General features: G+C 32.2%; 5 protein-coding genes and 2 long non-coding RNA genes across 9 annotated transcripts; 5 read left to right on the forward strand and 2 right to left on the reverse strand.

Annotated features, from left to right (window-relative positions):
* Window positions 1-2,737: 2,737 nt before the first annotated feature.
* Window positions 2,738-6,237, forward strand: LOC139528299 (uncharacterized). Its single transcript, XR_011665565.1, has 3 exons — window positions 2,738-2,847; window positions 5,454-5,485; window positions 6,154-6,237. It is a non-coding gene; the product is annotated as an uncharacterized lncRNA (long non-coding RNA).
* A 1,050-nt stretch (window positions 6,238-7,287) lies between these two features.
* LOC139528296 (collagen alpha-1(I) chain-like) lies at window positions 7,288-12,090 on the forward strand. Its single transcript, XM_071324210.1, has 5 exons — window positions 7,288-7,316; window positions 7,992-8,033; window positions 8,351-8,863; window positions 10,895-10,936; window positions 11,997-12,090. The coding sequence occupies exons 3-4, from the start codon at window positions 8,353-8,355 to the stop codon at window positions 10,909-10,911; spliced, it is 528 nt and encodes a 175-aa protein (XP_071180311.1). The 5' UTR covers window positions 7,288-7,316; window positions 7,992-8,033; window positions 8,351-8,352; the 3' UTR covers window positions 10,912-10,936; window positions 11,997-12,090.
* Window positions 12,091-23,022: 10,932 nt separating this feature from the next.
* Window positions 23,023-40,343, forward strand: LOC139528281 (collagen alpha-1(X) chain-like). The gene is made up of 6 exons (XM_071324191.1): window positions 23,023-23,173; window positions 27,982-28,071; window positions 28,776-28,796; window positions 29,659-29,700; window positions 37,388-37,900; window positions 39,864-40,343. Exons 1-6 carry the CDS (start codon window positions 23,089-23,091, stop codon window positions 40,307-40,309), a joined length of 1,197 nt encoding a protein of 398 aa, XP_071180292.1. The 5' UTR covers window positions 23,023-23,088; the 3' UTR covers window positions 40,310-40,343.
* Window positions 30,932-34,702, forward strand: LOC139528297 (uncharacterized). Its single transcript, XR_011665563.1, has 5 exons — window positions 30,932-31,540; window positions 32,376-32,581; window positions 33,062-33,128; window positions 33,445-33,516; window positions 34,490-34,702. It is a non-coding gene; the product is annotated as an uncharacterized lncRNA (long non-coding RNA).
* Window positions 40,344-49,388: 9,045 nt separating the features above from the next.
* Window positions 49,389-67,081, forward strand: LOC139528282 (uncharacterized). 3 transcript variants are annotated; one of them, XM_071324192.1, is made up of 5 exons: window positions 49,389-50,019; window positions 58,908-59,124; window positions 60,238-60,353; window positions 63,291-63,573; window positions 66,760-67,081. In XM_071324192.1, exons 1-5 carry the CDS (start codon window positions 49,620-49,622, stop codon window positions 66,935-66,937), a joined length of 1,194 nt encoding a protein of 397 aa, XP_071180293.1. In that variant the 5' UTR covers window positions 49,389-49,619; the 3' UTR covers window positions 66,938-67,081. The 3 variants fall into 3 exon arrangements, with proteins under 3 accessions (XP_071180293.1, XP_071180294.1, XP_071180295.1); XM_071324193.1 differs by lacking the exon at window positions 49,389-50,019 and adding an exon at window positions 53,249-53,735; XM_071324194.1 differs by lacking the exon at window positions 49,389-50,019 and adding an exon at window positions 56,327-56,897.
* A 7,566-nt stretch (window positions 67,082-74,647) lies between these two features.
* On the reverse strand, window positions 74,648-87,772 carry LOC139528267 (serine/threonine-protein kinase MARK2-like). Its single transcript, XM_071324167.1, has 12 exons — window positions 87,423-87,772; window positions 86,637-86,744; window positions 85,402-85,601; window positions 83,567-83,622; window positions 82,965-83,097; window positions 81,837-81,955; window positions 80,811-80,944; window positions 80,177-80,396; window positions 78,401-78,648; window positions 77,396-77,860; window positions 76,990-77,162; window positions 74,648-75,093 (listed from the first exon to the last, which is right to left on the reverse strand). Exons 1-12 carry the CDS (start codon window positions 87,696-87,698, stop codon window positions 74,877-74,879), a joined length of 2,349 nt encoding a protein of 782 aa, XP_071180268.1. The 5' UTR covers window positions 87,699-87,772; the 3' UTR covers window positions 74,648-74,876.
* Window positions 87,773-93,565: 5,793 nt separating this feature from the next.
* On the reverse strand, window positions 93,566-112,072 carry LOC139528265 (uncharacterized). Its single transcript, XM_071324159.1, has 4 exons — window positions 111,955-112,072; window positions 105,697-105,831; window positions 105,260-105,480; window positions 93,566-100,868 (listed from the first exon to the last, which is right to left on the reverse strand). The coding sequence occupies exons 2-4, from the start codon at window positions 105,816-105,818 to the stop codon at window positions 97,039-97,041; spliced, it is 4,173 nt and encodes a 1,390-aa protein (XP_071180260.1). The 5' UTR covers window positions 105,819-105,831; window positions 111,955-112,072; the 3' UTR covers window positions 93,566-97,038.
* Between the last annotated feature and the right edge of the window lie 1,105 nt (window positions 112,073-113,177).

The raw sequence follows: 113,177 nt of genomic DNA on the forward strand, positions 1-113,177 counted from the left end.
CATCTTTTCAAACTAGATACCGCAATAACGATTGTAGCCGAGCATGGTCAATAGTTATAATTTAATACGTCAGACTTGCGTTTCTTCTTCACAAGACTCACCAATGACGTTCATATCAAAATAAGTATAAAACCAAACAAGTACTAAGTTGAATAGCATTGAGGACCATAAATTTTCGAAAGTACTGCCAAATTGTGTCTGTATGTTCGGAGTATAAGATGTTGTAAAAGTTAACTACAATGCCGACGAAAGACGACACTTGATGAGACGGGATCACTTGGCCTTTAGGACCAGGTGTGGGAAATAAAAAAATCAATTTTGTTAACAGCAATAAGTTGGTTATTCATACATCAAATGAATAGGGTGGACTGGACACTTTTTAACTTATGATTTTGAAAGAAACATTTTAAAAAACACAGATTTAATATTCTAAATACTTCTAAGAAAATTCAGAATTGTAGCGTCCGAAAAATAATAACATCTATGGTCAAGAAGAATACCATTGAAATTATTTAGGGGTCGATCCCCTTTGGGATGAAAGTATATATCAACAGGTTCCTTATCGTGCATACAACTGGTTACATATCCCCAAAACTACACACAAAAAACAATATGATATCAGATTGAATGCTCTTTAATCATACCATGCAAACTATATATCAAATACATAAAGAAAGAAATGCAAACGATCTCAAAATATAGAATAACTTGTAAATTCAACAATCTCTCATGCAGAGTTATCGATCCTTGCACTATTAAAAGAGTGAGCAAGGACCGAAAAATCTGCATTGAAGTTTAATAGTAAAAAATAATCAACGATCCAGAAATTTATATGAAATAAAGACTTTTATTTCAAACAAAAGACATTTTGTTTTTTAAATTCTTCTTACGCATGTAACATTCTTCATTATGTTTATAATGTTTATTACATGTATTATATAATATTGAAATCGATGAAATGTGGGGGTGTTCGTAAACAACATTCTCGCTTTTCCGATTTTATGTTTTACTTTAATGTTAATAAAACTAATGAAGTAAGAACCAAATATTTATTGTTTCAATTTTCATATTCAAAATATTTTAACATAGAAAAAAAAGACAAAGAATAAAATATATCTATCCATGACACAAAATCAACACATACGCACTAAAAACTTATGAACATCCTCAAACAATTTTTTTATTGGTGTTTTTCTAATTCACACTGAAACCTTCAACACGGAGCAAAATATTACATTATGTCGAATACATATTGGTTATTTATACATCAAATGAATAGGGTGGACTGGCCACTATTTAACTTATGATTTTGAATAATAAAAACATGCACGAAAAAATCTTAAAAGGAGAACAAAAAACACTGTTTCTCGATATAAAGTACTTAATTTTGTATTTATATCCAGAGTTCTGGTAACCAGTACGTTCTGGTGAGAAAAAAAGGTATATTGACTTTGTTGTATCAATTTGTACAAAAGAAAAGATTAAGAGATTTTATATCTGGTAAAAGTAATAATGGCGATGTGTAGTTTGGGTTCGTTTTCTCTTCCACCATTTAAGTAAATCCTAAAATATGTAATTTTTATCCATTCCTGGAGGCGTAGGTGGGGAAGGGGTTCTCTTCATTTCTGTATTCTTTAATTTTAAAGGTGATTTTTGCCCAACTGTATGTTAAAAAACTGCGACTTAGTGAGAACCTTAATTGGTAAGGTAGTATGAGGTGATTAATCTGACCTTGACCTCATTTGACATTGATAATGTTGAGTTTATTTGATACATTGTTCTAAAATCTTATTCTGAGGACTATCAACATAATTAATTCATGAATAGTTAACGTGGTCGAGCAGTCGATACATTTCTTGTTGCATCTAATATGTTGCATTTGAAAACTACGAATATATATTAAATTTGATCTATGGCTTTTATGCTTCTATGTTAAATATTTGTTTGTTATCATTGGTATTAAGATACGTGTGATACTTCTACATCCTGTCATTATTGTCAATGATATTCTCGTATTCTTGTTGTCCTTGTTTGTTGCTTGTCTTTCATTTTTGATATGTTCTTTGATTATTTGCCTTTTTATGTTTCTTTGTTACATATATGACGTGGATCTGTACTTATTTTTTCCGTCATTGTATTATTTTACAATGCTAAATTTGTGTATTCTTATATTCATTTTTGCTAATATGCTTGGTCTTTATACCATTTTGTGCTTGTTTGTTACATATTTGCATGTTTTGTTAGTGATTAAGATTATGTTGACTGCTGTATTTTTGACATTTTTAATAATGATGTTTGTTTGTTTGGGTCACACATCATTGTCAATATAATGTAATTTGATACGACTTTCATACAAGTGAGAAGTTTAGGTAGCTATAAAACCAGGTCCAATCCACTATTTTTTACATAAACAAAGTATCTGTATCAAGTCAGGAATATGAGAGTTGTTATTCAATTGTTTGATGTGTTTGAGCTTTTGATTTTGCCATTTTGAATTTTACTGGGAGTTCAGTATGTTTGTGATCTTACTTTTCATATGTTTAAATTCCTTTCATTTAAATAATTCAGCATATGAACTTGAAAGATAAGTCGACAAATGTTCTCTAAATGAATAAACAAAGAGACACATGTTGCTTAACAATTTCAAAAAGATTATTTGTCAAAAGGAAAATGTTTTTAACAAAATAATTTTATTGCTTAGACGAAGTATATAAATGGATCACTTTAGAAGTATTCTGCAAAGGATGCAAACACACAAAAAGATGTCAATATATATAGTTCTATGGTATTGCATAGCAGCGCTTGTTGCTCTTCAGATTGGTGCCAAATCTACGCAAAAGATACTCGGTAAGTTCTAACTTTTAAAAATAATTTGTAACTTTTATATCATATTATCATATGTCAACGTTTAGTTAATGATTCGTTAAGTTTTGTTTTTTGTGCAGTGTTTTTTTACTGTTTGTCCTTCTTGATCATTGTTACGTTCTATAGATTTTCTTTTTACTTAACCATGTCAGAATACTAGTTGATGAAACATTGAACTCCTTAACTATCCAACATATTCAAAAACAACACCTTTTGTTGATTCAGTAACGAACGCGTTTTCTACTCCTTTTTTGTTTATAAAGGACAATATATTTCTTATTTGAGTAGTTCAAATGAAATCCATATACATTCATTAACTTTTTTGTTGCAAATAAAGCTTGAGTTAACAAAGTTTAAAATGATTAAAAAAGCGGCAATATATTAAGTTTTATACATGTTATAGGTAAAACAATAAAAATGAATGCTGATTTTCATTCTCCACTTTATAAATATTTGACTTTACATCTGATTATCATTTACTGGTGGTTCTGGTGAGTATTGTCGTTACTGTAAATAAGGTAAATGCAAATAAAAAGATGAAATACGACGCAAAATAAACTACAACCGTTAAACAATGATATAACTGGATCCGTTCGCTGCCAATATAAGCAGAACACTATAAACATATTTTGTATCTACTTAGTATATAGTAAAATAGTTGACTACAGGACACAGTTCCTTCTTTCAGCACTCGGGAAAAAAAAAACATTCGCTTCAGCTAAAGAATCACAGTTAGGTTTGAAATAATGTCGTTTACATTTTGTTCAAAAAAAGATGCTGATTAATTATTCTTAATTTATCTTGCGGCATGAACATTTTTGGTATGTATAAACGACTGTTGACGTTATAATCCAACTGCGTTTCTTACGTCTATACTTTCGCGGACCATCGCACTTTAGCGTATGCAGGCATCGCACTTTAGCGCAGACCATCGCACTTTAGCGTGTCCATCGTACTTTAGCGTCCCCATTGCACTTTAGAGTCCTACATATATAGATATATATGCAAATTCATGTCGTCTGCAAATATCATACTGTATACTTTAATTATAAGATTTTGGCTTTTGAGTGCTAGACTCAACATTGAAATTCATGGCTTTCAAAAAACGCTATCAAAATAAAATTGGCGTACTTAATTATAATCCTGGTAATTTTGATAACTATTTACACCACTGGGTCGATGCATCTGCTGGTGGGCGTTTCGTCCCCGAGGGTATCACCAGCCCAGTAGTCAGCACTTCGGTGTTGACATGAATATCAATTATGTGGTCATTTTTATATATTTCATGTTTCAAACATTTTTAATATATTTGAAAAACTAAGGATTGTCTTATCCCAGGCATAGATTACCTTAGCCGTATTTGGCACAACTTTTTGGAATTTTGGATCCGCAATGCTATTCAACATTCTATTTGTTTGTCGTTATAACTAATTTGATATGAGCGTCACTGATGAGTCTTATGTAGACGAAACGCGCGTCTGGCGTACTAAATTATAATCCTGGTAACTTTGATAACTATTTACACCACTGAGTCGATGCTTCTACCTGTGGACGTTTCGTCCCCGAGAGTATCACCAGCCAAGTAGTCAGCACTTCGGTGTTGACATGAATATCAATTATGTGGTCATTTTTATAAATTTCATGTTTACAAAACTTTGAAATGTTCGAAAAACTAAGGATTTTCTTATCCCAGGCATAGATTACCTTAGCCGTATTTGGCACAACTTTTTGGAATTTTGGATCCTCAATGCTCTTCAACTTTGTATTTGTTTGGCTTTATAACTAATTTGATATAAGCGTCACTGATGAGTCTTATGAAGACGAAACGCGCGTCTGGCGAACTTAATTATAATCCTGGTAACTTTGATAACTATTCCCGTCACCAAATTCGTTATTGTTAAAGCATTGCATCTCAAATTTATCACAATTATGTGCCAACATTTGGATATGCTAAATTTAATTTACTTAATGTTTAAAACTCCACAATACGATGTGTGTTTTTTTTAAAAGAATTAATGTTTATGATAGAAAATGTTTTATTACTGTAGTTTTTATATTTCAACATCCGTTTAACTAAAGCAAATTCCCTAATTGAATGTGTTGTTCATGTATATCATTCGACGTTTGTAAATTTCTTAAATATACTAGACAATAAACATAGCAAATCTTGTGTTTTAGCCTTACAGAATTTGCAAAAACAAGGAGGTTATATCATTATAGTCACATGATTCTCAAAATACTTGAATTACATACATAAACTTGTACCACTAGTTCAGCTGTTGGATAACTTATTAAAAAGATATGTATTGTAAATAAAGTCCGGTTTCTTTTTTCTTTTATTGTGCTGCAACTAAAGTCTTCAATCACGAAGGTAAAATTTACCTTATAATGCCTCAACATTTCAATTTTGGCCATTTCGATAATGTTAATAAGCGTGTTAAGGTTTTAGCTACATGATATATTTTGTCACTACTTACCTGAGGAAGATTGTACCACAATTACTCGTAGTGCGCCGGCTTAACACATGCTTTTCATATTCATTTTGTTTAGCTTTTGTAGATAATTATATCCTTTAACTTTTTTTACAGGGAAACTGACAGAACAACAACATAGAGATGACGTATGATATATTCTTAATTAACCACGTGTGTTCTTTCTCAGCAAATTAAATGTCTTTTTTCTATTGTCAAACGATTCCTTAACTCTTATATACGATTTCACCCGAGAGACGTAATAAAAACAAATCACTTGATGGATACAGATATTCATTCTGCATTTAATATTGTTAATATTAAACAAAACTCTAGGAAAGATACCAAGCTAAAATATTTGCACGTTTCGTCTTCCAAAGAACTATTAGGTACTCTTGATAAAAAAGAAAAACGGAATAAAGTTCAACATTATAGAGCATTGCAAAACCTTTAATTCCTAAAGGTTTTGCCAAATACAAATTAGGTATTTTTGTTCTCAGAAAGAAAATAAAAACACAAAGTGAAAACAACACGGTATAAATATCATGTGCTTAGATGTAGTTTCTGTATAACTGAACACAAATATACACATCACGATTATTCACTGTATCCTGCTGCAATGATGAGAGTAAAAACAACGTCATAAACAATTATAAAGCAGCCATTGACGTGATGTAGTTTTCATGTTTAGTACGAACCGGGAAATGACTTACAATCCGCTATATTCTGAGGCGGCGAATTCATGATTAGCCTCTGATAGAATCGTTGGAAATATCACTTTTGTATACACATAAAGATCTATAATATTCAAACACAGGTTGTAGATCGTGTAAAAAGATACAATAACGACAACGCAGACTATGTTTATGTCGATTTTGGACAGGAACAGGACAATGGTAAATACATTTGTTTTTTTTTATTGTTCATGTTATTAAGAAAATGCAATTACATTGATCGTGTAGGAATTATTTTAACAGATAAATATCCACCCGTCTATTTTTATCATTCATGTTATTCAACCCAAACAATAAATACAAAATATACGTATGGTAACTTTTGGTTGTCCTCGAATGGCAGTTTAAACTTGGCTAAAGCTGGGCGTATGTTTGATTGTATAGTATGCAAAAATATTTAGCAAGGGTCCCATTATGCTTGCACATTTAGAACCGTTGCAGCAACTGTTTGATCGATCTGTAGTTGACTAGTTTCAATTTTAAATGATTTCAATTTATTCTTTTTTTCAAAAGACTGTTAAAATTTACGCCTATTATCTCGATGGACTGTAAATTATTTGACATACCTATCAGAGGTAAATCAAACAATAAACAATCAGGATTTTAAAAGACATACCATTAGAAAATTCGCCTTTGCAGAATCTAATGCATTCTGGGTAATATTTTCAAAAACGTACTCCGAAACGTTGTGATTGGTTTTAAAAGTTCTTAACAATGGAAATTAAACCAATGACGTACGTTATTTTTATTTTTGTGTACGAACAATGCGATTACCCATAGTCCTTTAGATTCTGAAAAGGCAAATTCATTTACCAGTAAAGATAATATCACCCATCAATGTTCTCTCAATTCAAGGCACATGTGATAGAATATATAAAAAATGGGCGAAAGTTATCAAAGGGAATTCAAACTCAAAATTATAAAAAAAAAACCTGACAATGTTACAGAGAAAAACAAAAAAGTATTCAAAACACAACATAGAAAAAAAAGACTATACAGCACGAAACCCCAACGAAACTGACTTGATCTAAGCTAATCTGGAAGAATAAGCAGATCAAATGTGACCTCTGACACATTTACTTGTACAAGTTGTAGGTACAAACCTGGTGATAGTTCTAATTCGATATGTGACTTTTAATTGAGATTGTATATGTGGTTCATACGTGTTTCTCGTTTCTCGTTTTATAAACATAAAAGAGACTTGCTATATTGTTTGTTCTTACAGATAAACCTTATGAAGTAGTTGGTGAGTTTTAACACCTCAGTAGTTTTTATAGTTCATACATTAATAAAACATCAATTTATTCGCCGTTTAAAAACCTAATAAACTCCTCTAACTATTTTCAAAAACGTTCAATAAGAAGTTTTTGTTTGCTTTTAAATAAACAACGGAAATCCTTCTAATGGTGTGGTGTAATTTGCATTGTTAGAATATAGGAAAAATATAGGAAAAAGGTGAAATCACTAAAATACTAAACAAACAGACATTATATGTACAAAGTTAACCATTATAAATTAAATGCTGAAACATTGAACTCATGAAGACCGTCTACACGATGATTATTCTGTACCTAAAGGACCACAAAAAAAACAGATTGTTAAGCAATCCCAGATTGAAATAGAATCATACTTATGCATTTTTAAACTTTAACTTTATTTGTAAACTAAATTGGTTAAGGATTTTCCTCCTGGAATATTGACTTCTATATCAACACTGATAATATGAAAAAAAGTAAAATTCCCCAAAATACCCAATCCCTAATCAAATGACAAAATAAAAATCTCTAACAAATCAAACGATTGGAATGAGGCGACATATACAAAAGGTTCAGAAATTTACAAATTTCAAAACATTTAACATGATCATGTCAGTTAACAATGATACATTGAAGATAATCCAATTTGAATTTCTCATTTTCAGAAATAGGAGTACCTGGGCCACCTGGGATACAAGGTGCACAAGGTAATGTGTACTGTAGATTCATTATTAATCATCATCACGATTTCCAGTGTCCAACGGATGCACAAGTTTTCTATAGTAGTTTATGCAAAACAAATAATCAAACATTCATGAAAGGCAAATTTAAGTTATTTATGTGGAAAAATAGAATGAAATTTCAAATTACTTATTCCTTCAATGGTGAATGACACCTAACTTGTTATCTATTTAATTTTGAATGTTGCATAAAACTATTCAAATATTTTTCAAAAATCCAAGCAGCCGATATTTTTGTTCTCATAGCTACTGTATTGATTCCATTTATGCTTGACATTTTGTAGGAATGAGAGGATATCCTGGTCAAGCTGGAACTCCTGGGTCGAAAGGATATAAGGGAGACACTGGAAAAACAGGACGTGTTGGACCTCGAGGGTTTACTGGATCTTCAGGACCAAAAGGCCAAATGGGAGATCCTGGAAAAAGCGGTAAAACCGGCGAAATTGGACCTGCTGGACCTCCCGGACAAACTGGACTTATCGGACAAAGTGGTGTTCCCGGAATTGACGGAGCCGATGGACCACCTGGTGCTAATGGTTCAAAAGGAAAACAAGGAGAAAAAGGACCTCCGGGACCCCCTGGAATCTCTGGACTTACTGGGCCACTTGGACCAGACGGTCCGAGAGGACCATCTGGGTCAACAGGAGAAATGGGAGCGCCTGGACCAAAGGGAGAAAAGGGATATTCTGGTGACACAGGAGATCAAGGAAACACAGGACCTGTCGGGGAATCTGGACAAACAGGCCCCCCTGGACCCACTGGTCCTAAAGGAGATACTGGTCCTCCAGGACCTTCTGGTATTTAGAATTTAAAATATTTGTAGTGCTGTATGCATATGTATTTAACTGTGTGATTATAAAATTTCGTTCATGCACAATTTAATAATTATATGAAAAACCGAAATTCTTATAGAAAAAGAAGATGTGGTATGATTGCCCATTAGAACTCTCCACAAGAGACCAAAATGACACAGAAATTAACAACTATAGGTCACCGTACGGCCTTCAACAATGAGAAAAGCCAATACCGCATAGTCAGCTATAAAAGGCCCCGTATTGAAAATGTAAAACAGTTCAAACGAGAAAACTGATGACCTTATTTATGTTAAAAAAAAAATGAAAAACAAATATGTTACACATAAAGATACGACAACCACTGAATTACAAAACTCCTGACTTGGGACAGGCACATGCATACATAATGTGGCGGGGTCAAACATGTTAGCGGGATTTCAACCCTTCCCCTAACCTGAAAAAGTGGTATAACAGTTCAACATAAGAACGAACTATAAATCAGTTGAAAAAGGCTTAACTCATCAGATGGACAAAAATACAAGTGGACGTGGCAGGGTACTGTTTTGAAAACTAAATTTGTTTTGATATTTTACTTCCTAGTGGAATTTAAGATCAGAGGTTTAAGAGGTAAACCGTTGTTCAAGAAGATAACTCTTTAAATCAGTTATGTGTTTGTAAAAGTTAATTACATCAATATATTTCAAGCATTTACATGAAAAAGATTGGAATTAATCTATTTATCCTAAAAGCTTAGACCATATTTATGAAAAGGCCTGACACAAACGTTCTGATGATGTTAAGAGTTATTTCCCTGAACCTATGTCTACCTCCTAAATACTAGTCGATAACTGAATTTCTATCATCATGTGTTTAAATGATGTCATTCCCAAAACAATATAATTCATCAATATTATAAAAAGAAATAGAAGCCAAATACTAGTAACTAAACAATTTTACTTTAAACCTCAACTTCTTATTATCGTAGATGACATTTAGTTTCATGATTCTAGTAACTTTCTTGTTCATCATAATATGTTTTCAAAAATTAGATTCTGTAATGCATTATCATTTCTCCTTTAAGCTATTTATAGAGTTATATTTCTGTTTGACACCTACTTCTAAAGTACCTATTTTCTGACTTGATTGTTCACCGACAACTTCGTACGTACCTGTTTGTTTACTTAACTGTTCACCAACAACATATTTAAAGTACCCGTTTGTTTACGTTTCTGTTCACCACCAACATTTTAGGACCAGTTTGTTTACTTTACTGTTCACCACTAACATCTTAAGTACCCGTTTATTTACTTTACTGTTCAACTTCAACTTCTTTAGTACCCGATTGTTTACTTTACTGTTCACCACCAACATATTTAGTACCCGTTTATTTACTTTACTGTTCGACATCAACCACTGTAGTACCCGTTTGTTTACTTGACTTTTCACCACCAACTTCTTTAGTACCCGTTTGTTTACTTGACTTTTCACCACCAACTTTTTTGGTACCCGTTTGTTTACTTGACTTTTCACCACCAACTTTTTTAGTACCCGTTTGTTTACTATACTGTTCACCACCAACTTCTTTAGTACCCGTTTTTTCTGTTACTGTACACCACCAACTTCTTAAGTACCCGTTTGTTTTCTTTACTGTTCACCACCAACATCTTAAGGACCCGTTTATTTACTTTACCGTTCAACTTCAACTTCTTAAGTACCCGTTTGTTTACTTAACTGTTCACCATAAACTTATTAAGTACCCATTTGTTTACTTTACTGTTCACCTCCAATTTCTTAAGTACCCGTTTGTTTACTTTACTGTTCACCATAAACTTATTAAGTACCCATTTGTTTACCTTACTGTATACCACCAACTTCCTTAGTACCCGTTTGTTTTCTTTACTATTTACTACCTACTTCTTAAGTAACCGTTTTGTGACTTTACTATTCAACAGCAAATTTCAAAACATTTAACATGATCATGTCAATTAACAATGATACATTGAAGAAAATCTAATTTGAATTGCTCATTTTCAGAAATAGCAGTACCTTGACCTCCTTTGATACCCGATGCTCTAGGTAATGCGTATAGTGAGATTCATTAATAATCATCACCACGATTTCCAGTGTCTTACGAATGTACAAATTTTCTATAGAAATTTATGCAAAACCACAAATCAAACATCCCTGAAAATTCATGTTTGAGTTATTTATGTGACAAAATAGAATAACATTTCAATTATATCATTTCTTCAATGGTGTAAATCACATAATTTGTTATCTTCCTTATTTTGAATGCTACATAGAATTATTCAAATATTTTTCAAAAACGTAAACCAAGCAACAGTGCGAACAACTGGTCTGGTTATACCCACGGGAAATAAAATCTCCACCAGTAGTGACATTGACTGTATTTGCACCAGACGCGCGCTTCGTCCACTAATGACACAACATCGACGCTCGATTTGAAAAGTTTTAAAGGCCAAATAAAGTACGAATTTGAAGAGCGCGTGTCGTCTAGTGTTCGACTGATATCTTTTTTATGTTCATATCGATGAATCGGAAATATTCATGGTAGATTGACAAGCGCTCTTATTTATAAGGGATAATATGAATTATTCGGCAATAGTCATACACTTTTGTGATGTGGTACTACAGATAAAAGAGCCCTAATAAATTTTAAACATCAAAATAAAACACTGACCAAATAATAATGCCAGATTCTTTAATTTTTAACTTTATCGTAATAAATGCTTACATAAGTTATATCTGATTTTTAGCACAAATCAGTTTAAATGATGACAACTTATTCTTGAATCCCCAAAAAGATGTTTTTTACGTGAAGAAACAATATTTCAATAGATAGCATGCATTATGTCTTACCATTAGTTTTTACTACCTAGTATCTTCATATTTTGACAAAATGGCCAAAATGGGCTACGTTGGAGAACATTATGTACTATTATGAAAAGAACTGATTTATTTAGTTTTAGACTTTTGATAAAAATCCATTTATGAACCAAATTGTGACCTTTTTGGTGTTTTATGATAAAGTTGATATTTTAGACCATTTTGTGCCTTAAAGAACCTTGTCCTTTGCTTTTATTAAGTCTTAAAGTTATCATGTTCTCTATTTCAGACGATAACCTGTCCAGTATAAACTTGGCAATAGTCATATTCCAATAGACGAATATGTCTGATGCATAATGAAATAAAATAATTAATTGAAATTATCTTTTTTTATTGTTTAATTTGTTAAGCCATTGTAACGATCTATTCCTGTTATTCCTTGAATCTGCACGTTTGTGTTTGATGATGAACAAATACACTCATCAGTGATACCAGGACTGAAATTTAGCATTTGCGTCAGACGTGCGTTGCATCATCAGTAACGAAAGAATCTAATAACAAGTTAAAAAGATCAAATAAAATACGAAGTTGACGAGCATTGATGACCGAAAATTGTAAAAAAAACATCATCATAGATAACAGGATTGCAATTTAGCATCTGCGACTGACGTGCTTTTCGTCTACAAAAGACTCATCCGTGACTCTCGAATCTAGAAAAAATAAAAAAACGAGTTGAAGAGCATAGAGGAATGAAATTCTTAAAAGTTTTACCAAATACCACTAGGACAGAGTAATCTATTCCTGAGAAGGAAAAAATCTAAGTTTTTTTCTACAGTTAATTTATAGTTATGACCATATCAATGATAACTCATGTGAAACACAGACGTCCTGACTACTAGGCTAGTGATATCCTTGAGGAATAAAATATCCACCAGCACTTGCATCGACTCAGTTGTTATAGATATCCTCATCATAGATACCAGGACTGAACTTTAGTATTTGCGCCAGACTTCATCTACAAAAGTCTCATCAGTGACGCTCGAATCTAAAAAAAAGTCAAAAGGCCTAATAAAATACAAAGAAGAAGAGCATTGAGGACCACAAACTTTCCTAACAATTTTGCCAAATACAGCTAACGTAATATATTCCCGAGGTAGAAAAGCCACATCACATAGAGAATATATGTTGAATCATGTGGAGGAGAATACGCAAAAGTAAAAACTAATCTTACAAATCTTACAAAATAGTTGAAAAAAACATATTACAAACAATCGGTACATATTGTGTTTCCGAATAGTCTCTAATGCTCTTATCTACAAATTAAGCAAATTATAAAAAGAAGTTCATGTATTTTCTTTAAAAATAGGGACAAAAGATACCAAATGGAAATTCAAACTCATAAATTGAAAAAAAAAATGACACGCCATGGATAAAAAAGGAAAACAAAACAAACAGACAGACAGACAGACAATTAGACACAAAACACACAGCAAATAATGGCTAGGCAACACGAAGCCCCACACAAACTAGAAGAGATCTCATGTGCCCCGTAACATGCGTAAGGGTAGGAGATTCTGTTCCACATGTTGCACCCGTTGTGTTGTTCATGTTTGTACAAACCCGGTAGTAAGTCTGTTTCGGTAGGTCACATTCGTGAACTTGGAACGGGATTGTAGTTACGATATATGGAACATTCGCTAGCATTTGTGAAACGTTAAGATCAAGCGATCTTAAAGGGTTTATATTCACCAATAGATATTATTATTCTTTTGAACAGGATTCGGAAATATTCAAAAATATCAAACAAACACAAATCGACGAAACTAACATACACTAACACATTTTAGGGATTTCTTTTTTTATCAAATGATGATTCATCATAGGATTACTCACCTTGTTCTAGAGGATTATCTGTGTGTAAACTGGGATAATTAACTCACGAACTGAGTATAAGTAGTTTCCTGTAAAGTTTGTGAGTAAGCAATTATTGACAGGTACAACTTATTATATTACCTCCTATACATTTCTAGGAATATGATTGGTTAAAGCGTCCTCATAGAGAGACCGTGTATATTTGATATTAGGTTAGTAGGGAGGCGCGAGGCTTATTTCATACACGGCAAGTAGTGGTGTTACGTCCCTTTATATTCCATATTAGGGAAAAGGGAGGCGGGGCTTATTTCATACACGGTAAGTAGTGGTGTTACTTCCCTTTATAAAAACAAAACGGTAATAAGAAAAAAAGTCTTAAAGGTTTCAACAGACGAAGAAATTGATGATCAAGATGGGAATATATTCATAAAACGTATTTTAACTTTTTGTTATTGCTGGCATCTGTTTTTTTTTTTAGAATCAATGAAAGTAGCTAGTTTCTTAATGTAAACAGTAAAAGACTTACTCATTTTGATAGGTCACTAGTCTAAATTACACATGTTAAGATAGTCGGCAAGATAAATTCGTAAACATATTACACATAATAAACTGAGCCTGTTGGACTGTTCCACGGATATTATGATTTTCCGGAGCAACTTGATGTTGTTGAAACTCAACAAGCATTCCATTAAAAGATTAATCAATAATCGGTCAGAGAATAAAAATATTGAATGATTTTAATAAACTCATCAGAGATATCAGGACTAAATTTTGTATATACACCAGACGCACGTTTCGTCTACAAAAGACTCATCAGTGACGCTCGAATCCAAAAAAGTTTAAAAGGCCAAATAATATACGAAGTTCAGGAGCATTGAGGACCAAAATTCCTAAAAGTTTTGCCAAATACAGCTAAGGTAATCTATGTCTGAGGTAGAAAAGCCTTAGTTTTTCATAATTTCTAAATTTTGTACACAGATAATCTATAAATATAACCATATCAATGATAATTCATGTCAGCACAAACAGTTTATTTACAACGACTGCACTCTAGTCCTTCTTTAACAATTAATGTACGCATCATTGGGAACCTCACAACCATATACTCATAGCCCCATACTAAGTTAACCTTTCCAATTTAATATAGAAACATTGGATAAAGATCAGCGGAAGTTTTATATTTAACAAATTGAGAGGGTTGAGATCTTGATCATGAGAGATATAGATTTAACAACCTGTGAAAATAAGATATCGCTTGAAATCAACTCTCGTTATTTAATTTAAATAGAAATTGTAAACTCGACGAAAGCTCATTTATTATTATTATATTGAAATTAAATAACCCGAATTGATATCAAACGATATCCAGTTCTCAAGCGTTATGAAACCTTTGAGTATATTATCAACATCCCATGCAGAGTTATAAGTCATTGTTCTATAGAAAAAGTATCGACGACTCTGAATGGGAGATTTATCTATAAAGATTATTAAACGACCCAGAAACTTATATGAAATAATGTAATTTCTCTCAAATAAAGCGCATTTATGTATTTAAATGTTCTTACATATGTAACATTCTTTATAACTAAATTTTGAAATCGAAAAATGTGGTATTTTTTTGTACATAACATACTCCCTTTGCTGCTTTCATATTTTACTTTATTTTCTTATTAAAACTAAGGAAGCATGACCAGATTTGTATTGTTTAAATTTTTATATTTAACGGATTTCAAAATAGAAAAAAAAGAGAATAAAATATATCTATCAATGACAAAACATCAAAACATACGCACCAAAAACACTAAAAGCATCCACGAAACAGATTGTTAATTGGTGTTTTATCTCAATTAGGCCTTCAACACGGAGCAAAATAACAAACTATGTGAAATATACCAGTTATGTATACATCAAATGAAAGGTGACGGAACTCGCTCTCTTTATAACACCTTCTTACTGATAAATTTGAATATTAAAGACTTGCACGAATAAATCTGAAAAGTAGGACATAAAATAACAGTTTCGCTGATATAAAGTACCTAATTTTGTACATATATCCAGAGTTCTTGTAACCAGTACGGTTTGAAAAATTAACCACGTATTGGCTTTATTGTACCAATTTGTAAAATAGAAAGGATGCAAAGATTAAATATCTGATAAACGTAATTATTGAGATGTGTAGTTTGAATTTGTCCTCTCTTTCGTCTTTTAAGTTAATCATCAATGTCAATTTGATACATTCACGAGTCGTAGATTGGGAAGGAGGTTCCTTCATTTCTGTATATTTTAATATTTTTTAGATGAGATTCCACAATTATATGTCTTAACAATGCTGCCAAAGCTGAGGGTCAACCTTTAAACATTCCTTAGTGAGAACCTTAATTGGTAAGAATGTGGTGATTATTTTACCAAAAAAAGTTTTTTTTAAATTGTAGATTACAACAATTGTACGCAGTTTTCGAAGAGTCGGATGCGGTTAATGCATAACAAGATATTCAAATCGAATCAACATCTAACAAGGATATAACATACCATGCAGATGTACGAAGAAATCAAATGATACGGATAATGGCAAATATATGCAGGAGAGAACTTTTAAACAATACTACAATGTAACAGACATACAGTGGTGTATTCGACCAAAGATTTAAAAAAACCTGGAAATAACATTTAATAATTGTATATCGTCTATATGCACAATCTCTCAGAATATTATACAATTCAAATTAGCAAAAAGTGTATGGTTATAACAGATAAAGTTAAAAAAAAAAATAAAAATAAAAAATAGGTAAAAATGAAAAACAACAACAACACTGAACTAAATATTATTGTTATATATATTTACACATTACATTCACATTCACGGCTCTACAATTTGTTGATACCTGTTTCTTTGAATTAAACAAGAGCATGTGTCATGTTTGAATATTTATGACGTCTCTACACTGAATCCATCAAATGTTGGATATGTACTGATTGATTATTTAATCTTAGATATATAAATGTATTACTTGTAATTGGTTTTGATATATTTGTCAGTAACTTTCAGTAATCTCATATCTGGACTTAGTATCATTTTGTTGTTGGAATGTACCCGGCCACATCCACTCTCTGTTTTTGTTAGATGTATTTCCATTTATATCCATCTGGTGAGTTGAGTCTTTTTCAGTAGATTTTATAGTTTGTTCTTATGGTGTACTGTTTCACCACTGTCCAGGTCAGGGAGAAGGTTGGACAGCCGCTAACATTTTTAACCCCGCCGCATTTTCTATGTGTCTATTCTATGTTAAGTTCCTGGAATTCAGTGGTTGTCGTTTGGTGCCGTGTTACATATTTTTTATCGTTCACCATGTTGTATATTGATAAGGTCGTTTGTTTAAATTGTTTTACATTTGTCATTTCGGGGTCTATTAAAGCTGACTATGCGGTCAGGGCTTTGCTCATTGTTGAAGGTCAGACGGTGACCTCTAGTTGTTAATTCTGTATCATTTGGTCTTTTGTCTTGATTCCAGGTCAGGTTTTCTCTTCTCAAGGACGCTTATGTAACATCCCAGAATCCTTTTAATCAAAAACACACCATCTTGGTATGGCTCTATGATATATGATATATCTGTATCATCATCACAATTTAACAGCGACAAAGCTAATATGAAAGAGAAATTAAAATAATATTTATGGACCTATGACACAATGAACGGATAAATCAAGTAGATGGTAAACTGATAACAAATGTTACATTCAAATCAAATTTTGGAAAACAAAACTATCTTTGATTTTGGGAATTATGCACAGAGACGAAGCTTACCTACGTCTACTTAACCAAGATTAGATTTTCATCACACCACTTAAAAATTAAGTCCGTAAGGTATATCAGGGTACTTCCCTTAATGAATTTTCTATATCAATGTATTCAATTCAATTCATATATTTAAGAAAATAACTAAAAACTGAATGTGTTGTATCTATAGTAGAATCCGGTGAACTACATGACAGATTTCATTACAATTTATATATCTGGGTGACTTAAATAATAATACAACGTTGACTGCTGTACCCTTATTTTTGACACATTTAACAATTATGTCCGTTTGTTTTGATCGCACATCGTTGTCAATAGAATGGAATTTGACACGACTGTCATACAAGTGAGAGGTTTGGCTGACTATTGAACCACTTTGATTCACCATTTTCCACATAATAAAATGCATGTACATAGTCAGGAATATGACAGTTGTTTTCAATTCGTTTTATGTGTTTAAGCGTTTGATTTTGGCATTTGGTTAGACTTCTCGTTTTGAATTTTCTTCGGAGTTAAGTATTTTTGTGATTTTACTTTTTAAGAGTTCAAAAATATTACGACCCCGCATTGTTATTTATACTGCTACATTTTTTTTATATTGGATGCATATCTTATATGTAAAGTTATAATTGTTATTTATTAACCTACTAAGTACATTATTGCCAAAAATGACTGTTTATTAAAAACCCTATTTTGGGCTTTATATAAACTTGGCATTACAATAGGGCCATTACAGAAAAAATAGTGTTAATATCAAATATAATAAATTAAACATGGTCGCAGATTTTCAAAACTGATCGCCTCGAAAAAAAAAGTCATCATAATTTTATTTTGTAAAGGAAATACGGTAATGCAATGGTTTTCGTAAAATCAAGATTTCTGAAATAGACCATAAGTTGACCAAGTTGCATTGACCTTAATACTGTAAATGTTTTATTTAATTAAATTATGTTTTGAAAATAATATAATTACATTTTTTTTGTATTTCATTTAATTTAGTGACCAGCAACCAACATTAGAGGAACCATATATAGGGATCACTGTTCATCCTGTTTTTCAACACATAACTTCTGTCAACTTGATATCTTTGATATTTAGTATATTATAAAAAAGCTTTATTATGGTGAAGTACAAATATTTTTTTTTCAAACTAAACTGTCATTAAAAGAGTAGAGAGTAAATCAAGTTGACAGCAAATTCATAAATTGGTGTTTTTATAATGGCCCTATTATATGTCCTCGGCCTTGCCTCGGGCCATTACAGACTTCCTCGACCATTATTACAGACCTTGGACATATAACAAGGCCATTATAAAAACACCCATTCATTAATACTATAATAAAAACCAGGTAATGTGATATAATTGAAAACCCATTGGTTGCCTTCGGCTGTTGTCTGCTCTATTGTCGGGTTGTTGTCGCTTTTACACATTCCACATTTCCTTTCTCAATTTTATTATATATCTTGTTTACTTAACGATATTATGTATGCTGCTGTACAGAAGGATAGTATTTCTAGTTTATATTTTTGTAAGAGCCATTCAACGCCTATTTGTTTGTTTTGGCATGCCAAACATTTAAAGCTATTTTAGTTTTGTATTGATGCTCATATAAATTTGGCTGACTTCATGAAATTGCTCCTTTCCTGTTTTACACATATCAACAATAAAAAAAATCAAAGCGCATGGAAAGCTATAAAAAAACTAGTCCCTTGACAATGTTTGATCTATAGCAACACATTGTATATCACCTTTTATGACAAGATTACATACACCGATAACCAAAAAAGTCCTGGCTTGAAACTAGCACATACAAAATGTGACGATAAACATAATTCATCAAACGAATCTCTAATGCTTTTGAACGGGTTGAAACGAAAGAATTACAAAAATGGCGTTTTAAATCAAAATACGTGTATATATCAAAAACCTCCTAATGATGTTTGTAATAGCAAAATAGAGAACTTTTAATCTGATCTTGAATATGACTACAACTTAAAAAATGACTGAAATTTTCAGTACTAAAATGACTGAAATTTACAGTAGTAAAAATGATTGAAATTTGCAATGCATATCAATGACTGATATTTTTATTATTGCAAAAATAACTAAAATTTTCAGTACTGTAATTTTCTGATTATTACTGAATTCTACATATAATTGAATGTACTGAAAAGAAGTGGGTGAGAAATATACTGACTGATTGTATTTTTATCAGTACTATATATGTAGTCGCATTCAACGTACATGTAAACGTTAGGAAAGATCCTGGTTATCTACATATTGTCCGTCCTTTCAACTGATACAAAATATGTTTATGAATTTTTCTGTCTTCATGATATTGCTTAGTTTTTACACATATCAACAACGAAAAAAATCATAGCGCATGGAAAGCTATAAAAATCTGGTTAAAACAAGTGAAACTAAACGATAAAAAACACCGTCCTTTGACAATGCTTTATCTATGACAACATATTGCATTAAACCTTTTATTACAAGATTACACACTGACAATCTATAACTAAAAGTCCTGGCTTGAAACTGGCACATAAAAAATGTGACGATAAACATAGTTCATCAAAAGAATTTCCAATGGTTGAACGTGTTGAATTGAAAGAATTGTAGTAATGTTGTTTGAAATGAAAACGCTTGCATTTAAAAGCAATCTAATGCTATTTGTAATAGCATAACAGAGAACTTTTAAGTTTGATCTCCAATATGACTACAATAAATATTTTAAAAATGAATGCAATTTTCAGTACTAAAAATCAATGAAATATGTCATGTACATTGATACATGATGTCTCGCTTGTACACGGAAGCACAATGTCTCGCCTGTATACGGATACACAATGTCTCGCCTATATATCGATAAATAAATTAGACTGATAAAGAATGATATTCCTGTAGATTGATAAATCATGTCTGTTCTTTATAATCTGCCTGTATTCTTATAAATAATATTTGTTTTTGTCTGTTTGTCTGGTTGTTTGACTGTCCTCGTTGTTTAGTATTATTTTTTATGAACTAAAACTATCAACCTCTATTTTGCACGAAAAAAAACTATTCATAATTTTTAATGCCATTTTTTTTATGGATCTTTTTTTTTTTGAAGCATTTGAAAAAAATAGTCATACACTTGATTTTCTCTTCTTATACCATTTTTTACATGCTAGGGAATTCAAATGTAAATGATGTTTTAATCACAACAAAAAATATATCAAGACCGACTGAATCAGTCTTTGAAACAAGAATAATCCATTACCTTATACTGAGTTCATTATAATCTATTCAGAAAAATACACATATGGACATAATATATTGATATAATTCGTAAATATAACTCAATATGCAGACATCTTATACGTGCAGGTATTTCACATCCAATCTTTTATGGTAATAACTAAAATGTCAGTATTCACCTTAAAAGCTTACAAAACCTTTAGACTTTTTAAAAAGGGATATACATTGTAGATACGATACTGTTGTCAGATCATTAAAGATCGCACGTATTGGCTTTATTATTGATTCACTTATAGGGTCTTTGCATCGTAACTAAACACCTTTTTTTTAAACAGTTTTTGGCATGACACGGGTTATGTTCCTCTCGTATATTTTATGATAGTATGATACTAAACCCTTCACGGAAGGGATTGTGCCTGTATTCATATGATGAAGACATAATCTTTCAATCAGTTTTATTGAGGTCTTGGGCTGGCATGTCACTTAAAAGCTAGTAGTCTGTTGTTATTTATGTATAATTGTCATTTTATTTATTTTCTTTTTTACATCTTCTGTCATCGGACTCAGACTTCTCTTGAACTGAATTTTAATGTGCGTATTGTGATGCGTTTACTTTTGTACATTGGCTAGAGGTATAAGGGGAGGGTTGAGATCTCATATACATGTTTAACTCCGCCGCAATTTTTCATTTGTCCCAAGTCAGGAGCCTCTGGCCTTTGTTAGTCTTGTATGACTTTAGTTTCTTGTGTATAATTCGGAGTTTAGTATGACGTTCAATATCACTGTACTAGTATACATATTTTAAGGGGCCAGCTGAAGGATGCCTCCGGTTGCGGGAGTTTCTCGCTACATTGAAGACCCATGGCTGTCCTTCGGCTTTTGTCTGCTCTATGGTGGGGTTGTTGTCGCTTTGACACATTCCCAATTTCTTTTCTCAATTTTATAAAACTAAAATCAGCCAATAAACAAACAATCAAACAAACATCGAAACATATTAAACTATCGATTAAGCACAACTTATCTTACCTCAACACATGGCTGTTCTCGGATGCTCAGGAAGTAAATTATATCCTACTCCTCTTCAATCGTATAAGGCCAGTTTTCAAGTTCAGTCCTTAGCCATAATGTTGGACAATGTAATTCTGATATGTGCCGATATGTATCCTTTGGATAGACAAGTAAGACCATTCTGTAAAGTGCATTTTTGATATATCAAATAACACATTAATTAATAGATACATATATCTGTACAAATAGTGCGATTAATTGAAGATCTAACTGCATTCTAAATGGTTGTATAGGCGCGTGTTCATATTTTCTGAACAAAAACTAAAAAAAAAAACTTTAAAAAACTTAACCACATTAATAAAAACAGAATGTATACTTTGCTTGTTGATGCCTTTGATATTTTTCAACGTTGTCTTTTTGGATTCTTTTGTTTACTTGGTTTCATTTTCCAAGGCAATAACTTTAATTTTACCCAAATTGCATTTTTCTTACACCTGTTCACGTATGTTTATCTATGATCCAAATCTAAGTTTTCACTCTTTTGTATAAGTACAAAAACTTAATGACTATATAGTTACAACAATTTATTTTTGAAGCCTTATTGAATCATAGAACAATTGGGTTGAACCGACCTCCATACGACCCATGGTTCTTTAGTGAGGAGTACCCAAGTTGCATCCATACTTAAATTCACATCCTTGAAAATCGAATAATGGATGGGTTTTTTTTGTTATTTTTTTTTTTTATTTCACATTAGTCCATGCCTAGTATATATGTTACTCGTAACATAATTTATTTAAAAAAGACACCTTAGGACATCGCATGCCGACGTTTTTGTAGATCTGACTTTTTCCTAGTGAACACTCCATCTGTAGATGTTTGATATTAATGTTGTGTATGTGTTAAAATGTATTTACTGATTTGAAAGAAATGCATAATGTAAGATTATATAATTATAAAACGAATCGTTAAGTCCCTTAAAAACTTGTAAGATTTCCCCTCCTAATTTTGCTGAACAAGTGCAATTTGAGTATGCATTGGTAAAGTTTAGGTACGGTGACGTAATATTTTCTCAATCTCTTTATATGTATTGAATATTGTAAAATCAAAGATAAGTAAAAATAAAAATGTGTCTTTAATATATAATCAAGGAGAAGCATGTTGCTTAAACTATAAAAGCGATTGTTTTCCAAGAGGAAATTGGTCAACAAAAGAATTTTGAGTATTCGTCGTTACAATTTGGGTGCAATGACATTATATGTTTACATTCTCTTATTGAATATTTTAAATCAAAGATAAGTAGAAAAAAGTATTATTAATATATAATCAAAGAGAAGCATGTTGTTATAAACATTATTTTTCAAAAGGATAAATTTGTTAACAAAAGAATTATATTGCTTAGAAAAAGTATTTAAACGGATCACTTTGGAAGTATTCTGCAAAGGATGCAATTAAAACAAAAAGATGTCAATATATATCTGTCTATGGTATTGCTTAGCAGCTCTTGATGCTGTTCAGGTTGGTGCTCAATCTACGCAAAAGATACTTGGTAAGTTCTAACTTTAAAAAAATAATACTTCTTATTATCCTATGTCAACGTTGAGTTTGTGCTTTACAGTTTTTCTTATTATTTTTTTTTCAGGAAAGGTGAGAGAGGCAGTGTTTTTATTCATCGTCATATCTTTTCTTTATTTTCCTTGAAGTTGCTGTTCTTTTGTAGATTAAGAAATTCAATTCACCCTATATTATTTTTGACGTTTGTTATATATAAAACAAACGGCTTTCAAATTTGTTAAATATCTGTATCAAATAAACGGCATTGTTTCGTTCCATGGATTTTTTTAATACTTAATCATGTCAGATTTATAGTTGATAAACCATTGATCAATTTAACTATCCAAAATTTTCAACAACCATTTTTATTTATTCGGTAACGAACGTGTTCTTTTACTCTTTTTTGGTAGATAAAGTATTTCGTATTTTCAATTGTTCAAATGTAACCAATATGCGTTTTTTTTTATTTTTTTTTACAAATAAAGCTTTACACAGATTAAAATATAGGTACAGCAAAAGCAAAAATGCTGATTTCGATTCTAGATTCTATGAGTATTTTACTTTATATCTGATTATCATTTGACTGGTTGTTTTGACGAGTATTGTCTTTACTGTACAGGTGGTAAATGCAAATAAAAAGATATAATATGATATGACTATTGGATGTGACATATATACATGCAAATTCATGTCGTCTACAAATATCATACTGTATACTTTAATTACTAGATTTTGTGAGTCTTGTGTGGGCAAGGCGCGTTTTTGGCGTATTGAATTTTAAACCTGATGCTTTTTGTTATCTATTAATCATGTTTTTCTGTGTCTAATATGTTCTCCTATTTATTTGTATTGTAGTCCTGTAATATTATGTTGTCATTTCAATGTTATATTTAACTTTGCCATTAAAGTGCGAGGTTTGGCATGCCTTAAAACCAGGTTCAACCCACCACTTTTATTCCCCTTTAAAAGTGTCCTGTACCAAGTCAGGAAGATGGTCATTGTTATATATTGTTCGTTTCTCTTTGTGTTGCATTTTAACGTTGAGTCGTTTGTGTTTTCTCTTATTTTTGAGATATTGAGATAAGACGTGGCACGGTACTTGTCTATCCCAAATTCATGTATTTGGTTTTCATGTTACATTTGTTATTCTCGTGGTGTTTTGTCTGATGATTGGTCTGTTTCTGTGTGTGTTGCGTTTCGATGTTGTGTCGTTGTTCTCCTCTTATATTTAATGCGTTTCGCTCGGTTTTGGTTTGTTACCCCGATTTTGTTTTTTGTCCATGGATTTATGAGTTTTGAACAGCGGTATACTACTGTTGCCTTTATTTTTGGCCTTTTGATTGCTTGATTAAACAATGCAGTCTACGTCTTGCCGAAAATCTATTAAAAGTTTTCATTTCATTTACGTCGCCATTTTCGTAATTGTTACAGAATTTCATCGCAAATACATCTCAATTGAAAGTTCTAACATTTGGATAGGTTCATGTAATACACTTTTAAAATGTTTGAAACTCCGAAGTTGTTTGCGTCTGACATGAATTATAAGGTCCGATATTAAATAAATTAAAAGTGTTCAAATGTTATATTCTATGAAATGTAGTGTTTAAATTTTATATATTAAAATCTGTTTAACTAAAGCAAATTGACACATTGAATGCGCTGTCCATGTACATGAATACCATACGACGATTTGCGAATTTCTAAAATATACAAGACAATAGACACAGAAAATCATGTGTTTTAGCGTTACAGTCACGTTATAAAAATAACAGAATTTCAAAAAAAAGTTGCTTGTATTATTGTAGTCCTATGATAATCAAAATACATGAATTACTTATCGAATAATAAAAATATTAAACAAGTAACCAAACAACCAAACAACACAGACATTCACGAAAGCGCGTAGCTCATGAGATATTTATCAGTGAATGTCGGTTTCGAGTTAGATATTTTTCGATATTTGAATTCTTCGAATAGTTAATGTTTTTATTACATTTGCAAACGGTCTTTTTATGAAATTAAAGTAGAAATTGTAAGGAACTATATTATGTGAAATTATCGGGTTTTATTTCGCTGGAAAATCAATGTAGTTCATTGTAACCAATGCAATTAGACCTTTTCAACATCTCTCGACACCTACAGTTGAGAACGACTACGACAGGTAAAATTTGACGGGTCGTCTCAAAAATAAAAAAATACAAATGAAATCATTATTGATTTTATTGCTTTCTTTGACAATGATAGAACTTTCCCACAGAGTCCAATTAACATGGATTTTTTGTAATTGATTATAAAAAAAATGATAGACTTCAAGCCACATTTCATCTTTTTAGACATTGAACTTCTAGCTGTCCTGGTTGAATTTGGAAAATGAAAAGAACAAACTTAAGAATGTTTTATTGTAGTTGATATTTAATTAAACAATGCTTTATGTCTGTTGACCTGGGCGGCACATTTTTCCTCAATGTCTGTTAGTTTTGGCCTTGTGTGCCTCCATAATGTACTGAATACTTTGTATATTTTCAATTCACTAATTTGGTGTTCCACTTGAATTCTGTATTCACCAATCACGCGATTACATTTTCTGCTCTTTCTCTCAAATGTTATGGCTTACGAATAATTTGAGGTTGTAAATGGTGTAACTAAAGAATGACGATTTGGATAAACTTTGTCTCTAAGGAGAACACAGTCCTCCAGGAAATGCAGCGGATTATTTCTCCCTATTTTGATTGAAAAACTGCCTAATGTATGGTAATGGATGAGATACCAAAAAAATCCTCAGTACATAAACACTTGAAAAAGGTACAACACTTTGTTCTGGAAATTGGATATAGAGAAATAAATTCTGACCCGATGAAAACAAAACAAAATATAGCAATGACAGTGTATAAATAAAATCAAGAAATTTGATCAACTTCTAGTAAGAAACACAAAGGTCATTTTCAGGTGCGGAGGAAGGACACTATGACAAAGGGACAAGGTATGTTGTTTACGGGATATCAGCCGTCGGTCTCCAAACCCCTGTTTAGCACTGTCCATATTGATTTTGCAATGTCAACAAGCTCTATAGTATTAACTAACAACTTGAAATATAAATTTCATACGCAGGTATGTAAAAAAAATGAACTGCTTAAGATGTTGAGAAGTCAATTAATTTTTTTTCTTCAAAATTTATCATGAAAAACATCATCTCTAACAAAATATATTGAAGCGGAGAAGTCCGCCGTTGATAAAAAAATTTGATGTGATATTTTCTTTAGACCTTCAAAATCAATATGCAATTATCCCTCCAGAAATTGAATATGTACATCAACTAGGGTGAAGATCGGTTGAAAATACCAATTTGGTCGTGTTCACAAGTGTGATACGGACGTAAGGACAGTCCAGTAATTTTTTTTCATAGATTTTGGACCAACAAATTAATCGTTATTTACATGCGGCAAATATTCGGTAAAACATTTAAGACTCACATAATCATAAAATTGAAGAGAAAGCGGATTAGGATGCAGAATGGGTGCTTTATTTGTTTTAATCAATTGAACATGAAATGTCATGTAAATACATACAAAATAAGAATATTATATGACAGAGACATATATTTATTTATTTATTTGGTTGATATATATTCTGAAGCTCTATAGTCAAGACAGTATATAACCGCCAATCCAATATGTTACGTATTGATAATCATGACGTTTTTTGTCTTTGAGACAACCCATCCATTTTACCTGTAAACTGTAGGTGTCATTAGTCGGTGTCGAGAGATGTTGAAAAGGTCTATTAATACATATACGTGTACCAGTCCACTAGTTCTGTTGTTGGACTATCAATATATTAAAGTATATTTATTGTACGTATATATTGTATTTTGCTTCCTGTTTCTTACTTTCTTCAAACATCGTTAAATACTCGAGTAAACAATGTAAAGTTGACTTTAGTCTTTCAATTTTGGCTATTGCGATAAGGTTATTAAGCGAGTTAATGGTTTAGCTACACGTTCGTTATGTCAACTCGTGCATGAGAAGGTTGTTACAATCACATGTAGTGCGCGGGCTTACAAATGATTAGGGTTTATTTTTCATTTTTCATGCAAACTTACAGAACAACAAGATAAGGATGAGGTATGATCCATTCTTATTAAAGTATGTGTCTCAGCATATAAATTGTCTTTTTTCTGTTGCTCAGCGATTCCGTAACTCTTTAAAACGATTTTACTCCAGGGAAGCTTAATGTGAGGTAATTTAAGCAAAACTCTTGATGCATGAATATATTCATTCCGAATTAAACATTGTTAGTTTGACTAATTATTAAACAAAACACCAGGCAATATATAAGGCTTAAATTTCTGTATAGCAGTCGTACGTTTCGTCTAACAACAACTTATCAGAACAGTCGAATCAAAATAAAGAAGCTAAATAACATTCAAAAATGAATAGCATTAAAAACCTTTAATTCCTATTGGTTTTGAAAAATATGATTTAGATATGTGTGTCCTCGGAAAGAAAATAATAATCAAAATGAAAACAACATGCTCTATATTTCATGTGTCCGAAGCGCTTAGATGTACTTTCGGTATTACTGCAAACAAATATACAAACCAAGAACATTCACTGTATCCTGCTTACATGACAAGAGTACTAACAGCGTTATTAACAATTATAATTCAAACACTAACGTCATGTATTTTTTCATGTTCAGTACGAACAGACAATAGACTTACAATCCGCTATATTCTGGAGCGCTGAATTTATGATAAGCCTCTGATAGCTTCTTTCGAAATATCACTTTTTTATACTTATACAGATCACACACAGGTTGTAGATCGTGTAAAAAGATACAATAACGACAACGCAGACTATGTTTATGTAGATCTTGGACAGGAACAGAACAAAGGTAAATACATTTTTTTGTTCATGTTATTAACAAAATGCAACTACATTGTAAGCTTTGGATGTAATGAATAGATAAACAACCACGCGTCATTTTTTATCAGTCATGCTATTCAAACGGGTACCCAATCAAAATATATGACTGTATGGTAATTTTTTGGTTATCTCCCGAAAGATATCAAATACAATTCAAGCTCAAAACTATAAAATATAAACTGACAACGTAACATAGAAAACAAAATACAAACAAAAGTATTCAACACACCACATATAAAGCAACATATTGTGTAACACGAACCCCCACAAAACAAACACTGATTTGATCTAAGCTGATCTGGAAGGGTAATCAGATCAAATGTGACATCCGTCGTATTACTCTAGTAACTACAAACCCGTTGATAAGTCTAATGCGGTATGGCATTTCAATTCAGTAACATTGAAATCATACAGAAATCATCAAAAAGGTGACTGCGAATGCGATATATAAATAAATATTCCAAGTGATATTTTTTTCTAAATTGCAATATTTTATTATAACTTAAAATTAGGGTGAAGGTTGGGGACTGTTAAAACATTCAAACCCACTGCATTTGTTTGCATCTGTTGCTCAGTGGTTCTTGATTATTGATGTGTTTCACTAGTGGTTCTCGTTTCTCGTTTTAGAAACATAAAAGTGAATTTGCTTTATTGTTTTTTTCTTTCTTATAGATGAACCTCATGAAATAATAGGTGAGTTTTAACACCTCTGTAGTTGTCATAGTACACACAATAATAAAACATCAACTAATTAAGCGTTTTAAAATCAAATGATCTCATGGAACTATTATCAAAAGCGCTAAAAATATTGTTGTTGTCTAAATTAATAACGGGAAGCCTACTTATGGTGTGGTAAATTTTGTCATTGTAAGGATATAGGAAAAAAGTTAAATTACTAAAATACTAAACTCCGAACACAATTCAAATCAGAAAGTCCCTAGTCAAATGGCAAAATCAAAATCTCAAACACATTCAACAAATGGAAAACAGCTATCATATTCCTGAATTGGTACAGGCATTTTCTTATGCAGAACATGGTGGATTAACTCCTGGTTGTATAGCTAGCTAAACCTCTCACTTGCACGACAGTCGCAAACATTCCAGAAAACGATGTGTGAACAAAACAAACAGGCATAACATGTACAAAGTTAACCATAATACAAAAGATGCTGAAACATTGAATTCATGAAGACTGTCTACACAATGATAATTATGTAGCTAAAGCTAACACAATGACAATATGATGAAGCATTCTCAGATTTAAATAGAAGCATACTTTTGCATGTTTTACCTTTATTTTGTTCTTGTAAGATTGAATTTTATATCAATACGAATAATATGAGTAAAGTCAAATTACAAAAATACCGAAAATTAAAATAAACCAACCGGAGAGTCCCTTCTCAAAAGGCAAAATCAAAACCTCAGACACATCAAACGAATGGAATGAAGCGACATATGCAAAATGTCCAGGAAGTTACAAATTTTAAAACATTTAACATGATCATATCAGTTAACAATGATACATTAAATGCTAATTTTAATTGCTTATTTACAGAAATAGGAGTACCTGGGCCTCCTGGGAAACAAGGTGCACAAGGTAAGGCATTTTGTAGATTCATTAAAATTATTACTCGATTTCCTATGCAAAACCACGAATTAAACATCCATGAAAATGCAAATTTATTTCGCTATAACCGTGTCTGTTGTGACGTTTTTGATTTTAACGAACGCAATCAATGTATTACTGGTAAATTATTAAACAAGGGATATCGTAACCATAATTTACTCAAAACTTTCCTAAATTTTTCCATAGATATAAAAAGTTTGTTTTGAAGTTTGGTTGTACGTGTAGAAAATTTATTTCCAACGGGATAGCACATCCTCATTTTTACGGAAATGGTGTTAAAGGTGTCAGACCACCAATTACTCCCTCCAATTTAGAACGTATGTAAAAGTAGTCCTACTTTGACACAAAATAGTGCTTTTGATGTCATTGTTTACTTAAACTAACCAACAAATTTGCAGAAATGAAACTTTTGGTGAATCGAAATATATTTAGAACATTTTGAGCCAAAATTCACTTGTCTATGAGTTTGCATTAAAAATTCAGGATTAATGCGCTACATAGTACACTAATTTAAGATTTCCAGGAAACCGGGAGTTATTTTGGTAGTACCTGTCTTTTCAAAATCAGAAATTTGTTACAAGACTTTAAACATTGGTTGAAAATTGGCATGTAGGAAGGTGATACATGTACAATTCAGTATATACCTGGTTTCCTTGAAGTTAAACTTAAGGTACAATATTTAGAAAGCTTTGAAAATTGCAAAATTTGGTTGAACAGATAGGGATTTTTAATTGGTGGTCTGACACCTTTAAGGGAAATGCGATGAAACCCCAAATTCAGAAAACAATTGATTTTTTTTTTACTTAACTGATCATATGAAGTGATAGTAGTCACATTTCAATCTTTTTGGGGGCAAAAAGACACATATTGCAAATTTAGAGCCTTAGACCTGAATTTGTGCTATTTTTAGCTTTTCCCACCCTGACAATATGCTTTCACATAAAAAAAATGTCCCAAATTGTTATAAATGCACAGCAAGATGTTTCTGTGGTATTAACATTAAAACATGGTTATTTTACCACCAAAAAAAGTTCTTGTCATCAAGATTTAATGAAATTATTTGATTTTTATCCCTTATATCATTGCGTCATAGCATGTATTTAGCAGATAACATAGCCTGATGTAAACATTGCAAAAACTCACAAAAATCCCATTTATTATCTCAAATGAAAGTTTTATGCCTTAAGGTGACTTCCGATACTAAGGGAGATAACAACATTTTACTGATGTAAAACTGGTTACCGTTTAAAAATTTAGGATATATCGCCTGTATATCTAGGTCACGGTAACAGTTCCGATGTCGTCTGTTGTCAACGTGTGTAAACAACTTCCAAGTTACAGCTCATCGCTCAGAAGAAAGGAAGGTTTATCATAAAGGATAAATGCATGCGTTCTTTAAAAATAAAGAATATGAATAGTTTCAGCCTGAAAGTTCACACAGTCTTAAATGATTCTCAACTTATAATATCATATGATATAAGTTTTTGAGAGTTGGAGAAATTCGGCGTCCGATCACAGACAGTGATGTTTCGTTTGACGGAACCTGGAAAGAAGGTCGACGGCTAGCTCTGATGATCACCTAGCGCAGAATATGTTCGTTAAGATGCAAAACTGTCCCCTGCGGATACTGTCTGTGAACGGAAATACGACCTTCAAGGCTTGGACCAGGAGGTGGAGGCCGTGGAGCATTTTGTCCATACCATATCGTTGTAGCTGCAGTGCATGTAACCTGCATATCATGTGTGACAGTGTAGAAACGAGGGGGAAAATAGGACTGGTGGATTTGTTATCAATTCAAAAGCTGCACATGGTAAGAGAGTTCAATTTTCTCTTTATTATATATTCTCTTTAGACTTTACACATTTTACTGGTTGACAAAGGTGTATGGTTTCATGTCTTGAATAAATGAACCTGCCCCACACCTCTCTTTTTCTTTCTTTAATTCCCCTCTATTATGGTCTGGGGTTTATGTGGTTTGAGGGTAAAAAGCTTTATTTTGAGGGGAAGTGCTGCCCAAATTTTTTATGAAGCTGGACTTAGTAATTTTTCTGGAATTTTGCCCCTGGAAGTTATTTATCATTTTTGCAATGTACACAAAGACATCTATACATAAGGGGCTTTTTAGTTTTGCATCCAAAAGGAGAGGATTATTTTGTAAATACTTATTTGGTAGCAATTATATAACCATAAATAAAATTAGAATTGAAAAAGTAAACAATTGCAGTCACAATGATTCATTCACAAAAATAATGTTTTACAAACTCAAAATATTAGTTTTCTTTATTTTATAATCAGAATTTTCATATTAAGTCATCTTTTGCATGTGATCAGAGGCCAAGTGGTCGGAAACCTTACATATTTAGTCATTTAGAATGATGTGTAGAATGCAGGATAATGCATGAAGGCAAAAAAGAAAATTAAGAAGGGGGGCACCCACCCTCATTCCACATTATTAGAAATAAATGTGATTCTGTGATCTATAAGAATAAAGGTAAACATGAATTCACAATCATATTATATAAATGTAAATTGAAAAAATCAATTGTATATTCCAAATAAAATTATGAACTCAAGTCTAAATAGTTTATAGTTTATCTAATTAACCAATACATGTGCAGACTGACATTTCATATCATATTTTTCAGGAATGATACATGCAGGAATTTGTGCCACACATTTCAACAATTTCCTTAATGGATTGAATGTACTGTCTGTGAATTCATCAGCCATACTTAAAGAAAAAGGAGAATTAAACTGGAAAGAAAATATTTGCAGTTGCAAAAGAATCCTGTAAATAAATTCAAAAGAAGAAACAGTTTTAAACATGGTTAATTTAATGAATAATTGGAAGGTAATTAAACCTTTAGTCATATAATTCCTAAATTTTCCTAAGTAGATATAAAGTATAATGAGGACCATAATTATATTCATATTTGCACTTAAGCAGTCATAAAAATGAATTAACAGATCTTGGTAATAATTTCAAGTTTAGGGTCAATATTTCAAATCAATTTTGTGGTAAAGCATTGTTATATATACTTGAAGACTTTCATGTATAGAACATGACAGAATTTGTTTCAACAAAAATATTGAACTAGAATTAGTTACATATGTATAATTTATTAAATGAAATCTATATTAATGTATAATTTCAACAAATTTAATGAAACCTATTTGGTTTTGAAAGCCTTTATACATATTAGTATTACACATTTCATTGTTAACAGCCTGAGTTTCCAGTTAATTTTAAATGTAATATGTTTTAGCTATAGTATTTGAACACTGCATGCACTTTCATTTATAAATATTTGTTATCACTTTTTTTCATTAGGTTGAAGCTAGTTATGTTGCAGAATTGCAAATGTTTGGTACTGGTTGAAACTATGAAAGTAATACAGGTAAATTTAAAGAATTTAGACTTTAACTTTATTAATAGAAAAGATATTCCCAAATGTCAAGGTGAAAGTGGACATTGTAGATTCTAAACACCCATGGGAAAGCAACAGTCTTCTATGGTGAGAGGATGCCATACTTAGCAATGCTCTTGTTATTATATGGAATATGGCTTTTTTTATCATTATTTTCACTATTTTGATATTGAACAACCAACATTGATAAAAAGTAATATAAAACTCTCACTTTTTATGAATCCTATATTATCTGATTATATTAATTTACTTATTTAATTTTTGTTATATTTGTTATCAATTGTAGGTCTCATGGTCATCATTTAACAGCAGGTTATTAGCAGCAGTTTTGTAGAAAAATGAAGGATGACTGTCAATGGTAAATACATACATTTTAGGATAATTACATGTAGTTACCTTTGAAAAAAAACTTAGGTTCCATTTGAGACTTTTTAATCTGATAATGGTGTTTTGCAGGCATTTATAACATTTCTTTTTGGACAATATATTTAGTAGACTCAACTATAAAATGTAGGATCATGTAAACTTGTACACAGATGTCACTGACCTACATTTTCCACTTTGGTTACATTAAACATCCAATTTCATATACAACAAATGTATATCTCAGCAACTTAAAGGTGTCAGATCATGCAAACTTATATATACACTCTCAGAGTCTCAGTAAGTAACTCAGCTTCCAGGCAAAAGAAGGTCACAGTGATCCACATTTTACACTATTGATTTGTACTTTATTTTATAATTTAAATACAAAGTATATTATCAAGACTGCCACTGGTTCTTATGTGCCACAATTCTGACAATGAAGATAACTATGTGATGTAGATAACTTATGTTTATTTCAAACTTGGTCACATGCTGTATATATGTAAATTTTTACCAAAAAGAACAGTTCAACTGTTTTGATATAAGGTACACATATATGGTAAAGGTCACACCTATTAAATATACATGTATACCTTGAATTTATTTGCATTGGACCCTATAATGCTCCCTATATCATTTATATTGTCAATTATTGCGTTCCAAATTGCCATTGTTCACAAAACAAAAACCACTAAAAAGGATGGCCATCATATGCAAAAGCAATATAAAATGCATACCCATCAGCTGACCTAATTATTGCAATCACTTCAAAAACCTGGCCATATATCATATTATAAAACTCTTAATGAGTACCTTTGTTAGTCAGGTATACTATAATCTTTTTAAATTGATGTTGTAATGCATGATTGGATTAATTTTGCACTCACTGAAATATTATATAGATTTAGTAGTTTATTAGTATATATTACACCTTTTCATTACAAATAAATAAATTAAACTTTCAGGTAAATGCAGCAACAGAATGTTCCCCTGGAAAATTTACGTAGAAAATTTGGGAAAGTATGAATAAGAAATTAGAGAGGCAAACAGATAACCAGAAAACAAAGATTTTGAAAGAAAAGAATTGCCACTAATAGTAATATGCTATATCTGACTGGGAGCAACATGTACTATTCAATATGGAAGGATTGATAATTTTGACTGAGAACACAGTGAACTCTAATCATGCTATTACTATCAATAAGTACTTGACTGAATCAGACGAGTAAACTATTTACACATTTGTAAATATAACAGTTATATGGTTGCTTGATTATTGAGGCATTCAAAATAAATAAAGTTGAAAAACCTTTGAAAAAGTTATAATTTCATCATTTTTTGGTTATGTTACTATGACAACTGAAATATATAATGTATTATCATTATGCTTCATCAAACTTAAATCATTAATTGTGGAAAAGGTGACAAAGTCTTTTTTAATCCATTTACTTGCATGACTGTTACCTATGAATCGATAATTTAAAAAAAAAATATATTTGGTGATTTTCGCTAACTTCTGAGTAATTTATTTTGCTCATTTAAGACCACAGTAATGCTAATATAAGCTGCATTACAATGTATCATAATATTTGTTTACATTTACATAGAAGCCATGTGTTGTTGGTCTGAAATCATGGTATTTGATCTGCCATTGTCTGTTAGGTTGTTAATCTTGCACATCAGAACAATGCAAAAACTTGAATTTTCCAACTTCATGTCCTGTTGCCATGGTAACCGTTGTTCATAGAAACCAAAAAATTGTTCTCATTTGATTGCCTTGTGAAACTGTATTATTCTGTGTTAGTTTAACAAAGGATATGACAACATATGTCACACTTTGATCACCGATGATGAAAGATATACAAAAAACTGCTGTTGATCACTGTTTCGTTAGGGGTCACAAAAACATTTTTCGTGCAAAAAATAGTCTGGTGACACATATTTTTTTTAATTTCTTTTTAAAGCTCATTGTTATGACCATCTTATGTCAAATTTAAAAAAATATTCATTGGACCATTTTTTTGGAAATTTAAGAAAAATAGAAATTTTTAACAAAATCTGTGTTTTTTTTTGTGGAGCAGTGTTGATGAAATTAGAGACGAAATCAATGAAAATGAATAAAACTGCCATTATTTGTGTTTTATTTACATTTTAAATAATAATTTTGTAATAAATGAAGAACAAACCCTTCAAAATTCTTTCAAAGGCTTGAGAAAAATCCAGAGTTTCTACATCAGGTATGTATTTATGCATACACGTGATGTACCAACTTTGGTGACCGTTACCATGGAAACGAGTCTGGTGACATACTATTTTTAACTCAAATTTTCATAGAGGCCATTGTATAGTATATGTATGCAAATTTTAAGAAAAATTCAATGGTGAAAAAAAAATTGCTATATCTGTAGGGATCCACCTTAAGTTGTATTAACTGATAGAAAATAAAAACATTTAAATGACCATGACTGCACTTTTGATCATTTAATAGTCCCATTACTTACACCAGGTGTAAAAAAGGGGGGTCAATATTCCTTGACTCTTCAATACCTTGAATTTTTTACTTAACCCATTGTAAAAATTGTGGAAAGTCTTTTAAGAAGTAGAACAAACAAGAAAAAAATCAACAAAACTGATCTTGATATTGAAAGTTTATGTTCCTGTAGTCCAAAATGAAATTTTCAAGTATTTTATATCAAAGTCATACATTATAGTCAGTTTAAATTGAGCTGTGAAATTTGTAATATAAGTCACATTATGCTCAGATAGGATGTTTCTGACTTCAAATTGACTAAGGATTAAGAATAAAGCAAAGCAAAGATTTCTGAGCAACTTTTTTGGCTCTTTAGGTGCCCGGAAATTTAGAATAATCCTTTTAAACTTATCGTTCCTTTAAATAAACTTTTTCTAAAAGGTTACCAATTCAACACTGTGATAAGATCATTTAATATTGTTTTTATTGGTATGCATATTGATTTTGTTATCAGTAAATTAAAAGCAAACTACATATTACAAGTATGTTATATACATATACACATTCATGGATCTACATTCTGTCGATACCTGTAACTTGGCATTGCACAAGGTTATGTTTTTCTGTTTTATGGCGTCTTTACACTAAATCTATTGGATGTTGGATGTGTACGGATTGATTGTTTAGTTTTAGATGCATGATTTTTTTTTATTAGTTGTTAGTGGGTTTGAACTAGCTGTCAGATAACTGCGAGTACTCTCAAATCTGCTCCTAGTGTCTTTTTGTTGTCAGGAAGTACCCGGCCAAGTCTACTTGTATTTTTGTCCATCTGATGAGTTAAGCCTTTTTAAACTGATTTTTATAATTTGTTCTTATTCTGTACTGTTATACCAGGTTAGGGGGAGAGTTGGGATCCCGATAACATGTTTTACCCCGCCACATTACTTAGGTATGTGCCTGTCCCAAGTCAGGAGCCTGTAATTCAGTTGTTGTTGTTTGTTTATGAGTTACATATTTGTTTTTCGTTGTTTTTTTTTAAATAAATAAGGCCATTAGTTTTCTCGTTTGAATTGTTTTGCATTGTCATATCGGGGCCTTTTATAGCAGACTATGCGGTATGGGCTTTGCACATTGTTGAAGGCCGTACTTTGACCTATAATTGTCAATGTCTGTGTCATTTTTATCTTTTGTGGACAGTTGTTTCATTGGCAATCATGCCACATCTTTTTTTTTATATTAAGTTATTTATGTGGCAAACAAAATTGCATGAAATTTGAATTTACTTATTCCTTGAATGGTGTATTACACATTAATTTTCAAAAAAATCAAACCAAGCGACCAATACCTTTGTTATTATAGCTATTACATTTCATTTATGTTTGACATTTTGTAGGAATGAGAGGTTATCCTGGTCAAGCTGGAACTCCTGGGTCAAAAGGATATAAAGGAGACCCTGGAAAAACAGGACGTGTTGGACCTCGAGGGTTCACTGGGTCTACCGGACCAGTAGGTCAGATGGGAGATCCTGGAGAGAAGGGTAACACCGGTCAAATTGGACCTGCTGGACCTCGTGGACAAATTGGACCTATTGGCCAAAGTGGTACCCCCGGAATAGACGGAGCCGATGGACCACCTGGTGTTAATGGTTCAAAGGGTATACAAGGAGAACAAGGACCCCCTGGACCCTCGGGACTCCCTGGCAAAACTGGGCCATCTGGGCCGTCCGGTCTGAGAGGACCATCTGGTCCCAAAGGGGAAATTGGATCGACTGGACCCAAGGGACCAAAGGGAGATTCTGGTGACACAGGAGATAAAGGAAGCACAGGATCTAGAGGGGACGTTGGACCAACAGGGCCTCCTGGACCCACTGGTCCTAAAGGAGATACTGGTCCTACAGGACCTTCGGGTATTTAAAATTTAAAATATTTGAAGTATTGTTCGCATATGTTAACTGTATGATTGTTATATTTCTTTCATACACGATATTATAATCATAGGAATAACCAAAATTGATGTCTTTTTTGAAAAGTATTTTTTTTTTTTTGTCGTTTGTTTTTTAATGGCCAAAGTCTTATTGCACTACTGGACGAAATAACAACTGTTCATATCAGTAACAGTCGTTCTTAGACTGTTAATGTTTGTTAAAGTTGTAACAGTTTTAAAATTTCACTGTTTCAGTTATTTTGTGACGGTTCCAACTTTTAAAGTGTTTGTCTCCAACATAAATAAAATAAAACACAACTGCAACAACGCTAGAAATAGCTGTCAAAGACATTAAAGGACTGATACAACTATTTTCAAGTCATAAATAAACTGTTTAAACGCCGAATATGTTATCACAGTTATAATACGACTGTTACAACGTTTTGAAAGTTGTTACAGTTATTTAATAACTGCCCCAACACGCAAAACGTTGCAACAGTCGTAAATACACTGTTTAAATGTCGAAAAGGTTGTTACAGTTAAATTATGATTGATTCAACCATTATACAGCCATAGTTAATTTATAAGTGTCGCAACTTTCAAATATTGGTATCATTTTATAGAATCAAAAGTCTCGGATACCAAATCTGACAGTCCGGGATAGGTTAAACTATTTTAATTGAAATAACATCGTGTGCAATTTAAGAAGGTTGTTATAAAAAGACATGACTGTCACACTTATTTAATACATTAATTTAAATAGAAACTGACTGTAAAAAAAAAACGTATTAAAAAATTTGCAACTGAGTATTTTGGGATTCCCCGCTTATATGCTAAATTTGTAAATTGATAGCTTATTTAACACTCCCTTGTCTCCCTTTTCTTCGGAAAAATCTGACCACCGCTAGGTACCTGCTATTTCACACAGGACTGGTTTATACGCATTTAATACTTAAACATTTACATGCACCTGTCAGATAAATTGAACAAAGTGTCTCAATTTATTTGCAAACGAATGCCTCTTTCTACATATTATTAACTGTAACAGTTGACCATTGTCGAAATGACAACGTTTTATTTTTTTAACCGAGTTGTGAAATAATTCATGCATGCAATGTTTAGACTCCAATACCCGTAGATTTACGAATCACATTTCTTCCTAATAACGATCAATGTACCCAGCGGGAATATACACACTTGTCAAACTTATCCCCGTATAAAACTGCTTATTCCCGATGGCTTATTTCATACGACATGGAAACTTGTAGAATTTAGATTGTTTTAAGCTCTTGGGAAAATTATAAAAGTTATCATACTAACCATTTTGATATATATATATATATATAAATATTAGTTATGCTGAACATTCAACGCATTTTTTGTAGCTAGGGAATACACTAAAATATTCGTTAACGTCTTGTATCTATACAATTCAATTTATATTATTTCTCAACCAATTTATCATACATATTTGTTTCAGAAAAAAAATCACATATCTAAACCTATAAGTGAGGTTAATGTACTATGTGTACAGATGAATATTTTTTTCTAAAACAAGTTCATGGGTGGATGAGGAATATATTAAATGACAGGGAACTACCCTCACCCTAACAACGATTGTATATTGTAGTGATACCAAAAAAGGCTCTTATCGCACCCTTTCACAACAGAAATATATAAACTGCTTTTAGAAAATGCATCCTGGTAGATTCGGTAAAAAAAATCGATTCGCTAAGTATTTCTACATGCTTTACGATCTTAAAATTTAACTTCATCCTCTTAAAATTTGTCAGTCGCGTTGAACAGAGAACTGTATAGGCCATGTTTTAAGACCTGACCAAGACATAAAATAAAATCATGTAAATTGCAGTTATTTTGTTTTACACCATCTAAAACAATTATTGTTCATAAAATGAAACAAAATTATAACACTATATTTGTTTTAGAAATAAAAGCGTTTAAAGGATTTTCGGCATACATGTCTCAAGGTTTTGTGGATGGCCACAGTAAATCTTTGTCAGAGGGTAAAACGCTGATCTTTGACATGACAGAAACCAACACTGATGGTGTATACAACACGAAGACGGGTATCTTCAAGGCGCCATCTAGCGGAATGTATGGATTTACCTGGACAATTTGTGTAGATGGGGGTAAAAATGATGGTGGTTTTGGAGAATTTGGGACAGAGTTGCTTGTTGATGGAAAAATTTGTGGAAAATTGCATACAGACACAGAAGTACGCCATGATGACGAATGTTCTACTGGATTCGTTATTAAATACATTACAGAAGGTGGCGCTGCTCGTTTGAGAAATATATATTCAAATCAAGGTCGTCTTCTGAGCAATGAAGACCGAACACGTACAACATTTACAGGATGGAAACTGAATTAATCTTGTACCTAGCTAAATAAACATCGCAAAATTATATATTTTCTCTTTTTTGTCAATTATTCGTTAACTAAATTACCCGCCCTGGATCCAATTATAAGCATACTAACACTATATATATATACGTAACTTTAGCCAAAAGGACATGCATCAAAATAGATAGATTAATTAAATACTGGCGTGTGCTATAATCGTGTGGAGCTATGTTATATGTATTTGAGGATGTCTTAAGTAATCTGAATGTAATTCGTTATAGAAATGTGCGTCCTATCGTGGATGATTTCCGGCATAGAGCGTTACTTCTTGGACTTAGGATTTTGTATTTCTCTTTGATTTCTTCTCACACATTTCTCAGAATTAACCTTTATATCAAATATGTCAGGCATAATTAGTTCGCGAAAGTACATTATGTATGTATGTGCCTTTTCCAAGTTAGGAGTTGATTTTATGAAAAAAACTTTGATCAAGATTGATCGTAGGTATACTGATTTGTTCATGACTTAAGACCAATCTTAGTCACAAGTTTTGTTTTTGTGAAACCGACTCCTGGTGCAGTGGTTGTCCTTTGTTATTTTGTTGCATATTTGTTTTTATTTTATTTTTAGTACATAGATAAGCCCGTCAGTGTTCTCTTTTGAATTGTTTTACATTGTCCTTTCGGGGCCTTTTATAGCTGACTATGCGGTATTGGCTTTGCTTATTGTTGAAGGTCGTATGGTGACATGTCAATGTTAAGGACTAGGGGCTTTAAGGGCCATTTTTGACCATACCCCTAAATTTGATTTAATTTGTCATGTTGTAAGTCCATACCATAGACCTTCTGAAAATAATTGAGTTTTGGGTCTAGCCAATTTATTCTGTTGCCTAGCAACCAATATAAAGGCGGAGTTAAACTCATCAAATATGATTATTATACAGCTTTAATATATCTATATTTGAAACTAAACCTGTTAAGCATTTAGTGCACTTTACACTTTTTAATTATTACATAATTAAATGCACATTTTTGCCAAATTCACTGTTGTTTCTCCCTAGCAACACATCTGAGCCCAGGGCAAACGAAATTTGTTTTCTATTTTACAAGATTTAATTTTAGATACGTTGCAACAGAAAGGCAATTTAAGATACAAATTGTAAAAAGTAACAAACTCCAAAAAATATGTTAAGGGGAAAAGCAATATTGAAACATCAACAAACAAAACAAAACACCGGGTTTTGCTGATATATACAGATTGTGCATCTAGTGCTGGGTGGGGTCTCACTTATAAGAGGAATAATATAAAGACAAGTACACATATTTAGCGCTAAGAAATCTTAATATTAATTATCTAAAATAAATAGATACAGACACATGCATTAAGGGGTGTTTTTAAATGTCGGTGTATTTCCAATACAGCTATTATGTTTCAGGTAGGGGTAAGAGGGAACATTCTATTTACAAGGTGATAGGACGTGCTTCTGGAATAGTTCACCATTTTAAGCTTAAAATAAGTGAAAAGTTAAGAAAACTATCAGATATATATGAAAAGGACAATAAAGTTCCCATAACTTCTTTGACTGTCAACTTGTTTGGTGTTCCCGCTGTGTCTTTATCAACCATTTTTTTCTCTTTTCACACTTAAGTATTCCTCTTTTACATAAAACAACATGAAACCAAATCAATATGGGAAAAGGTAACTTTTTTTCCTTCGAAATATATAAAAAGGTATATATTTTTAAAAATGGAAAACAGGGTAAGGTAACAAAACAGCTGCTCCCCTATCAATTAAGTATTGAAGTACACCCCACCGCCCTCTAGCGATATGTAGAGGATCGTTAGTGTAAAAGTTGATAATTACAAATAGCACAACAATATATCTCACAAAATTTAAAACATGATCAAACAGATACATAGGGAAGAATGTAGGGTTTTCTTTTACAACCAAGTCTAAGATTAACAATTATCTTTAGACACAAAATAGAACTCTACCGAAACAAGGATTAATCGCATGTGCTTTTAACGGGTCTTTAACAATTAGAAAAGCACATACTATTTTGTTTCCCTATTCCCTTTATTCAGGATATTCTCTATCATTTGTACAGGCATAAAAGTGGGAGGTTGTGCTTGGGAGGGGTTTTTTATGTGCATATTGCTTAGATGGAATGGGATGCCTTTACTATAATCTTTCATTAATTTGATACGAAGTTTGACTGTACATGAACGGAAATTCTTATTACAAACGGGACATCAAACTCATAGTTTGTACACCAATATTGTTTATAACGTCCCTAGATACGGTTCATGTTACGATTTAATCCTTGAGATAAACTTATTTATACAGGATATCAAATTTAACCAGTAGAAAAATCTCACAATGTTGGTTTTATTGGTACAAGGTTTATTTTTTTCCCTTTATATGTATGTTCCAGACCGTTTAAGTATTTAAACCATACGTGTACGGTGAGGACCGTATGCGTACTTTTTTGTCGGACCGTACGCGTTCGGTAAAACTAATATTAAGAAGTTGGTAAAGTTTATAAGATACAAATGTATCAACAGATCATAATAACTTAAATCCCAAATTTATGTAAAAAGTTCAATTGTAATTGAAATGAACACTTAATATTTTAACTATTTAAAAATGTCACCCAAATTTAATCTGTTAATCTCCTGCATTACACCAAGAATTCCAAATGGTGAAGTTGAATCATCCATTCATAAATTTTACGGACACCATCACGAGTTGGTTGACCGTTATGACATAACCGTTTCACAAATGATATCGGATATGTTCCTTACGTCGTAACTACAATCCCCTTCCCTTTCATGAATGTGACCTACCGAATGAGACTATTTACTGGATTTGTTATAAAATAAGCAACACGACGGGTGCCACATGTGGAGCAGGATCTGCTTACCCTTCCGGAGCACCTGAGATCACTCCTAGTTTTTGGTGGGGTTCGTGTTGCTTATTCTTCAGTTTTCTATGTTGTGTCATGTTTGCTATTGTTTGTCTGTTTCTCTTCTTTCATTTTTAGCCAGGCGTTGTCAGTTTAGTTTCGATTTATGAGTTTGACTGTCTCTCTGGTATCTTTCGTCCCTCTTTTAGTATGTCAGTAATACCTTAATTGAACAAAATATGTAAATGTAAAAACGATGACATTCCTTGTGGTAGCTAGAGTATCAAAAGAGGATTCAGATATACAATTAAACAAATATGTTCACTTACTCACTTTTCCATCTAATTGTAAAAAGTAAAATCACAAAAAATACTGAAAATTAGAGGAAAATCAATTCGGAAAGTTCATAATCACATGGCAAAATCAAACAACAAAACGCATCAAAAACGAATGGACAAGAACTGTCATATTCCTGACTTGGTACAGGCATTTTCAAAAGTAGAAAATGGTGGATAAAACCTGGTTCTATAGCGCTAACCCTCTCACTTTAATGACAGTTTCATCAATTTCCGACATATTTACATTGATGCGTTAAATAAACAGACACAATAAATATAATAGTCAAAATATGGATACATCAGTCATCATCATATAACAATTTTAAAAGAAACAATCTCACAAAACACAAAAACATCTACTATCTACGAACACATTCATTGATTTGAGTGTCTGACGTCAGAACATTTTATACGTCACATAAATTTGTCGTTCAATGTGCATACAAACAATTTTAAAATTTACATAGGAATGTTTATTGTGTCTGTTTATTTAACGCATCAATGTTATGATTTTGTTTGATTTTTATTTGCAGACAAAATTACTACAAACTTCTTGTCTCATCTAATGACCATTTACGTCTTGATGTTTATAAAACACGTTTAAACGCTGTTGACTGTTGCATACAACATGTAATTAGACAAAATACGTATAGTGTCTTGAAATATGAAATTTATTTGTATGAGGCTTAGAAACGGGAAAATGCGAGGTTCTACCGAGCATTTTCCCGTTTCGTGCCGAATACAAATAAATTTCATATTTCAAGACACTATACGTATATTGTTTTTATACTGAAATCGAAAAAAAAAATGTAACAAATATTGTTAAAAAATAAAGTGTTTGGAATTTCCCTCTTGGGTTACCATTTTGGGGTATTTTTCTATGAGCGTAGTCCAGGCGGTAAGACATTGACATTTTAAGGAATTAGAAAGGGAAAATGAACTTATTAATAACATTTGATAAACGTGGTATATAAATTACTGATTTAAAGACATAACAAGTTTAAATTCATAAAAGTTTGACCATTGTTACTACACGTTGTCATGGTTGTGACGTGACGTTGTTGATGAAATACGGTAGTTCCGGTAAGTAGGCGGGGCTAATAGGTTAGTTGGGGTCATTGACGTATAAAGCTAACGTTTATACGTATAGCTTTATCTGTATAGTACAATAGTTGATTGCAGTATAAACCTAGTTATGTCTTTTGTTTTGGTGAGCTGTTGGGTTACTGTCCAATTGATCTATGTCTCACTTCTTTTTGAAACCCATTTTTTTAACTTTGAATTAAGACTTTTTTTTAAATATAAAAAAGAATTTCTTAATGACCAATACTATAACACTAACACGTTACTATAATGAAGAAACAAACACTTTTTATAATATGCATACTTGATTATCTGAAAAGGTTGAAAATACCTCTTCCGAATGGAAAAGTACCAAATAAAAATGTACCACCGTCTGTAACAAATTCAAAAAGTGTTGTCTGCATCATGATCATTTGCACCCGACCATACATCCTTATTCGTCGCTGTAATATGAATTGAATTGTTATGCGTATGAAAGGAATTTGTCACTCTGAATAAAGTATTCAAACACAAAAAAAACTATTAAAATCAAATGAAACTGTATGTCTTTATCATGTTTATTGTATACAAAGACCTCTAACTACAAGCTTGAGATTTAAAGTATGTTACAAAATAACATCCGAGACAGCATCAATGACAGTTACATTAAAAGGACACTATCTACAAGATATATAAAAAACATAAAGTATGATTTTTTTGTTCAACAATTAATGTGTTACAAGGAAATAATAATTCGCTTATAATGATTAGACCTCATTGGATTACTATTAACGTAAACTTTAATTTAACTCCATAGATAGATGGATTACGCATAAACTGTGCGTGTTTTGTTTTTTTGAGGGAAAAGAACACGGCCGACACTCGGCTAACCGAGAGATTGGTCAGTTAATCTATATTGAGTATGCGGCTATATCGGCGATTGGTTTGTTAATCGGGTTAGCTAAAGTCTGTTAATCAGATGTTATCGAGAAAATCATTGACAGTTCAGCATGTTTCATTGTATAACTTTCTAAATATATTTTCATCATAAAAAGTATTCATACAGTACCAACAAATGAAATGTACTGTTTTTCCCTCGTATAACCCTCCTGATAGAGTGACGATACAGTACCAACAAATGAAATGTACTTGTTTTTCCCTCGTATAACCCTCCTGATAGATTGAGGGTACAGTACCAACAAATGAAATGTACTGTTTTTCCCTCGTATAACCCTCCTGATAGAGTGACGGTACAGTACCAACAAATGAAATGTACTGTTTTCCCTCGTATAACCCTCCTGATAGAGTGACGGTACAGTACCAACAGTTGGAATGTACTGTTTTCCCCTCGCCGTATTCTCCTGATAAAGATGAAAACAAGAAAAGTGATTAAGTCGCAATACATTAATATTCTTTTAACATGTTTTGTCCATACCTACTACATGTAATATATATGTCATCATATAGCCTACACAAATGAGTAAAAGTCATCACGAATAGGCCCCAAATGGCAAAATGATTTAATGCTGATCCCAATGTTGAATCGTAAACTTTCGACAATAATTAGTTTTTCAATCAAACGATCTTGATAATTAAAAACAAAACAGATTATTGTCCTGAATGTTCGTGTAAAAGAGGGGCGAAAGATATCAGAGGGACAGTCAAACTCATAAATCGAAAATAAACTGACAACACCATGGTACTAATACTTACAGATGAACCTAGGTCATCAGTTTTAATTATCTTACTAGATTACTAACCATTCAGAACTTACTAATTAAATATCATTCATCTTATTGTTTAGATTGATGATGTGTTACCATTCGTCGCCATTATTTCCGATTTAAATAATATTAAAATGATAACCGCTGTGCATGAGGCTAGTTTTCTTTACAGATAGGTAGTAACATCCCTTGGTAATGTGATGTTATAATCAATCGTATTTTTACCATCTTTATATAATTTTTATATTATTGAAATTTGTTATTCATTCAATATTCAAATATAATAATTTAATATATCATTATATATAGAAACAAGGAAATTTGAAAGTCTTTGATTCATCAATCACCTTTGTTCAAATCATAAGTCAGTTGGACTTTCCCGTCTACATTAAATAGTAATTACCCCGGGATATCAATAGCTATCAAAAAGGAAAGAAAAATATTGTATAACGTTAAACATTAAATACAGCAACATGCAGAAAATGAACGCAAATGTCGATTCTTCTCTTTTTTTAGTGAATGTCACGGACGGACGGATGAATAAGTCTTTCAGTGCTATCTTACAATATTGACTAAGGAATCAACGATTATAATATATCAAATTATTATAAACATTTAAAGTCCAAATAAATAGTCCAACAGCTTCAGTAGTTTGTATATCCAGATTACTTCCCTATATGTTAGTTCGTTATGACGGTTATGGTATCGTGCACGACAGTTCCACTATAATACGTAGATATGTTGTTTGTTGAATGATGTATAATTGCGTTTAATCTGTATGACAACTCCTTAACTTGCACGTTCGTGCAACATAAACATGAACTCTATAATCTCACGTTCATGAAATGAACATATGTATTCTATTAATTTACGAAGATAAATACGCACATACATTTTATATGTAGCAAAATGTGTCATACTGTAATAAATATCATAATTTGCATGATAGTTTCACGTACATAAGGAAATTCGGAACCTTGTACACATACATATCACGTACATTCAATTTATACCTGTAATTAACAATCTTGTTCTTGTTCACTAGTAAAACCGCAAATATTTGAATATAAAACATTGTTTTCATATCTTTAAATCAGTTTACAAAGCATTATAAATTGTCCAATTTACATAATGGAAAATTGTCTGCAGAAGTCTGAAAGTTTCGGAAATTTGATAAACTAAAGTAATACACAGAAAAGTATAAATATATGTAAGAATAAATAAAAGCAACAGTAGTATACCGATGGATAAAACACTAACCCCGGAATTGATGCACAATATACAGTAGAAACATTGTAGGTTTAATTTAGATATCGAATATGAAATAATCTAACGAGTGTGGCATCCTTCCAAAATCCCAAGCAGAAATGAATGACAACGTGTATAAAGAACTTGTCTGACCACTGTTTAAAAATAGCCTAACCTGTCCGAAGAACTCGATTGACCACTATTTAAAATAGTCAAAAGGTGTGTAATTAGGCCAAGCCTAATCAGTGTGCGTTTAAACACAGGTGAACCAAACTTAGGCCAAACGTAATTATATACATAAAAGCGTATGTTAAAACTATGTATAAAATAAACTTTGAAAAAGAGACGTCCTGCGCAAAGACTGCAAGTGCAATTCTCTGATCATAACGACAATTTCACAAATTATTATCTATATACAAGTTTAACTGTATAAATATGTAAATAACGCAATAAAATTCATCTGGATCGTGACAGTGAAATCAAAAACGAAAAACAAAAACACTTTTGATTTTCATTTTGGTTATTGAAAAATCAAAAATCAAAAAATGAAAATACTTCTGTTTACCGTTTTGGTTTTCGAGAATTCAAAATTGAAAAACGAAAACACTTTTATTTTTCATTTTGCTGTTTTGGTTTTTAAGAAATAAAAATCGGAAAATGAAAACTCTTTCGGGTTTTGTTTTGGTTTTTAAGAAATCAAAAACAAAAAATGAAAACACTCTCGTTTTTTGTTTTTTGATTTTGATATTTCAAAACGAAAAACGAATGAACGCAAATATAAACGGACCCTGGTGATACCCTCGGGGAAATAAATCTCCACAAGCAGTGGCTTCGACCCAGTGGTTGCACATAAACTCATCATAGATACCATGACCAAAACTTTATATTTACGCCAGACGCGCGCTTCGTCTACAAAAGACTCATCAGTGACGCTCGAATCAAATGTAATGCCAAATACGGCATAGGTAATATATTCCTGAAGTAGAAAATCCTTAGTTTTTCAAAATATTACAGTTTTGTTTACAGTTAATTGATAATTATGAACATATCAATGATAACTCAAGTCAACACAGAAGTGCTGACTACTGGGCTGGTGATACCCTCTGGAAAATAAATCTCCACCAGCATACATATGATAAAACATGGCGGGAAGAAGCTGACTCGGACTCTTACCTCATATTATCATTGGTATAAGTTGAGTCTCAAATCAAAAGAAAAAAAGAAAAAATATGCTTAAGTTTTTGCAAATGACCCTTTATCAGCTATTTAAAGTCTTATATGAAAAAATAAGTTGGTGTCATGGGGCAAAATATGTTATATTGTATTGAAAACAACAAGGAATCCAAACATTTGACACAAATTCCAACATATAACCTAAGTATATCCTCAAGGTATTTATTTGTTGAAAATTAACTTGCATGACAAATAAGCAATATCAATGTGATTTCGTTTGTCATGCTCAGGACGATCCTTTCGGGATCCGGGAATTCTTTGTTCTGAATTTCGGGATGTCGGGATTTAAATTTCTTTAAATCGGGACCTCCAGATTTCATATTTTAAAGCCTGGGACTTTGGGATCAGGACCCCTCCACCCCTTTCTTTTATGACCTACACATTTCTTATTTAATGTCTTTGCTTAGTTGCATATTCAGATTAAAGTCTAGATAAATTCAAGCAAAGTATTTATAAAAATATTTTGCATGAAACTTGTTTAAGACCGCTCAAATGGTTTACTTTTGAGATATTGTGATTTGGATGAAAAATTGTCACATCGACACTCGTACCATATCTGCTTATTAATAGATTGAATATGACCCTACGTCAATTGTCACTTACGTTTAAGTGTTTTGAAGATAAGAATTTTAAATAGACCATTAATATTGAGCAAATTAGTCATATAGTTGAAACTTACAAGTCCCACTGACATTTAAGTGATCTTATAAAAGAATAATTTTAAATGCAATTTACATTTTTAAAGGAAAAGCATTAGGAAAACTTTTACTATAAAAACACTTCAGCTGAGTTTGGGAATATTTTTTGCATCGTTTTACAAGTGTAGGAATGATGATGTTCAATCGTGGAACCTATTTAGTTGTGTTCATAGCTTGTTTAATTGTTAAAATTGGTGCTGCGCGAAATTGTGAACGAATCAATATTCCAATGTGTAGAGAGGGAATTGGATATAATATTACACAGTTTCCAAACAGTTTGGGACATCAAAAACAAGAGGACAGTGGTATGGAAATACACACGTTCTTTCCGATAGTCAAGGCTAAATGTAGTCCACACTTCAAGCAGTTTTTATGTGAATTGTATATTCCTAGATGTAATCCAGCAGATCCGTTGTTGCCACATTTACCTTCACGAAATCTTTGCGAAAAGGCTAGAAATGGTTGCGAACCTTTAATGAATAAATTTGGATTTTATTGGCCTGATAACATGAGTTGTGAGAAGTTTTCAAGTAAGTTGTCTTTTTCACAGCATACTAATTCAAGTTAAATGTTTTAATTATTTAACAACACTTAATCCATTCAAAGCAAATTGAATACAGTGAAAGCATTGTTTTCGATTGTGCATATTAAGACTCAGATCGACGTTCAGTCTCTAATGGACGTCCGTTTCTCAAATCAACTTTCAATTCTGACGTCACAATATAATAACATTTCAAATCGACGGCTAATTGTTATGCTCTAATTGACGTTTGTGTTGTTCTCAAATCGACGTCCAATGTTTCGGTTTCTTTAATCGACGTTCGTTTTATGGATTTGCAGCAGTGGATAACATCTTTATTAACGGGTGATTTGAACCTAAAACTCTTAAGTTGTTGAAAATACAAAACCTAAATAAATCATTATAGTTTTCAACAATTTGGCCGTACGTTTTTGCTCTTTCTGTTTTATTAAAAGTGTCGGTATGCTGCCCTCTCAATGCATTTCGATTATCTTTGTCTTTGGTGTCATGTGACATTGTCGTACAATGTATATCCAAATTTATGTGTTTATATGAACAAGGAAAGCGAAAACATAGTTCGGGAATATGAATATCTTTCGCCAAATAATTATACGCGTGTAGATGTAATACTTATATATATATGTGGATAACAATATAAGAAACCCGTTATAGTTTCTTGTAACTACTTCAAAAATAGACCAAAAAATACAGATAATATAGACAAAAATCAATTTATACATAAATGATTGTATAACATTGAAGAGACATTTATTGACGAAATCCGGATCTGGCGTAAAAAAAAATATTGACACCTTATGTTTGTGGCATAACATCTTTGCCACTAGTTAATTGTTTTCTGTTTAGTTTTAAAGTTATATTAAGATCCATTTTGTTACATCTTGTGATTATTTTTTTTTTGGCAATCGCCAATGGCAGTCAGCAGGGTTAAAGAGCATCCGTTGTTCGACCTGTTAGTCAAACGCGTTTTGTTTAAATATACTTTTTCACTTGTTTACTTGGGAAAATGTTGTTTGTGCTGTATTTAGACCCTTCTACAACGAAATTCATTCTACATGCACAAGTATAAAAATTGCGGTTTTTATCCAACGCAATCATACGTTTGAACGTAGTTTTCAATTTAGACTTTTTGATATTTTTTCGTTAAAATTACTAACCATTCAGAACTTAAAAAGTAAATATCATTCATCTTATTGTTTAGATTAATGATGTGTTACCATTCGTCAGCATTATTTCCGATTTGAATAATTTTGATGAAATAACCGCTGTGCATGGGTCTAGTTTTCTTTACAGATAGGTAGTAACCTCCCTTGATAATGTGATGTTATTATCAATCGTATTTTTACAATCTTTATATAATATTTCAATGTGCTATTCAAATTTGTAATTCATTCAATATTCAAATATAATAATATAATATAGAAACAAGGAAATTTGAAAGTCTTTGATTCATTAATCACCTTTGTTCAAATCATTAGTCAGGCGGACTTTCCTGTCTACATTAAATAGTAATTACACCGGGATATCAATAGCTATCAAAAAGGAAAGAAAAACATTGTATAACGTTAAACGAGAATTAAAGAGAGCAACATGCAGAAATTGAACGCAAATGTCGATTCTTCGCTTGTTTAGTGAAATCAAAAACGAAAAACAAAAACACTTTTGATTTTCATTTTGGTTTTTGAAAAATCAAAAATGAAAAATGAAAATACTTCCGTTTTCAGTTTTGGATTTTTTGGATTTCGAGAAATCAAAATGGAAAAACGAAAACACTTTTGTTTTTCATTTTGGTTTTAAGAAATCAAAATCGGAAAATGAAAACTCTTTCGGGTTTTGTTTTAGTTTTTAAGAAATCAAAAACAAAAAATGAAAACACTCTGAGTTTTGTTGTTTGATTTTGATATTTCAAAACGGAAAACGAATGAACGCAAATATACACGGACCCTGGTGATACCCTCGGAGAAACAAATCTCCACCAGCAGTGGCATCGACCCAGTGGTTGCAAATAAACTCATCATAGATACCATGACCAAAACTTTTTAACGCCAGATGCACGTTTTGTCTACAAAAGACTCATCAGTGACACTCAAATCAAAAAATGTTTGAAAGGCCAAATAAAGTACGAAGTTAAAGAGCATTGAGGACCAACATTTCCTTCAAATGTAATGCCAAATATCGCTTAGGTAATCTATTCCTGAAGTAGAAAATCCTTAGTTTTTCAAAATATTAAAGTTTTGTTTACAGTTAATTTATAATTATGAATATATCAATAATTATAACTCAAGTCAACACAGAAGTGCTGACTACTGGGCTGGTGATACCTTCGGGAAAATAAATCTCCACCATCATACATATGATAAAACATGGCGGGAAGAAGCTGACGCGGACTCTTACCTCATATTTGTATTGGTATAAGTTGAGTCTCAAATCAAAAGAAAAAAATCAAAAATCTACTTAAATTTTGGAAAATGACCCTTTATGAGCTATTTAAAGTCTTTAATGAAAAGATAAGTTGGTGTAATGGGGCAAAATATTTTATATTGTATTGCAAACAACAAGGAATCCAAACATTTGACACACATTCCAACATATAACCTAAGTATATCCTCAAGGTATTTATTTGTTGAAAATTAACTTGCATGACAAATAAGCAATAAAAAAACTTATCAATGTGATGTCGCTTGTCATTCTCAGGATGATCCTTTCGTGGATCCGGGAATTCTTTTTTCCGAATTTCGGGATGTCGGGATTTAATTATCTTTAAATTCGGGACCTCCGGATTTTATGTTTTTAAGCCCGGGATTTTGGGATCAGGACCCTTCCATCCCCCCTCTTTTATGACCTACACATTTCTTATATAATGTCTTTGCTTAGTTGCATATTAGATTAAAGTCTAGATAAATTCATGCAAATTATTTGTAAAACAAACCATTGCACAAATACTTGTTAAGGTCTGTACTCTGACCTATAATGGTTTACTTTTGAGAAATTGTGACTTGGATAAAGAGTTGTCTCATCGACACTCGTACCATATTTTCTTACACTTATTAATAGATGTTATATTGAGTAATTCATCCTTAGCGTTCAACTGTTTTGAAGATTATTATATTAAATGTGACCTTTAATAATGAGTAGATTAGTCATACAATCGAAAATTACAAGTGCAACTGATATTTAAGTGATCTTTTAAACGAATAATTTTAAATGCAATTTACATTTTTAATGGAAGAACATTAAGAACAATTTTACTATAAAAAAAACCTAGCTGAGTTTGGGAATATTTTGTGCATCGTTGTACAAGTTTAGGAATGATGTTGTTCAATCGTTTTACCTATTTAGTTGTGTTAATGGCTTGTTTAATTATAAAAATTGGTGCTGCGCGAAATTGTGAACGAATCAATATTCCAATGTGTAGAGATGGAATTGGATATAATTTTACACAGTTTCCAAACAGTTTTGGACATCAAAAACAAGATGACAGTGGTTTACAAGTACACCAGTTCTATCCGTTGGTCAAGGTTAAATGTAGTCCATACTTAAAGCAGTTTTTATGTGAATTGTTTGCTCCTATATGTGATCGAGCAGATCCGTTGTTGCCACATTTACCTTCACGAAATCTTTGCGAAAAGGCTAGAAATGGTTGCGAACCTTTAATGAATACATATGGATTTAATTGGCCTGATTACATGAGTTGTGAAAAGTTTTCAAGTAAGTTGTCTTTTTCACAGCATACTAATTCAAGTTAAATGTTTTATTAATCCATTCAAAGCAAATTGAATACAGTCTAATCATTGTTTTCAAATATGCATATAAAGACTCAGATCGACGCTCGGTCTCTAATAGACGTCCGTTTCTCAAATCAACTTTTAATTTTGACGTCACAATGTAATAACATTTCAAATCCATGGCTAATTGTTATGCTCTAATTGACGTTTTGTGTTGTTCTCAAATCGACGTCCAATGTTTTGGTTTCTTTAATCGACGTCCGTTTTATGGATTTGCCGCACTTGATAACATCTCTATTAGCGGGTGATTTGAATCTTAAACTCTTAAGTTGTTGAAAATACAAGACCTAAATAAATCATTATAGTTTTCAACAATTTGGCCGTACGTTTTTATTCTTTCTGTTTTATTAAAAGTGTCGGTATGCTGCCCTTTCGATGCATTTCGATTATCTTTGTCTTTGGTGTCATGTGACATTGTCGTACAATTTATATCCAAATTTATGTTTTTATATGAACAAGAAAGGAAAACGAAAACATAGTTCGGGAATATGAATGTCTTTCGCCAAATAATAATACGCGTGTAGATGTTATACTTATATATATGTGGATAACAATATAAGAAACCCGTTATAGTTTCTTGTAACTACTTCAAAAATAGACCAAAAAATACAGATAATATAGACAAAAATCAATTTATACATAAATGATTGAATAACATTGAAGAGACATTTATTGTCGAAATCCGGATCTGGTGTAAAAAAAAAATATTGACACCTTATGTTTATGGCATAACATCTTGGCCACTAGTTGATTGTTTTCTGTTTAGTTTTAAAGTTATATTGAGATCCATTTTGTTACATCTTGTTATTAAATCTTTTTGGCAATCGCTAATGGCAGTCAACAGGGTTAAAGAACATCTGTTGTTCGACCTGTTAATAAAATGCGTTTTGTTAAAATATACTTTTTCACTTTTTTGGTCTTTTGGAAAATGTTGTTTGTGCTGTATTTAGACCCTTCTACAACGAAATTTGTTTCACATGCACAAGTATAAAAATTGCGGTTTTTATCCAACGCAATCATAGGTTTGAACGTAGTTTTCAATTTAGACTTGTTTATATTTTTTCGTTAAAATTACTAACCATTCAGAACTTAAAAAGTAAATATCATTCATCTTATTGTTTAGATTGATGATGTGTTACCATTCGTCGGCATTATTTCCGATTTAAATAATATTGATGAAATAACCGCTGTGCATGGGTCTAGTTTTCTTTACAGATAGGTAGTAACATCCCTTGGTAATGTGATGTTATTATCAATCGTACTTTTACAATCTTTATATAATATTTCAATGTGTTATTCAAATTTGTAATTCATTCAATATTCAAATATAATAATTTAGTATGTTACAAGGAAATTTGAAAGTCTTTGATTCATTAATCACCTTTGTTCAAATCATTAGTCAGGCGGACTTTCCTGTCTTCATGAGACAGTAATTACACCGGGACATCAATAGCTATCAAAAAGTAAAGAAAAACATTGTATAACGTTAAACGAGATTTAAATAGAGCAACATGTAGAACTTGATTGCAAATGTCGATTCTTCGCTTGTTTAGTGAAATCAAAAACGAAAAACAAAAACATTTTTGATTTTCATTTTGGTTTTTGAAAAATCAAAAAAGGAAAATACTTTCGTTTTCCGTTTTGGTTTTCAAAAATCAAAATTGAAATACGAAAACACTTTTATTATTCATTTTGGTTTTTAAGAAATCAAAATCGGAAAATGAAAACTCGTTCGGGTTTTGTTTTGGTTTTTAAGAAATCAAAAACAAAAACTGAAAACACTCTCGTTTTTGTTTTTTGATTTTGATATTTCAAAACGAAAAACGAATGAACGCAAATATACACGGACCCTGGTGATACCATCGGGGAAATAAATCTCCACCAGCAGTGGCATCGACCCAGTGGTTGCAAATAAACTCATCATAGATACCATGACCAAAACTGTTTTAACGCCAGACGCGCGTTTCGTCTACAAAAGACACATCAGTGACACTCGAATCAAAAAATGTTTGAAAGGCCAAATAAAGTACGAAGCTTATCAATGTGATGTCGTTTCTCATGCTCAGGATGATCCTTTCAGGATCCGGGAATTCTTTTTTCCGAATTTCGGTATGTTGGGATTTAATTATCTTTAAATTCGGGACCTCGGGATTTTATGTTTTTAAGCCCGGGATTTTAGGATCAGGACCCCTCCATCCCCCCTCTTTTATGACCTACACATTTCTTATATAATGTCTTTGCTTAGTTTCATATCAGATTAAAGTCTAGATAAATTCTTGCAAATTATTTGTAAAACAAACCATTGCACAAACACTTGTTGAAGTCTGTACTTTGACCTATAATGGTTTTCTTTTGAGAAATTGTGACTTTGATGAAGAGTTGTCTTATTGCACTCGTACCCTATCTTCTTACACTTATTAATAGATGTTATATTGACCCTAAGTAATTCATCCTTAGCGTTCAACTGTTTTGAAGATTATTATATTAAATGTGACCTTTAATAATGAGTAGATTAGTCATACAATCGAAAATTACAAGTGCAACTGATATTTAAGTGATCTTTTAAAAGAATAATTTTAAATGCAATTTACATTTTTAATGGAAGAACATTAGGAACAATTTTACCATAAAAAAAAACCTAGCTGAGTTTGGGAATATTTTTTGCATCGTTTTACAAGTATAAGAATAATGTTGTTCAATCATGTTACCTATTTAGTTGTGTTCATAACTTGTTTAATTGTTAAACTTGATGCTGTGCGAAATTGTGAACGAATCAATATTCCAATGTGTAGAAAGGGAATTGGATATAGATTTACACAGTTTCCAAACAGTTTGGGACATAGTACTCAAGATGACAGTGGTTTAGAAGTACACCAGTTCTATCCGTTGGTCAAGGTTAAATGTAGTCCATACTTAAAGCAGTTTTTATGTGAATTGTATGCTCCTAGATGTAATCGAGCAGATCCGTTGTTGCCACATTTACCTTCACGAAATCTTTGCGAAAAGGCTAGAAATGATTGCGAACCTTTAATGGCTAAATTTGGATTTGATTGGCCTGATAGCTTGAGTTGTGAGAAGTTTTCAAGTAAGTTGTCTTTTTCACAGCATACTTATGCAAGTTAAATGTTTTATTATTTAACAACACTTAATCCATTCAAAGCAAATTGAAAACAGTCTAAGCATTGTTTTCAAATGTGCATATAAAGACTCAGATCGACGTCGTTCGGTATCTAATATTAAAGTACAAGACCTTAATAAATCATTATAGTTTTCAACAATTTGGCCGTACGTTTTTGTTCTTTCTGTTTTATTAAAAGTGTCGGTATGCTGCCCTCTCGATGCATTTTGATTATCTTTGTCTTTGGTGTCATGTGCCATTGTCGTACAATGTATATCCAAATTTATGTGTTTATATGAACAAGGAAAGCGAAAACATAGTTCGGGAATATGAACCTCTTTCGCCAAATAATAATACGCGTGTAGATGTATAACTCGTCTTAACATCAACCCAACAATGTTAGATCTGTAAATTTGCTTTCGCAAATTTTTGGTTCTTCCCTCGCCGGGATTCGAACCCATGCTACTGTGATATCGTGACACCAAATATATATATATCAGTCTAAAGATTTGCACAACGGTACTGATATAAGATGTTATAATACGAAAATGTTGTTATTAAATCGTATTGACAAAATATTTCGGCTCAACAAATGGCCTTCTTCAAGTGTCACAAGTTTTAACTATATTGATACATATTGTATAAGGTGTAAAAATAGATCAGTAATAATACAGGTAAGTTTTGGTCGATTGATTTTAATCCAAAATCCTGAATATCATAATATAAACAAAACTCTATAATTCAATATACGTGACTGTGTATATTAACAATAAAAATGAGTGAAAACAAAACTGTTAGTATTTCTTATTGATGCCGTTTGGATGATGTACATTAAGTTCCTTTATCCAAAAGCTTTCCCGAACCTGTCGCTGGGCATCACTCCAGTGAATGTTCTGTTCAATCACTAGAATGTTCATGCGGTTAAAGTCATCAGGTTTGTGACCCGACTGTCTGAAGTGCTGAGAAACTGGGAGAAGTGGCTTCTTAGAGATATCACTCCTATGGCCATTGAGGCGTTTGTGGAGAGGCTGCTTTGACTCACCAACATATTGTTGAAAATACAAGACCTAAATAAATCATAAATAATTTTTTTGTGGCATCTAGGATTTTCCAAAATACACAGACAACACTTTATATTAAATGAATAAATGAATTCTAATCAAGGAAAACCTTTTCACTGGAAAGACAAAAGCCTGCTTCCACATTACATATTCATAAATTAGTATGAGGCAGGCATGACATGTGAATGGGGACGAAGTCTGTATGATTTTTTATTTTATAAATCAAACATGTTAAAAAGAGAAACGGAAATACCGTAACGTTTCCGATTTTGGTTCTATTGTTAGGGATTTAGTTGTGACATTATGACGTCATATTCGATGTATAAAAGAACGTAACTTTTCCGATTTTGGTTCTGTTGTTAGGTATTTTAGTTGTGACGTTATTTAAGTTATGACGTCGTAATCAACGTAAACAAAGAAACGCTATCATCTTATAACGTTTTTTTTATAACAAACAATTTTTAAAAATGAATAAGTATTGAGTTTCTTTCTTAGACTGATAAATATACATTTTATTCAAAGTCTCATGCAAACAGGACCGGAAACGGCAACTTCCGAAGCAAGGTTGTCGGCTCTCCGAACTTTCCTGAAGTCCTACGAGTTTATGAGCTTCGGTACTTGCTTTGAAGTTGCGGAAACGGAAGTAGATTTCTGCGCAGATCAGGAAATTAAAAAACGCGACAAAAAAAAATTGAATGATTTTGAGTTCATTAGTACAATGAAAATATCGGGAAAATTTTCCCGATTTTTTTTTATTGAATTTTCTACTGTTATTGGGGACTTCGTCCCCATATAAACGTACAAGCCAAACTATTTTGCTGTAAAAAGGTTCTTATTTTGTTTTAATTTTTCTTCAATCACTCTAGTAATTCAAATATCTTACCTTGTCTTTGATTGTATCTCTTATTATTTGCAGACGAAATTGAGACTACACAAACATTAAAGAAACCTCAAACAGTAAGGCCTGTTATCAAACATTCAACAGTGAGACCTATCATTTCAAAATCACAAGAAACAGTGAGTCTTTCAACAGTCAAACACATAGTAAAGACTTCGTTTCCATTCAAGCTCAGTATAAGATATACAACATCAGCCATTACATTTGTGTCATGTTGCCGTGTGTACTCCTACGCGTAAGTTTACAAGTACTTTAGTTATAATTATTACTACGTAATGTCCGGTTTTACTTTTGTCACATTTGGTATCTAGGATGAGTTTAATTTGGTCAAATACGATTGGATCACTGTAAAGGGATATATTCTTTTTCAAAAGTTGCAACAGAAAAAAAGCTAAAGTTTGAAACAAACATTAAAAATATAAAAATGGAAATTCACAAACATCAGGACATATAATAGACAAACAACAATTTCGATCAAAAAAGAAACAACAAAAACCCAAACAAACAACACAAGACAACAGAAAGGACACCAAATAGATGTGAGCAATATGCACTAACATGAAACCATAGGTGGGCTCTTGCTTAAACTTTTTACCCAGTTTGTCATGTGACATGAAACGATATAGACATTCATACTATCCATACACAATAACACTGTGCCAGTGTATTTAGTCTCTTGTGGTAATAGTTCATGCAACATTAGTTTAAGAAACATATTTCTTTATAGTGGATTGGGAAGCAAGTTATTGAAACTTATATTAACCCCTTTCCACTTTGCGGGTGCGAGTGCTGCCTTGTTGCGGCATTAGCCTACTCTTTTTCGAAATCTACAAGGATGTCTTTTACGTGTAAGAGATATAACTCTCTCTTAACACGGGTCAGCCATTTATCCTCCACTTCCGACGGACTATCATCGTTTCCTCAAAACCATACTCGCAAATGGTGTCAAGGGAGAGCCGAAAATTTAGTCCCTAAATTTATCATTCCAGAACGGGAATCGAACCATGAACCTTTGTGTTAGTAGTCCGATGCACGTACCACTACACCACGGCTCTCTTTTGCAACATTAGTTGATAGCTTCAATAAACCGCTCACACCTGTCTTATTTCTCTGTACTGTTACAATAGCATTAACTGAGATTGTATATAGTTATAGATACGGTATTTTCATTTCACTAAATAATTATGTTCTGCTTACTTATAAATAGTTCACCTATGCAAGAATATTTTATAATCAGATGTCGATAGAATATTGTATACACATAAATACATCTTCTTATTTTCAATCATAGATTTAAACCAAAAAGCAAGCTGTTATATTACTTTAAGTGTTTTTTTTATTAATTTAGCAAGAAAGAGTTTACACTTCCTGAAGACGAGGGTTTGCTCTTGAAAACAGCAGACGTCAGGTCCTTGAATAAACCTACAGTTTCGTGGGAAACCACTTCAACAGAAGAACAAATAGGTAATGTATGAAGATCTGGATGTGGAAAGTCCTCCATTTCTATATTCTTTTTTTTTTGCTCGAAACAATGCAACAACTGAAATGAAATGAAGGATTGATTTTCTTCAACTGTCAAATTCAAGGGAATATATTTTTAACCCTTTTTGGTATGCAACCGTATGTGACGTACTATGATTTTGTGGTTTACATCCATCTCTTAAGTAGCTAAACATATTCAATATTTTTGTCAACAAATAATGATTTATCAGTGGTTACATGTCATAGAAGTATTTCATAATAACAATAAAAACACTTCACACAGTTCTGAGTTTTATACTAAAAGTTTGACCATAATCGGACATAAATAAGACATACAGCAACCGACGACAATTACACGGTGATTTCTGCATGGGTCTCGTTTCCCATAAATCACATATTAGTTCGTAGTTTCTATGACTTTTTCAGATTTTAGTAAAGATTTATACTTCTTATTAACCAACATTGAGTACATCAGTCAAGGCATGGGGTAATGCAAATGTGTAATTGTAATGCATGGTAATGCATTACATTTCCCCAAGTAATTGCATGTAATGAGTAATGCAGGATTTTTAGCATTACATAATTGTAATATAATGCATTACTTTAGTAAAAAATATTATATACTATTTGTTACTATATTCATTGAAGACCTATTGGTGACCTTCTGCTGTTGTCTGTTCTTTGGTCGGGTTGTTGTCTCTTTGGCATATTCCCCATTTCCATTCTCAATTTTACTAGCCACGACTTGGAGTGTGAACTTTTTTTTTAAATAATAAATATAACGAATTATATATAGCCGTCTTGAATATTCGTGTAATTTGTCTAATATCGGCTGATTGGCCTCGGTCTTCATGCAATTCTAATAATCTTAGATAATCGACCTTCCAAACTTAAAAGTAAAGATCATGCATCCTTATTTTTAGATTGGTGACATTATCTCCGAAATTAAAGAATACATTTGATCTGAATAGCTATCAAAAGGGAAAGGAAAACATCGAATAACGTTTAACTACAATTAAATAGAGCAGCATGCAGAAATTGAACGCAAATGTCGAGTCTTCGCTTGTTTTATAGTGAAATCAAAAACGAAAAACAAAAACACTTTTGATTTTTATTTCGGTTTTTGAAAAATCAAAGATGAATAAATGAAAATACTTCCGTTTTTCGTCTCGGTTTTCGAGAAATCAAAAATGAAAAAAAAAACACGTTTGTTTTTCATTTTGGTTTTTAAGAAATCAAAATCGAAAAATGATAACTTTTTCGGTTTTTGTTTTGGTTTTTAAGAAATCAAAAACGAAAAATGAAAACATTCTCGTTTTTTGTTTTTTGATTTTGATATTTCAAAACGAAAAACGAATGGACGCAAATATAAACGGACCCACCAACCCAGTAGTCAGAATTTCTGTGTTGACTTGAGTTTTCATTGATATGTTCATAATTATAAATCAACTGTAAACAAAACTTTGAATTTTTTTAAAAGTAAGGCTTTTCTACTTCAGGAATAGATTACCTTAGCCGTATTTTGCATAATTTTTTGAAATTTTTGGTCCTCAATGGCTTTTCAACTTCGTACTTAAAATATCAAATTTACTATATCTCTTAACAGATTGCTGGAGTTATAACTAAAATAGAATTTAGGATTTTTTTATTAACTCAGAACATAATAATCTAAATATTGATTTTCTGTTGATTATTATTTTTCACACTTTACCTGAATCACTAGAGGGAATTTGGAGTTTAATCCTTGCCCAAGGAAGAACTTGATTAATACCAGATAGTTGAACATTGTCATGTAACACTAATTTGTTTGTTTTACAATCAATCTTTTCTCCATTTGACACTTTGTCATTAATTAAGCTCTTTGTTTATTGCATGATTAATAAAGCTTATTAAATATTTTGATTGAAATTAAAAAAGAAAGAAATGTATTTTTATAAAAGAAAAGTTAACATTAAGTAAAAATGTGTAATAAATTACATCTTGAAGAAAAAACAGAGATGCATACATTGATACGTTAAAATTCCCCGAGGGTATCAACAGCCCAGTAGCCAGTACTTCGGTACTGCGAAGTACTGGCATGAAAATACGGATTTTTTTGTGTTATTAAATTTCGCTGTTACAAAATGATAGAAATTATTATAAATTAAAGAATGTATCTCCCTCATGCAAAGCTCTGATTCCTTTCACGGATTTGGCAAACCTTTTGGACATTTTGGATTATAGCTCTTCATCTTTTATATAAGCTTTGGATTTCAAATATTTTGGCAACGAGCATCACTGAAGAGACATGTATTGTCGAACTGCGCATCTGGTTCAAGAAAATTGGTACCGTAAATGTTATTAAAACCAAAGACAGAAGAGCAATCAACTGTGATAGGTTTGGTTAAACAGACTGGAAATCAGAAATATCATATAAATGATCCTAAGCAAAAAGAGGTCACAGATTCATTAATTCAGCTTATTGCCAGTGATTTTTAAAATACTTCTGTTTGCTGCAGCTGAAAGCCTAGAAAGTAGGTTTATGTTGTTTTTCAAAATGTTTAAAATTTCTTTTCACTTGATAATAAATTTTAAAAAAGTAATGTGTAATTCAATACATTTCTTTGCAAAAGTAATTGTAATGTAATGCATTACTTTGATAAATTCATGTAAGAGTAATTGGAATATAATGCATGGTTTTATTAAAGTAATTGTAATGTAATGCATTACATTGCAATGTATAAATCGGCCCATGCCTGCATCAGTCCAATAGAAGTGTGACGAGTTCTGAATTACATTTGGCTTGTACCAAGTCAAAACTATGACAGTTTTTGTCCATTTGTTTGACGTGTTTGAGCTTTTAATATTGCTATCCGTACTCTCTGGGTTTTTTTTTTACTTTAGGCTAAATAGTTTCTAATAAAGATATTTCTTTTTTAGGGAATTATTTCACGTTGGTAATGGTAACTGAACATACTAACAGATCTAATGACGGAGTTATTGAACATCGGTACATTAATTGGATGGTAACTAACATACAAGGTAGAGAGGTATCGAGTGGAGTAACGCTGAAGGAATATGAAGGGCCACTTCCACTTCAGAATACGAACACTAACGTTGACCTTCTAAATCAGAACACATTAGTCTATTTTCTGTTGTACAACCATCCAGATCCATTAGACTTATTGTCGCTTGGGACAAACACGTACCCTGTACATATATGGTAACTACAGGACTGTATCTATATATAATTTATATATTTATAAAGGTTAAAGCTCCGGATAAAAAACTGATTTCTTTTGTTGGCTTTACAACGCAGTTTCGTTCCATCAAGGTTTATATGTTAAAGTCATTCAAGTTTCTGTTCCGCTTTCCACAAATCTGCTTTCGTTGTTTATCAATTTTAGATCTGATAAACTTCGACAAAACACTCGAACGAAAAAGATGGACGACAGATACCAGAGGGACTTTCGATTAACAACCCCTCAATGAAATATTATTTGTCGATGATACGTTATAGATGCGTAGTATATATGTTCCAGACCATATGAGTATTTGGACCGTACGCGTACGGTCCGGACCGTATACGTATACTCGTACGGTCCGACCATACGCGTACGGTCGGACCGTATGAGTATACGCGTACGGTCCAGCTGAGCAGACATGTTTTGCATGGGATCATATGGGTTAAATTTAAACAAACATTTATCAAAATCTTTATTGTTAGTTATACAAATTGTTATTATTACAAATAGATGAATAGAGTGAATAAGCGAACAATTGACATTAAATATTTGTTTAATTGTATATCTGAATCCTATTTTGTTACTCTGGACCAAGGTGACACTTGCTACAAATGTACCACAACACAAGGAACGTCATATTTTCTTTTACATTAATATGATTTGTTCATGCATGTTCCTTCGTCTTTTTTTGTAAAATTTCTAAATATTCTATAACAATTGTCTCCCCACATTATGTTTACTTCCGAGAACTTCAATTTCAATGAGCATAATGGGCTGCATGCAGTTAACGAATTACTGACATGCTAAATGCAGGAGATTAACAGATTAAATAAGTGTGATTATTTTAAATAGTTAAAATATTAAGTTTTTATTTCCATAACTATTGAACTTTTTCTATTAATTTGAGACATAAGTTCTGTTGATCTGTTATATACATTTGTATCTAATAAACGTGACTAACTTCTTAATGTTAATAATCAGACCGTACGCGTACGGTCCGACCGTATGCGTATTTTGAAAAAGTACGCATACGGTCCAGACCGTACGCGTACGGTCCAAATACTCATACGGTCTGGAACATATACACAACACATGCGTGCAATACTTGGTTTAGTAAATATGAATGCATTGGTTCAATGATTTTGATAACATTAAATTTTCGAAAATCGTTTCATATGATTTTAAGGTCTGAATAGACTTATACATTTTCATTGTGGAGATTATTTTTGTTTTACAAGAAATGTGTTTATCAATACGTGTTTATCTATATGTCAAGTGCTTTTAACGACATTAAGACTCACTTGCGGACATGCGTACTTAGATAGTTACAAGTTTAATCGTCTGATCTGTTAATTAACCGGTCTATTCCTATTTCTGATATACCATGTTGACTGAGCGGGAAATATCATGGCTAGTGATGAATTAAAATCAAGAGTTGCTTACCCTATATTCTTCTTATATTTGAAATAAACCAAGCGAAATTGCATCTTACAGGTTATTGATAGCCAGTATGTTTAATGTTTTAAGTACGATATTGTGTTTGTGTTTATAGTGATTAAGATTATAACATGATGTTGACTGCTGCATCCCTTTTTTACATGTTGACCTATCATGTCTGTTTGTTTTGTTGACAAATCGTTGTCAACATGCAGACTTCTAATACGTTCAGGTATTTCACATCCAATTTTTTATGGTAATATTCTTTACAAAGCACAAAGGTGTCAGTATTCACCTCAGAAACTTACAAAACCTTTGAATAGACTTATTAAGAAGGGATATAATTACGATACTGTTGTCAAGTCATTAAAGATTGCATATTTTGGCGTTAATATTGAATCACTGATAAGGTCTTTGCATCGGAACTAAACACATTTATTCTAAAAACAGTTGTTGGCATGACACGGGTTATGTTCTTCTCATATATGTTATGATGGTATGATACTAAACCCCTAACGGGAAGGATTGTGCCTGATGTTCATATGATGAAATCATAATCTTTCAGTCAGTTTAATTGAAGTCTGGAGCTGGCATGTCAGTTAACTGCTAGTAGTCTGTTGTTATTTATGTATTATTGTCATTTTGTTTATTTTCTTTGGTTACATCTTCTAACATCAGACTCGGATTTCTCTTGAACTGAATTTTAATGTGCGTATTGTTATGCGTTTACTTTACTACATTGGTTAGAGGTATAGGGGGAGGGTTGAGATCTCACAAACATGTTTAACCCCGCCGCATTTTTGCGCCTGTCCCAAGTCAGGAGCCTCTGGCCTTTGTTAGTCTTGTATTATTTTAATTTTAGTTTCTTGTGTACAATTTGGAAATTAGTATGGCGTTCATTATCACTGGACTAGTATATATTTGTTTAGGGGCCAGCTGAAGGACGCCTCCGGGTGCGGGAATTTCTCGCTACATTGAAGACCTGTTGGTGACCCTCTGCTGTTGTTTTTTATTTGGTCGGGTTGTTGTCTCTTTGACACATTCCCCATTTCCATTCTCAATTTTATAATATAATGGAATTTTATGCAATGGTCATACAAGCGAGAGGTTAAGCTGACTATAAAACCATTTTCTACATAAGAAAATACATGTACTAATTCAGAAATATGACAGTTATTATCTATGTTTAAATTTTTGATTTTGCCAATTGAATCAGAACATTCCGTTTTGTAATATTCCTCAGTCGGTATCTTTATTTTACTTTTTTAAAGATAATTTGCATGTGTTCTCAAAAACCGTAATGATAATGTTATGAGCGTGTACTTCCAATATTGAGGAAATTGTAGAATAGTAAATGAATGCCAAAATGTGAAACATTTATAAACAAAAAGAAAAATTAGTTGTCCATAGACTATAGAAGAGGGGCAAAAGATACCAGAGGAACAGTCAAACTTATAAATTGAAAATAAACTGAAAACGCAATGGCTAAAAATGAAAATACAACAGACAAATAATAGCAATTAAGAAACAACATAGAAAAATGAATATACTAAGCAACACAAACCCCCACCGAAAAACTGGGGGGGGGGGGGTTGATCTCAGGTTAGCAGATGCTGCTCCACATGTGGCACCCGTATAATGCCACAGCCACATGGTCGACTGCAGAAGTTCCATCAATTTTTGTTTGAAGTATATCATTGATTTTAATTTAGTACATTTCATTGTAGGATGTCAATGGACTTTAAAGTAGCATCAAAATCAATGACGGTTGAAGCTGATGAGTATGCTAGATTCCAATGGGTTCAGAAACCGGCAAATTCAGAATCAAATGTGTGTGAAGATATTACAGGCTATCCAGAAAACTGCAAAGAAAAATCAACTCCAATCACAATACTCAGGAAATAGATCAACTCTGCTGTAATATTTTGAAAATGAATGTATTTGTATTGGTTTTTTTTTATTTTAGTGTGAAGTTTTCTTCCGTAACTTTTAATTGTACAAAACCGTTTCTTGACTGCATCAAATAAAAGCAAAAAGCTGTTTCATTTATATTGTTTCAATCATTAAATAAATATATATATATATATTATATAGTATGCTAGGCGGTGTTGTCGCAATGCTAGGCGGTGTTGTCGTAGAAGTTAGAAAATAAAGTATAGGTTCCAGCCCCGGCGCCGGGGAGGAAGTTACGAATCAAATCTACTCTAATACCGTTAGGTTGATTTCCTTGGCACTTTATACATATTCTAAGGCCTGGTATTTCTTAATTATAAGAAATCTGATGCACAAGGTATAATTTGCAGTTGTCACTACACACAGGCAGACATATACATATATTTATTTACAGTGATTGTATGCTTCTAAAAACAGATTAGCATTCTGCAATTATACTGACGAGATACATAGCTGATCATTTCTGTATACTAAAAATAAATACTTCATGTATTGTATCAGAGATCCTTGTTTAATTCCTACAGGAAGGTAACACCTCCCGAAACGAAAGCTTATTTTTTATAAGCTAGAGTAAGAGGAGGGGATAAGACCTCTGCGCAATGCTAGGCGGTGTTGTCGTAGAAGTTAGAAAGTTAGAAGTACAGGTTCCAGTCCCAGCGCCGGGGAGGAAGTTACGAATCAATCTACTCTAACATCGTTAGGTTGATTTTCTAGGCACTTTGTTTATATAATATATATACATATTTCTAGGATATATCAATGTGTTAATGCAAAGACTATTCTAAAATTGACAATGTGTTTAACTAATTTGCCCAATTGTGCAATGTTAATTCTATTAAGAAGTAAAATCACAAAAGTACTTAACTCCGAGGAAAATTCAATCGGAAAGTCCCTAATCAAATGGCAAAATCAAATGACAAAACACCTGTTATTACACTTAAGTCTGATTACATGCAAAAAAATGAAAAATAATACAAAAAAAATAATATATGCCCCGAGCTCAATTCCGAAAGCTCGTCAAATATTCTATCTGATTTCTTCTTGATCTTGTTTGTCCACTTTTTTTTATTGTTGAGTTCCTGAAAGATCTTTTGTAGTCCTCTTAAACTTATACTAGCTCGGGTTGGTGAAATATGTATATATATGGTATAGAAACTTTAAATTGTCTAGTATTAAAGATTGTACGAATTAATTTTAAGGTTTAACTGTTTTGTTAGGCGTTTGGCGATCTCACTTTGGGGAAAAAATAAAGCAATCAAAGAGAAAGGTATGCTTGAATTTATATCTCCAATTGTAAATATTTGGACAGGTGTCAATACTTTTTTTTTTTTGGGGGGGGGGTGAACTTTATGTTTTGTAATAATTTTACTGTAATTCAGTGGCTGGAGTTAGTTGCTGTGTTTCATATTTGTTTTTCGTTCATTATTTTGTACATAAATTAGGCTGTTAGTTTTCACGATTCAATTGTTATGATCTGTCGTTTCGGGACCTTTTTAAGCGGACTATGCAGTATGGGCTTTGTACATTATCGAAGGCCATATTACATGTATAACCTATAATTGTTAATGTTTGTGTCATTTAGCATCTTGTGAAGAGTATCTCATTGATAATCATACCACATATTTTCTTATATTATGTCTGTCTTCTTTTTTGGTATGGTTTAGAATTGTCTTTTGTTATCTCTTCTTCAAAATGACATAATGGGAATTTTTGACAATGATTTAATGTATATCGCACTCACGAGTAAAAAGAAAAACCACAAAAATACCGAGCGTGGATAAAAATTCAAAATGGAAAATCCCTAATCAAATATCAAAATAAAAAGCTCAAACACATCAAACGAACGGATAACAACTGTCATATTCTTGATTTGATACACGCCTTTTGCTATGTAGAAAAGTGTGGATTAAACATTGTCTTACAGCTAGCTAAACATCTCACTTGTAAACATGTCTTTGCGAAATGGTGTCGGTTATGGGTTTTTGAAGTCGTTTCTGATTATATCCTGCCTTTTTTAAAAACAAATATTTGAACAAAAAGATTAATACGAGAGTTCCGAAAGGATGCAAACCAGATATGTACAATGAACGAAGTAAAACTAGGTAGTAACATCAATGGTATATGCGTATCCCATTCATAAATGAGATAAACAATCATAAAGCTTGTAGGGATCCGATCTATATACGAGTGACATCCACCAGCAATGCTGAGTTCGGCATTCATCTTGACCAATTACAAACTATTAATCACTGTATAACTTTGCTGACAAGTTGGTTGTTAGCTAAATGGTAGAACTTGTCTTAATCACCTACATGAATGAGTTTCATGTTTTTATTAGTCAAACACGTTATAAATATAAGCAGATGTAGATCATACGTAAATAATACAGCAACCCATCGACAGAAATAACGAAGACATTGCATTGGTGAATCTATAATCGAAAATAGTGTTTTATCAGAACCAGCATAATCCGTTCCCTCGAGAAGATTTTTCGTGTGCAGGACTTCAAAACTTTAAAACAGACTTGCATCTGATGTTGTTGGTCAGTTCATATTGCTGAACTAGATAAAAATAAAAGTGATTTGCGTTGAACCCTAGGCGTCTAATAACGTAAAGAGACATCTGTAACGGGGCTTGTACACGTAATAACTCTTTCGTGACTTAATAACTCACAAGCCGTAAAGTTACTTTTGTTTGTTAATAAAGACTTCTCTGTAAAAGTGATTGATATGAGATTTACCTATAATGCAATAAAAGTGTATTTGAGACTCTATTTTGGTTTAAGTTAAAATGAAAAGAAGAACAATTACAAAAACAAAAACATTGAACTCAGAGAAAAATTCCAAAAAAGAAAGTCCCTTGTCAAATGGCAAGATTAAAAGCTCAAACACATCAAACGGATGGATAACAACTACCATATTCCTGACAATAACACAATGACGGGATATATAAGTTCACGTCATTTGTTACCAAAGTCATAAAGACACATCATATGAGCAAAAATGAAAGATAAGAATACAGAAGTTTATACATTTCATGAACACACAAACAACAATTGCTATTATGACAGGTATTTTTTATAAATGGTGGTCAGTTATTCCATTTTCCTAGAAACATAGAGGACTAGCGATACACGTTACCAAGAATCAAGTCATATTTTGTAGTCATACAGTTTGAGTTCTGCAAACAATACGTATGAGAGCCGTGGTGTAGTGATTAGCGCATCGGCCTACAAACACAAAGGTTCATGGTTCGATTCCCGTTGCAGGATCAAAATTTCAGGGACTGAATTTTCGGCTCTCCCTTGACACCATTTGCAAGTATGGTCTTGAGGAAACGATGATATTCCGTCGGAAGGGGACGATAAATGGCTGACCCGTGTTAAGAAAGAGCCATATCTCTTACAAAAAGTAAAATCACAAAAATACTGAACTCAGAGGAAAATCAATTCGGAAAGTCCATAATCACATGGCAAAATCAAATAACAAAACGCATCAAAAACGAATGGACAAGAACTGTCATATTCCTGACTTGGTACAGGCATTTTCAAATGTAGAAAATGGTGGATTGAACCTGGTTTTATAACTAGCTAAACCTCTCACTTTTATGACAGTCGTATCACATTCCATTATATTGTCACCGATGTTTGAACAAAAAAAGTAAAGACATCCTTGTAGATTTCGGAAAAGAGCAGGCTAATGCCGCTACAAGGCAACACTCGCACCCTGAAAGTGGATATGGATTAATATAAGTTGCAAAACTAGTTTCCCAATCCACTATAAATAAATATGCTTAAATAAAAAAATACGTATGTCCGTCGCTAAAATGTCAAGCGATGTCATCACGTCTTAATTACGTTTATGAGAGTATTAACCAAAATACCACATTCCAACAAAAATCAAAATTCATACGATACGCGACTATCATGACCGAGTACTCGAGTATCAAATATCAGAACGTTTGACATTACTACAAAGTATAGATCTGAGAGTACTACTACTCGCAGTCATATTTTGTATTGTACAGCTAGTTCAAAGCTAATAACAACTATTAACAAATCATGCATTCAAGTTTAGACTAAATTGTCAGTCATTACACATCTGTTGCTGTAAGTTGAATTCTTTAATACCTTCGTGTACTTACATTATATTTCAATCTCTTTTTACCATTTACAATGATCTTTCATTAGTCAGGAGATAAAATGTCAAATTTAACAATGCATTATTAACGTTAATTTATAATGTGTGTTAATAGCCCGTCCGGTGTATTAGATTATAAGCCTGCTATTTTTGATAACTATCAATAGGCCTTATCATAATTAAAAAAAATGACAATTGTCAATTTCCATTTTGTTTAACATCCCAATATAGACCTCATGTTTTTCTATCTTGTTGGAGCTATTTTTGCATTTACTTTTTCATTAGTGTATTCATGTGAGCTTATAACAGCGCCCAAATGCATGAATATAGGATACACAATGACAACGTTTCCAAATACTCTTGGCCATCGATCACAAACAGAAGCAACACAAGATTTAAAAGCTATTTGGCCTTTGGTTGAAATTGGATGTAGTGCGTCTTTAAGGGGATTTTTGTGCAGTTACTATTTCCCAAAATGCGATCCAGCTGTGAAAGAAATATCGACAATATTACCAAGTCGATATCTTTGTGAGAATTCTCGAAAGGGATGCGAGCCGCTGATGAACAAGTTTGGTTTTCCTTGGCCATCTAACTTTGAATGCCACAAGTTTCCAGGTATGAGCGTAATCATAATGATATTTTTTTATTGTTAATTATTTATCCACTGGTTTTCCTAGGTCATTTACCTTTGAAGGTAATAAGTTTCCAGGTATGAGCATAATCATAATGATAAACTTTTATTGTATACTGTGTATCCACTGTCATTCCTGGGCCATCTAACTTTGAATGTCATAAGTTTCCAGGTATGAGCACATCATAATGATAAACCTTGATTGTATATCATTTAGTCACGGCTTCTTTTATTTCAATGCGTTATGGAATATGTAATTTTCGTTAGAATAAGAGGTGTACATTTGATATTCCGATTAAGTATATACTAATTATTCGAATGTACATTCAGATAATCTCAAATGTCATTCACTAATGTATATTATTTTTTTCTTACAGAAATCATTTTTATCTTATAATTGATTTTCATCTATTTATATATGTTATGTTCTAGGTGGATGTGAACCAACAACCATACCTATGTGTGCACAAAAGTTGAAAAAACCAAATTTCCCAACCGGTTTGGACACAAAACCCAACATGAAGCGGGTCTTGAAGTGAACAAATTTTATATATTTGTGGTAGCAGGTTGTAGTGATTTTTTTCAAGACTTCCTCTGTTCAGTGTATTTTCCTAAATGTAACCCACAAGTTGATAGTGAACGGTGGAACCAATTATTGTGTAATACTGTTCGTGCAGGATGTGAACCAATTATGAATGAGATTGGTATGGACTGGCCAAACGAACTTAGTTGTGAACAGTTTACCAGTGGGTAAATAATGTTGTATTTCATCAAAGAGATTATTTCAGTTATTATCATGATTTCTGTCAAGATAAACATTGTTTGTCATGAAATTATAAATATTTGCTACAACATATGGACACAAATAGAAAACTTTGGACAAGACAGCATAAGAATAAACATTGTGCAACACAGAATGCAGAAAAAACAAATGTGTACAAAAGTGAAAAATATTTGTTTGCAAGGACAAGCCCAGATAAGCGCATGCTTTGCAGCAGTTAAATTAAACGATCAAGGCACAAAACAGTCTTCGTTTTACATGCGATCTTTTAAATTTTATCTGTTAACGTCTCTATGTGTAAACAATATTTCATAAGCAAGCAATTGTGATCGGATTCATGTTCACTTATTCGCATTTTCTCACCGTTTTTTGCGCTAATGTGGCATAAGGCAAACACAAATATATACTACTTTTTTTTCTTAGACCAGAGTACAAGTATGTATATCTTGAAACATTGAACTTAATAAGCGTACAAAACATGTCCCTTACCGAAATTACTTCTTTAGATAACCAAACTTTATCTTCCAGGCTATTAAGATTATTTGAACAGTGATCACCCCCATTCAGATCTATACGTCATATATTTCATTAATTGCAATTGAAAATGAACCAAGCTAAGACATGCTCGTTATATGAGCTACTAAATAAAGAGGGTGGTAGGAGGGGTCCTGATCCCGAAAACCCAGGCTTACAAACATGGAATCCTGAGGTCCCAAATTTAATAAATGTAAATCCCGACTTCCCAAATTTCAAAAAAACAATTCCTTGATCCCGAATGGATGAATCCCAAAATTCCGAGCTTAAAAACATCCGATCCCGGAGTCCCGATAAATGTCCTACCCCTCCCCCTTTTTTTCAATAAACAGCTGCAGCATTCTGCGACTTTGTACCAGACTGACCAAGCTCAAACATTGTCCCATGAAAGGAGAATTACCAAACATGATGTTCATCCTATTGTAAGATACCAGGGGCCGTGTCAACGAAGCTGTCCTAGGACTAGGACATGTCTTAGGATGGTCTTAGGATACGTCTTAGTCCTAAGTCAGGTTAACGAAAGTCTCCTAAAATAAGATATGTCCTAAATTTGGTCCTAAAGTTAGGACATACAAATAGGTGTCTTAGGATAGTCCTAAAGGTTACAATGTCCTAAAACGTAATAAAAACAGCAAATATGGCATAAACTCAATACTAGAAATACTAATACAATATTAAACTATCAAACTGTTTTAAGAATTAAATTAATAAAACATTTTTTTTTTCAATTTTTGTTAAAGATTTAATTGTATTACATTAAATTATTTCGTGCTGCCTTTTTTGAAGCCTAAAAAATACTATCAGTAAAGCAACATTTTTGCGACTTACCAAAACGGTGCAATAAAAATTTAAATATGGGAAAAAAACTACTTCTTTTTTAACTAATCCTCATCCCATACATGTAATGAAATCGAGAGGACAAAACTAGTTTACGTACTAAAATTGCAGCACGAATATCACATTTAACAAAGTTTTGTGACTATTTACTTTAATGTTTTCGTATCAAAATCATTTATATCTTCCATCTTATTTTTAAATAACGTATTTATTAGTATTACGTTAAATCTTTAACTTTTATTTTGTGTTAATTGTTCCATATAAAAGTCATCCTCCCTCTCTTTACATATATAAATATTAAAATACAATCAAATCTATGTCATAGAAATCTCTATGTATTTTTTTCAATTAAATATATGTGTTAGGATGGTCCTAGGACCATCGTAGTTAGGACTGTCCTAAGCCAGCTTTGTTTTACATCCTAAGACAGGTCTCAGACACGTCCTAATACCATCCTAAATAATGTCCTAAGACCTATCTTAGGACATATCCTAGGATACTTTCATTGACACGGCCCCAGGCTTACAAATTAGTACGCTAGACGCATTTTTCGTTTCGCAATATGCATAAGTGGTGGTACACGAATCAAAACAGTTTGAAGTCCTAAGTCAATTGGTATGAGATGGATAGCATTAAAAAGCGGAAGTTCAGAAATGTAGAGCCAAAACTGACTTTCTATGCCTTGTTGGACCTGGAGTTTGAAATCATTTTTTTTCATATTTGATGAACAGTTAATATAGTTAAGTGTATATATATTTAATGTTCTAATAACAATTTTACAATCACAGTTTGAATATGTTTTAACAATGCAACATCTGAAAGAAATCTGACAAATTCCTAAGTATGTTTTAAAACTTTTACTATACAAATATGTGACTAATCTGTAAAATTAACAAAATCATTAGCAATCATTTTCATGTCATCTTGAACTTGAATTTCTTCAGATAATTTATATGACCTAAAGCAATACTATGAACACACATGCACTACAAGTTTATGTTTATGCGCCATATCTGTGACATCATTTAAAGCTATTCGGCTCTCCTCGGTATATTCCGATACCCTGCTTGTGTCTGACCTACATATGTCACGTGGTGTCGTGTTGAGTTGACCTGAGGGGGATGCATTTGAGGTGCGATTTGCACTACTGGAAACACTTTGACCATGCACTAATGGTAAAGGCCACCTGATCAAAAGAAAATAGTATAACATTTATATTTCACACACAGGATAATCAATGCATAAAATATTCAAACAATGACGAATACAGACTAAAAATAGCAATTACTAGAGACTGAACTGTCATATGTTTAAAATCAATAAACATATGATACAAATTTCAGTGTGCATATTAAGTATCTTTTTGTAAAATACAACATCGAGAATGCTAAAGAAGAAAGTTTGAAATCATATACATAAAGCGTTAAGCAGTTAAAAATATACCCAGTTGAACTCCGTTTACAAGTTCAACAAGTGTTCAAGACTGAGCCCACAGAATCATAACAATGCATTATCTATGTTTTTTTTGTAAAAACCAGAAGTAAGCAATGTTTAGATATATTATTATTCTCTTAAAAAATATCAGGTAAAAATATTAATGTCAACCCTAAGTGTTTGTTTTTTCGATGAATCTAAAAAAGTTTATAAAGTACAGATAAAACTGGTACATACGTATATTTAACAGCTCTCTCAGTAAAGAAAATGTAACGATTTAGTTTTATCTTTAATTATTTCACATGATTTTTTGTTAATTTACAATCAGCATGCAATCTTAATAAGGACTTTCGAAATCTTTAAATCCTGTATAAATCTCGATGGAATGCTCAGAGAATAACATTGACAAAACAAGATGGAAGCATCTGGAAACTAACCAGGACAGATGCACAAACAGTTGAAAACTAAGATTGAATTTTCGACTGCTAAATGTCCAGTGGCATTATTTATGCATGCATAATTAAAGATTGTGCAATCTTGGCTCCAATTTACAACATTTTCATATTTAAGAGGCCCGGAAGGGGGTGCATTTTTCTACTGTATATGCAGCACGTCTTATTGCTCATTATAAAGATAGTGAACGACAGTTGGGGGGTACAGCAGACATAAAAGCTAAGTGTTTTCGGGAAAATATTTTCAACTGTATAGTGAGATATCGTCAAGATCTACCAACTCGTTATATGGACAATGTGAACTTGTGACTGAATTGCCTTTTTTTCACTAACTTTCAGTTAAAGTTTTTTTTCTTCGTCACTTTATTTCATTTTATATTTACAATGGAGTTTACTGTTAGGGACAGCGGCAGAAATAGAATACTTCCCCTTACATAAGATAAACGCTAGTTAGCTAGTATACTGAATCACTTCAAGAATTAATTTTCTAATAAATCAACTTTCAGGTAAACAGACAATTTCATTACAAAATGAATCATAACGACATCGGTAGATTTTTGAATATCAGTTGCTCCGGGAGAAGGTTGGACCTTATTTTTTTCTTATTGCTAAGTAAGTCAAGCGTTTTAAAAACCATTTACCATTAATATAAATTTTATGGTTTGCTATTGACCCCTACGGATGCATAGAGGATTAGTAAAATCCACAGGGGGTGAGGCCGAAGCCGGAAGACCAAATCCGCTGTGAATTTTAATAACCCTCTATTGATCCCTAGGCGCGGGGGGGGGGGGGGGGGATAGCAGCGAATCACTTCCAAGTTAAGTATAATAACAAAAAATGAAATGCAATAGCAATAATAGTAAAAAGACCGTCAAACAAACAACAGTACACAAAACAGAACATAGAAAAAATCATAGCTGCAGATCCGTAGCTCTTAGGTCCTTATGATATTTTTTGACAATTTGCAAACCATAGTTGCAAAACCGTAGCTGTTATGTCCTTATGATATATGTTGAAAATTAGCGGACATTAGATCCGTTAGTTGTCCAAAAATTATCATAAAGACCTAAGAGCTACGATTCCGCAGCTAATAAAACCTCTCAGTTGCAGAAGGCAAGCAGATCCTGCTCCGCATGTGACATCCGTCACAAATAAAAATATAAAATATAAATAAAAGTGTATTGTCTAATACTTACACTACATCTTGAAATGCATGCATGTTGGTGTAAGCGTGCATTTTTCTCTCTCTGCACATTTTAGCACGACATGCAGGTGTCATTATTTTGAACTTGAATCCCCTGCTCACTGTTGTTGAAGGTGGACTGATTTTTATATTTGGTGCAGGTGAATTTTTGGGTATTTTTTTCTCCTGTAATAATTTAAAACATTTCTTTAAAACTCATCTCTAAAACAAATCAGCATTTAAGCGTGTACTAGAACATGTATCTATAGGAATAAAAACTGTATTGCAATAGCTTTAAATATTGATGTAAAATTCTACATAATCAGAAATATAAAAATAAAATCATATAAATAAGCACATATATTTGTCTGTGTCCTTTATAATTTATTTTTGTGAATTTTCTAAATATTAAATCATACCTGGTTAAAAGTGGCGACACTTTGTTTAACGACTATCCTCCCATCAGCACTTTTTGATGACTTTTTCATTGGCAACGGACTCGAATAATTTACCATCTGTTTTTTCTGAGCCGTTTGTGATTTAGAGCATGCTGTGACAGGTTTTGGTGATGCACATGGTTCAGTTTTTGTCTTTGATACAGACGATTTTGCTGTGGATTTACTTGATGCTGATGTTTTAGTTAAATTAGAGCGACAGCTGGGTTTACCATTATGATTCTGTTTCTTTTTTTGTGAAACCGAAACATTGTCTGTTAGTTTCTCAGTTTCTAAAGTGTTTGAGAGAGACGACATTGCGCATGCTGGGCATCCGGGTGACACACTGCGTTGTCTATGTTCATCTTCGTCTTGTTGTGTTAATGCGTCAATTCCATTCAATAGTCTAGCTTTCTCCTGTTCGCTCTGTTCTCCCTCTGAGTTTAGAATCTTTAAAAATAATTTGAAAAATATTATCCAATGAGAAAATTCGCATATATTATATCGACTTTATGGTCATACTCTTGTATATAACTGTACATACATCACGCGATAACTCGCATTCGTATTTGTTTTGAAACTAACACTAGTTTGAGTCTGACAGCAACACATACAAACTCCGGGTGTGGGAATTTCTCGCTACATTGAAGTCTTGTTGGTGACCTTCTACTGTTGTCTTTTCTATGATCGGGTTGTTGTCTCTTTGACACATTCCCCCATTTCCATTTTCGATTTCAAAGCTTTCATTTCAAGATAAACATATTTTCATTGCACATCACTGGACAGTCTTGAAAAGATGCAAAGATTTAAATACAGAAAAGCATACACAATCATTGCTTGATGTGTAAAACATCTATTTCTTTCCCTTTTTATATAAAAAGATTCACTAATGAAACAAAATAATGAAGTATATTTACCTTAAATGAATAAAACAGAAGTGTTGAAAATTTCAATAATGATTTAGAGTTTGCTTAATCCAGAAAGGCTAACCTGGTTAACAAGCCAAAGTGGCACTTGCTTTGAAATGTCCTTTGATCCCATTTCTCCTTGTCGGTATCTTTCCGTAATTATTTTAGCGATAGTCCTGATATCTGGACCATGGGTCTGGTGTTTCTGTTGTGCAGCAGAAGATCTGGGCTTATTTCCTGGTTTCGTTGGTAACGGCGATCCATCTTTACTTCGAGGCCACGTGTTTGGTCTAGATTGTACTGTCGTAACATCCATCCTTTTTTTAAATCCTAATTTTTTTTAAAATATATAGTTTTACAATTTTTGGACTAGAAAATTGTTATCTAAAGCTCAAAGAAAAGGAGCAATTCTAAAATAAATCAAGTTCTTTATTGTATTGGTAAAAAAAAATCCAATTATTAATATTTACGTCAGGTCAAATTCATTTGAATGATAAATAACTGCAATTGATTTTATAAATAACAATTCCCTCGTGATAAAGGAAAAGACTTTCTAGTTGGATGATAGATAGGTTTCTTTCAGACTTGACACTTTTGGCTTACCAGAAATAAAATAAACAAGAATGTGTCCAAAGTACACGGATGCCCCACTCGCACTATCATTTTCCATGTTCAATGGACTGCGAAATTGGATAAAAAAAATATAATTAGGCATTAAAATTAGAAAGATAATATCATTTGGAACATATGTATTAAGTTTCAAGTTGATTGGACTTCAACTTCATCAGAAACTACCTTGACCAAAAACTTTAACCTGAAACATGCACTTTCATTTTCTATGTTCAGTGGACCGTGAAATTGGGGTCAAAAGTTTAATTTGGCTTTAAAAGTAGAAAGATCATATCATAAGGAACATGTGTACTAAGTTTCAAGTTGATTGGATTTCAACTTCATCCAAAACTACCTTGACAAAAACTTTAACCTGAAGCGGGACAGACGGACGAACGAACAGACGGACGAACGGACGGACGAACGGACGGACGAACGGACGCACAGCCCAGAAAACATAATGCCCCTCTACTATCGTAGGTGGGAGTAGGTGGGGCATAAAAATGTGAAACCATTTGGTGGACTAATAGTCCCCAAGTTCATCACAGGCTCGTGATCAGTACTTTGGTACTGGCATGAAAATACGGATTTTATGGTTATCAAAATTTGTTGTTACAAAATTTGGGAAAGTGTTTTAAATTAAGAAATGTATATTCATCATGCAAAATTCCTTGCCTAGCTTGACTATACCTTTTGAATCAGCTTTGCATTTTCAGATATATTTGCCTCGAGCATCACTGACGAGACATTGTAATCAAAATGCGCATCTGGTGCAGAAAAATTGGTACCGTTTATGTTATTAAGTAACAATAAATATTTCCAATTTACATTTACTGCACATGTCGGTCCGTTTGGATACTTTGTTGTTTTCCCTTACATGTGCATCGGTACAAAAGAATGTCAAAAGATACCAAAGGGACATTCAATTTCATCAGTCGAAAACAAACTGACAACGCTATGGCAAAAAAAACGGAAAAGACAAACAAACAAACAAACAAAGGTGTACAAAACACAACAAAGAAAAACAAAAACTAAGCAACACGAACCCGATCAAAAACTCGGGGTTATCTCAGGTGTTCCAGAAGGGCAAGGCAATACCTGCTCCACGTGTGCAGCCGTCGTGTTGTTCATGCTAGTAAATCCTTCGATAAAAAGTCTAATTCGGTAGGTCAAATTGGAGAAAAGGGGGACGGGATTGTAGTTACAACATAGTTACAAAATAGACAAGATAAAACATTGGTTAACATACCTCTGCCGCCAGAACGGCTTTTAAGGGTAACAGTTTCTCCGACATTGTGATTAAGGGTTACTGTTCCTCTTAATGATTCTGTGTAAGTTTTGGGGGAGGCGTCGGGTCGGTAACAGATGGTATTGTTCCGCATCCTCGGGGAAAATTCTATTACTTTCTTTGGCGTTTGAATTATTGTTGGTACCTCCACTGCATCCGGTTTCTTCGCTTGGTATGGATTCTAAATATAAATAAAGATAGACTAAACATGCCATTGAATTTAAAAAACAATCTTGAAGTTGTGACGATTGATGTTCGTTAAACCTTCGACAAATTTTCATTATTAAAGATTTAACTGAGATCAATTATACAGGAAACTATTAAAAGTAGTGTATCTGATTTGTTTATCAATATAAAAATAAGAAGATGCGGTATAATTAATGAGACAACTCTTCACCAGAGACTTAATGAAGCAGAAACTTGTCTCAGATTTTTTATTTTATTATACCTATTATAACGTATATAGAAAACTAAATGTGAGACCAATGTCTGTGCTATTGGACACCGTACGGACTTCAAAACTCATATTACATATTATGCTATCAAAAGCTTCAAAAAGACAAATATAAAACAATTTAAATGAAAAAAAACTTACAATCCATTTAGGTCTCTGTAACTGTCGTGGAATAGGCTTCTTTCCTGTTATCCATGGATCATTTAGTATGTCATCCAGTAGTGGACGTTCTGTTGGTTGATACTGCAACAACTTCCGTATCAAAACCATGCAATCTGTTAAAACAAATTACAATAGTTAAACAGTTGTATATTTATATACTAATTATTGAATAAACACAAGCAGAAATCTGTCAGTATTATAAATGTAGTAAATATATGCATGGGTTAATTTTTGAATACCATTTGATTGCACCTTGACAAAAATTAATATGGTATTAATCCCGTGTTTGTATAAGTAACTACCTTTAAACCACAGGCGTTAATCTGTATTATGTTCAATACACATAAACAGCTTTAATAAAGTACTTTGAGAATATACCAAAAATTTATAAGTTAGCATCTGGAATATTATTGTATTTATATATAAAAGTACGTCTCTAGAAACTAATAAACGAAAAGATAATGCTACCAAGATTACAGTCGTGTAAATATATTCACTTCTGCAAGCACAAAACAATAATTGTTACACTACACGAATGTTTAAAGTCAACATAAGGAGATAAACTGTTGACACACAGATATGTCTCCCCTGCGTGTAATTTTTATATTATGAGCAACAAAACGTTTGGATACGTCGCATGATTTCGTATGAAATAAAACTTAAATAAATCTTGGGAACTGCGAAGATGCAGTAATCTGCCCCTCATTGAATTATTGCAAAAAAATATTTAACTCATTTTGACCATAAGTATATACATCGTACACGAGGGTTTAGGTGGGGATCCCCATTTCTGTATTCTTCATTTTTTAGGTCATTTTCCCTTTTCTATAAGTATTTCTCGGTATTCTTTATTGTTTATATTGTTTACTTATTTGCTATATTCTGTATTTTTCTCGATGATCTGAAAGCTTTGCATTTGAAAGCTTTGCACTTTTCATTCTATTTTAACAATCATTCGTTATTCTAGAAAGAAAACTCAGATCATCAAACATTATTTGTCCTTACCAAATGACGATGAGCGTTCAAACCGAAGTCTCTGCATTTTCATATCTTCATCCATCTCTAACATCTGTGCGTCGTTAAAAGGCAGACGACCGTTTATCATGGCGAACAAAATTATACCTCTAAAATCAAAATTAATTACCTTACTATTATAGGCTAAGTAGAAAAATATATATGTTTGAAAGGATATTGTTGAATGTCTGAAATATTAAGTATATGTTTTGATTGACTTTCAGAAATATATCAGAATTACTATAATATCATTTATAGGAGTTGAATTTAAAAAAAAAAGTTATATCCTTAAGTGTATCTGACTACCGAAGTAATGCATCATAGGTACTAGTACAGATACATGTAATCATGATGTCTGCTAGGGCTTGGTTCTGTTTTTTTTTTGTTTTTATTAGTGGAGGCGTCAAATCACAAAAATAAGATTGCCTGTCAAGGCTCCATATTCTTTCGACTTCATGTTTACTTAATTAAACCATGTAAAATTCGCATGCTATATTGCCGAGATAACTCTTGTTACAACGAAAACTTTTCATTCTTTCTTTTATCTGAAACTATTGTCTTCATAAATTCGTATAAAGGGTTCCGAGGAACCCAGTATCTCGCCTACTTTTGCTGATAATCGCAGGCTCAACAAAAATGAGGAAAAAAATCAATAAAATATTCCACTTGAAACTTTCTTTTGATTATTAGAAGCTGGTAAAACTCCATGCCAGGATAGAGTTTATGAATCTAATAAATGTTTTAAAAACTTTAACTGCAGACTGAATGTAATGTTAACTTGAAGAAAAACTAAGTCCATATATAAGTAAAATACGGATAAACAGGTACAAATTTTAACAAAATATCTTTCTAGATACTAGCGTTTGATCATAAACAAGCTTCTGTCCAAATTTGGTACAAATACGGGATAGTTTAAGAAAGTTATTAAAATTTCAAAAACTTTAACCACAGAGTGAATATTTATGGATGCCGCCGCCGCGTTCAAAGACGACGGAATGTAGGGTCGCTATGTCTCGCTTTTTCGACTAAAGTCGAAGGCTTGACAAAAATGTGACCAGAGGAAAGAGTTTTGTATCCACTTAACATGAAAATCATTTATACTATATAAGGCAAACTTACAAACTCCAAACATCTGATTTGAAGCCCTCATATGGTTTGTTCTTAATAACTTCGGGTGCTGTGTAGGCGTAAGATCCACATGATGTTCGAAGCAGTGCTCTTGGGTCATCAACTGCAGCAGAAAATCCAAAATCTGAAGAAGAAAAAAAATTGTCCTACACTTTTTATAATTCAAATCTCTGTCCTGTCTTTTTATTTCACTCTATTTGTTCCTGCCTATTCTATTTGTTTATCCTGACTTCTTTTGCATAGATTAAAATCCTGCAATTTTTTGCCATTTTGTATTACTCAAAACTCCTTTTTCAAATCCCCTCCCCCTTTTTCAATACCCTATCCCTCATCCCACAAAAATAGAATGGTAGCTCCGTGTAGTTCTCAACGCGATTTCTATAAATCTATTTGTTTTGTAAGAAAAGATCTTAACACTGAGGCATCTATTTTCTGAAAAGAGCAACCAATAACCCAAAACCACTAACAATAAGCATATAAGTATTGCCATAATGAATGATTCTTTACCACACGAGCACTATAGAATTAATAATTCTTCTTCCCAATAATTTGTGTTGGCAAATGACTATACGTTCTCATAAATTAACACTTACCTGTCAACTTAGCATTCATGTTTTCATCTAATAATACATTCTCACACTTCAAATCTCTGAAATAAAAGAAAACAATTGGTTTTTAAAATATTGCTTTTTTTTATTAACTCTTTACCATTCGGCAAAAATTGCACTATTTTTGCCGCAGAGGAACGATCAAATTTCAATCATTCATAACTTTCTTGTTACTGTTAGTAGACTTATCAACTAAGACTTTTTATAGAAAACAGTTTTTCAGTATTATTAATGAAAGGTTTGTAATTTTTTTTTTGTCATGTTTGATCACGTGATAATCAGTCCAATGTCACGTGACAACAACAAAAAAATCGGAAAATTGTAAAATTTCGATTCAAAATGTACTTTTTTGTAGTTTATTTATGGAAATAGTATCAACAGAGCATTCAAATACAATGTTACGAATAACATCTCCACGAATAAGAACCCTCAATGGTCTATTTATGTGAGAAACAGCAATTTTTATAGCCAAACATGCTATGTGGTGATTTGGGTCAAAATTACTATTTTCGAGCTTTTGGGGTAAAAAACGTAGCTCAACTGTGCAACTGAAGTGCATCCAGTGCACACTTTTATCCCCACAATCATTTAAAGGGCAGAAAAACAAAAATCTGGCAGCCTCAGCATCCCTTAGTTACCGATTTGTAATAGATTATCTTAATATGTATGTCTCTATTATTCTATAAACGACTGTAGCTAAAAAACAGACAATTTACTTTGTCACAAGGAAAAAAGCATTTTTAATTTGAAATTAGAATTAAATTAAAGTCAAGTCAAGATATTTAATATTTGTGTTGGTTTTTTTTTAACCGTACATTCACCCTTGCTGGATGCGAACTCAGATCGCTTGATTACTAGCCTTAGATGCATCCCCTCAGCTACGGAGGCAGACAGTTAAATCCGATTAAATTCATACTTATTTTCAATGTTATTTATAATATTTATTTATAAGTTGACCATTAACATACAAATATTAGATTATAATAAGATACTAAGAAAGACGTCAAAACTGCATTTTTTTACATTTTTAAAACAACACACAATGTGGAATGGTGTGTGAACCCGGGGAGAATAGGGAAGAGGGTGGAAGGGGGGGGGGGGGGGTACTTATGATTTAATGTCAAAACCAAGTAACACAAGTAGTAAGAAATGCATTTTATTTATACTATTTGGCCTCTGGAACAACAATATGCACGTTTTAAGTGGTATTGGCAGAAATTCTAAGAAATAGTTGCTGAAAGTTACTGACATATTGACAATGTTAACTGTTTGTATCCGTTTTTCGTAGAAACTAATCATAAGAAAACTTATTGAACCTTCATTTTATAAAGCTCAAAACATAACTGAAAGAAAACAATCCATTAAGAACCGATTTTTGCAGTTTATAGAAAACAAACACAATGTTTCGATAATTCAAGATTTACACAATCCTAAAGTTTTTTCTACAAAATTTTAGCAGATTTTTAAAAAAACGACGATAGTTTAATTGCTTTATTTTACCATAAAGATCAACCCCAAAATACACAACTGGCGTTTTAATGTGTAGCTGAAACTCACAGGTTTCATTTAAGCCCTTGGTGAAATCTGTTGATAGTCAAATGACAGAGAACTTAAGGTTTTAATCTAAATTTTACGCAAAAAAGTGCTTATGACCCGAATTCGGGTCATAGGAACGGTAAAGAGTTAAGATCAAGATTAAAGATGAATTGTTTGAATTTCCGTCTGGAATGCAAAATTCCGTCTGGAATGCAAATTTGCAGAAAGAGTTAATCGAAAAACGAGTGATTTAGAATTTGAGACGACAGAGATAGACTAAGTACCTGTGAACAACTCCATTCATATGTATATGCTGTAGCGCTTCACACAGTTGCCTGAACAGTTTCCGAGACAGTTCCTCTCCGATTCCTTTCTGATTTGTACCTATATGTTTATTGATAAGATCCAAGAGGTCCCCATTACAGCAGTATTCCATTACTAAGTATACATGATCATGTGTGTGATAATGATCAAATATTCTAACCTAAAACGAAAAGACAAATTATAGGCCATTTTACTGTTTTCATAATGGAGGCAAGATGCATCCATTTCGCTTTGTCGCCTTTATCTTGGAAACGCTTTAGCTTAACCGCGAAAACAAGATCGCGTTGTTGCTATCACTATTTCGCGTTTTTCGTAATTGTTTTTATGGTTTTTTTAGATTTTTTGCGATTTCGTTATTTCGCTTTCAAAATTATAAAGGCCGCATTGGTCTTCGATAATTTTTTTCTTTTCATTTTTCCCTTTTCATATTTTTTTTACCAAAAAGAATATGGATAGGCGCGTCTTCATTTTGGTTTTGCTCAAAGTTTTTTATTATTAATTCTTTTGTCCTTTAACTTTTATTCCGTTAACCTCATCCAGATTTCTTACATATAGTTGATAGAAGATACTTTTTAGACAGGGTTGAGAGGAAAAGGAAAGTAAATCAATAAAACAATCATCGGCAAGTTTAGCAACCAAATAGGTATGTTTACGGACAAACAAGAAAAGACAGCAATCACACAACCCCATAATTACTTCTAGTTCAGAGTGTCTTTGGGTTTCTGTCTCATTTGCATATACTCCTAATCTGTTTTCAATCTTATATGTTACCACTACGATATAAAATGTAAGTTTTAGAAGTACAGTCATACAGAACCACTAATAGAAGTTTCAATAACTAAACAACTAACAGGAGTGTTAATAAAAGAACTGCTTACAGCAGTTATTATTACAGAACCACTAACAGCAGTGTTAATAAAATAACCAATAACAGTAATGCTAATAAAACAACCACCAACAGCAGTGTCAATAAAAGGTCCACTAACAGTTATGTTAATGAAAATAACCACTAATAACAGTATCTGTAATGATGGTGTCTTTGTTCTAATCATATAGTATAAAGTCTATTAAGTAGTATGCTGATATATTGAAATAATCATAATTAAATTTAACTTCATTAAATTTTAAATACGTAAACATTTAATCGCGGTCGACTACATTTTTAAGCTTAAAGTATAAAATATAAATAGCTTACAACATGAGGATGTTCTGGCATCTGTGTATGATTCTCAACCTCACGTGGTAAAAATTTAACTAGGAATTCATTTGGAACAGCAGTTTTAGATATAACTTTTATTGCAACCTGCAAATTAAAAGTACATGTATATATATACAGATAAATACTTTTATTAATTACCTATCTCGCTTATTTCATCAGTGTTTTAGAATGGTTTTCCCGTTTGAATGGTTTTACACTAGTAATTTTGGGGCCCTTTATAGCTTTTTGTTCGGTGTGAGCCAAGGCTCCGTGTTGAAGGCCGTACATTGACCTATAATGGTTTACTTTTATAAATTGTTATTTGGATGGAGAGTTGTCTCATTGGCACTCACACCACATCTTCCTATATCTATGTATACAGATGCATACGTTTATTGATTACCTATCTCGCTTATTTTATCAGTGTTTCAGATTGGAAATATATCTTTTAAATTTTCTATAAAAAAATTAAATCCCGTAGAAAGCATACTAAAAATATGTATTACAAAATAAAACCGATAAAGGTGAGAAAAGGAATGGTCTATGTATTTTTATATGTCATCCTCTTTTGATGCAACCATATGTTCTACGGAATACTGCAAAATATACTATCTTATGTTATATGAACTAGACTTTAAATACTAGTAGTGTAAATATTTATTTAAAAAATGTAAATTATCTAAAGTTTTTAAATATGCACTCACTTAAGCTTCGGATCCGGAAATTTTAAATATACATTATCATGCGAAACATGAATTCTAAGCTTTTAATATTAATGTATACCTGTAGTTCTCCGTCGGAATACTCGGACTGAATGGACATAGCTTCATTTCTTGCCAATCTCCTTGCCATCACCTCCGCAAGTTTGACCTTTGCGTATGCACCTTCTCCTAAGGTTCTGATAATTCGGTACCCATGGGTCATGCATTCCTTTTTGACGTCTTCTGAAGAACGTTCTTTTGGTTTGGTAATATTTGGCCCAGATTCAAATATAGATTTCGACCTCGTCTTCTGTCTTTGTTCTGTTGAGCTCGTTCCTTTTGAACTTTGCTGCTTCATTTTTTCCGCGTTGCAACCCCGCTGTAAATCTAAGACTCTTTAAGACGTTGCCACCCCCGTATCTACCGCGATCAACGTACTGTGACGTTAATGAAAGATTCTAGAACGTTAACGTTGCGGTATTATGATTTTCTTTATAGAAGTAGATATGTGGTATAGCCGGTGCAAGTATTCTAACTTACATTAATAGTATATGAAGCCCCTAGTTTATATATCATATTATAAAAAAGTATAATGGGCGGTCGGTTTATTTTGTAAAGAAAAGCCGAGATTTATTTATTGTATTTTCAATGTGTTCAAATATTTTACTGTGTCATATTGGATGTTCAGGCTGGATCACTTGTTTCTTAGAATAGTCGTTCACAAATCATGAACAATTTGGTAGATGTTTCCCAAACTCCAGTAGGGCCTATAGGTTGTCGTATTTCCCCCGAAAACAATGTTAGTAATTATAGCGACTAACAAGCGGCGGAACCAGAATAAAAAGATATATATTAGCTCATTTCGGTTTTTCACTGAAATCAAGAAATCTGTACTGATCCTACGATTACATTAGGCGTCTACACCATTGGTTTAGGTGATGTATGGTATAGCCAAAACCTTATTTGTGACTTGCCTGATGTATATTTTGCTGTCATAAAGCAACGTTTATACGATTGTCTAAAACAAGAACTTGATGCTCAGTTACATATGTCTCCAAAATGTTCTAATTATAAATATATGTTAGATAATTTTTGTCTGCAATTTTATTTATGCAAACCAATTCCAAATGTTTACAAAAAATGTATAACAACAATAAGATTAAGTAGCCACAACTTAGCTATAGAAAATGGAAGATTTTATGGTATAACAAGAAATAATAGAATATGTACTTTTTGTAAAAATGATATAGAGGATGAGTTTCATTTCATCCTCAAATGTCCACGTTTTCAAGGTTTTAGAACAATTTATATTAAGCCATTTTATTGGAAAAAACCGTCGATGTACAAATTTATCAAACTGATGAGTACTAATAATGTAAAAGAATTGTGTAATTTAGGTAAATTTATTTTTAGATCTTTTAAGCTTAGATCCGAAATGTTAAAATAATGTTTGTTTATCATTACAACACCTTCTGCTGTCACATAGTCTGTGTTTATGTATGTATTACCGGTATATGTTTTATTGATGTTGATATAATTGTATACCTATAGTTTATATAGACTTTGGTAATAAAGATATATACACCATACTTATAGAACTGACTGTGACGGCACACACGAGAATGCTGAAGGTACCCCAACAGCAATTGTGAGGGAAACGCAAAATAGGAATTGTCACCTTCAAATTAACAGTAAAGCATTTAAAATATAACATGTAAGTATGTTAATATTAATGTGTGAAATAAGTGTATTTCGTCCTAAATCTGAAAAAAAGGATAATAAAAATAACACATAATATATAGTGAAGAAGTACGAAAATTGCGGATTAATGTATGCACACTTCCATTTGGTAACTCAACTACATCTTTAACACCTTTACATGGTCCATAACAAACGTAGTTTTGCATCCATCTTCATCAAACTATATTCTTTGGTTAGCTGTGGGTGTGGGAGTATCTTTATTTTTAAATAATTTCTAGATCAGAAGTCAATTGTCAATGTCATAACACCATTTTGACGCTCGAGCTTATAGGTAATATAGAGCTATAATATCTTTCTATAGATTTTCCCAGCCTTTCATCTTAATCAAATTAAGTGCAGTAATTTCTATTAAATACTCCAGGTCAGAGGTCAACGTCCAAGGTTATCACAAAACTAATAAATAACAGTCTCTAGGAGCGTCAGACCTGTTTTGATCAAATCTTAAAGACACATTGGCGTGAAGTTTGACCATACAGAATTGACGATTGGAATATTGAAAGTTTCCAGTTACTTTAAATTGAAGAGGTCCCGTTCTTAGTCCTATGCAATATGAAATGTAAATCTATTATACCGAGAGAGCCTGAATCTTTTTCAAATTCATAGATCATACATCAAAACCCCAATATATAAAATTGATGTTTGGTTATAATGTCGCTTGACACAGTGACCTAATCAATTTCAGGTATAAGAGGATCCTGTCAATGGTATTTTTCTCGTTATATTTCGCATGAACAATGTATACAATATAATAAAACTAAATGCTCTGCAGGGCACAGCTGTTTTATACGACCGCAGAGGTCGAACCCAGTCCCGAACAGTTGGGGCAAGTATGGACACAGCATTCAAGCTTGATACACTTCTGAATTCGGATTGTGATTAAATAGTTGACACAGCATAGGTTTCTGATACAGAATGAATGTGGTCTAATGAACTTTAAAAATTTTCAATACACTATGCTGTTGGATATTTATCCCTTAAAAAAACAAGAATGTGTCCAAAGTACAAGGATGCACCACTCGCACTATCATTTTCCATGTTCAATGAAATGTACCATTTTCTATGTTCTATTTGCTTGTATTTAGATTTTAACAAAACAATGACATTGACATTGAATATCAATTAAAATGCAAGCTTTCCTCAATCCACGAAATTGGTATCCTCAAAAACAAACAAATCCATATTAGATAGAAACCCAGTGATTACAGAAACTAAGATATGAACGTAATATAAATAAAGAAAGATGCACCCTTTTATGACTATGGCAGGCAATAAGTGACATGAAATTGAAATTGGTGTGGGAGTATCTTTATTTTTAAATAATTTCTAGATCAGAAGTCAATGGTCAATATGTTATAACACCATTTTGACGCTCGAGCTTATAGGTAATATAGAGCTATAATATCCTTCTATAGATTTTTCCAGCCTTTCATCTTAATCAAATTAAGTGAAGTAATTTCTATTAAATACAGCGGGACGCATACTTTATTAAACTCCAGGTCAGAGGTCAAAGTTCAAGGTTATCACAAAACTAATAAATAACAGTCTCTAGGAGAGTCAGACCTGTTTTGATCAAATCTTAAAGACACATTGCCGTGAAGTTTGACCATACAGAATTGACGATTTGAATATTGAATCACGTTTTGTTTAGTTTCCAGTTACTTTAAATTGAAGAGGTCCCGTTCTTAGTCCTATGCAATATGAAATGTAAATCTATTATACCGAGAGAGCCTGAATCTTTTTTCAGATTCATAGATCATACAACAAAACCCTTAATATATAAAATTGATGTTTGGTTATAATGTTGCTTGACACAGTGACCTAATCAATTTCAGGTATAAGAGGATCCTGTCAATGGTATTTTTTTCTCGTTATATTTCGCATGAACAAGATATACAATATAATTAACCAGATGCTCTATGGGGCGCAGCTGTTTTATACGACTGCAGAGGTCGAACCCAGTCCTGAACAGTTGGGGCAAGAATGGACACAACATTCAAGCTTGATACACTTCTGAATTCGGATTGTGATTAAGATTGTGATTAAATACTTGACACAGCATAGGTTTATGATACAGAATGAATGTGGTCTAATGAACTTTAAATATGTTCAATACATAATGCTGTTGGATTGTTATCCCCTAAAAAAACAAGAATGTGTCCAAAGTACACGGATGCATCACTCGCACTATTATTTTCCATGTTCAATGAAATGTACATGTACCATTTTCTATGTTCAATGGACCTTGAAATTGGGTAAAAAATTTAATTTAGCATTAAAATTAGAAAGATCATACCATAGGGACCATGTGTACTAAGTTTCAAGTTGATTGGACTTCAGTTTTATCAAAAACTACCTTGACCAAAAACTTTAACCTGAAACTCGCACTTTCATTTTCTATGTTCAGTGGACCGTGAAATTGGGGTCAAAAATCTAATTTGGCTTTAAAATTATAAAGATCCTATCATAAGCAACAAGTGTACTAAGTTTCAAGTTGATTGGACTTCAGTTTTATCAAAAACTACCTTGACCAAAAACTTTAACCTGAAACTCGCACTTTCATTTTCTATGTTCAGTGGACCGTGAAATTGGGGTCAAAAATCTAATTTGGCTTTAAAATTATAAAGATCCTATCATAAGCAACAAGTGTACTAAGTTTCAAGTTGATTGGACTTCAGCTTTATCAAAAACTACCTTGACCAAAAATTTTAACCTGAAACTCACACTTTCATTTTCTATGTTCAGTGGACCGTGAAATTGGGGTCAAAAATCTAATTTGGTTTTAAAATTAGAAAGATCATATCATAAGCAACAAGTGTACCAAGGTTCAAGTTGATTGGACTTCAGCTTCATCAAAAACTACCTTGACCAAAAACTTTAACCTGAAGCAGGAGGAACGGATGGACAGACGAACGATCATAAAACATAATGCTTCTCTACTATCGTAGGTGGGGCATAAAAATTAATGAAGAAATTTTCACTTTAATTTCTGAAATCTGAAATGAGAACAATTTTTGCGGTCGTATAAAAATTGTCCCCCCCCTCCCCATTTTTTTTTCTCACCTCCCCCTTTCCCTTATTCCAAAATTAATCTCAATTCAAATTTCTAATGGAGTCTGCAACAATAACTACTCTTTTAAATACATAATAAAATATTAAAATATAAATGACATAACAGTTACGGTTAAAATTAATATTAATTAATTATAGTAAATTCTAAAAATAATTTTACAGCTAATCATCTCAAGACAATCATCATTTCTTAATACATAACTTTCAAGCAGTGTAAGGGAGGTAATCAAAAATATATGTATATATAACCATAACCATCCCTTTGTAGTATGAAAAATTCTGGTATAATTTCAGGGAGAATTTATACACTTAAACACAAGTTATTGACTGGAAACTACAAAAATGCTTATTTGATACCCTTTTTTGGCCCCTAATTCCTAAACTTTTAAACCCATAGCCCCTAAAAATCAATCCCAACCTTCCTTTTGTGGTTACAAACATTGTGTTAAAATGTTATTGATTTCTATTTGCCTATACTGTCTAAAGTTATTATCCCAAAACCATGCGTCTTCGGCTGACAACACAGACGACGACAACATGATAGCATTATACGACGCAAAATTTTTTTTTGCAGTCATATAATGAGAAGTCCTGTTTTCTTCTCTCTAAATTTTCAGCAAGGTAGATATTCTGCTGATCATTTTAATAATGTATATTTTGTTGTTACTGCGGGAGTAGGTTTTTTTCAGATATTAGTCAATAACTGCAGTAGTACCCTAATGTTCTGTTTCTTCTCAATTCTGGTGTGTTGACCAATCAAAATCTTGGACACAATTTATAAACAGAATAACTTTAAAACAAACTTGCTACAATTCCATTTCATGGTTTTAGAGGAGAAATTTGAAAATGTTGACACCAACATATAAACAACTGCAATATCAGGTGACAGTGTGAAAACTTTTATCTGTATCATTGTATTTATTTTTTTGTATTTGTTTTTGTGTCTCATTAAGGGAGCTACCATTTGATTTTTATGGGAGGGGCTAGGATGAAAAATTTTGTCCTGCATTTTTTTTTAGTTGTAATCTCTGTCCTGCCTTTTTATTTTTCACTCTATTCGGTCCTGCCTTTTTTTTATTAGTTTATCCTGACTTTTTTTTACCTAAATTGTCATCCTGCCTTTTTTTTTTGGCAAAGTGTCTCATCCTGCCTTTTTTTTTTACTCAAAACTCCTGTCCTGCCTATTTTTTTAAAATTTCATCCTAGCCCCCCCCCATAAAAATCAAATGGTAGCTCCCTAATGATATTCTTCTATCCCCAAATATTCATATTACTTTGTCTGGTATAGAACTAGTTTACAATTGTCAGAGGGGAACAATTTGTGTTAAAAGTGTGTAATAACAGAATCAAATCATTCATTTACGAATAGACTATTACCATTTGCAATCACACAAGTACCATAAATATTTTTGTTTATTTCATTTCTATAAAACACAATAAATTCAACAACATGTAAATATAATTCAACTAAACTTCTGATAGCTCATATCAATAATGGTCATCATAAGCACCAAAAAGTGCTTAATTTGTTACATAAAAGCAAAGATTTATATTACTATCTAAAAATATATATGTCCTTATTAAAAGACAACAGTTAAATAATTGTCTTATTCTCTAATTTTTGTAAGACTCATATTAAGAATAGGTGCAATTATTTTATAGGTAGTTTTACAGAGAAAACTATCTAATTTTTTTAAAACCAAATCTTACTTAAACAGAAATCCAATCTAAACTAAACTGTTTTTCTATGTTGTGATGTTATGCTATTGTTTCAGAAAAAGGGAGAAGGTTTGGATCCATTAAAACGTTTAATCCCGCTGCAAATGTTTGCACCTGTCCTAAGTCAGGAATCTGATGTACAGTAGTTGTCGTTTGTTTATGTAATTTATACGTGTTTCTCGTTTCTCATTTTTTTATTTTTTCGTTGGTTATCCCGTTTGAATGGTTTTACACTAGTAATTTTGGGGCCCTTTATAGCTTGTTGTTAGGTGTGAGCCAAGGCTCCGTGTTGAAGGCCGTACATTGACCTATAATGGTTTACTTTTATAAATTGTTATTTGGATGGAGAGTTGTCTCATTGCCACATCTTCCTATATCTATTGATCTAAATTCCAGTCATATTAAAATGTATGTGCTGTTAACCTGATTTAACTGAACATCTGCCAAAGCCAAATAAAAACTTAAGTCTTAAAAGTAAGGTTTACACAGGTTTCACTGTACTTTCATATTAAGTTATTGAAAAATCTTGGCACTATTAAATCATTCCCGGCAACTTTTTTTTCAGGTAATCAGCATGGTCACATAAAAATCCAATGTAATTTTCAAAATGCTCTTATGTAATTCATATATACTACAATTAATTTTCACTAAGTTAAATCAATTCTAGAATTCAAAAATTCAAGTAAAATATATCAAAAGCAACATATATGAAATACAACAAATTGAAATCAACAACACTTAAAAGTTTTAAACTATGACATACAAAATTCTAAAAGATATGTAAATAAATTCTTCTAACTAAGCTATATAAGATGTTAATTTTCTCAAAATTTCACAAAAAAAATCAAATAAGGAAAATATCCTGCTGCGTTAACTGATCTTTTTCTAGAAGATCAAAAACGAATATGAAAACATGAAATAAATTATAGAAATTATAGAATTCAAACTTTAATGCAATGAACAATCAAGCTGCCAAAAAAATCTGTTATAATTTTGAATTCTGAAAAATTGATAAGAAATATATGTATGAAGAAAACTTACACAATTTTATAGGAGATCTGTAAGCCATGTATACATTAATGGCTAAAAAAGAGGGGGCTGGGCTATGTTATATCATACTATAATATAATTGACAGTAAAATAACCCTTACCCTATTTAGCTCAGGATTAGCTGGGGTAGTTTTCATTGTACATTCTTAACAATTTTCAGAATTCAAAATTGTTCCAGATTCAAATGATTCCTTGTTTATATAATAACAGTTCATAGAGCTGTATTTCTAATATTTTTTTTAATTGCAGAAATAATCATAATCTCACATGGTACAAAAAAAATATCATTTTAAAGTACATCAAAATTATTATAAATAAATTGTGTATCAAATAAAACTTTGACATTAATTCAGTTCATAATAAATCATATGTTAAGGAAACAAATGTATGTGTTTCTAAAAATGTAGAATGGCAAATGGCATTGGACAAGAACAAATTATATTTAATTTTTTACATGAGTCTTGATTGACCTTTTTAGCTGAACAAAATAATGTCCATCATTGAACTCGAAATTGCAAAAATGGTTTACAACATTACTGCAAGCAACAGATATTTGCAAATACAATGTATACAAATTAGTCCTAGAGATCAATTAAAATTCAAACTGAAAGGAATACAGTAGTACTATATGCATCCTCTCCATAAAAAATACTTCTCCCGTTCATTTCTATATTAATTAAAAAAAAAAATTGTAGTGTTTCCCTATTCTTTATATTTTTTGCCCATTCTTCACTTTTAAAATCAATTTCTAATCAATAAAACATCTCAATAATTTCTGAATTTACATTTTTTGTTAGAAAATCAACTTTTAATATGCATAAGATATACATGTGAAATACACAGGAAAGAACTCTGATGCAAAAGGTCTTTAAGTTTGTGTTGAGTTTATACTGTGGAATCATTATTATTCCTGGGATACCAATTTTATGGATTCCCTGAGTACAGTCAAACCATGAGTATAAATCGTCAGTTTTCTATTGGCTTATATTTAGATTTTAACAAAACATTGAATATCAATTAAAATGCAAGCTTTCCTCAATCCACGAAATTGGTATCCTCAAAAACAAATGAATCCATATCAGATAGAAACCCAGTGATTACAGAAACTAAGATATGAACGTAATATAAATAAAGAAAGATACACCCTTTTATGACTATGGCAGGCAATAAGTGACATGAAATTGAACTTACGAGCAAAGACGATACAGATATAATAATCTGTAGTAACAATTGTAAATTGACAAAAAATATCTTTTCATACATACTATGAATGGATAACAATATATTAAACAGCTGATTACAGAGACATATGTTTCTGGGTTATCACCACAGGTAACATGTTTAATACCTGATATCACCATTGGTTCCAGGATATAAACAACAAGAAACTAACATTTATATAACTAGTCATCATTCTATTTCAAGGGGCAGATCCAGCCATTCTAAAAAGGAAAAAGGGGGTCCCAACCTAGGTCAAAGGGGGGAGTTCCAACTATATGTCCCCATTCAAATGCATTGATCATCAAAAAAAAGAGGGGGTTCTAACCATGGAACCTTCCCCCCTGGGTCAGCCACTGATTCCATTGAACAAATTAATGTCATTTAATATTTTTCAATGAACTAGTCCTCATATTACTACTTACATAGCTTACATCATGGGATATTTTTATCAAAATTTTGAAAATAAGTTGTCATTTGATGAAAAAGCAACAGTCCTTTGTCTAAGTCAACATTAGTACTTTCATTGGTTTGTCTGATGAAAATAAGATTATTTCAAGGCAATGCTCCATGTTGAAGGGCATGCTTTGACCTATAATGGTTTACTTTTTACTGATTGTGACTTGGATGGAGAGTTGTTTAATTGGCAATCCTACTGCACCTTCTTATGTCTATTGAAAAAAAGCTTTAAAAGGCCATCTGACCAATTAAATATATACTAATTTTTTTCAAACACTGATGGCCTGAAATATATCATTAATATAAAAAATAAGACTTAAAAAACAGAAAAACCAAATAAAGATGTGTTAGTTAATTCAAAAAATATATACATGGAACTTCATTAAAATAGTCAAGCGAGTCATTTTTTACAAATATCTGCATTAGCTACTATTCCACCGATTGTATGTTCTTCGGTTAGACTTCGGGCATTTCTTTTGGTGGATGCCTAATGAGCTCCTCCATTTAAATCGTAATCCACAAGGACATTTGTAACGATCCACTGTTCCATGTTTTCCGCCTATATGTTCTTTCAAGTAAGCTTTTGCTGCAAATTTATCCCCACAAAGGTGGCAGACAAACTCTCCCATTTTGATTGGAAGTTGCCTTGCCTTATCCATGGCAATGTCTACAGCAGTTTTTGACAGGGTTTTTTCTTCTGGTGGAACCCAGATAGGTTTTGATTCTATATTTTGGTTTTCCTGTAAAATCCACTTGTTTTCATGGTGAATTTGATTGTGTTCAGAAAATTTCTCAATATTGTTGTAAATATTACCACAGAAGGTACACACATACACATCTTTTTTAGGCCTTGTTTGTTCATTGCTGTTTGTTTTTGTAGAATGGTCAATGTGTGACACCATCCGATTTGGAATAGTTTGTATCTTTTGCTTTTCACTTGAAGTTACGAAACTGGATATGGTCGGTAACTTCTGTGTAATCTGACTCTGTAGATTTACATCCTGGTTATTTTGTGATGGGTTTTGTGCTATCTTTTGTTTTTTAGATGATGAATGTGTACTTGACCTTGATTCATGTGTATTTGACCTTGACTGATGTTCTAGTACATCCTCAATCTGAGAATGTAGAAAAACTTCAGAGTTAGAAACTGAGATTTGCTGATTTGCAGTAGATAGATATGCTTTATTTGTTGACCATGTGTTAGCACTAGGTCTTGGCTGACCTTTTGAGAGACTTCCCAACGATGTATTTAAATGACGGTCAGATGATTGCCCATCTAATTTTGACGATTCCTGATCATGAGTTGACTTTTCAGATAATATTTTTTTGTTTATCACATGCTGACTTTGTGATAGGTTGATCAGCTGGTTCTTTGATGATCCTATCCCAGATAGTGATTTCTGCTGACTAAGCAAAGGGTTACTGATTTGGTGAAATGTGTCCATTTCCTGCCTTTCATTCACTGGTAGGTTATGATTTGAACGTGTTTGAACATCTAAACTTGGCCTGTTTTTATTTTCAGAATTATCTTTAACAAGTTGATGTGTTGACAAACTGGTGTCCCTTCCAAGTTTTGTATTTTTGTCTATAGATAACAAGTTAGCACTTTGATTTTTAAACTCCTCACATTTTCCACAATGTTTTTCAAACAAATTCCAACTAGAGGAACGAAATCTACAAAAGCAGGTGTAAATTTCATCATTTCCATGATAAGTTAGGAGATGATTCACTAACTCTGCTCTGTGTTGAAACGTTTTTCCACATACACTACACGTATCTTGTAAGTGTTTGCAAAACAGCTTGTGTCTTTCTAATTCACTTGTACTTTCAAAATTCTCTTTACAAAAATTGCAAGCTTGACTGTCAGATTGTTGATTATGCAAACTTTTCCGTCTTTGTTGGGGATAATTCTGCTGGACTGATTCAGAACTTTTTGTCTGTAAATTGATTCTGCTGATATCTGCAGGAATACCTCCCAATCTTCTACTACTGCTTTTGATGTTATCATTTAAATTTAAATCTGAGCCTATTTTCCTGCTACTGTTTTGGTCAAAAGTTAAATCAATGACTCCATTAGAATTGATGCTGCTTTCTGAATTTGTATTTAATGCTGCTCTATTTTGCTCCTTAACAAATGCTGATGTAATTATTTCATTATGATTAACACCAGGGGGCAGCACTGGTGGTTTTAGTTTGTACTTAGACAGAGCATCAGCCAGTGGTTTTACTAATGACGTATTGATACGTAAAGATGAACTTTGTTCTACAGTTCCATCAGTCTTACAAATGCTTTCTGATTTTCTTCGCTGTAAGTACTCATTCTGATTTTCTGAAGGTGTTTTTTCTGGGGTGGATAAACTTCGCTGCCTACATCCTTGTCCAAATTCTGTCACTGGTTTTCGTGCAAACATATCTGATTGACTTAGTTTTTCTATTTCTTGTAACCACTCATTTTGCATGTTGAAGTGAGGAATACCACACTGACTAAAGTCTATGACAGACACATTTTGACCTTGAACTTGTACTTCATTTGGCAGAATTGACATCAAAGCTTCATAACAATGTTTCCTATGGTTACCAAGGGAACTCCTCCATTTAAATTTCTTACCACAGTCACAGGAGTATCGCATATCACCTCCGTGTTTTCCTTCAACATGTTCTTTAAGATAGGCCTTCCTTTTAAAGATTTCTCCGCATTCTTCACATTTGACAGTAGTTTCCCCATCATCAAGAAAACTGTTGAAGAAATCTTTACCATGTGTAAAAGTGTTAGTAATACTCTGGACCTCCATCATCGATTTCTCAAGATGTGCTGGTTGTGAAGGTAATGTCAACGTTGAATGTTGGTTTGATCCCAGAACTAACGATACCTGTCCAGCTGGTGTCGGTTGTTCCATTGAATCTAAGGGCTCTTCTTTCACACATGAAAGATCTATGCAATTTTTCATTACACATGTATCTATATTTTTGTCTACAGTTATATGTCTTTTTTGCACATTCAAGTCCTGATTTTCTGTTTGGGTTTTCAATGCTGAGTTTTGATCATTGCTACTTAAAAGTCTTTCTTTGCTCTTTTCATGCCCAACAGTGTGTTTGTTCAGATCTGAAGTAGTGAATTCATCATTCTCTTTTTCAGATGGTTTTGAAATTTCTTGATAGGGTAACTGTCTGTTTAAAATCACAACAGTTTCAACAGTTTTTTGTGTATCATGGTTAGAGGATAAGTAATGAAAATCTGATGAAATTGTGTCATTTCCATTCTCTGGGTTCACTTCAGTAGTTTTATCTGTAATGTTAAGTGTGCGATCCTGACTTACAAGTGGTGAATGGTGTATGGACCTTTCATTTCTTTCTGTAGAAGTACTGTTGGTAATTACATCTTCTAGTAAACCAACATTCAAAATCACACCTGATAACCTGGGTGCATCTTTATTGCCCTCGAAATTTTCTATATTGTCAAGCTGATGAATACCATTCATAGTTTTGAGACAAAATTTGTTCATCCCTGGACCGATTTGCCCATTCATTGACAATTTACATTGTACTCTATGGTGAAGGTATTTACTTTTCCACCTAAATTTCATCTGGCAATTACAACACAAAATCAAACACCTTTGCTTACACAAGTTTCTATGTTCCAAAAATATGCCAAATCTTGGAAATGTTTTAAAACAGAGATTGCAGAAGAATCCTTTACTTTTCATCTTGACCTTTGAATATAATTGTTTTATGTCTACACGACCTTTCTCTGTGTCATCTTGTAAAATAAAAGCACTTTCAGAAGATTCTGGGTCTTGAAGTCTTTTGATTTGATTATCTCCCTTGATTAGCATCATATGTTTCATGTTTTCCTCCATACCACAATTTACTGCATTGTCTCTATGCATATTCAAGGTTGTTTCAAGGTTAAAATGGTTGCTGCCATCTCCTGAACCATTTTCTTTTTGAAATGGTAGATGTTCTTTATTTTTATCATGCATTTCTTCATCCCCATTAATCAAATTACTATTTCTGTTTCCATTAGATGTCTCATGTTTACTTTGAATATGGAATTTCTGGTTTGAATCGTCCAGAGTTGTCTCCCCATAACATGGATAACTGATCTGTTTTTCTGAATGTTTTCTGATATGATTTTTAAACTTCTTGATACCTTTTGTTTTAAACTGGCAGACATTACAAACCAATGTCTGCTGCTGTGCTGAACCTTTGTGACTTTCATTGATCTTCTCAGTATATTCAGTTTCAGCATTTACTGAAACAGAAAAAAAATATCTAAATTAATATCAAATACTAATAAACGAATTATCCCACGTTACTATGTTTTCAGTATATGTAATTGCAAAATGTTAAGCAAGCATCTAATGTGGATTCACCAGTAACCTTATTTTGATGTAACATGTCTTCTGATTGACTGAGAGTTTTCTGTCTATCAGTTCATAGGCATAATTTTGTCATGTGACTGTGATGTCATCAACCTTTCTTCATAATTTCAAAACAACTTATAAAGAGAGAGTGTTATATTTTTCTAATATCTATTTAAAATAACCTCAGTGGTGCACACTTTAAAATAAGGAAATATGCAGGTTAATCAGTGTGCACTACATTTTTTATGTTATTTCTTCATAGGCAGAAAAAGTATTAATTTTTTACATTCTCTAATTGTACAGTCATTCTTAACAGGCATTTTTGCGCCTGTCCCAAGTCAGGATCCTCTGGCTTTTGTTAGTCTTGTATGATTTTTAAATTTTAGTTTCTTGTGTATAATTCGCAGGATTTTGAGCTGCATTGAAGACCCATTGGTGGCCTTTAGTTGTTGTCTGCTCTATGGTCAGGCTGTTGCCTCTTTGACACATTCCTCATACTGTAAACCAACTTATTTTCGCGAGCAATTTATTTTCGCGACTTTCGCGAGTAGAAAATTAACGCGAATATAAATCGTCGAGAATATGTAAAACTTGGATCTTTCCTTATTAAACTATATCCAGGAATTAGAAAATCGCGAAATTAAATAGCCGTGAAATAGTTTACAAAGGGTAAAACGCGAAATAAAGTATACGCGAAAATAAGTTGGTTTACAGTATCCATTCTCAACTTCTTTGAATATTCCTGGGGTATCTATATAAACTAGTGTAAGAATTTTTGTTGGTTCAGATTAACTTTTTCACTTTAGAACAGCCACGCCTAAAAATAGAACATAGAGGTAAAATGCATTTTTTGGCTTATAACTCAAAAACCAAAGCATTTAGAGCAAATCTCACATGGGGGTAAAATTGTTTATCAAGTCAAGATATATCTGCCCTGATATTTTCAGATAAATCTGACAACCCGTTGTTGGGTTGCTGCCCCTGAATTGGTAATTTTAAGGAAATTTTGCTGTTTTTGTTTATTATCTTGAATATTATTATAGATAGAGATAAACTGTAAACAGCAATAATGGCAAAGTAAGATCTACAAATAAGTCAACATGACTGAAATGGTCAGTTGACCCCTTTAGACATTATTGCCCTTTATAGTCAATTTTTAACCATTTTTTGTAAATCTTAGTAATCTTTTACAAAAATCTTCTCCTCTCAAACTACTTGGCCAAATTAATCCAAACTTGGCTACAATCATCTTTGGGGTACCTAGTTTAAAAAATGTGTCCAGTGACCCAGCCATCAAATCAGGATGGCCGCCACAGCTAAAAATAGACTATAGGGGTAAAATGCAGTTTTTGGCTTATAACTCAAAAACCAAAGCATTTAGAGCAAATCTCACATGGGGTAAAATTGTTTATCAGGTTAAGATATATTTGAACTGAAATTTTCAGTTGAATCTGACAACCCGTTGTTGGGTTGCTGCCCCTAAATTGGTAATTTTAAGGAAATTTTGTGGTTTTTGGTTATTATCTTGAATATTATTATAGATAGAGATAAACTGTAAACAGCAATAATGGCAAAGTAAGATCTACAAATAAGTCAACATGACTGAAATGGTCAGTTGACCCCTTTAGACGTTATTGCCCTTTATAGTCAATTTTTAACCATTTTTTGTAAATCTTAGTAAACTGTAAACAGCAATAATGTTCAGCAAAGTAAGATTTACAAATAAGCAAACATGACCGAAATGGTCAGTTGACCCCTAAGGAGTTATTGTCCTTTCTAGTCAATTTTTAACAATTTTCATAAAATTTTTAAATTTTAACTAACATTTCCCACTGAAACTACTGGGCCAAGCTCATTATAGAAAGAGATAATTGTAAGCAGCAAGAATGTTCAGTAAAGTAAGATGTACAAACACTTCACCATCACCAAAACACAATTTTGTCATGAATCCATCTGCGTCCTTTCTTTAATATTCACATAGACCAAGATGAGCGACACAGGCTCTTTAGAGCCTCTAGTTCATTTTAATACACTGGTTAAAGAAGTAATGATAAAACATAAATTCAATTTATATGCTAAACTATTTTGAAATCATTTCCATGAAATGAATCTTATCTGATAAATAAAACATGTAATAAAAAACGGCAATTGCACACTAAATATTCTCTTCTTTTCAAGAAAATTATATTGATTGATTGATTGACAGATCTTTGCCTTTAATGTCCCCATTCAGATTGGCTGTGTGCTTAACATAGACTGCAGCACAAAAGACAGTCCACTTTGTCAAGGGTTTAACTGCTGGTCAGAAACAGACCAAAGTGACCATATCTATACTGCTTGTCAGAAAAAGACCAAAGTGACCATATCTATACCCCAGTCATCATTGCAGAAAAAAATATATATAATGTTTTCATAAATTTTTGTATACAATAAACTTAAGTTTGATATAGTTAAGGTGGTACTAAACAACATGACTAAAATTAATTTTGCTCGCTTTTAAAGTTTCATAAAATTTTGACAAAAGATTTACTTTTATCCTTTGATATAGAAATTGCAAAAATTAGATTGCAAAAAACTAGAACCACAGACTTTATCAAAAAAAAAATCATAGGTTTTATAGCAGTTTGATAAACACTAGTTTCCATAAGTAAGAAGATTATTATTTCCTTAACAATCAAGGCCGTAGCTACCATTGAAGCAAGTGAGGCAATTTCCTCACTAAAATTTTGACAGTGATTTTTTTTTATGGTAATAAATAAGAAATATAATTGTCATTTGTTGTTCTGTTTCAACCTTAATTTCCATAACTTGTCATCATTCCTTTTAAATTATTCTTCCTGGATATAACTCAGTATTCTAACGGGTGATGTTTCTCGATTATATCAACCTAGTAGTAGTAACGATAATCATTGTGGATTTATGGTTAAAACTAAGAGGCTCTTGCAGAAAAAAATAAAATGATACTGAAGGTAGATAAGGAATAATTCTAGTAAACTAATGCTGTTTGTGAACAGAATCTGAGTATTGAATATAAGTTCATTGGAACTAATCCAAAAATGATAAGTAGACTGACAAATCAAGTACTGGGCATCGCAAGGGGACAGTCCTGTCTGTGTATTCATTTTCCCGTTTCACAAACTTTACTTGTTCTCTGTTTACAGATAAACAAAATATAAATAACATGAAACATGCATAGATTAATTTTTATCCATGTTTCTTTAACCTTAAAAATTGAAAGAACATTCCGTATTCCACTTGGGATTATTGAAGAACGGTAGGACCTTTAAACCTGATTTTGTCTTTACTTAGTCGGGACTACGGAATTTCTTGTAATTATATTCGTGATTTCGGAATCAGACACCCCAAACCACTAACCTCTAAATTTATAGGTTCTGGAACTAACATATCTTACCACCAACTATTTCCAGAAATAATTTGAAAACACGACATGTAAACGGCGAAAACTCCATTCCAATTCCCCTGTACCCATACAAGTAAACTAACTCCAGATAGAATCATATGCATGTATCTTATCTCATTCTATCCCTAGTTTGTTTACTCTTTGACAGCATAAAAGGGACTTTAATATTTTGTAACAGCGACAGTATGATGGTGCTAACAGGACAGTTAAATCCCTTTTTTTCTGACACAACTATTACTACTAATGCTGCTACAAATTGCTGATGGAGAAGGAATCAGAAGAAGACGTCGATCATTATGTTGTCAGTTTGCCCTGAAATGATTGAAAACTTGGGAAAGTGCATGCATAAGTGGGGCAAGGTTGTGATGTTTTGCCATGCTCAATGTTCATCACAATAAGGATGTCAGCAGACAAAATATTCTGAAACGATTTGACGAAACCGGCCATAGAAAAATTGGCAAACTCTACTAAAGCGATTTTTGTTCTAAGTTCTGGCGAGATACTCAAATTAATATTTGAATGTTTATCTGACATTTAAATTTAAATAAAATTTTTAAAAATTTAGTGTGTGTAAATGTTTTTAAATATGAAAAATTTCTATAAAGAGTGTCCAAATTTAAAACATTGTCAAGCTCTCTTGAAATGCCTAGAATGCAGGATTTTGCACCATTCATTTCATATCTCCCAAAACATTTTCGCCTCACCTCACTTCGCTCCGCTCAATTATTTTGCCTTACTAAAATAAAAGGCCTAGTTACGGCCTTGACAATAGAACAGGATTAGAAGGTTCAACTAATTTTTACAGTTTTCTCACTTTAGTACCACCTTAAGCCTTTAAAATATTGGCCAATTCTTCACCTGTATCTGAGACAATAGATCCAGCAGTAGGACTGTCATCAAAACTATTGTCATGGTCAGTATTCTCACAGCAGTCTGGAACTGTAACATTAACAGATATATCCCTACATAACACAGCTTTTGGAATGTTGACAACCAATCTACTGAAATTATCTCCCCCTGACTGCTTCAGTATAATTTGATGGTCTGCAATGTCTTCCCTTGACTTCTGATTCAAACTTCTGTAATAGATAGAAAAGTTGTGTGTTGTGACCTTAACCTTTTACATTCCACAAAAATAATCTATAAATTTCATGCATCTGAAAATTGACAATTTTAAAAATGATCTTTTTTTTGGTCAAATTTAAGCTTTAAAAAATCTGATACATTGTATTGCCAGAATTACATTGATTTACTACAGAGTCTATAAGTAAGCATTACACAATTAAATTGTTTACCTATCATAAAGGTGAAAGAAATGTTTCATTAAACCATCTGATGTGAATTGTGCCTCTATCAGAATTGTCTGGAACTGGTTGTAAACTGGTCTAGTTACCATGATAGATACCAAATCTTCCATGGTGGGTGGTACCCTGAAATGGTAAAAACTAAATTTTATGTCATATGTGACTGGTGAAACAGTTTACCTTAAGAAATGGTATGAAAATGTGGGCTAGGTCGTATGAAAATTTAGGCAAGGTCATATGAACACTGTTAGACTAGAGGCTCATGTACACCTTACAATCATTCCATATGCCAAATTTAGTGGTAGTATCAATAACAGTTCCTGAGAAATACATGAAGAATAAACCACAAAATCTTAACATTGATCAATGAATCATTAAAATGAGGTCATATGTACCCTGCCAGTTAGACATACTGTAAACCAACTAATTTTTGCAAGCAATATATTTTTCGCGATCAGAAATATAACTTGAATATAAATCATTGTGAATTTGTATAGCTTGGATCTTCCTTATTTAACTACATCAAGTAAATTAGAAAATCAGGAAAATTAAATATCTGCGAAGTGGACTAGAAAGGGCTAACCGCGAAATAAAGTATCCATGGAAATAAGTTGTTTTACCTAACTTTATTTATCCCCTCCAATCATTCCATACACCATAATATAATTAACCTAGCATTTTTATAATAGTATACCACAAACTGACAAAATTATGAAAACTTATCATTTACTAATGAACCATGAAAATGAGGTCAAGGTAATATAAACCTTGCCATATAGACATGTCCACCTTATAGTCGCTCCATAAAACAGAAATAATTGACATAATGTGTATAATATAATCTGGAGAAATATAAAATAACCACAAAAAATAAACAGTATCCAATGAACCATGAAAATGAGGTCAATGGAAGTACATGAATGACAGAGGGAAATTTCAAAACATATAAGGTACACATATCTGTATACAAGGTATATACATGTAGCATTAACATCTTCTATCTTATGAAATATAAATCTTTAAATAAATAGTTTGTACACCATTGCTGGATTGTAATCCCTTTGTCTTGAATTCAGCAGCTTTCATTACAGTTTAGACAATTTTCAAAATTTATTATTCATGACACTTTGATATTCATGATACAATGTATCAAATCCTTATAACTGTAAATTCCAGTATGATCATGATGATAAATCTAAACTTTTTTTTAAGTTTTTGAAATATGTTTTTTTTAGCAATTTAATGAATTGCAGTAAATCTTATATGAGTTGTATCTTTCACCCCTCTTTTAAATGTAAGTTATGATAATAGTAATATGAAATCCCCCCATTAAATTATTGTGATAATTTGAAAGGCTACTTCATATGGCATGTATGGTTCTGCTTTGACACCTTCCTGTACAAATGAGGCGTCTACGCATTAAAAATAAAATAAAAAAATATAGCTTCAATGCATGGAACAAAATAGTTGATTATATATAAGATAAGAATTTTATTAATCTAATCAAGAACCAATATAAAGGGCATCATTTTACAACACAATATGATTGGAAAAAGCAAAACAGAAAACTAATGCCATACTATAACGGTATGGACAGGATCAGAGCCTAACACAACATGTGTTTTATATAACTATTATATTAAATCTTAAAACAATAAAATATTATATTATTTCATATATTTTGTTTACATCTGGATCTTATTTCTAAACCTTTAATAATGTAATTTCCTAGGCACATGAGAGTTGGTAAATGCTCATTTGTGAGCAGCCAGAAATATTCTTATCATTAAGTAGTTCTTTAAAATTAGTACAAAAAGTGATAACTTTATCAAATAATGATTTCCTCTGTTCATTATATCATGGACAATTTAGTGTAAAATGGGTCTCATCTTCAATAGAATTTGATCCATGTGATAGGCAGGGATGACATAGACGTTGAGTTCTCTCTATATACATGATATATTTTTTACTATATCTATCTTTCTCAATTCTAAGATCATGAGCACTTATTCTCATTTTACATATAGCTCTTCTTATACTAAAATCTTTAATTGATAAATAAGCCTCCTTTACAAAGTCAGTCTTGAGGTTGAAATAATTTTCTATATATATGAATAACAGTATGAAATGACATGTTGGGTAAACATCAATTAGGAGTCGACATATGAATAATCTTGTTACTATGAGGGGGACCAGGGTCATTCAGTGGGGTCCTGATCATGATCCCAAAATTCTGGGATTAAAAACATGAAATCCTGAGGTCCCAAATGTAAAGAAATTCAAATCCTGACATCCCACAATTCAAAAAAAGAATTCAATCCAAAAATCCTGAGCTTAAAAACACCCGATCCTGACGTACCAAAAAAAGTCCTGCCCCCTCTACGATGTCACTGTTTTTTTTTATGTATATATCATACTGTAGCTCTTACATTTGTATAATGACCACAAACCAGAAAACACTACCTTTCCGAAACAAAGAACATATATATACTTCAGTACAAAAATAAGGTGTAGAAACAGCTGCCACTCAATCCCGCCCCTCCTTCAACACCATGCTTGTATGGAGTACAATTTTGCACCTGTTCCATGTACATGATGTAGGGTGCCTCTAGCATGTCTAGTCAATGTAAGGCTTGCTTGGTTTTTATTCTGTTTTTGTTTTTTTGTGTGTTTGCATCTTTTTGTGCTGAACTACCACACATTATTGTTTGGGGGTTAGCTGCGTATACATCCATACATCCGGATGCTAGATTTTTAGCTAGTTCCATTTCTCTTTGGTCAGATTTTTGTCTCTGACTAATTCCCCTTTTCAAAAATGCACATATTCTATTTGCATGTAGCATGTGGGTAGTGATTAATATATTTAACAAATTTGCATCTCCTATAATCGTCAAATTTGACAAATAAGTATCTAGATTTTTTAGTGTGCTGAACTATAATGTGATGTTCCGAAATATATTATGCATTCAATAGTTGACGCAGACCCAGACATGTAAAGTGTCATGTTGTTTTTTTCTACCTACAACACCGTGTCAAGCACTTAATATCGTTAATCCCGCATTTAATCTGTCTGTTGATACAATTTGACGTGTTCTCCTAACAATGCTTGTTGCTAGTGCTACAGCTGAAAGGTCGTTTAGCGTACTGAAACAGTTGAAAATGTACATCCGTTCCACAATGAGAAATCCCTGATTGTCAGCTTTGGGTTTAATGCACATTCACCATGATTTTGAGGTCAATTTAAACAAGGCCATGGACGTTTTTGTTGCAGCTAAAAAACATTGGGCAGTTTTTTGAAAATTATTGTATTGATGTTTCTCAATAAAAAATGATCAGAATACAGTCTTAATAAATTATTTCCTATTCAAATCCATTTTAGTCCCTCAGAACGCACCATCATTACCATAGACATGATAGACATAGTTTTTCGTCTAGTCAAAACAATTCTTATGAGGAATACCCCCCAACCTACTACAGAGATCAGTTGACACCAACTGTTCTCCACAACATAATTTAATTCTATAAATAACAATGTACATATTTTTTTAATCACTTGTTGTTTTCTTTCATGTAAATATCACCAAGTATTCTACAAAGATAAATTTTTGTTCATATTTTTAATCATATACTCCGCACATGCAACAGTTCATAATCTTCAATATTAATGAAGCTGTAACTGGATACCAGAAGAAGAAGAAGAACCCCATCCCCCTGGTTGGCATGCACTTCAAAAGAACTAACTACGCCCCATATTGCCGAATTTAAACATGAAGGCTATGGTATTTAGTTATTGTTCTCATTCTATAGATATAGGAAAAGGATGATATCGACTTTAATATTTGTGAAATTATTTCCCATTATAAATCTTTTTTTTTTTTTTTAACAATTTCGCTTTATTTCAAATACTCTATTGTTATTTCATAGTATTTTTAAAGGATAAGTTTTTTCTAATAGCCTCACTGGACACAATTACGAACGATTATGGAACTTTAATTATTTTTTTTCTTTGTAGAATACTTTTCTTGAATTGTTTATACCAGAGAATTAAAGATGTATGAAGGCTTTTCATTTTGAATCATAACACACATTAATTTCTATTTACGTTGGGATACTTTAGTAAGATTTTTATGACCTGGTTTTATGGGTCCAGTAAGCCCAATGTGGACGCAATTACGAATGGCACTTTATTTATATATCTGGCAGAAGAAATCAATGACAACGATCTAAATTTATGAAACATACATTAATCTTATCTTAAACACATTTCCTAAGAAAATAAGAAGTGTAATATGGTATTTTACTTCAAATTCTTCAGCAGTATTTGCAGACGAAATTAGTGACAAAAAATTTTCTTTGAAAAGGAAATATTTCGGATTTTTTTTGTTTTTATGCAAGTTCTATCGTCTAAGAAGCACTGAATTCTCCTTTCAGAACTTTAGTGAAACTATGATTTTAATTTATATTTAACCTTTACTTTCGGAGTTCTCCGGACTTTACAATAAAAATACTATTTTCTTCTGACAATATATGCTAAGGGTCATCAGAGTCTGAGAAAACGTTAATTTTTGGATTATTTGGACAGGACAAAGGACATCACACATATGAACAGATTTCAGGAGATATTTTTCTATCTACATAATGACAAAAGAAGGCAATTTGCGCTATCTTGTGTGCTTTGTTTATGTATTTTCCAAGAGAGGGAGTCATTATTTTGACATTTACGAAATTGAAATTTTCATAGTCTGCAACATTAACCAAGTGAACACAAACTTTTTTTCATGAAAACACAAGTTATGTAGTTTTTTTTATGGGTTTTTAATTAATAGAAACATTTATTAATTATCATGCATAAATATAATATCAGGGGGCAAACATTAAAAATCGTTGGTAATTGTGTCCAGTCGTAATTGCGTCCTAATCAGTTACCTACCCAGATCATGCAGATAAGATAAGATAAGATAAGATAAATACGTTTATTGCAATAAGCACAATTATGCTATAGCACATTTAAATTACAACATCATCATGTGTAAGCAACATGAAATTTATATTAATACATAGGTATACAAAACTGCAGAGAACATAATTAACAATATGAACATTTTGTTAATGAAAAAGACAATTAGATTCATATATATAACTAAGTTAATATGAAAGTTCTGAGTTTCCAACTTTCACGCAAAAAACACATCAAATTGTAAATAACAGTTTTTGTTTGAACTTGTAGTAGTGAATACAGTTTGTTGATATTTGGCCATGTATGATAATGTGTTGAGAAGTATTTAAGTCTATACTGTCTATATGCTGGACATGCTGGACAAACCATAATAAAATGATATTCGTTCTCTATACATTGCATAGTACAACATTTACAAATTCTATCCTCCCTTCGTTGTTTTATGTAACGACCAGTTTCCATATTTAGTTTTAATACACCAAATCTTAATAAAGACAACATTTTAACATTGATATTTTTCAATATATATTGTTCCATCTTAAAACCTGTTTTTATCATTTTGTACAATATTAGTTTTTCAGAGCTCTCTACAGACTCACGCCAGCTCTGATAAAATTGATCTAACAGACGTTCATTCAAAATATCAAAGTTTACATTAACATTCTCTTGTGCATACCATAAATATAATTAAATCCAAGATAGAACATGTAGAATTTCAAGGCAAAGGAAAAAATATCCCAGGGAAATATTTTCCTCTTGATAAAAATATGACAACAACTACTGTGACATTTTTTTCTCCGGATATAATTTTGCTTTACATGAGTGCCAATGTGTGACAACTCTCCATACACCTTATCGCTATTTGTCCGCCATTGCTGGAAATCACACAGGTTCCCGTAAAATTTTGACGTCATAAAACAAAATGTCTGACGCCACAATGGAAAAGTGATTGTTGTTGACGTCAAAAGTTCAAGCGGACGGGTCAGCCGGGAATAGCGATAAGGTGTATTCAAGTAACAATTTAAAAAAGTAAACCATTATAGGTCAATGTATGCATGGCCTTCAACAAGGAGCCTTGGCTCAACCCGAACAACAAGCTATAAAGGGCCCCAAAATTACTAGTGTAAAACCATTCAAACGGGAAAACCAACGGTCTAATCTATATAAACAACGAGAAACACGTATGGCTGCATGACAGTTTCAGTACTTGCTGTTCAACCTGCATACTTTAGAGTTAACAGTTCATTTCTAGTCTTGTTCGCATTGTGCAAATTATTTTGATGCATTTTTACCTGTTTAGCTAAGAAGTTTTGAATCTTAAACCAGGACTGGCAATTTCAGAAAATGCATGTTTGTTTTGGTTTGTTCATTGTTTTCAAAGCGTTCCATTAGGGGAGACAACAAAAAAAAAAAAAAAAAGCTTTTGGATTATCTCCCATTCACTACCGTATTTGTCCTTATAAAAACACGTTCTCATCTATAATTAGAAATTCTCATTAACGGTAATTTGTCATAATTCGTACTCAAATAGGTCGAATTATTGCTCATAAGACAAACTTATGCAAAAAAGAGAAAAATAAAGAAAAAACACATTTTTAGTTTATCAAGTACTTGGAAATCGTGAATCTAGCATTTTAACACCTGGTGTATGCTGAACTAAATTGTAATAAATTAACTTGCATTTCTCAGGCCTGTATGCTAGCATACGTACCTGGTGTATGCTAATGTCTACATTTAATTAATACATTGTATTTCTCAGGTATGTATGCTAGCATACGTACGCACCTGGTGTATGCAGAACAGCAAATATTGAATCAGATGTTGTATTTCACGAGGTCTGTATGATAGCATACGAACCTGGGTGTTTAAAAAAATCCTTTACGTCAGTATAGTTGTGGTTTTACTTTATTGCCGATTTCGATTTTTTTTAAAACTAAAAGCCTACCACTGACCTCTTTATTTTCTGCCGTTGGTAAACAGAAGCGTTAATTTGCAAGGCAAACCGGTGAAGCGTTTACTGTTGTAAATCTATAAATGAAAACCTATTCTCAAGTTCCATGACTATGATCTCTTTATTGACCTAACAGGTATCTGTTTTGTTTGCAAATTAAAATTACGGAAAAATGAGGCGATCACAATTTGTGCAAGGTTCCAAGTTCGAAGTTGTTGACAAAAAAATTATATGACGTCAGGGACCTTGTGACGTAAAGCGGAAGGATATAGACGGATAGCCTTGACTTACACAAGTAACTTTACCCGTACACTTAATTAGAATAATAGTAATTGATTACAAAACAACCTGTTTTGTTTATTATACTTGGTATTGGTAATTATTAAAAAGTCAAAGAAAAAAGGACTATTTATCTGCGGAGTCACGCACTCCATCTAGATGACGTCATTTAAACAATTTGAATGATCAATGAAGGAGTTCCCCTCACGGAGAAGAAAATGGACAAAAATACGCTCTATTATCTTGATTTGAATAAACCAGAAGCAAAACAGAATGGCGGATATA

The sequence above is a fragment of the Mytilus edulis genome, chromosome 6, assembly GCF_963676685.1.
Source record: "Mytilus edulis chromosome 6, xbMytEdul2.2, whole genome shotgun sequence".
Lineage (NCBI taxonomy): Eukaryota > Metazoa > Mollusca > Bivalvia > Mytilida > Mytilidae > Mytilus > Mytilus edulis.

Bases quoted from the DNA above. Each gene is read 5' to 3' on its own strand.
- LOC139528267 (XM_071324167.1), bottom strand. From the start codon at position 87,698: ATGAAGCAGCAAAGTTCAAAAGGAACGAGCTCAACAGAACAAAGACAG. The intron at 86,745-87,422 runs GTATACATTAAT...TTTAATTTGCAG, and splicing joins ATTCCGACGGAGAACTACAG to GTTGCAATAAAAGTTATATC. The intron at 80,397-80,810 runs GTAAGTTTTTTT...ATTTATATTTAG, and splicing joins TACAGAGACCTAAATGGATT to AATCCATACCAAGCGAAGAA.
- LOC139528282 (XM_071324192.1), top strand. From the start codon at position 49,620: ATGATGATGTTCAATCGTGGAACCTATTTAGTTGTGTTCATAGCTTGT. The intron at 50,020-58,907 runs GTAAGTTGTCTT...TATTATTTGCAG, and splicing joins GAGTTGTGAGAAGTTTTCAA to ACGAAATTGAGACTACACAA. The intron at 63,574-66,759 runs GTAACTACAGGA...ATTTCATTGTAG, and splicing joins ACGTACCCTGTACATATATG to GATGTCAATGGACTTTAAAG.
- LOC139528265 (XM_071324159.1), bottom strand. From the start codon at position 105,818: ATGGAAGATTTGGTATCTATCATGGTAACTAGACCAGTTTACAACCAG. The intron at 105,481-105,696 runs GTAAACAATTTA...TATCTATTACAG, and splicing joins TTCTTTCACCTTTATGATAG to AAGTTTGAATCAGAAGTCAA. The intron at 100,869-105,259 runs GTGAAGAATTGG...TTTCTGTTTCAG, and splicing joins ATCTATTGTCTCAGATACAG to TAAATGCTGAAACTGAATAT.
- LOC139528281 (XM_071324191.1), top strand. From the start codon at position 23,089: ATGTCAATATATATCTGTCTATGGTATTGCTTAGCAGCTCTTGATGCT. The intron at 23,174-27,981 runs GTAAGTTCTAAC...ATACTTATACAG, and splicing joins ATCTACGCAAAAGATACTTG to ATCACACACAGGTTGTAGAT. The intron at 37,901-39,863 runs GTATTTAAAATT...TATTTGTTTTAG, and splicing joins TGGTCCTACAGGACCTTCGG to AAATAAAAGCGTTTAAAGGA.
- LOC139528296 (XM_071324210.1), top strand. From the start codon at position 8,353: ATGAGAGGATATCCTGGTCAAGCTGGAACTCCTGGGTCGAAAGGATAT.